At 39.3% G+C, this 123,745-nt stretch overlaps 1 protein-coding gene across 1 annotated transcript; it reads right to left on the reverse strand.

The window, feature by feature from the left end:
• Window positions 1-25,551: 25,551 nt before the first annotated feature.
• TRPM6 (transient receptor potential cation channel subfamily M member 6) lies at window positions 25,552-111,197 on the reverse strand. Its single transcript, XM_067315243.1, has 39 exons — window positions 111,182-111,197; window positions 97,546-97,625; window positions 96,646-96,684; window positions 90,962-91,142; window positions 90,364-90,577; window positions 88,637-88,761; window positions 87,680-87,851; window positions 86,145-86,319; window positions 85,076-85,199; window positions 83,974-84,046; window positions 83,753-83,853; window positions 78,837-78,971; window positions 78,245-78,298; window positions 75,797-75,937; window positions 73,907-74,044; window positions 72,557-72,837; window positions 71,332-71,560; window positions 70,591-70,746; window positions 67,792-67,926; window positions 66,635-66,763; window positions 64,358-64,609; window positions 63,250-63,424; window positions 61,508-61,622; window positions 59,556-59,755; window positions 56,176-56,308; window positions 53,312-54,456; window positions 52,462-52,574; window positions 51,376-51,502; window positions 50,381-50,478; window positions 47,882-47,940; window positions 46,460-46,485; window positions 44,566-44,616; window positions 42,167-42,232; window positions 39,555-39,841; window positions 39,207-39,289; window positions 36,864-37,069; window positions 34,813-34,864; window positions 29,133-29,239; window positions 25,552-28,173 (listed from the first exon to the last, which is right to left on the reverse strand). Exons 1-39 carry the CDS (start codon window positions 111,194-111,196, stop codon window positions 28,058-28,060), a joined length of 6,108 nt encoding a protein of 2,035 aa, XP_067171344.1. The 5' UTR covers window position 111,197; the 3' UTR covers window positions 25,552-28,057.
• Between the last annotated feature and the right edge of the window lie 12,548 nt (window positions 111,198-123,745).

Here is a 123,745-nt window from a genome sequence, read left to right on the forward strand (position 1 = left end):
TACCCCCAGTTCTACTCCAAATATTGTCAACAGACCTATCATTATAAGAACATAAACAGAAAGACAAATTGCAGTGGATTATCTTACTAGTCATTGAGCTGATGCCAGGACTCTAACCAAGGGGCTTTCCCCACCTCTGAGCCTGACTGTTGCTCTTTTCCTCATAGTGAATAGGTATGCTTTTGTGCTCCTTCCATCTGCTGAATTTGCTATACTTAGGAGGCCAGTGGACAACCTCATCAAGAGGTGGAAAGGAGACACCAAGACCCCTAAGCATCAGGGTCCTTATTGTTTGCCGAGTGTCCCACTGCAATCTGAGTTTTAATCTTTGAGGTTGCTGGGACCCATTTCTAAGCAACTGAAATTCTTGCTAGCATTTCACCTGCCCATTAAAAAGAAGAGTCCTCTGGCCAGAGTACCTACTGCTATTTCTTTCCCCTTCTGCTCCTTCTTCATAATGAGTGAAGCCTGGAGTGGGAAACGACTCATCTTTGCTCCTTCTCAAAGCTGTTTCAGCTTGCAGAAGAGATGTTGCACTCAGAAGGCAGGAAGAAGGCTCCTCTCTCCTCTGCCTCCCAGCCTGCGTGTCATGACTGTATTGTCCCTGCGTGTATTGTCCCCATAAGTAGGACTGTATGACAATGAGCCAAAAACCCCAGGAAATTACCATCCCAGAAATGGTTTGCAGCAGACCACTTCAGCCTAAAAGCCACTTGCATATGCCCTCTGGACTGTCGACAAAGCCACTGTGAAAAGAAGAGGCCCTAAAATTTCTCCAGTGGTAACTCATGGATCAGTAACTCTCCTAAAAAAGCAGTCTGAATATCCAGTGAAACGATGGCTGTGTCAGTGTCCTCCAAACAACCCTTCCATTTTGTTTATGCTGAGAGAATAATGAAATGTGCAAAATGCAATTGCAAAGGTGGAATAGAAACTCATTTGGAATCAAATATTTCCTGGGTGTTACTGCAGAGAGCGAGGATAGTGCCGCTCACAGTGAGTTCGCTAACATGATGTACTACAATTATATAATTTCATCATCCTCACAATTCAAGCACAGCACATAGGGAGAGTGAAAGAAAACATCATTGGATATAGCAGCAATAAATAAATTATAGGTGTTTCTTTGTAACTGTACATGCAGAAAATATTTGCTTCGCACACAGTCTTCTGTACAATAATATAAAGAAAAAACTTTGCTTAATGTAGATATCACAGTGGTTTTAGTATTTGTTGGATTCACTGGATGGAGCTGCTAATTTATGATCGAAGATACTGCTGTTGGGAAAAATGTATGTGCTTCAAGAAAAGGCTGAGATCCTTGTTTATGGCTATACATTGGCAACAGTAAAGTATGTTCAATATAAAACTCTGTCTGGACAGAATTAGAAAATTGTCTCCTGATTTTCAGTTTTATGATCATTTTGGTCCCTTATTATTTAGGCAACAAAAACTCAACTGCATTGAAGAACAAGCAGGGCCAGATGGGCAACCACAAAGAACAGGCTTTACCTTAAAGTCCGTTCCACTTAAAACTGGCTTATTTAAAAAGAATTTTAAAAAAGCACTTATATTTGTCTTGATTAGACACTCAGTTTAATATATCAGAGTAAGTAGATTAGGCTGTCAACTTCTTCTGGGATTCAGATGCACTACAGCTGTGTTTTTTTAACGTGTCACTTCAATATCTAAATCAGGCCAAAAAAAAGTCCTTGTTAATATAAAATGCTAGTAATAACTTAATGCTACAAAGTGTAAACCTTGCATTCTTTTGCAGTAGATGGGGATTTATTCATGCACTTATTCTTAAAAAGCCACTGAGTAGCATAATGAGTGAACTAGCTGTGATAGTCTCTGCCTCTTGCATTACTGCAATGTGACCTCTGGTAGGCTACAGGGAACGGCTCTGTGATTGTACTTGTGGCCACAAATAAAGCACAACTGAACTCTAAGCAAGCCGTTATCGACACCCAGCTAAATCAAATGCATGGGGTATTTTGAGATTTATGCTAATCGCTGTGAGATAATTCCCATGTTAAACTATTTACTCTGGCTGTAATGAATGGACAGCATAAATAAATTAAGAATCAGAACAGCAACAAAATCTCATATTTTACAACTGCACTGTCTGCCTCATCTGATTAACACTAAAGAAAGTTACTTAAAAACTAAACAAATGAAACAAGAATAAAAAACCTGAAGAGGTATTGTAGAAATGTAGAAGACAAATAAAATATTTTTTCAAATGTAATTACTTTTAATATATGCTTGTGGAAGTCTAATACTATGTATGCTCTCTCTGTAATTTTTGCTGTAAATAACTTGGGACAGTGAATACACTGATTTTTTCTATGTCTCTGTTTAAGCATAAGACTTTGTAATGATTTTTTTTAAAGAGGAAAAACATCAAAGAGCAAATTAGGTACTTGCTTCCTATAAGTGTGATGTACTCTTCAGTTTTTATGGAAACTGATTGTAATAGATAAAGCCTTTTGACCAGCCGTTGGTGTTCAGTGTATAATTCTGTTTGTAATGGGGGGAAAAAAACAGGACTATCAATGAAACCTGTTCCCAGTGAGTCTGTATAGTGAGTATTGTATTAATACCTGGAGACTGTATTTGAATAATATAATTTGAAGAAAGGTTGCTCAAGCAAATAATGTTTCGTTGCAACATATGGCTTTTATGAATCCTTCTGGCATGGATTATATTAATAGAAACAATTTTTTCTTTCCAATGAGCAAAATATTTTTGTATGCTTTTAATTTCTTATTCAAACTTGAGGTCAGGCCACTCATTAGCTGTAATCTGAAGCCATAACTGACCTTCACCAAATACATGTTTTAAAGATCGTAATAGAAAAAAAAATTATGCCCAGTTTAACAACAGCTGTAATAACACAGGCAGGAGCATAAGTAACATGACTTTAATGGTTAGTATTTTATGATTACCAATTTATTAAAAAAATAATAATAATTAAAATAGATATTTAGATTTAAATAAAACTTTCTAATATTTTTGAAATATCCCTGAAAATGCTTCCTTGCTTTTAGGATTATGAGAGAAACTGATTTTTCATATACTTCCAACTTTCAAATATCTAACGTTTTTATCCTATTTCCAGTTCATTTTGTTAGAGTGCAATGAGATGTTAAGACCCAGATCTCCAAGCCATGAACTATATGGTGCTTGGTTGTAGCTACGTTGTTGTAAATAGATTTGATTTGAATTTTTGGGGATATTGTGTGCCACTTGATAAGTGTGCTCACCACTGTTGGTAACGCACAAGAGTTGCATTGCCTGTCAAGAAGTGTGTTAAAAAAATGATCAAATAAAATACAAATAACACTCAGAATGAATCACTGTCAATAGCAGAACAAAAATTCCTTTCTTAAATGAAATGCCTCATAGAGTCAACAGTGATTTTTTCTTCTGATGCTTAATTGTAAAATAATTATGATATATATCTTAACTGGCTTGTAGATGCAAAAAGCAAAACCACAAATGAATCATGACATACTGGGTAAAAATCTGGCTCCATTGAAATCAATGGAAAAAACACCCCTGATTTCAGTGGAGCCAGGAGTTCATCCAGCATTTTTACATCTGTAGTTTTCTTCTGATCTTTCTCCCTTGTTTAATATATCTGACCTAATTTATGTGTATGTGAGTAAAACTACAGCCTGATTCATTTAGAAAGTGACCATTGAGGGTTTTATTTTTTATCATGAATTTCCTAGGACCAGCATCCCTGTCAGATGAAAAGGTTCTGTATTACTTTAGAATGTAATAGTTTTTTGTCTTATTTTATGTCCTGTAAATTATTAGTTCAATACTGTTAGCATTCCATAATAATGCACACATGATTTTTGAATGTTTTCTGTAAATGACAATCAATGTTGATGAAGTTCCTTTCTTTAATGCTGAACAAAATTAAAAAAAAAAACTGTACAAGAAAATAAAACCTGTTGTTTTGCTTTTTTCCTTCTACCTTTAAATTACCTGGCTCAGGGAAAAAAATGTGCATACATTTCCAAAACAGATGGGTAAAAATAAAAACATAAACATCAGGAGTCTACATTTATTTTCAGGATTTCTTTTAACCTATTGAATTAAGGATAGCATGTAGCTCCACCAGTGCACCAAAAGTAGCTCTGTTTTGCAATTTAAATCTCAGCTGCGACTTTTAAATATGTAAATTGCTAAATTTATTCATTTGTTTTCTATTTATTTTAGGGAAAGCCTCAGCTAGTAGAAGAGCAAAGGCTTTAAGTAAGAGACACCTGCATGAACACAAACTGTACAGTAATATAACAGCACATTATCTTAACTGAAAAGAAGATAGCATATTTAAAAGAAATGATAAATGTACCAATTAAATATTTTTAAGTTGAGGTATATCTAACAGGATAGTAGAGAATGGACCAGAAAGTGCCAGGTGTCAAAGCTGAGGATAAGTACCTTTTAAGCAGACTGTGGCCATCTTCATTTTTTAGGAGCCTATATTTAAATTTAAATATATATTAAAAAACCAATACCTAAAGACCTCATCTTGCAAACTCTTAAACAAATTGTACACATAGTGTTACTGACTTCAGCGGGACTCTTGCATACATTTAAAGCCAGCTAGGTGTTTAGGGGCTTCTTGGATCACAGTGCAAGCAGGTAAGTTTGGGATCTGAGATGCAGCAAGTGAAGCTTAGCGTAATTAGAGTTTCAAGTCCTAGAGATTTAAGACTCATTTGGAAATTTGAAATCTTTTCAAATAAACGTAACAATGAGTTCATATATGAACATTCATATCAGAGACATCATGAAGCTGAGCTGTTTACTACCCATATGAAATATATGGACTGCTGTATTTGCATTTTTCAGAACAAAGAATTGCATAAATATGCTGGTGATGTTTAATACGCAGTGTCCGCAGGTGCTCATATAAATACTAAACTGTATTTTTCTCAATTGGAAAGTCAGAAGCAGTGTACTTTAAAACAATATCAGCAGATTTTGTGTAGTTTATGCTTCCTTACTGTTTAATTGTCTTTAATATATTGAAACTGGTTTATATTTCTAGGCTGTCTAGGAAAAAGTTTTAGCTCAATGTGAGTGTAACTCCATTCACCAGGCTCACAGTAGATTTACTCGTAAGTATATGAAATATCTTATACTTGTTGCACATTACAGTTTCTCAAAGGTAGATGGTAGTATGAATTAACATATGCTTTCAAGAAAAACAAAGGTGTAATGCATTAGACAATACATCACGAAATTAAAATAACTGACAATCACAGATGGATTATATATTTACACGTGTTCACTTGGTTACAAACTCATGCACATGTAGCCTTCTGAATCATGATATATGGTGGATGTATAAAAATTTGATGATAACTTACCATGCACTTTGAACACCTTCCTAAAAGGAACTGTCTCGTCAAATGTGATAAACATCCTAAAAATAGTCCAATGTTAGTCCTGGATGAGTCAGAATGTGGCGAAGCAATTTTTCTGCCTCTTTCCCTTCTTCCTGCTTCTCCCTTCTTCACCTCACTTTTCCACCCTGAAAATAAACCTTCAGAAAAATCCTTTTAACACTGGATTGCAGGTTGCTTTGGGAGGACAAAGACCCATCTATACAAGAGGTCAACTTTCCGTGCTCCCAGTTTGAAGTGCCAGTATGTTGGAAAGGTAGGTGGAATTTGAGCTCCCGGCCATGCTTATGTTTCTGGGAAGTGTTTACTTATGTTTCTGTTTATATAAGTGCTTTGTTGTATCTTTAATGGTCTGAGAATGTGAGAGAAGTGAGATTTATAGAGTTTTAATTAGATCTGATGAAGGGCCTCTGAGCCCAAAAGGTTTTTATTCCATTTATATCAAATAGGTTAATAAAAATATAATCTCCCCCCGACAGACCTGACTATGCATTAAGACTGTGTGTATAGCTATGCTTCTTAAAAAACCTGAGCAAATCTTTCATATGGATGTGCTATCTATAAGGGCTCAGTTCAGTTGCCCACAGAGAGGTGTTAGTCCTGTTTGCACCACCCTTGGGTACCTTCCTCAACCTCCACCCACGGCTCCTAGAGTGTTCAGGTCTCTCAAGCTCTCCATTGGAACGTGGACCTTTCAGATGACCCTAAAGCAACTCAAAAAACTAGATGCTGATGTTTAGGTGTCCATAAAGGGGGTGGCCTACTACTGTAGTTTAAGCATGTAACATTCATACGCCATATGAAAGCCTGGAATTTTGCATGTATGAAAGTAAACAGATCAGACAGGCACCATCAGTGATTTACAAATAATTTTTGCACAATCCCTTCAAAATTCCCATGGCGGTAACTGCAGTCCTGAACTTAAGAGAATACTCCCATGACCAGCAGTTTCAACCCAGCCCTAATAAAGCTTGTGTGCAAGTTGCCTCCTTTTCAACAAATTGACAAATAGCAATTCTGAACGAATGCTGGCCTTGTCTGGAATTTCTCCAGATTAAGAAAAGCTTTTATCAATGGGCTATAAAAAAAATCCACCCTCTATCCCCCTATTTTTGTGACATTTTTAAGTTGAAGAATGCGTTTGGTTACAAGGAAGGAGGACTAGACTTGTAGTAATGCAGCTGATAGGCTTCGCACCAGCCTTTAAACGATTCAGTGACTGACATAGGCAGGGTCTGGCATGTCCTTTGCTTCCCTGTGACAGCTGAAGACCAAACACCCTGAAGTTTTCAGCTGTGAAGTTTTAGCAAACATGTGTTGATCTTACCCTCTTACAAATAAAAATTTCCTCTGGACTTAGAAGTCAGCTTTCTCTCTTACCAGGCGTATAATTGGGCCCCCATTTTTTTCTCAAGGCAAAGCAACACACTTGGGAGCATTGTGATACCAAAGGGAGGCAAGAGGGGCAGTGTGGAGGGGCTGAGGTGAGAGGACAGCTGATCTTCATCCCCTCTAAAAGGCTGTGATGCCCTAATCAACATGCTTGTCTTCTCACTACAAAAGGAAGAGGACTTTTTTTCCCCCCCCCAAGCTGTAAAATAATTTTGTGCACAGTGTCTCCTACCAGATGTTTCTGGAGGCACTCTCAGCAGATTTGGAGGGGAATAGAGGATTCCTCCCTGTTGTACTCTTGGCCTGCATCTTTGCCTGCTATGAATGCTGAGCTGCCATGGCTTGCACTTCAGGGTAATTTGAAAAGGGAGGTACATTTTGGGGGGGTTCTCCCTCATTTCTGTCTCTTCTGAAGGTCCTTCACATTATTCCTTTTCTTCTCTATTCTTGCTGCCTTTTAGCAAAGCGGAGGCTGAAGACCATGCTTTTGAGGGGTCCCAATACAGTGGTATTAGCTTGTGTGTACGTGTGTACTTTTTTAATTCATGCTGTACTCAAAAGAAACTAATACCACCCCCCCCATGAGCTTAAAGCTAGACACATGCTTACGTAACATTTGAATTTAGCTATCTAAGGAGCCTCAAGATGTGCAAAATACTTCACTAGCCAAAAGCTTTGCTGAAAATTGCTACTTTAAGAAATTAACATTTTCTCTCCGTGAACTTTAGTTTATAATACCATTATATCACCAACTGAGAAAGCAACTAGAAAATGAGCACAAAATCAAGTTTAAACACTGTGTGTTTTGGGACATTTACTCTGATCATTGGTTACTCCTGTTATTTTAGGTAGGTAGATGTTTTGCTGTCTGTATATCTATTTATCTCTTTCTTGACACTTTTAGGGTATAAGCAGTGTCTCCATCCATACCATAAGGTTTCCAGATGTTATCAAATAAACCCATACTGTTTTGGCAAGGACTACATCATTCTCTTGCTGCCGTCTGGGTTACTAATGAAATCCACTCAGCCTTTTTCTGAGGTGACTTATCGTTCCAGTGCCTCAGAGTGACTTGTTTTGTGGATGGTAGTCTGAACTGTAACGTCATCTGCATCCTTAAGGGAAAACACTGCAATCCTGTAATATCATTGAAAAAGCACCCTGAGAAGCTATGGCTGCTTATAAAACAGGATTTAAAGTATGATTTGGATACCCTTTAGCATTGCGTGTTAAAGGGTATCCAAATCATACTAAAATGTACACTGTTTACACCTTCTCTGAACAGAAGGAGATCATAGGTACCATGACTTTTACAATCGCATGGCATATTTTAGAAAGCATATGCATGCATGCTGGAGAGGGTTTTTTTGAATTTACAGCAGGAATATGAATGCACATCACTGAACTAGACCAACAGATTTCAAAATCTTTGTGTGAAATGAGAAATCCTAATTTGTCATTTTTGTTGGAATTTAAAAACATTCAGTAAGTACAATCAAAACGTGCTATACATTTTCAGAGGTGTTGAACCTTTAGCCCTCAAATGCAGATACTATCCACCAGAAACAATATGAGGTCATTTATGACTGATGTTAATAAAGGCATATATATTCAAAAAGAATTTAAAAAGTAGTAGTAGATCTATTGTCCTTTCAGTAAAAACAGTTTCTTGTGGACCCAATTTTCCTGTGAGGAATATTGTTACAAAGGGTAACAGAAAACAATCCAAAACTGAAGCATTATTTGTCAAATTTAAAAGAAAATTCTATGTCTTTTTATGGTTTTCCATGGAAAGATTAAAAATCAGAGCAAACAGCATGGAAGATAAATAACAGAAATTCCATTTATAATTCTTCAGTCATTTAATGGCTGTATACATCTCATTATTTATTATTATTATTAACTAAAAATGTGTCCATCTAGTGCTTGCATTAACAACAAAGAGAATGAATCTTCTATTTTAAATTTACAGACTAGTGCCACAAGCACTAGCTGCTCTCTCTTGGCTGAATTTGGGGCATTTAAAGTTTTTGCCAGTTTTTTTTTTAGACTGTTTCCTAAGATCTTTTCTTTCCAATACTGTTGAACATGAACAGTCATTCTCTAACAGTCTTTCCAATACAGAGCAGTATCGCAACATAGAATCGCTGACACATTACCCTATGTTGGAAAGATCAAGTTGTAGTAAAAATATTTATTTCAGCCTGTCTCTGGCCAAGGGTTGGAGCCAGGAATGTTTTGCATCTCACCAATATCTTTTGTTCCATTAGAAATTGCATTTTTCCAGCATTAAGTAGACAAAATATCTACTCAATCATATGCCTCAAGGCATATGATATGCCATCTTTAAAGGCAAACATCATCTTTAAACAGAATTTCTGAAATAGTAATCATTGATATAATGGTCACAGGGATTCCTCTAGATAATATTCGTAAGTAAACTATAGAAAACTAGGAGCACATGAAACAAGGAAGGGTTGACAGATGTGACAGCCAAGAGTGCTCCTTTTATAGACATATTAACCTGCAGTTACTCCTCTGAAATCAGTGGCATGACTTCAGAGCAACAGATCTGAGGGCATGCATCCGAGGCTGTGCATTCGAGATGCATCTCTTCATGCAGAGCTGTTGTCTGGAGAGCTGCTCTGCTGAAATACGTCGATGTGCAAAAGAGAACACACTTAAAGTACTAGGTTTCTGTAATGAGTGATGGAGGTAGGGAGACAGTAAGCTTTAGAGGAACACGGAAAAGGTGAAGCAGTATGAAGGTGTCAATGGAAAAGAGAGAGATAAAGAAGTTTAGTAAGGAAATGGAGTCTGCACTCTAGCTCAGGTGCTACAGCACTCTAAATACTCCAGAAGAGTCCACCAGTTTTCCCTTTCTGTGAAATCTGATCTAATCTTCTGTGCTTCTGCACTACATTTGAAATTGGACCTCCTTGAAACAATATGAGTTCTGCCCATTTAACTGCAACAGGAGAGCTGCCAGGTCCACCATCGTGTCCTGATCATAGCCTCATCCAGCCTCAGACTGCCCTGGAGCCCCTAGACTCCTTTTGTGAGAGACTGGGACTCAACTGGGAATAGACACAGTTGAGTATTTGCAAAGTTGAGTTTATGTTACACAAAGGCCTGAAGCAAATATTGCTGCTTGATGGGAGATGATAGGATTTGGTTTTTAGCTGTTATTTGTGCATTGCTGCATCAAAAAGAGGCCTGAGAGGTGCAAATTTTCTGTGGAAGCTTCTTCCTCCTTAACAGAAGCCAGTTATTGCCCCTTGACACACTACAATTCTAAGGGACACAGTACATCCTGCTGTAAGGTAGGACTCTAACACCATAGTACATCATTGTGCTGATAGAGCTACTCAGATTCCTGATCTGCATCCAGCTCCCACCAGGACCAGGCAAACAAGCTTGCATCTCACTCCCTCACCCGGGTAAGACTCAGCCCTCAGAGACATTCCCTGACATTGCCCACTCTGTCAGTGGGCAAAGATAGACCATGCTTCTTGTACCAATTTGTTCCAAAGGGCCTTTCATTCCTCTCTGTAACCGTGGCACAACAATTACGGCTCCAGTCCTTGTTTTCTGGTGGATACAGCTGCAGGCATTTAAGGTCTTGCCAATCCCCACTATCAACTCTGCCCCTTTGCTGGATACCACTGGTTGTGGGAATGGCAGCAGTGAATGTATGCGGGTCCCTATATCATAGGGGTCACAGGCTGATGTATTAACCAATGCCACCTTCATCTCTTTCACACTGAAATTTGCTAGAGAGTATTAGCCAGAGTTTTTAGGTTGTAATAGGACTCAAAATGCTCCCCCTAGGGCACATAGGCTCCTCCTGTAGGTCCCAATGAGCATAGGAATTCCTGCTTGATAACCTGGGAATCTCTGGTTTTTGTGGGTCAGAACAGATGAGTATAATGTCCTCTTATGACCAAAAAAATCTGTGAATGAATTTGATGCCTCTGCCAAAAGCTGTTAGTCTGAGAAGGGCCAAGTTATCAAAAGACTGTTAAACTGCTGTTCGGTTTTGTTATCATCTCCTCTCCCAGCCTCTTTCCAGGTTGCAAGAGTCTGAAGCAGAGAACAATGTGAGAGGGCACAGAAGATAGCTAGGAAAGCAACTAGGCAGCATAGCTGTCCGGAAAGCAGAGGACTCTGTAGTCTGCCTCCCTAACATGGGCTGGCAAGTTTTACTGAGCAGCTTTTATTTCTTAACCTTCCAGTGCCAGGAAAGGAAATCTCTCCTCTAGCAGTACTTTCATCAGAGAGGGACAATTGCCTCCATATTTAATGCAGCCCATAATCAAACTGGCCCATCATTGCTCTGCCTGGAAGGGGAGGTGAGTACAAACCTTTTAGGCTGATGCTATTGGGCCTTTAGCAGACATTAAAGAATCTCTCAGGAAAAAAAATAAGGCCAGCCTTGTTTGGCAATGAGCTTACAATTGAAAAGGAAATAAATACACCTGGGTGTTTCCCACCTTCAAAAGTCTTAAAAGAAAATAAGCTGCATTCTAAGTGGTGTTAATCATGCTCAACCTATTTCGCCCCTCACTGCAAATCAGTGCAGTTTTCAGCTAACAAGAATGGGTGCCCTACTTGAGCTGACAAACCCTATTCCCCCTGGTAGGAGAGGCACTTAGCATGGTATTACTATCATTACATCCCAAGGTTAAAGGCAATGAAACTCCAGGAGTGGCAAAGTCAAATCAGTTCAATTGTCTGATTGTTCATACTCATGAAGCAGCGAGGCTGGCAGGGGTCCAGCATAAAACTTAGGGCTTTCCAGAGGAGCTCCTTTAAGGTAATTCATTGCCCTCTACAGTAGCTTAAATCAGAAGGGCTAGAATGGTCACAGTAAATGTGGCTCCTGGCACTTCTTAAGAGCTATATTAGCAGATAGCCAGCTGCTAGGCCAGATGTCAAAGGTGCATTAAGAGCACTTGGTTTTGAGCTAACCCATTCCCGAGAAGTAGAATGGATTTGGCTTTGAGCAATGCAATAAAAAAAGATTGTGATTAATGAAGCAGTACAACTTAATAAAGCAAGTTGACTCCTGCTTCCTTCTCGCAGGCATTTTCACTGTCCACAAAGCAGTTCTTTTACTTACCAGCAGGGACATGTAAAGTGTTAACCATCAATCTGTGGGCCATTAAAGAAGTTGCTTTTCCTTTCTCAACTTGAAAACCAAGGGGAAAGATAATAGGTTTGGTTAACAGAGCTGTTCAGATAATGGAGAAGTTCAAAAGAAAGCTTTCATGGAGTCAGCATGGGAGCTTGGTACCTTAATCCAGCTCTTGTTCTAACCTGAGCTCCATATATAGTTGGGGCTGGAATTTAGGGTTGAGATGGAAGGGAAGCAGTCTCCTTTCCTGGAACATTCCACTCCAGCACGGCCTAGGACAGGAAGGGAAGATGAAAGGGTGTTACTCCCCATGCCTTGTCATCTGAGTAGAGGGCACAGTGCCAGTAATACCATGAGATAAAGCCTTTATTTTTGAACTTTCTGCTAGGTAATGAGACTAGAGTAAAATACATGCAATTGCCAATTCAAGAGAGAAAACTAAATAGCACATAGTATTTAATAAGCAACACATATTTATAGCAAGAAGTGAGCTTACAGAGCTCTCTTTGTACTCCTTAAAGTGTTTGTTAGAGCATCATGCACAGAAAACATTTCTGCATAGATTTGGGCTTGGGGAATAGAAGGGACTGACAGTATTTAAAACAGACTTTATGCAGATCGACAAGTCATTTTGCAAACTGCGGGTGAAAGAAACACAAGTTCTGCTGTTCCAGGGGGAGCAAGGGGAGGCAGTTATCTCAAATACTGAGAATTACAGGGAGGCAGAATGCTAGGCTGTGACAACCAGAGGGTCCTGGAGATGCCAGCAGAATCAAGAAGCCTGTGGAAAGCTCAGTCCACCTGGGACCTCAGCCTGGATTCAAGCTACAGGTCTGTCTTCACTGGGCCTCTAAAGTCTCCTTAACTACTGTGTCTTAATCCTCCACCCAGTGTGTGCTTTAATAGGAGACAACTGAGACCAAAAAAAAAAAAAAAAAAAGAAACCTAGCTGCTCCTTATATGTACTATGCATTCAACATCATATTTCAAAACTCATTAGCCAAGTAATAAGCTTCAGGAGCTCCAAAAAACCTGTAGCCATATGTTGAAATCTGAAAATATAGGACCTGACTCCTTACACCATTACAATAATTATATAGTGCTTCAGAAGACTTACCTTAGCATGCCACTGAATGAAACAGCAGGCTCAGAAAACTATCAGGGTTTGGGTTCAGGTAAATATAGCTAACTGCAAGGCTGTGCTTCCTGCATTGTTAGGCTGGAAATAAAAGATTCCTTCTTCTCTCCTCCATACCCACTCTGCTTTCCTACCATTTATTTTTTTTTTATTTCTTTATGGTTTTGTCTTTCCCTGATCTGGATAGTAAATATCAGCAGTTAAGCAAGGACTTTTATTTTTGTAGTGTTTGGGGGAATTTTTTTTTCTTGTAACATAGATGCTTGCAGAAGGAAATGGTAAATTTACAAGATCTGTCAAATTTTAATCGGAAGGCTGGCACCAGCACTGTCTGTAATTTCTTCCATGTTGTGGACACTGCATGCCGCAATTAGATTTCATTGCTGTACACTTGGTTTCAATTTTCTGAGGAGAAGAGGGGAGGGATCTCTTTGTGAGCCTGTATCTTCCTTTCCACAATTGCGCTGCAAGCGTAATTCTAAACCCTTAGGCACCCCCTTGCTGTGCTCAGGCAGTTAAGCGGTTTGATCCATGAGGAAGAAATTTGCACCCAAACTGAATGCCGCAAAACACAGGTGCAGGTTTTGCAGTTAATAATCTTTTCCTAACAACTGGCATGATGGTCTCTTAAAAACCTTTGTCACAGGATTTTATTGTTCTTTTTGTTGTGTGTGATTGACTCTGGTTATATTTAACAAAAGAAGAACAATAATCTAAACTCATGCTATTGGAGTAACTGGTTATGCAAAAAAGTAGATATGAGCTTTGCAAGAAAGTAATGAAGATTTCTGATAGTTCAAGCCCATCCTCACCAAGTAGTGGTGCTGGGAAACCAAGTGCAGCTATTGTGCAAATCATATGCCTGACCTGAAACAACAGTAGAAAAAGTCTTAGCACCCAAAGAGCTACAAAGCAAATAAAAAGGTTAACTATTACCAGCTAATATGGAGTGTTTCGGGTTGAAAATGTGTTTTTTTGCCCTCCATATTGTCTCAGTGGGCAGATGGCTGCTTACTGAAAAGAGCACAGATACCAACAGAAGACACTTTCTGTATTTGTTTTATACTATTATAAATGTATTAATACAGGAATTACCTGCCTCAGCATTGAAATGAGACCTGTGGTGAAGAACATGTCAGATATTTAGTAGTTTTAAGCAGGAAAGGAAAAATACTACGTTTTTCTCCTGCTTTACAGGCATGAACAGCCCATCTTGGTGCTTCAGTCTTATTTACAGTAATTTTAGAGCAAGAAAGATGACAAAGAAAGAAAGAACAAATGTGAAGTGGCAAACAAGAAATTTTGAGAGCTTGGGAGGTTCATAGACTATTGTATGGGTGCTCAACTGTGTATTACTGGGGTGTTGGCTTAAGTATTAAAGCAGGTTTCCTTGGGGGTGAAGGATACTCACATGCCATGAAAGGAATTGTGTGCACTGTTTTGTTCAGGTTTAAGGGGTGAGACAACAGAGAAGATTATAAAGAGACCGTGGCAAGGGCTCTTATTCAAGGTACAGAATCCTATGAAGCACACACAGAGAATGGTTAATATCTGCCAAGCTAATACATGCATGGGTTGTTTAACATTTTGGCCACCTTCAGTATGTTACATACTTTTTGGTAAGGTAATTTAAATGATTCTTTGTTTCATGGAAGCCAATAGGTCATTCTGCCAATGCTCTGGAGAGAGAGCTGAGGTTCAAGTTGCTCAGGATAATAGTAGCAAGCTTCTTGCAATGAGAATTGTAGCACTTACAGCAGATATCGACTGAAAGACAGTGTCCCAGGTGAAATGGATGAGAAAAGGAGTCACAAGGGAAGCCCCAGAAGAAACAAAGCAAATCATGCTACCTGGTAAGATTTCCAGTCCTTTTACTCAGGCCTGTACAACATGGTGGTCCACCTCTGGCTATGAAGCCATTTGTCTGGCTTTCTAGAAAAACAGCCTGTTTAGAGAAGAGCTAAAAAATTACTGTAGTGGTGAAAAGTTCCTGTATTTCAGCTGTGCCAAGAGGACCATAGTAATTTTAGCCCATGAAAAAAAGTGGGATACTTAAACCTCTGTGAAGCAACTCCATGGACAAACAACTTCACATTTACATTTGAGCGATTACCACAGAACAGCAAACGCAGTAGCAGCTTGCTCAAATGTTTGTTGGTTTGAGAACATGTTCCTCACAATGAAGCAGGAGTTCCTAGCTGTTGCTTCTCTTTGTGGTCTTTCCAAAGCATTGTGATGAAGCTAAGGCTCCTCCCAGACTTTCAGACAGGATCCAGGCCTGAATCCAATGGCAGGCAAGGAGGGAGAAAGATAAGGGAAAGAAAAAAAATTGGTAGAAGTTGAGAAGTGAAGTCATGGTTAGTGAAATATGTAGAAGGATAGTGGATATGTGAAAGGAAGCTAAAAGGAGGTCTACAAGTAGGCTATGCTCCAGAAGACCAAGATGAGGGTGCATGGTAGAAAGCAGGTCAAGAATGGTAGTATGGAGCATGTAAAATGAAGATCAAGGGTAAGGGTAATGATCTGAGACAGAAGTGAAGGAAGTGCTGTATTTCCAGAATGAGGAAATGCTGGCTAAGGGAGGAGATAGTATTAGAGGCTAGAAGAGGTACACCTAGGCTTGAAAAACATATCCCATTAACTATGGAGCAATGCAACAGCAAGCCTTTTACCATGCAAATGCAATGCTCTAAGAAAACTAAGGCCAGATGCCCACCTAATTGTGGTCAGTGCTGGTAAATGAAAATCTTCGATGGCTGCCTATTAATGAGAATTAACACATCCCTGATGATTGGTTTCCAGTTCTTCCTCCTAGAAATCTAACACAGATTGAGGGAGAAAAGTCCAGAACCTAAAACTCTTAAGTCAGTCTCTTCATGCCCCCATGGATCTGGACCAACATCCTTATATTTAAAGGGCATAGAAAGCACAATAATTTCATCTTTATTCACATAAATAATTGTCTTTCTTACTTTAATTAAATGGAAGGGAGAATGTAGGTAGGTGAAAGTATTTATCTGAAATTTGCTGGCACACAGAGGGTAAACAACCAGCTGTCTGACTTCTCCCTTGGGAATCCTAAGGATTCCAATTACTCCACGTTCATGCAGAGGAGAGACAGTAAATCCACTCTATGCTGATCCTTAGCCTATTCAATTTGTTTCATAATGATCTATTATGTACCCAAAGGATAATAATAGAGATGTGTCTACAGAAATTTAATTCGAACATTCCAGCTTTATGTAGCTCTCCAGAAAGTCTATTGATTTTAGAATAAGGTCTGTTCCCTGTTTTGGTTTCACTAAATGAAGAATGCAAGTTTGTCAGACTTCAGATCAAGCACTATAACCTTAGCTCTGCCCATCATGAAACTATCGTCCTTCTACTCCATCCTTTACCAAACTCTCTCATCCTCAATACAGCCACACAGAATGTATGGGACCAGTGGGCACTTCTGAATGGGCACATTTGCAATGATACTAATTTGGTCTATGATCTGTGACTGAAATATTTTGGTAGGGGTAAAGTGCATGAGTCAATGATGTCTTGAGTCAATGACATTTACAGAGTGGAGCTAGAGGACACAGATTTTCTATTTTGAGGGAGAGGTACCTTTCTAATTTTTACCTTAAGTCTCTTCCAGAGGTTATACATTCATATTTTATCATAGTGTGCTTGAATCACCTAGGTAACGTTTGGGGCTTCATCCATAAGTTATAGTTTATATAAACAAAATATTAAACATCCAAGGAGGGATTAGACAAGCACATAATATATATAAGAGTTTGAGTTTCTAATGGGGCTTGAAGTAGGAGCTTTTCTTTGACTATGGGTGAGAGTGGATCACAGAATACAAGATATTTGACATAGTGTTTGTCATATTGTGGGATGCAAGAGAGAAGAGCATTTCTATTCCTGGAATGAAGCAAGATAATGAACATAAATTAGCTTGAAACTAAGGCTGGTGTTCTTTTAAATGTGGAACACTTTATCTTTTTGTATATTGTGACTTTACTGTTAATATCCTTTCTTTCTGGTTGGTATTGCCCATCATACTTGTAGCTGGAATGGGTACAGGCTTCTCAGACTGATGGCAAAGGAGCTGAAAAGGACAATATTTTTACTTGATGCTCTATGGGATTTCTTGTGACTCAGGTCTACTACTGTAAGGCCATTTTTATCTGTGCAGAATATGTCCTGTTCAGAAAAGGTATCTTAGGTAATCTCGAAATCAAAACAACCCAGAGAATCATCTAGGTCCACAGAGGCCAAGAAAGTCAGATTTAGCTGATGGAAGAGGACCACTGGCATCCATGCAGGCTGGATTACAGAGGCTAAACTTCCACTGTATAATTAAGGGATTAAGAAGCAGACAGCCTCAGATATCCTACCGGAAATACTTGTGTTGCATGTGCTTCTGAGGAATCTACCTGATGAAAAGTAATTCAGTGCTCTAGTAGTAAGCAGAAGGCATAGAACTTCACAGCAGGTGCCTCCACCCACCTAGAAGTCAAATGTTAGGTTAATTTCATGCCTGGCTTGCTATGAAACCTAATACAATGTCATTATTATAAGATTTGGTCTGGATTCTGAAGGGTATTTAGACATTAACTGCTACAGGGATTTTAACTACCTTAATAATTATGTTCTTATGTTGTAGGACGGACAGGAGATACACCATTTTAAACACCTTTGGGTCTTTAGTGGGAAGTCTTTCTTCAGGTGGAATGAATGGCATTTTGCATTTTTGGCAATTTTTACAGGACTCAAAAACTATGAATTCAGGTGGGTCTTAAGGGAGAGAGAGACGACAAAGTCAAGGAGGTGGTAGATGGGTAGGTAAACAGACTCTTTCCTGGACACTGAAATATGGGTTGAAAACCTAGCTACACTGAGGCCAATGGTAAAGCTGCAGATTTCATTTAGGCCAGATTTTCAGTAAGAATTGTGTAAAAAATAATGTCTCTTTAATGAGTAGTGTAGAGCTCTGAATGACAAACCCTGCATTTGAGGCTGCAGTAGGACAGTAGAATAGGATGGGGACTTCACATGTCAATTGTCAGAGCCAGACCAGACAGTCCAGCCCAGGACTGGCAGTGGGTGACCCGAGGAATTGCAACTGCCAGGTCCAGCTTCCTATTCATGTTCATAAGAAGTCATTTGAAGACTATATGTACTAGCCAGTAGAAATCTGAGGTTAAGCTCTGACAAGGTTTGCTGCTCAGATTTTCCTGAGGTACCTGTCAGCCTCTGCTTGCTGTCCAGATATCATCAGCTTTCAACTTGCTGGCCTAATTTAAATTTCTAAATTCAGATGGCAGAGAGGGAGCAATAACTGAGATCATACCCAGCCACCACCTCTTATAACAGAGTTGAGTGAAGTTAACCATAGATCCAGACTGCATCTGGGGCATTGCACTTGTTTACTGCTCAGGACACAGCAGAATCATTTACTTTTCCAATTCAAAGGAGTCATATGAGGTCAATTACTGTCTTAATGAATTATCCAGGGGCAATGTGAAATTAAATACTACTTTATGACCCACATTTGGGCTCAGGGGTCAGGAGTCCAAAGATCAATTACTGCCCCAATTTGCTATGCAGGAAACATCTGCGAAAGTTACTTACTGTACTGAGTTTAGCTGAAATGAACCATCACTACCATCTTTATGGTGATGACATAAAGTCCCACAGATCCATATTCCTTCTCTTTGGATCATCCGATATTGTTTATGGCCAGAGCTGGGTGCTTGGAGGTCAATGCCTGCCCTAGTTTACAGCTCAAAGGTTGATGAAGGTTGTTTACTGCCCTAATTTGCTGTATAATGATGTCCTCCAAATGTTAGTTATTCCTGAGTAATATGTGTAGGGATCAAACAGAGACCATTGATTTTGGGCCCACTTGCCCAAAATGTTATAAAGGGTTCAATATCATTTAACCATTGCTTGAGATTGTTGGTGAGGTGCAATAGCCTCTCTAGCTGTGCTGCTCAGGGGTTGCCTGAGGTCAACTCTTGAACCAGACTTCGGTAGTTGAACCAGATAAGTTAAGCAAATGAAAATTTTCATGCTTAAAGAGACATTTAGGTAACATACTCCCTCAGTCTTCTGCTTGGGAGATCAAATACTGACCAAGTCTGTGATTTGAGGTTTTCTGAAGTAATATACTGGCACAGTTTTCTGCACAGCTACCATTAAAGGGCAGCCACTATATCTCTTTGCTCTTTGGGATTAACTGAGGTTAATTACTGACACATTTGGGTACAGAGCAGTTAGCTGGGGTGCAGCACAACTGCACTGTCCTGCACATGGACTGTGGAAATGGAAAGACTACTTAATCTTCATATAAAGTGGTCACCCGAGATTGACCGCAGCCTGCAACCATCTCCCTCCTCGGCTCCCTTTTAAATACACTACACAGAGCAGCTCAAGAATTACATCAATTTATTGCTCAGCAGTTCTGTAAGTTTAAGTGCTGCCCATGTTTTGTTGATTGGAAATCATATGAGGTCAACTGCTGCCCTCAGTTTGTTGCATTGTAGGCCTTTGCAGAAAACAATTGTCCTTGCTTGCCACTCAGGGATCTTCTGAAGTCAACCTTAGTTCCAGTTTATTGGTGTAACTCCCCCTGCCCCTCACAACCTTCCTCCTCTCCAGGGCTTCAGCTGCCTGGGATCCAAGGATCCCAGGTCCAGCTCTGATCTGGCCCAGCTGCATGACCTTGGCTTGGCCTGCTGAGGAACTAGGTAAGTAAGCTGTGATAAAGAACTACTGGGAAGACTGTGCTAAGCTAAGTAAAATTATGTAACGACAACCAGAAAGATTAGACAGAGTGCGCTCTTAGCAAGTTCCTGTGGGATGACCAGCTGAGGTAAGTGAGTGATACGCTGGATGGTGTATCTATAGTGCTGCTATTCAAGGGGCACAGACAGGTTGGGGGAAAATAAAAAGCCAACAGAACCCATATGAAGTTCAGCAAAAGCAAATGCAAAGTCCCTTACATGGGATGGACTAACTTCATGCAGCGGTACAGACTGGGAGCCACATGGGTAACAAGCAGCTTTATGGAAAAGGAAAACCTGATGCAGAAGGAAACCTGATTTGCAGCAACCTGGTGTTTTTAGTGGACAAAAAAGTTGAACATGAGTTAACAGAGCGCCTTTGTGATAAAAAGGGTATCAGGGCCCTGAGTACACCAAGAGGCTCTGCTACCTCTTCCCTTCACCCCTGGAATTTGCTGCCTCTGCTCTGATACAGTGCAGCTCTGTTCTTAGATGAGACTGCTGTGAAAAGAGTTGTGTGAGTAAGGGCTTTTGGGGGGGCTCCCCTGCCTTTGCTTGGGAGCTGCATTTAAGCTGAGACCCTTGCCTTTGCTCTTTGCCTGTACCTGGACCATGCCTGGCCTTCTTGTACCTAGATGACCCTTGCCTGCAGACTTGACTTCATGGCTTGACCTTGGACCTGCCTCATCACTATGGCCTCACCTAGTGATCTGGTCTCTCAGCAGCTGGCCCCTGCTGCTCCCTGCAAGAAGGCCACCCTGGGCTGTATTAGCAAAAGTGTAGCCAGAATGCTGATGGCAATTACACCTACCTTTTCCACACTTGTGACAACAAATGTTAGATAGAAAACCATTGTTTTTTTGTTTTGTTTTGTCTTCACTTTTTTTAACCATGAGCATGATCAAATCCTGGAACAGGTTGCCAGAAAAGTTGTGAAACCTTTTCCTTGGAGAAATTCCAAATTTACTTGGGCAAGGACTTGAGCAACTTGATCTAATTGATCAAGCAATTGAACAACTTGATCCCTGCTGTGTGCAGGGAGTTGGACTAGATGACCTTGAAAGGACACTTGTAAATTAATTAGTCTATGATTACATGATTTTTAGGTCAATCCTGGGTCTCATTTGCTGTACAGAGGTCCTCTGAGGTCAACCTGAGATCCTAATACCTGCATGGGATCATTTCAGGTCAACCCAGCTCTCATGTCCTGAGAGGGATCATCCGGGGTCAACCTCAGAGCCAATTAGCTATGCAAGGGGTCATATAAGGTCAACCAGAGTTTTTATTTCATAGCAAGCAGGTCCTTTGAGGTCAACGTAAATCCAGCTAATTTCACAGGGTAATCTGAGGTCTACCTTTAGGTCCAATTACTTGCCCTGAGGTCATTTGAGGGGAAAAAGGCCCTCATATGATGTCCAGGGGTCATTTAAGTTCAACTTGAGATGCAGTTAGTTGCTAGAGATCACTTAAGATCAACAAAGTCCTTTTTTGGTGCCCAGAAGTCATCTGAGGTCAACCTGAGATCCACCTAGTGGCTGAGAGGTCATTTCAGGATAAATGAGCCTGCTTTTGCTGCCTGGGGTCATTCGAGATCAACATGACCAGTTACCTACCTGGGGTCATTTCAGGTCAGCTGCAGCCCTCATTTCCTTCTCAGGGGTTGAGGTCAGCTTGAGATCCAGTTAGAGGCCCAGTGGTCATTTGAGGTTAACACAGCTCTTGTTTGGTGTAAAGAGGTCATGTGAGGTAAATTTGGGAGCAAATTATTTGCACAGGGTCACTTGAGGTCACTCACAGTCCTTTTATCCCTGCTCACAAGGGTCATTTGAGGTCAACTGGAGGACCAATTAACCTATCCAGGAGTCATTTGAGGTCAACATGGAATCAAGATAGGTGCATGGGGACATCTGAGGTCAACCTGACTCTTGTTTGGTACTCAGAATCATCTGAAGTCAGCCTGAGATGCACTTACATGCACATGGGTTATCTAAGATTAATACTTCTCTCATTTGGAGGAGAGGGGTCATTTAAGGTCAAGTTGAGAGCCAGTTAGCGTTCATTTGCAATCAGTGCAGCCCTTGTTTGGTGCCCAGACGTCATTTAAGGTGAACCTGAGATCCAAATACTTGCCTTGGTGATCATTTGAGGTCAACCTACCCCTCATTTGGTGCTTGGGAGGTCATTAGAGGGCCTTCCCAGGGTCATGTGAGGCCTACCTTAAATCCAGTTAGCTGCACAGGGGTCATCTGCGGCCAACTCCAACTCTCATTTGTTGCTCTGAGGTTATCTGAGATTACCTGAACCTCATTTGCTTGCCTTGGTCAGCTGCCACAGGGTCCCTTAAGGTTAGACCCCCATCCTTTACTATTTGATGAAAGCAGTTATTTGAGATCAACCTTGGGTCTTTTTTCCCTCCATTACTATCTTGCAGTCTTATCCTGCCTCTCCATTCTGCTAAGGGTTCCTCATGGGTCAACCTCAGTCCTTCTGTGCTCCTCAGAGACCGTAAGTGGTCATGTTCAGCTCTTGTCTTGTACTCTACAGCTATTTAACCTCAACTGCAGGTCTAATTTGATTGGGGTGTCACTTGAATTCAAATCCTTCTCTAACTGGGTGCAGGCTGGGATACTCTGTAGTCATCTTCCACCTTTATTCTGTCCAGTTGTCAGCTGAGTTCAGTCAGATCCAATCCTTTCACTTTGGTTCAGGTCACTGGTCATCTCAGCTGAAATCCATACTTTTTATTGTGGAAGAGGTTATGCAAGGTTAGCTATTAATCCAGGCTGCTACACAGACATTATCTGAGATTGAATATTCCTCTCATTTCCTGAGCAGGATTTCACAGACTGCCCCAGCTTCATTCTCTGGAGTATTGCAAGGTTAAGCTCAGTGTTGATTTCATGGACCATGTTTGTCCTAGTCCATGTACAATCCCAATTTGCTGTGCAGGCATTTTCAAAGGTCAGGTAATACTTTGATTTCACTGTAGGGGTCAACTGAGGAGAAGTATCTCTCTTTTTCATGATCAGGTAAGGCACTCTCCTCTTGAATCTGGGCCACCTGGGATGCAGTGTTGAACCTAATTCCCACCTCACCACCACACCACAGAATCAACCCCTGAGAAGCTGCTGAGACATCCAATTCCTAAAAGTTCAAGGAAGGAAATCCTTACTGAAAGCTGGGTGCTCAGGTGGGTACCACTGTGGACGTGTCATAGACTTTATTTCTTCTATAGTAATATTATGTTCATTCTGTCACTTTTTTTCCTAATCACAAGCATCAAATACCTGTCCACTGGTAGTGTATGCTGCCTGAATTTTTTACAGTAAATCCCCCAGCATTAGTAGTGGAACAGCCTATCCCCTTTCAACTTGTTTCAATATTAGATGCCTTACAAAAATGTGTTGCGTCTACACAGTGCACACAAATGCTCTGCATTTTAGTAGAGCTTGCCTCACTACAGATCACAGGAGCAAGCTGAAGTTGGCAGTATCTCAGCAGGATGAGAGTTCAGTCAGGAACAGCAGCAGAAAGACTCAGACATCAGAGACTCCTCTCTGCTCCTTACCCTCCTCTTCCTCCTTCTCCTCCTTTTTGCCAGCTGTGGGTATGTTGGACTGGCTGCATGATGTCAAAATCCAAGTCAAGTTTGTTCAATGACAGCCTAAGAAATGGAAGGTTTCAGCCTTCTACCTAAATCCCTGACACAAAGAGCACAGCATATCTTTCTTTATGCAACATTCACTGTTTTTTTCAGGACGGGCTTTTTGTGCTTTTTTTGAATTTTTTTCCCTTAATCTTTAGCATTTTATCACAACTAAACATAACAATCTAAATGAAACCAGTTTATTTTAAAACACTAGTTTATTTGCTCTGTCTGTGCAAACAGAACTAATGCCAGATAGGCAAATGAACAGAGCCTTGCAGCAGCTTATACACTATTCAAATATCAAATAGGAAAGTAGTTTGTGTTTGTTTTAGCTTGAGGTTTTCCTTCTCCAGCAATAATTACCATATATTAGGGGATCAAAGTGTGTTCCAGAATAATTCAAGACATAACAAGTACAGTAAAGAAAAGCTGAAAAGCAATAGCAGTTTTGGTAAAAAGTCTAGCAACAGGGAAAGTATTAACAACTCTGTGGTGCTCAAAGTTCATGTGAAGGCCAGTGTCACTGCAGATAGGCTTTTCTACATTTCTGGGAACCCCTTGTCAATCAAAAAGTGAGATAACCATTAGCATCAACATCCTAAGAATAGAGAACAGATGTAAAAAGTAGCTGATATAAAATAGTATCTTAAACAATGAAGTCAACAGAGTGCCATTAATCCATACCAGTTCTTTGTTTACACCAGTGGCCGCATAGTCATTTCGTATCACAGATCCAGGATTAGGATAAAATTAATACTGTCATATTAAAGTGATCATATTTGTTTTTCTTAAGAGCCTGCAACAGTGATTTGGTTTATTAACTACCAAGTTTTCTAAGACTCAAGTATGCATCTCAACTCTACTAAAAAAAATCCAAAGGTTACTGAACATCTAATAGTTTAAGTTGTACTCAGTAGGGAACATTATAAAGTATGTACTTTCTAGTTTTATGGGAAGAAATTTTTACTTACAGCACAAGTATATACAAATGCACCTGCTACAAGCCTACTGACTCAAGTATAGAAACTAATGTTACTATACTGTTAAAAAAAAAAATTCAGGAGAACTGAAAATCACATTATATATATAGAATTACTGTTTATTATCTTGAGATTAAAAATTCAAATAAAAATAAATCTGCATTATTTTCCATATATAACTTTCACCTGTTTTCCTCACAGCTTGGAAACATACTATTTTGTTCTATACCCATCAAGACCAGAAACATTTTTGAAAATGTGTTTTATTCTTTTGAAACAGGACGAAATAGATTGACAAAACCACACCAAATACAAATCCATTTCTAGAAAACAGAGATCTAATAACCCTTCTGTGTTTATTGCACCAACAATAAAGTCACCCTGAAAATGCTACAACTGACAAAAAGAAAGGAAAAAAGCTGTCCTGAGAATGAGGTTTGCAATGTCTGAATATTTCTTATATGTTTAAGCTAAATCTCCAACACCATATTTGCCAAAATCACATTTTGTTTTGAGCAATCTCAGCTGAATTCTTAAATAACCTTCTTTTAAGTTCACATTAAAATGTGAGTTTGTAAATTCTTTGGTTTCAAATTTTTTCAGAGCTTCTGCATCACCTACTGCCTTACTTTTTTCAGCAAAGTAAGCAGGGCTTTATTCTGAATCCACCAGAAGAATAAATTAAAAAAACTGAAATGTGCGTTCAAGCAAAAACAAATATTGAAAGTAATTATCAGAAAACTATGGCTTGACATGTAGGATTTTCTTTTCCACACTTCTTGTCATGGAACAAGCATGGAGCAGCTGAGCCCTATCCTGCAGATCTCTCATTCCACGTGCACTGTGGTTTCAATTTGAGTCTTACTGCTCTTCCCACTAAGGGCCACTGGTTTGGGGTTTTTTTTTTCATTTTTTCAGCACGCCCAGGCTTCAATCTGTGGTCAGTATTTAGACATCAAGAAACAATTCAAAGAGAGTACAGAATCTGGAGCAAGAAAGACACCAAGATCTCAAAAGAAAAAGAAAATAAAACTTTTCAAATAATTTTCATTACTATTTATTACTGAACTATGACAAAGGTAGGAGTAAAAAAAGATTTTTACACAAATTAGCCAAACTTACAGTTTAGTGAAATGTAAAGCAGCCCTTCCAAAAAAGTGAAAAAATAAGGTGAGGCAAAATTAATTAGCACCCAGAATCACTGGAAATTTTCAACTTAGTATCTCCACACATGGAAAAATTAGTGTGCTGCTACAAGTATATAACAGAACAAATTCAAATGCATCCTTTTCTTGGTTCACTGCATTAATACTTGACACTGAGCAGAGTCAGACATAAAACATGTTTGTGTAAGTTGTATTTTATAACAGACAGTCATCTTGTGAGGACCCCTAATTTGAGGTGAAGGCAGTATGTACCTGGATGGGAACATTACAAAAAGGGATAAGATGAATCTGCACTGATATAAACACTGTACCAGTTCTTGCAAGCATTGCTATGAATTCAGAAGCCACTCACTCTTGAAGGCAACAGGATGGTTGTTAAGAAATGATAATCTGAAGTATGACTTAGTAATATCTTTCTTTGAAACACAAAAAGAAACAAATGGTGCTTAAACCCAATCTGCTGTGGGGCTTATTTTTTGTGCCTAATCTATAATTCCATCCTTTTGATGCAAGAATTTATGGCAATGAGTGAGGAAAACAACACTTTCAGGATAAGACTTAAATAGTCCTTAACTTTAAAGGCATATTGAAGTATCATTTAACTTAAGTGAATTTAAAGGCATGCTAAAAGTTAGATATCTTCCAGAGGAAGTTCTCTCTTTAAAGGATGGGACTAAGTACATCTCTTCCTAAAGACAAATTTTAAGAGAATACTCTTTGGAAGTAGATCCACTATCTTATCAACAAAGGGATCAAAATCCACCAAAATTATGCAGAGATGCAATTAATCACTTTCGCAGACAAGCAAAAACTTGCCAATATCTTGAACTGCTTCAAAAAAAAAAAAAGGGGGGGGGGCGATCATTTTGGCAAAATGAGTACAAACTAATACAAGAGAGGCATTATTTTCCATAAAAAGAATCTTACCAAAATGATTTAAAAAAGCAAGAAGTATCTCTTCAGGATGCTCTTACAAACTGAAGGCATCTCAAGCAAACATACAGCTTATGTCAGTGTCATAATCAATATCACAATCAATACAAAAACTGGGAACATGTAATTTCTAATTCTTATGTATACATAGACATTTTCTAAATATACCAAATGAATGATAAATCATCACAAGTAGTCCCCTTACACATCAAAAATGTACTATCAGTTGTGATGGATTATGATTTTGTTTTGTATTCAAGTATAAAATTTTCTGATGACTTGTATTTCAAGATTAAGTATTTCTCCTGTTAATACAAAAGTACAAATTTTCTTTAATGATAAAAGTGATCTCTAATATAATATAAGTTATATTAGAGATATTTACGCTGAGCAGTTCCTTTAGATCCTGATTCTACAAAGCAAATCGCATATACTAGATTTTTCTATATTGAGAAGTTCTACTGAAATCACAGGATATAAATAGAAACATAGGTGTATACTTTTGCAGCATCTGCATCCAACTTCACCACTGGTAGAAAAAAGTCCTGTGTACAGCCTGACATTGACAATAAGCAGCTAAGTACTAAGCAGAACATACTATTTTTTGTGCTTTTTCAAATCTTGGTTGCAATTTACAACTTAAAGAATTAAAAACATTCTGAAGCTAAAATATTTTAAAGAAAAACAGATCCTGGTTAAAAACGGAATCATGTGCAAGGCTGTTGTTTAGTTCATGTTTGTATTAAAGATGGTGGATTTTTCAGTTCCATCAACTCAAAATGGGAAAGGTCAGAGATACTTGTGGGTCCAACCCTTCATTGTTCGACTTTAATAAAGTCTTGGTATGTGAAAAGAATTCAAGATGAAGCTCCCATAAAATTTTGCAATCTACCTGTTATATCCTTGACTATTGTTTACTTCTCATACACTTTTGGCTTATCACTGCATCAAAATGAAAAATAAAGAGAGAGTAACTTTTCTGCAATTTCTTGGAGAGTCTCCTGTGCACAGGGCAAAAGTGAGCATGGGGTTGAGTGGGCTCTGCATCTAAAAATGAATGGTTTATACATGTGTATACATTTAGTTTTTTTACTAAAGAGTGGAGAAAGAAACACTGAATCCCCTGTGGAAATATGTTGGTTGCAGTCATTTTCCTAAGCAAGCACACTTTGGCATCATTAACCACATTTCCCCAAAAAAGGCACTGATGGAACAGTTCACCCTGCTAAGGGGTGGCCTACTCCTGGCAATTTACTGAACAGTACCAGCAGGACCAGACTGAGAGCATGGGAGAGGGATAACTAGAGAGATGCTTTTGACTCCTTGCCGATAGAGTACGTAGAGGGCAGCGAGATGCTGCACACAGACGTCAACATTTTTTTCTTTCAGACTGACCTGCAGCATTGATAAGGGGGCGGTTTTCGAGCATGCAAACACGTGGACTTTGCTCACAACCGCGTGTTGTACTCCAAGGGCTCATCCCCACCATCAGCTCCTCCTGTCTCTGTTTCTCCTTCAAAGGCTGGACCAAACCTTTCCAGCATGTAGTCATTTCTTCTCAAATCTATGGCAAGAAAATAAATTCGATGACTCAAATAAAGAAACGTTTGAAAAACATGTGTTCCCAGAGCAGAGCATCCAGCCCTGCAGCTGGTGGCAGCCTGTTAGCTGCGTCCAGAAGCTCAGAATTGGCAATGGGGCAAACCAGAGCCAGAGGGATGAGAGCCCTGGAGAGGCCAAAAATGGTGTGATCTGATAGGAATGACCCATGTCTTGCTGTATTCATTCAGTTGATTTTCTCCTCTACAGTCTCTAGCTGCCATAGACACAAGTAATCCAAAAAAATAACACTACAGTTTCTGTTTCAGAATCAAACAGTAATTATTATTCCATGTAGCTACTTAGGGGAAGGAGCTTTCCTCTAGAAAAAATACGTAGGAGGAAATTCATCCAAAATAGCAACATATTTTGGCTTTGAGCCTTTTAAACCTGCATCACAAAAAACAGGGGCACATTCTAACAAAGCTAACATGAACAACAGGCAATCTATTTAAGCAGGAAGAAAGGGCTGCAGTGGATAGGACCCTACCCAAGGGCCAAGAGAGCTGCAGTGAGTTTTTCCCAGGCTAATGCATTGCTAGTTTTTACAGATTTCCTCAGATCTTTAGCTTCTCTTATTCTAAAAATTATTGCTTACGTTAACTGTATTGATTCTCCTGGAAAAATGATCCATCGCTTTGCACAGCAAAGGAAACAATTCAGGGTGTAGAAGCTAACATGCTGACTGCTAACATCAGACCTACATCATCAAATCATAACATGGTTGCTGGGCAAAAGAGTAAGGTGACAGAGAAATATTCTCCTATCCGCCTTCGCTCAGAAAGAATGTGCCAACTATATTTCAGTGTTCATCAGTTCATCAACTCAGTAGAATTTCAGTTCCTGTCTTTCTATCATACTTCAGTCTTCATTATCTTTCATTCAAAAAGTTAGAGATTAAAAATTAATCTTTATTTTGCATACCAGGAAGTTTCAGCTTCCTGCAGCAAGAGTTACAACGGTGCTTTGCAGTGAAGTTTCTTATTGCATCTTCTCCTAGGTTCGCTGGTCCAAATACCATTTTTCCAGATCTGAAAGAAATAATATAAAATAATCAATGAACCCAAAACAAAGCAATTCCAGTATAAAAGGGGAAGAATGTAAGGTTCTAGAAGTAAAGTTCAAAGGCAAATATCTTTATTTTTCTTCAGATTAAAGAGAAATTGTCTCAAGGGTAACTTGTCAGCGGGGTGATGATATTTTCTATTTATTAAATCAGAGTTAAGTTAGCCCTTTGTTTAAAGATAATCAAACCTCAGGGTCCATAACGAGTTTCTTAGCTCAAGGACAAGAAAACTGCCAATTCTGGTAAAGCATTAGCCTAGATATATACCCCACACCTATTTTATCCAGTACTGCATCTCAGAGATGCAGCATAGCCAGGCTGTGACCTGCTCTGGAGAGATACAGGGCAGAACCAGCAGTTCCCACTGAAATGCTTAGCGGAAATTTGGGCATAGTAGCATTCAGAGAGCATATGCCAGAACCTGAATGACTCTGTTGGAAATGTTGTCCATTCTCATCAAGCAACTGGCTTGGTTTTGGTTTTGATAGTGGACATCTGGGAACAAACCAGAGCTAGCAAAGAGGTGAAATTCAGCAGAACTTTTGCTTCATTTAAGAACAGAAAGCCATGTTCCCCAAAGGAAGCAGAGCCCTAGTCATATCAATATGCAGCACAGAAAAAGAATATAGTTCACTGCTGGCAAGCAAGGCTTTAAAATTTATTGGCTTCTTTCTGTGCTCGTTTCTGTGTGTCTGCACTCTGGCCAATTCAGCAACATTACTAAGGGATCCATTTGTGAATGAGTATTGCATATTCTGGATGAAGCCAACACAATTACAAACAGAAGCAGGCTATACCCAGACATGTATTAAAAGTACCACATAATTATAACAGATTCTTAATGTAGTCGGAAAGATCAGTGTTCATTAATTTTAATATTGCTCCACCATTGTTTTCAAGAATTTAATTGACATTCTAGACATCACGGAACACAGCACACAAGAAACGCTTCCAAAGAAACTTTATGAAAGCTAATATTTTATTTTAATGATATGCAGAGTGGAAACAACACATTTTAAAATCTGAAATCAATTATAGCTCTGAGAAGCTATAGAAAAAGATTTTAACTCTCTCAAATCTTCCTGTAATCCACACTCAAAAGATACATTATATCTAAGGAGAACAGTTTGCAAACATGACAAGTTCTCCCCTTTCACATGGGAGAAGTGCAATGATTAGCCAAAACTCATATTGAAAGCTTAATATCTGTCTAATTTCTGGCAGACAGTAAATAGTGTCTGTCTCCTGGTTCTTTCAAGCACAAGTCTAATCAACCTTTACTGCAGATTAGTGCATCAAAACAGATAAGAAGTGGGATATTACTTAAGTGCCATATATACACTTTAAATGACACAATCCTGCATAGTCATTTCTAGCCTTTGGTCTAACCTGGTAAAATGACAGTTAGAATAGAATAAACAAATATTTGCTTGAGCAGGTATAGGAAACCTAACTACTAAGCTACAGAACCGCTCTGATATTCCTTCTTCGATTATTCCATGCAAAGTGCAGCGAATGCCACAGAAAGACAGGCAATTTTCCCATGTTGTTGTGGGACAGGGATCTAACCAGGGATACTGTCTGCAACATATATGAAGTAATCCTTCCTCTCTACCTGGCACTGGTTATGGTTCAAGAGGAGTTTCAATTCAATATTCAATTCAATATTCAATTTTGGAAACTTATTTCAAGAAAGATGGGGATAAATTAGGGAATTAACAAGAATGACCAGCAGTCTAGAAATCAGGACATATACAAAAACTTGAGGGGGTAGCCTAGAAACAGAAGAAAGAAATTGAAGAAGAACATAGGAACTGTTTGAAATTGACTGAAGATTTGTCCTCTCTGTCAACAGAGAAATGTTTCAAGTGGAAAATCAGGAAAAACTTTTTAATAGTAAGGATAGCGCAGTATTGAAAACAGATATTTTGTGAAGGTTTTAGGACCACCATCCCTGGAAGTCCTCAAGAGCTGGCCATATAGGACCTGTAAGGCCTGACACAGGAATGACTTGGTGCAGAAAAAGAATCAGCTGAGTCCTTAAGGTCCCTTCTAACCTTATACACATTCTACAAATGAGGTTACTCTCCTGGTTATTCATGGTCTCTCCAAGGAGAGAAAATTACTGAGCCCCACTTTCCTGCATCCTGAGCAGGTACATTTATACGAGCTACCAGGTTAAAAAAAAAAAAAAAAAAAAAAAAGCCCATTCCTCCTTTTGTGCAGATCCTTATCTAACAGTAAATGCTCTAATAAGAAATGCTCAATAAATGCCTACCAGATTGGGCCTGGCTGTCTGTCAGGGATATATTAATATATAGTGTGTTGGTGCAGAGTTCTCCTCACAATCAAGACAGAGCTGCGAATGCTCAAAGCAAAAAATGAGGCATCTACAAAACTTTGTTGATGGAAGGTGGGAACTTCATAGCAATGGACGGTAGGGACTTCATGCATCCACCTTTCTCAGGGCGCACCCAAGCTATTTCACCTATATCTTTTTGCAAACTGAGCGTCCAGTTCTGCTGTTTCAGTTTTGCAGGTTTCTAGGCTAGCAGCATAGTTCATGCAGAGGTTTTTTTCTATTGGCAGCATTTCAACTGTCATTGTTTGGCTGAAATTGCACAGCTTAGTATAACTTCAAAACATATGCTAAATGAGCAGCTTGAGGGGACAAGGTCTCCACTCATTGCTACGACCTTCAGCCCATCACTGTCTGCTTGAGAGCTTTAAAAAGGGAGAATGAAAGATCTAGCACCTCTGACTCCTCCTTTTCACATGTTTGTAGTGAGTTTTTTGCCTGCTAGGGCCCTTTTCTTCACCTCTCTCAGCAGGCCTAATGCATCAGTTCTTTCTAATTTGAAACTTGGCCCACAATTCTCATCATCTGCTCTACAGACATCCTGCACCTTGCATCTGTGAAAGCTTTACCAGCACAGACTTTGTTGTGGATTTGGCAAGTGCTACACACTGAAAAGAGTATTACTTATGAAGCAAGTCTTCCCAACGTTTGGGCAGTACAGGAGTCTGCAGGGATTGCAATGTGTCATGACCCTGCTGCTGTACCTTGACTACTTCTGCTTTTACAGGAAATCTTTTGGTGAACATTTTACCTGCATCTTTTTTTCCCACTTCATTCATCCTATTAACTGTACATGACCAGATCTTCAATCAGTATTAAATATCCATGAAGTCGCACTGATTTACACCAGCCTGGGATCTGTCTGAGCATCTACAGCATCAGGCATACTTTCCAAGCAGATCTGTTATTTTTATCTTGGTACTATATATAAAACCAAGATATAATGCCTCACTATCACAGATATAGAGGTCACATTTTGCCTTTAAAAACTCCATTCCAAGACGGCATGTGGAATGCGTGAAAGAAAAGACTTATTACAAGATAATGACATGAGCTACTAAATCAATGGAATTACAGAAACAAAACATAAATAATGTAATTACAAGTAGTGCTAAAATTTGTATCAGCTCTGTCAGTCAGATGTCATCTACTCTCTTCCAGGCTTCTAAGAGAATGTGAGCTCAAAGCAACTTTTGAGGCAGCACACAGGTTTTGATGAAGTATGTTATTTACAAATGAAAACATAAAACAGATCTTGATACTGCTAGAAACGTTTCCCCTCTGACGGAGTGAAGGTTAGAGCAAAGAATGTGCATTTACATTATTATTATTTTAGAAAGAGTGTCTTAGAATTGGGTATCTGCTAGTTCCTTACAGAATCCATCTGCAGTTTCACTGTCTTATTCCTTCAGATCCCTGAATCAAAACAATATAGTTTCACAACTTACTGTTCTGAAGATTTCCCAGAACATAAGAAAATCAAGCTGGTTTGATTAATTAATCAACATTTGCTCTTTAACTAAGACTTGACTGTACTGCAGATGATAGAAACAAAACAACAAGAAGTTTTGAAAAAAGAATCTGCAGGATCAAATTTTAGTAAGCATGACAAAATTATTTAATGACAAAAATAATCCAGAAGGATGCTAACAAACACACCCTTCAAGATAACATGGGTAAATATTATTCCTATTTTAGAGAGGATAAGCTGAGTTGCCATGAGAATTACTGTGGTCCAATGATTGTGGCCACAGTCTTCAGTAATAACTCACCAACAATTTATTTAGGTTACATATTGCTTCCACTGAAGTAAAAAATCCACTTGAATAGCAGTGAGCCAGACCTTTATTCATCTGTAGCAATACTTTAAAAATGTTTACTCAGATCTATGCGGTGAACAACTATATAATTGATCTCTCTGCCTCTCTCTCCTAAGCTGTCCTTGTGCTTCTGTCAAGATCCTATGACCTACTTAGGGCAAAGACTTTGTCACTGTGAAGTGTTCAGCATATTTTTGATGTTGCTTTCAGAATAAATATTATATGGCCAACACACCTGCATTCATAATTAAACATTCATGCAACATTAATACAGTCATTTATTACTAATCTGATTAATGAAATATTAACAATGGTTCCAGAACTAAGAGCTTGCTTCCAAAATGGACTTGTTGTGAGTTCCGAGCAAGTCATCTAGTATTTCTACCATTAATTCCTCCTTGCATTAAATCAGATTATTCACATTTATATCTTCTTTCCTGTTCAGCTGAGAAACCCCTTTCATCAGATGACACGATCTTAGCGAGGGGGAGCCCAGCTGAGCACACACCAGCTGGCAAGACATGTGGGTCTAGGAAGACCCCTCATAGAGGAGCACCCTACAGGGTAGCATTCCTCGATGTCATGGCCTCTCCTCTGCTCCATATCTGATCTGCAGGTCAGCTCATAGCAACACGATTGAGGAGAAGCTCACAGCCCTGTCTCAGAGAGCCTCAGGCACACGGTCACAGGGAGGGAAAGGGGCCATGGCAAGTCATGAAGGGCAAGGAGGCATGGCCAGGGGTGTATCCAGGAGCCAGCTGTGTTTGTCGCATACTCTAGAAGTGAGAATCAGTGGGACTGTTTTACTTATTGCACACAGCTGCGACCTCTGCCTAGATACTAGCCCTGATTCTGCAATTTAATGCATGAAGGCAGACTACTACTTCTGTGCAGTGTCGCTGATTTTTGTGACCTGCAGTGCATGATTAAATATCTCCTTGTCATGGCTCTAAGTCTGTAAGGTGCAGTAGGCTTAAATGCACCATTAGAACCTACTGGAAAGATCAGAAATCCAGAGCCTTACGTGTATGGCCCTCTCCTCACCTCCTTAGGCCATGTGGCCCTATATACTCAGTGAAGCAGCACCCCACCAGGTGGGGGAAACAGAACTACATTAAAGTCACTAATGAACTCCTTAGGTGCATATTTACTAAGAGAGTTATGGAGTTCAGTCTCCCACTCCTGCTCTCCCTGGAAAACTCATGCGCTCCCAGCCCAGCAACGTAAGACTCTCCCCACCTTTCATATACCTCTCACCAGATGTGGGAGCTGGGGCACATGCAGCTCCCCAAATCCAAAATATATTGAATGTTGCAGAATGTCTGAAGTGAATGATAATTTCATCAGAGAGAAACTTACTTCTTGTCTTCAGGTTTAATCACAGATGGATCAGTAAGGTTTTCCCCAACACCTACAATAAAATCAACAGTGTGTGTTATAATGGACAGTAGTAACACTCTCACAACCTGGTACTTAAAAATATGTAATTATCCATTTTCTTTGTAGATCATAAAATGTCACAGTTAGAGTTGTCAGGAGTTAAAAAGAACATGATAATACTACAAAAAAACTGTTAACTACAGGCAAATATTTAGAGTTCTCATTATAGTCCTGACTTCAGCTGCTTTGTGGTTTATTTCTGTGCAGACTGAAGACTTATGCAAGTAATTGTAACCACTAAAAATTATGCTGAAGCTGAAATAACTAAGTAAAATGTAACCAAGACTAACACTTTTATTTAAGCTGGAATAGAGTTATTAATCAGGTGTAAATTCCTACTGATTTCAATGGATCTACTCCAGATATAGGTTCTCCTCAAAGTACAAAGCATGAGACATAACTCATTATTCAGCCATATTATGAGCAAATGTTTAGATCTGTTATCCTTTTCTCTTCTGAGTGGTCACAGAAGTGGATTAAATATGCAACTGCAGTGAATGCTTATACATATTTTGCAGTTCGCCCCAAACTGATGGCATACTTCCATTTTACCAGAAAACTCTTTCCTTTTATGTGGGGAAATGATTGTTTTTCGACTAAAGAATGAAGTCTATGAGCATATGATATGCAATTATTTTTATTTCCATAGGCCACTGATGATGAGCTTATGTTCTGCAATGGACACCAGTAAAGATTGTGGAAACAGCATTTTGTAACTGCAATACTCCCAAATCCACTCCTTTCAATAAGGGTCATTTCAGTTGAGGCAAATTAGACAAAATACAGTGTATGTGTATAAGATGGTTATAGTATAATATAATAACTTTTGTTTGAAAGAGATTAGTCCTATTAAAACTCCAAGAGGAGCAGCTTTGGACTTTTCCTAAACTCCAGATTAGAGAATAAGGGGTCTACTACAAGATAAACATGAGAGCAAAACTAGAGCAGATGCAAAAGAAGTCTGCAAAGATTTTAGTCCATTTCCTGTTTGAGATGAAAACTGAAGTCCAGTCTTGATGTGATTTACACAGATGTTTAACTTTTCCACATTTGAGCCAACACAGTTGGTCTGGAACTGTCAGGAGTTGTACAATAAACCCAAGCAAATTTAAGACAAATTCCAGCAAGCTATGGTGAAGACACACTTTTTCTGCATTTTTTAAATGTGCAGCTACAACCAAATGAAGGCAAGGATAGAATTATAGGTTTATTTTGCATAATAAGCATGTCTTTTTGTAATTCACAGCTTCTGAATGCTGTAAAATGTAAATATGTTAAGTCTCTGTCTACTCATACACATTTCCCTTGACAGAAATGACAAACAATGGTGTTTATACTGTTTGATGGGTGCTGTTCATCTTCTGAACATTGTCAACTGTTTTATCTCTTTAAAATATGCCATGTTCCCACTTACACATGTACTGTAAAGAGATCACATGCTCTTTGAAGGAGCCACCAGACTTTGCGAATAGTATTCAGGTTTGCAGCTTATGTAAACTGCTTACAGATTTATTAATAAGAAAAATAAAAAAAAACAGATAATAGTTCTCAGTATTCTGACAGATACACACACATACATATACACGCAGTTGTGCATATATAATATACAAGGGTACGCTTGAACCTATGTATTACCTATATATCTTAATATATATATAAATACTTTAACTGTGGAGTGGTTTTTTGGAGCTGGTTGAAATGTTCCTGCATGCTTTAACTGCCTGCTACTTGTCCATGCTGCCTAGATGTATTGGAGGCCACATTATTTTCCCGTTACACCTACATTAATCCAACATGGCTCTGTGAATGCTCATTTACCAATGTCACACGAAAGACATCCAGGGGTTGCTTGAGATTTTCCACTATGTGAGTGAGAAGCGAATTTCGCCCATTCCTCAGTATTAAATTCTCTTTTGAGAGAAGTGCTTTCTTTGGGTTTCGTGATAAAGCGGTTCCATGCTAGCAGTTACCTTGCAAATCCAGGACAAGGAGTTCCCCACGGGTATACACATAGGTCCAATGGGAGAAGGCCAGCATCACCTCTTCCAGCAAGCTGCTGGGAGTGATCTCGTCTCCGTTGTTGTTGTTGTATTTCCGAAACTCGCCAGTCATGTACTTCTCAATGGTCAGCCACTGGTTGGCTGAATGGCAGTAGATGAGGAAAACTTCCAGGAACCTGCAGATATAAATGCCATCTATCAGGAGTTGGCACGGTAACGAACATCCTCACAGTTAGAGCACAGCATGATGCAAAGCAAATATACCAAAAAGGCGGGCATGCCTTCCCTGGCTGGAGCATTTTCAACAGCAGGAGGTAACAAATGATAGATATCAGAAAAGCCTTCTGGGTTTGATAACACTCAGAACAAAGCACTTCCTCAGAAGCTATAGTTTATGGACAAACAACAAAATCTGATTTACTTCAGCCAGCCTATAAACTGGCTATATGAATTCTCTTATGTTAATTGAATAAAAAGCAATTCTTGCTCAAGGGCTAAGGAACAGCATCACCAAGAAGTTTATTTTGCCATCAGATCTACCTATAAAGACAAAGTTCAGAGCTACTTACCTTCCTCTTAAAAGGTTGATAATATTATTTTGGCAAGTGGAAGCAGTTATATAAACTATTCACTATCCATGATAATTGACTCAAACCATTATATACAAAACTCAGTGGAATCACTAGAAAAATCATGTGAAAGAGTAGTCAGTGACTAAGTTTTCTGTCAGATGTCTCCCTTTTCCCCCCATCTTCTGCAGAGGGAAAGAAACAAACTTCTGTCTGTAGTGCTATAATGGGAAACTACTGTGCTCCTACCTGGGAAATTATGGCTTCCATTCAAATGGGAAGAGAGGGGAAGCAAGGCTTCTTGGAAACGAATCCCTCAAAAACATCCATTAAAACACATCTCACTGTATCCCAAAATCTTCAGTACTAGTACTGAAGACAGAAAGTACCAAACCAGTCTGTACCATCTCTCTTAAAGAAGAAAATAGGTAATTAAAGTGAATATCTTTAAACAATTGCTTAATGAGGAGGAGAAATGAGGAATTCCAGCTTCCAGTGGATTATTGTCCTAAATTCTCTCACCCCTTTTCACCTTCTGTGACATCCGTACCAGGCAACACATGCTGCGCCTTAAGCACATATCAGTTGGCCATCCACTGAGCAGGCGTTGTTCAGCCAACTAATTGCTACCAACGCAAACGCATAACAGCTCAGTTCATCTTGCTTGTTCCCAAACAGTGACTTGAATTTGGGGTCTCTCTTTCTTCACTATTTTGCTGTCAAATCCATGCCCACTAAGACAAGGGAAAGTATGTTATCAAAGTAGGATTGTTCCATTTCAGTAGAGCAGATTTAAAAAGAGACAATTCTAGAGACAGTTTATGGGAACGGGAGAGAAAAAGGTAACCAGCAGGAAAGTGTCTACTGATACAGGTAAGAAATACAGGTCCTAGCACTTTTTAAGACAGATCTCCTTATCTCCCCTAAAGATGTGATTAAGTTCTCATAATGTGAAAAGACATTTTACCCTGATGAAATTTTCAAGTCTTTTATGAGCTGAAGGCCCAATGTTTCTTATCATGGTCTATAAAGTCCCTTGCAAAAGAAACAGCAAAACTTTATTGTAAGTACTCAATACCCAAATTATGATCTGTTTTACCAAATGAATACAGACATGTATGAACATATTCAAAATATGGTGATATAAGGGATGCTTTAGAAATAGACTGTGTGCAGGGCAATGGCTTGCTTCTCAAAATGTACATATTTTAGTTTAATCAGCTCCTAATCAAAAGCTTTATCATTATTCAAATAATATGAAAGACATGGATATTTCTCTCTCATATATTATAAACATATATATACACATATATGTATACAAATATATGATTGAAATGCACTTAAAAGGCATTATCAGTCTGCTTTGGCTAATGCCAACCCTCTAATACACCAAATTTCCCCACCCACTTCCTCAGATATCTTCCCTTCTTCAGCCACATACTCAAATATTATCTACCAGATAATTCCTCCTGTAAAAACACAGGCATCAGAAAACAGACTTCGAGAAACAGGCAATAAACCTTATTTTTTAAGTCACTTGCTGAAAACTTCTTTTCAGTAACAGTCTCTTGTTTAAGCCACCGCCATTACTGTTATCTTCCATTCTGATTTATCTCTATGAACCTAGGTATATAACAAGACTGTCTAAGGAGCAGCTATTTCGACCCACTGTGGAAAGGAGGCTGTGTTAAATCTGAGATAGAGCTGAGAGGAGAAACCTGATACTTAAAGACAGTTTTCCTACCTTGGAGTATATGGAATGGTATGAGGCTTCACTTGATTGAAGGTATAGATTAACTTCTGGGCAGCCCTTTGCTGTTGTATCTCCTAAATAAAAGCATACTAGAAACATTACTCACACGCTATCATGTAGAAAGATAGCATGAATTGCCAAAAAACAAAAAAGAATTCAGCTGATTGTTTGCATATTGTGTACAAATGGGAGATAGATATTCTTCAAAATCATTTTCCTTTCCAAAGAGTAATATCAAACCACAGGTCAAGCATGCTGAAGGCATTACCAGTATAACCAGTATAACTTTTAAGACATGTCAAACTAGACCAGGCAGCGTCTCTTAAGGTTTGAACTCACCCTCAGGCAGAGATGTAGCACTGTGCCATCATGAAAGATCTTTTGCCAGGTCTGAACCACCTCTGGCAGAAAAGATTTCACAATAAAGACTTGTCCCAACTTTAATACATCATTCTCAGACCAAGTACAAACGACTTTCATGGCTCTCCGCAGACCCCCATCCATCTCCTCCCGCGATAAGACTTGGATCATTGCAGCGATACCACGCTGGGACCAAGAAGACATGCTTTTGTCGAGGTTCATAGGTGAACTCTCTTCTAGCCGATAGACCGTCACTTCTTCTCCAGCTGAAAATACAGAGTTTTGTTGGTAAAACTCACCCATCACAGAAGCAGGAGATAATTGCATTTTGATTTGGCATCTTAAAACCACATACCACTTCACAGTCCTGTGTAAGCCACACTTGAAGAGCGAGCTTTTTTATCATTATTGTTCATTTGTATGAAAACCACCCATATCCAAATTTACACTGCTTATTATATATATTCCACTTAAGATCTACTGTGATAACATAAGCTCCAAAGAGCTCGTATCAAGCCTCTAAACAGAGATCAATTTAAGAACTCATGCACTCTTCCACATATGCAAATCCCTTTGATATTCTGGTCTATGTAAAACAGTCTCCTCTGCCATAGTTTTTAAGTATTTAAGGATGACTGGACTTTAAAAATACATGTTTTTAAAGGTTTATCATTTTATCTCCACTGGATGAACTTAAATCTAAGTATCCTTAGTATGGCTCCCTTTGTTTCTTCGTTTATGTGGAAGAAAAATGTTTATTAAGACTTGTTTTAAGTTAATCATGATTGATGGAACACACACAGTACTGTAATTGTGCTTAATTAAACAAACTAGTAAAGAAGTCAAACAAGTAGATAAATATGTTATCTACTCCAAAATTAAAGGCCTGGAGATTGCCACGTTCTTCAGCAGTCAGCTGAGTTATGTCAAAAGTAATGATTTGGCCATGATGAGCAAGGGAAGTTAGAATCCGAACTGAAAAGGGCACAATCTTTCCTTGGTATTTAAAGTTCTGTCTTAGAGAGCAATCCAAGGAGAACAAGTTAAAGCAAATGAACAGAAAGTTTTCAGTTTGCCATTTTAAAGTAAGATTTGTCTTTTTCCCAGAAATTCCAGTGTTACTTGTAGTGCACAAAATTTCAGAAGTTCTGCTCCCACTAACAACACTTCTGAAAGCAGAACAAATCTGGTGAGCTTTATAATTCAGTGACAGTCTGTCTCCCTATGTAGCTGTAATAGCATTCCTCTCTTGCAGTGCAAGTGGAACACCTTCCTGTTGCCATCATCTGTAAGCTACTTTCTGTAAGCAGAAAGTAGACTTTTTTTAAACCTGGCTCTCCTTCTTGTAACTCACATTATTTGCAATGTTAATTCATAAGAAATAGGTATTCACTGGCAAGTGTGACGAGGTAACTGCATCTGCTAGTGGCAAAGAATGGCATAAGAAAAGACAAACTGGATCCAGAGAGAAATAAGTAGATTTCTACCCCCAAGTCATCAGTTAGCACAAATGTAGGTCCTGCTTAACGTGAGACTTTAATGTTAATTTAAAATAAAGCAATGGAAAGCGACATAAAAATAAGACACTTGAACAAGGATATAAAAACCAGGTACATTTCTTAGCGTTATATCAATTCTTCATTTTATTATCTTTTGATAATTTGATACCTAAAAAGGTGTCTCCCAGGATCTTCAGAGATTTGAATGTTCAGTATGCTCACAGCTGTATTAATTATCTGCAGTAATCAGCTTCCAAGAAATCCTATGAAGTATCGGCAATTAGCTGCTGTGAGACAAAATATTCTACCCACTGAAAAAAAGGTTCCTAGATCTCAAGTGTCTAGACGCAGAGCTCCTGCTGCTGTAAGCCAATACAGCACACTAATTTCAAATCTCTTCCAAATGATCACATGTATTACTCCCTGCCATTCTTCAATTGCAGCACAGTTCTATTTTCCTTGGCAAATTACAAGGCTTCTGCACCAGGTACAGGAGTACTGCCCTTTCAGCCAGCATCTGGTTTTCCTCTTGAGATGTCCTGCACATATAATGTGCGCGCGCGCGCACGTGCATGTGTGTGTGTTTGTGTGAGAGAATATAAATATATATTACATTATATCACATTAATAGGGGAATCTTATTGCTGTCTGCAACTAACTAATGAGAGGTTATAGAGAAGATGAAGCTAAACTCTTCTCAAAGGTGCACAGTAATCACATGAGTGCCAACAGACCCAACCTGTGACAAGGGAAACTCAAATTAATATTATGAAAAAAAAAATTCCCAGTGAAGGTAGTCAAATACTGGAACAGGTTGTCCAGAGAAGCTGTGGAATCCCTGTTCACAGAGATATTCAAAATTGAACTGGACAAACTCTCAGCAACTCAATCTAAATTGGCCGTACAGGGAGCTGAACTAGATGACCTCCAGAATTCCCTCCTAACCTAAATTATTCTGACTCTATCCCAGTTCATTTCTTTTAGAAAAGAATTTTAATTTAATTTACTGAAATTAATCCAATGTCACTAATGCAGTCTTTAAAAAAAAAAATCATGGATAAAGCAGAAAACAACCAGAAAGTTGCTACTCACCAAAGAGCTGGACTGGTGTAAACGGTATGGTGTGAGCAAGTCTCATTAAGTTGTTTCTTTCAACAGCTGCAAACAAGACAGATATCTCTACTGTACTGAGTAAACATCAACCTGGCTGAGTTTCAAAAACATCCGACATTGCTTTATTGCAGCATACAAAGCCAAGTAAACTGCAACATGATCCTAGTCAGCATTTTAGAAATTCTACCCAGCCAGCAGCATCCTTTCGTACACCCAAGGTATCTCACAAGCATCAACTGCCACTGTTTCCCCTGTTCCCAGAAAATGGGTTGTGCTCCTTGCCTCTCTGGGACTGGCCCCTTGCACCCTGGTGAGAAGAGCTCCTTCTGCCATGCTTCATCCTCCCCTTCCACTAAGGGCTGCGGCTGCTGCTTCCTCCTCCTGCCAGCTCCAGGGTAGCAATATTCGAATTGTGCTAAGATGATGTACTGGCCCCAGCTGCCCTTGCTGGCCGTCTCTGTCAGGCTCAGAAGTGCCTGGGGTTTTAGCAAGGCACTGCAGGGAAATCCAAGATCGCCCTGCACAGAGTGCAGCTTCTTCATCTGGTCTCCGTGCCAGACCACACCAGTAGCATTATTATCCCACCCGAATTGGGGGCCTATTTCTCAGATAAACACCTTCAGAACTCCTCAGCCCCAACCAAATGTTTATGGATTTGTCTTCATAATGTGTAGGATATCAGGAAGCAGGAGAAGGTGTCAGATAAGCCTCAAAGGGGTTAAGATTAAAATAAGGAGGCAACCAAGGTGCTACAATGCTGGGCACCTAATTTCCCTATTGGATGGCTGAGGGCACAACTAGCGTCCAAAGCAGGAAGCAACCCATAGCTGAGCTCTGTTTCTCTGCAGAGCAACCAAATAGTCCTGACTGCAAACTCTTCTGGAGTTTGGGTAGTCCCTGTCCTTCTTTTCAAAACTACTTCCTTGAGCAGAAAGGAATTAGAGATTGAGTAGCCCAGATGGAGAGAGCAAGGGGGACCATGACTCTCCAATCCATGAATTAGGGTCCTCAGCTGAGAAGACTGGTGTTCCAGACTCTGATTCAAGGCTTGTTTACAATCTCTATATTCCAAATTTGACAGAGGTTGGTTAACATGCCTAAATAGTCCTTCAAGCATGGACTAAAAAACCAGGGTTGTCCTTTGAAGCCTTGGGAGGAACATGCTCTAGTCAGCAAATTACTGCATACTAGGGAAAAGGAAGTGAACAAGGGGACCCCATCTACGTTCCCCTCCCGCCAGGCTTCACAAGAAAGCTGTGAGACCACTGCTATCCGTCAGACCAGGCCAGGACTCACTCCAGACCCTTAAGAAGCGATGTGAAGTAGACTTGCACAAGCCACTAAACTCAGGGCAAAAGTCAAGTTCTTTTGGGTATGCAGAGAGGCAGAACTGTAGCTGCCTGTGAAACGTTATAGCAAAAATAAAGCATATTTTTAATATAAGTGGTATATAGTGCAGGATTTTAGGACAAAAGTTTTGGGCTTAGCTGATTAAATTCTATCCCAGTCTTTTTGAGAAACGAAAACCTATACCAGAAACCTCCCAAAGCCTTTATTTTGTCAGCTCACAATGGAAACGATCCTCATCTATGCTAAAAATCCTAACTAATCTAAAAGAGCATGCATGAATAGAACTCAATTCATCATTGCAGCAATCCCACCAAGTGAGAGAAATTACTCTTGTACACTGACTACAAACGAGGAGGTGTTATTCACAGTGAAAATAGCGTAGTTTTTTGAACTTCAGGTGGCTGCTAACGCTTCTGGTTTACCCTAGGCTTCCCTTGAAAGCAGCCCAAGTCATGCAGGCAATAGAGACATCTACTGGCAAGCTCTGCACAGTTCTCCTCTGGGAAAAACAAAAATTCAGTTTCCTTTGGAGGAAACTCTGCACATACTCAAGGACAGTGGGCAATTAGTATCCAAATGATTTATTCCCTGCCTGACTTCCATGAGTTCATAGGTTCTCCATTCATAAACACAGATTAAGTAGTACAGGACAAATAAATCAAAGAAGCCAACTCCAGAAAGCATGAAGGAGGTGTGAGGGGAAGCAACAGCTATAAACAAATGAGTGCATCTCCCACCCCCACAGGAATCAGAGCTCCCTTCCTTCTTTCCACTGGTATTTTGAAAGCTCTTATGTACATTCTGCCCAGGATTTGCCAAAAATACCTGAAATGGAGCAATTAGCAGCAAGAAAATAATTCACAGTTTCCTCAGTGCCGTGTTGGGCATGAATTAATAAACAACCTTCTTTGCAATGGGCAATTGTGCAACTCTTCAAAGTGAAAATCACAAAGGATGACAGAGAAAGGAGTAATGCTCTTTTTAATTTGTTAAATTACTCAGCTATCATTCTGATGCCTCCTGCTTACCTGAGTAATGATGGTGCAGATCTTGAGATGTTTTCAAGCAGGCGAAGATATCTGAAATAATGTTTAAAGGATCATTACGTTAATTATTATAGCAGAGATAAATGCATGATTTCGAATTCCTTCCATTCCAGAGTTTGTCATGAAACAGATTAATCAGAATTACTGCCTGAGCATTCTGAAGAGAGAATTACTAATAGGCTTTAACTATGTTATAATATACAGTATATTGGCACATCTCATCATCAATGTAATATAAGCAGATGACTTATTTATTCAGGGAAATGGTGAGAAACTAGTGATATTAACCTCAAGGACATGTAGTTTTTCTGAGCAAATTACACCTCTGGGATATTAAAAGCACTTTGCTGTCCATCATGCTTCACAGCCTCCCAAAGGCATGATTTTTCCAACTTCATCCTCAGTCATTAAGCATTCCATTAACTATACTATCACACCAAAGTTATAATAATAGTGGCCCATTAACCCATGACATCTAAAATGCTGTTAAAATATAAACAGGCAAATAATCTGTGTGGTTACATGATGTTAAAGAGGCACGGCCAGATCAAATTTGGTCCAAAAAGCTTTGTTTTTATAAAAAGCCATTTTATAATAAAACCAAGATTAATGAACATGTTTCCATTAATTAGACAAAATTACTTTTTTCTGTTGGAAAATAAGCCTTCAAAATGCCAGATTTCAAAAAACATGTACACTGTGCTACTTTTAATTCTGAAAAATGAGGTTATTAAAACTGAATCTCATTAAACTATTTGGACATTATGCTTTTCTTGCTGCCCTTTTTTTTTTTTTTTTTTGCTTAGATTCCCCTCCCTAAGGAAACAGATCTTAAATTAAAAAGAGCAAACAGATTTTGGGGGAAGGATCGGCATTTCCGGTGAGTGCCCTTGGCCGGTGATTCAAGATCCCTTTTGCCCTCTTTCATGCCCGACTCAACCAGTATCATAGCATTGCACACCAAGTGGAACAGCTAGCACGAAAAGAGAATCAGTCCTTCTGAGGATGGGAAAAGTGTTTTTTAATGAAAGCAGTGGTGCCATAACCGCTGGGCTCTGGAGAGTAGGCCCCGTGGACCTGCGCTCACGGCAGTGGGTTTCAGTACTGCAGCCTTTTGGGCACAGCTCGAGCAGAGAGAGCAGCACATACAGGGGGAGTGAGGAGGAGGGTGCCCCCTTTCCACACCTCAGCCAGCCTTAAACAAGGGGTAGATACCCAGCTGCACAGCCCGTTACAGCTGTGTGGCAAGTCAGGAAAACTGGAGCATAGAGCAGACTAAAAAGCCCCCAAAATGTAAGTGAAGTTAAACAGCACTCTACTTTTGTGGAGCAAAGTCATTCCTCGCTATGACCTTGAATTTCTTCACTGCCAATTTGATAATAAATTCAGTCCTTTACTGCCTTTATAATTTCAGTGAAACCACACAAACGGAGGAGGTGCACTAAACTGAAACTTGAAAAATCAAGCATACATTAGAAATTTTATACCATGATCTATCCTCAGGTATATATCCAACTTTAACTCAAGAGATCTATTAGACTGCCAGGGACGAAAGCAGCACCATCTTTTTAAGCAGTTTATTCCTGCTGAAAAGCAGCACATTACAGGGCAGACTTGGGTAAAAATAGATAAAAAGCAGATTTTTTTTTCTTTTAAGACTTTGCAGTTAGCCTGAGGAAAACATGCTCCCATATAAAAAAAGTCTTAGACTTCAAAGTAACAATTGGTAACTAACATATGAAATAATAGTTGGACATCTTCCTATAACCATCCAACTATAGCAAATTAACTTCCCTTCAGATTCTGTACTTTAGAATTGTCAAGATGGGATTTGCAGAGAAGAACTAAAATGAATAACAGACAATGAAAAACTTACTGTCAGTTCCCTCCAAACTTCTTAACCTGTTTAAAAGCAAACATTTGAGATTTTACTTCAAACTTTTCTGAGCTAACACTGGTACCTATTACGAGATGTGAGCTATGTGAAGGCTAAACTCACAAAGGCTCGATCTGCAGCATAAAACAAAAAAACTCCCAGTGCAATTTTGTTTGTTGCAATGATTTGCAAATAAACCTCATTTACTAAAGAGCAGTGACATTTTTCTGCATTCTTCTGCTTTCTCTTGAGCTGCTCTTAGTATTGTGTGCCACTGTTCGTCTCATTTACACAGTAACAATAGCATCAATCAAAGACCACTTCAGTCATGTACACATTTGATCATTTTCCAAACCATGTGAAGCAATGCTCAGCTGTTCTCAGTGCTACATGTGTCACTGCCCTTGCTTGCGTAAAAGCAGACTGTTTCAACTGTTGGTCTGTGGGTTCAAGCTTCAACCTTAACATTAAAGTAGCTTTTATTACAGAAGATGGTGGATATCTCACACCAGAGAGATCCCACTGAAGACAACAAATTGAATGACAGAATCAGGCCGTGCAAGGCCTGTAAGTCTTGATGGAAGATAGGTAGTTTGCCTACTGCCTATAAATTTTGGAGTAAAAAGAGAAAAGCACAGGATGGGTAAAAAAACACAGTATCTTTTTTCCTCTTCCCATGGTGAAATTATACAGGATGTGGCAGTTTTACAGTGCCTTTTATTTATTACATCCACAGTGTTACTAAGTAGGGGAGATCTAAAGAAATCAATGAAAATAAGAAAGTGAAGGAAAAGGAACAGAGAGACAGCACCACATGTCAAAATACCCCTAATATCAACAAAATTATCAATCAAGCTGAAAAAAAACCAAGAAAATTAAAAACATTTTGAAATCAGCATAATTTCACTGAATATAATCAAAGCTTAATAACTACTGAAAGTTCTTTATAAAAAACAAACCAAATATTTTGTAAATGTGCAGACTCAAAACAACAGATTTTAATCAGAGAATGAGAACAGCTTTCAGGAGCTGCTAGGGTTTTAATTATTAAAAGAGCAAACATGCAATTGACACAGCAAAAGCAAATGCAACCTTTCATGTTCACTAGATTGGAATAATGGCTAGTTAAAAGATGCTATCATGATCTTAATGATTGAATTAGAAAATTGGATATTGTTAGAATAATAAAGGGGGTCTCTATTCCACCTAAATTTATACATTTTGTTTAAATGGATCTTTCATCTCCATTAATAAGCCTTCATCTGAAGAAACTAAAACAGAGTGAATTGCCTTAATTCCTCATTTCAGATAAATTTCTCATCCAAAGCATATTGCAGAACTGAAATGGAAACCTGCAGAAAGTATGGAAGTGTCTTTATAAAAGCATGTAATGAATATCTCAGTATACATAGGAATACATACGAGGAGTTCCTGTTCAGATTATTTTTCTGGGTGTTTCCACACATGCTATTACTCAAATCCTATAAAGAAGAGAAATACTTTTACTGGTAAAATCTGTACATCACTGTCATATGCACACCAAGCAACTCAAAAAGGTCTAAATCCTGAAAATAGTTATTGGTATGTTTATTGTTAGCATGAATAATTCCACTGACAGGCAGGTGAATTATGGCATTGTTGCACCTACAGTAAATTGAAATATTAATTTGTTCATGTTGTCTCCATACGTTTGAACAAAATACTCAGGTCTCTACTTACACCTCAATACACTCACAAAAGCTTACTATAAAAGTGTCGTAAAGGCCTTCCAATATTGCAAGTATTCAGAAACTCCCTTTGTATTAGAAAATTCAAATTTAAGAATAAGCTTTACAGTTCAGAAAAAAAAATGCATCCTAAGCCTTTATAATAGAAGACAACATATTGAACAGTTTTCCAGTGATATTTAGATCGTATGTTTTCCAGGTCTTTCAGTTAAGAAAGTACTCAAAACATCTTTTAATCTTCCAGCTGTAGCAGGGAAAACTGCATTTATGGGCCAGCCTGCCATTTGCCAGGTCCTCCTAAAATGCTAGTCAGAGATGGGATTATTCTTCTAAAAGCAGTAGTCAGGCAGATTTTGTTCCTTAAAAGAAGTAGAGCACAAATCAAAAGTTCAAAGACAAAGTTTAAAGATAAACTAACTAAAATTTAGCTCTGAACATCATCTAAAACTTAATTCTCAAATTTTCTAGGTCAGAGTTCACTCATATTTTCACCTTGTAGGTTGCCTTGCAGAGAAAAATTCTTCAACAAATCTGAAACCTTCCCACACACATCCCCCTTGCTTTGCTCCCTGCTAGCCATCAAGAGAGACTTGTGAAGCACTGGTGTTCAGGAGCTAAATCTGAGAAGTACTAATTTAGGGGAAATTCTTTTCTTTAAAAATATATCTTAATCCAAACGGAACAAGTTGCATACAGCAACACTGTGACGGCACAGCAATATATATATATGTGTATATATGTGTGTGTGTGTGTGTGTGTGTATATACACACACACACACACATACATATATATACACACACATATATATACATATATACACATTCTCATAACCCAGGCAGAAATGAAGGGGAAGCAGAGTAACTTCAAAGGATATTGCACCATAGATATTTAAAGATTCAATAATTTGAAGCTGGCATTCTGGAAGTAACTAGTTTTGGCCTAACTCTGATCCCACTGTAGTCGCTGGAACTTTTCTCAGGACTTAAAAATCCCACCCTTGAGTTTTACCCGAGCAATTTTAATCTGAGTTTTGAAGCATCAGATTAGTCCTTTCACACAGTTTTACCTTTATTTTGCTTGTCTGACCCTGTGTTTCACATTTCAAAGATTTATTGATTTAGTCTCCAAGTTTGGGTTTAACAGAAGATATACAAACAGAGGAAATATTTAGACTTCTCTCTCCCCTCTCTCATACAAAAAACTGCCATTTTTTAAAATTTAGATTCAAGCTCTCTTCCTTAGTATTTGGGATTTAAATTCTACAACACTCAAAACATCAGAACTGCAAATATCTGGCTTATCTTCATTTCTTTAAAAAAACAAGAACTCACAATATTTACAGTGAAAAGGAAGCTAGGCTTTTAAAAATCACTCTTTTAATCATCAAGAGCACTATGTGTAAAACAGGCAAGGAAGGGTGCTGTTGAGAAAGGAGGAGGAAAGGATTATTTCACAGTTCCTTTTCTCAATTTATTCCTTGTTAATTTTCTTTCATACCTCTGAGATATCCCTACGCAATGTGGTGAAAGATACATTTTCTTCCATTAGCCATGCCATTTAAAAAGAGATAGAAGTTTCTGTAACCCAGCTTCTTGCCCACACTCCTTAGATCTTCAGCAAATATAAATTGGTCTAGCTCCATCAAAGTCAATGGACCTATATTGATTTACATAGGCAGAGGGCCTTTATGATATGGAGCTGCAAATTAATTCTGGTAAGATATGGTCTTTTTAAGCCAGAGGTTAAGAAAACTAAGCTTTGCAATTATTATCAATATTTAACTCGCACTTTACAAGAAATAACTATCTCTGTCTTATAGATTAAGAGCTATGTAGCTAACTTTCCAAAAGTTACTTCACTTCTCTGATTCTGCCTAAAGATTCAAGACCAAGCTGTGTACTCTCTCAATTGCCTAGTGAATTGCTAATACATGCTTTGGTTTTGGACCACCTTAGTCATATCCAAACCCACCTCATGATTCAATAATTTAATATCCTACTTCATTAACCTTCATAGAGTGCTAACAGCTGTTAAACTATTCATTTACTAGCACACATGTGCCGTCCTAGTATATAACATAGTTCCTCATGTATCAAGAGGTATTTCATGACAAAGAACCAGCAACTCCATGGAGGGCAGGAGAGCTACACTGCCATGTAGCTATGGTCTAGGACGTACATCCTTAACTCTTACCTCTCGAGAATGCCTCAGGTAATCACAGACCGGTATGGTATGCCTATCAACTTCCTGATTTTTCATTTTTTGGTGCATGTAACTGAGACGTTCCAAACCTAGCCAAAAGAACAGATATCAGTGATATCCAGAGTGTAAATGAACAGCCTTGTTGCTATAAAATAAACACTTCTTTAGTGCTATAAAATAAACACCTATATACCATACTGCCTTAGCAAATGAGTAATGGGCTACAAACACAATAACAGAATCTCATAGGATTAAAACAGACTGTTTCCATTCTCTGTCAGCAAATTTGAGGGGAGCCCTGTCCTCCTCAGACCACACTGCACTGAGTCACAGCAGTCCCTGGAGCTTCTCCTAGCAGCTTGCAAAGCGAAGCCAGTGAGCTGTGTCATAACAAAGCTGAGAGGTAAGATGACCTACACAAGGATTTCTCAGAATGGAAGAGCAAGAGAATTACTGAAAGAAGAACAGGAAGGTCATTCCCTATTCATTCCTACAGAGACACTGCAAAATTCATTTCTTGCCCTTGGAGGATGTATTTCTGAGCAATGAATAATGCATGCAGGGGATCTGCCAATAGATACAGTATTGAAGCATTACCTGCAAGTTTAAACACCCTTAAAAATTTGCAAGGGACTGTTTTTGCAATTAGCCAGGATGCTGCTTTAGAAGAAACATCAGGAGAGGAGACAAGAATATCATCCTTCTTGCCTCCCTCTTATTCTTGAGGATTAGTGCTCTGCTATCCCCCATGTGAGCCACTCACAACAAGATGTAACTGAGCGTCCATCCCACCTATATCCATTTTGCCTCTGCAATGGCAGAACAAATGTCCAAGCCATACATGCCGACGTCTAAATGTATTCAGAATGCAAAAATTATGCCATGCAGCAAAAGTGGCAGATGACACTTTGAGTTTGTGAATTTTTATTTAATGCTTTTCTTTTTAAGGCTGTCCTGAATTTCACCAGCTGCAAAGTATCACATACTTAGCTGGCTGAAATTAGACACAGTGAGCCAGTTTTTGCTGTGTTTCTCTTCTTGAGTCCAGACGTTGGTCTCTGCAGGCTCTGAACTCACTTGGGTGTTCTGGGGACAATCATCCACTGTAATCACCTGGCAAGACACAGACAAAACGGCACTCAATTTACAGGCTGACTAGCACCTCTGTAGGTCCTCTGGCAGCTGCACTATGACATGGCCTTTCAGAGTATCACTGAAATGTCAATGACTGAGATGATACCCAACTGAGAAGCAGATTTTCCTGGTTTTGTTACAAGTTGCAGAAGACACATTGCTTTTGTCTAGAAAATGCTACCAGTGAAAAATCTGACACTATAGCTTTTCAAAATAAACTTTGGAGTCCCCTGGAATATCTTATGAGAGAATTAGGTCTCAAAGTTCAAGTCTCATATCTGTTGCTGACCTGAGCATCGCATGTAAACCAATCCGCCTTCAGCTTTCACCTCACTAAACAGGTGTGACTGTTTCCAGCTGATAAATAATTTTTTATATATGTGCACATACACACTGATATGACACTAGCTCCATATATATATATATATATATATATATATATACACACACACACGCATATATATGGAGAGAGAGAGAGAGAATCAACACACTATCTGCTGCTTATATCTCTTGGATTCAGAGAAAAGATTACCGAACCCTCATAGACAGAAAACAACATAAGAGGCATGGTTTGTCTCTCTACTGCTGCATGCAGGAAGTTGGGATCGAGCTCACTGCTCCCAGATCATATCAAGCCTCCCCAAATCCCTCTCTCAGCAAAGTGTGAGGGCAGATTCCTTACTGCGTAAAGCGAATAACAGGCTTGGTCTACTACCTCGCAAGACCAGTGGACTTCATCAGATTCAAACTCCCAAGCACTCAGACAAAAGGAAAATTAAACCAAAGTCAGAGAAAAAAAGACTCCCCAATTTGCACATAGTATTTTGAAATGTATGCATTTTCAGCTAAGCTTTAACTTTGTTCCACACTACAAAACTGCTCTCAATGAACTAAAAAGACAGCTATGGATTATGTGATTCTTTTACATCTACACATACCGGCACTTGAAGCAGTTTTTGTTTCTTCTTTTCCATTGGAGACTTTCTGTCTCTGTTTCGTTGTTTTGCTTTTGTTTCCCCACTGTGGTGCAGCTCACTAGATAGTGAGGAGTCTGTGTGAAGTGGTCAAAAAACATGATTAAGCTACAGAGATTTTGTTTACAAAGAGAAGAACTGATGAGACTGAGAGCTGGCAGGTCTCCAAAGCAAGCTGAGAATGACTTGTGATACCCAAAGCTAATACTCATGAAATTCATGCAGTTCAGTGCAAAGATGTTCACCATCATAAACAACAAATGTTAGCCATCATCTCATACTATTTATACTTAAAACTGGCATCTGCTATATTTTAGCTCTTGTAAACAAACTTGGTAGTGGATGGGCTTTTTCTTTTAGACCTGCTGTGGAAATATCTACCTCTTCATTCTCCATTCATCCATCTGACCTGTGATAATGCTGATGTACCTTTAAGGGTTTGTACAGTTTCTTCCAGTTTCTGTAACTCTGGGATTGCTTTCCTGGTGTGGGAGATTCCCTCAGAGCCAACACAGTCCATTCATCACCCCAGTTGCGTAGTCACAACCACAGGGCACATGCCAGATGGGGAGAATCAGGGTTGGACTGCTACAGTGCCCTGACACACAGTGTCATATTGCTTAGATACCAGCCACACTTCACATTTGCCCTACAACAACCAGACCCATTGCAAGGAAAGCAAAGGAGTAACTCTGGCTTCCCTGCTACTACCCTCAACTGCAGCTAATACAACCTGCACACAAAAGAGAAATTTGAGCAATGTCTTGGGGTCCTCCATAAAAGATGTGGTAGAGGTATAACATTTTATTATTACCATCTATGGTCTTGCAGGTTTTCTCTCTTTTCCCTTCCTTACGGAACTGCAAGCTGTTGCTCCTGCGGAAACTCCAGTCCCTCCAGAGTGGGCTGATCCAGAAGGAGGTGCTGCGTTTCAGCTTGTTCTCAGAGACATCACTGCTGTATCTTGACTTGTTGGAGTTGTAGGAGAAGGACTGTGATTCTTTTATCTGGACATGCCTGGGAGGACTACCCGTGCAATTGCAGTCACTATTATAGGTGGAATGTATGCACAGTGGCTTCTTTTCTTTCCTTCTTGGGCTGAAAACCCCTTTTTCATCACCTTCAGAGAATCCCCAGTTCACATAACCACCTTCAGTTTCTTCCCTGTCATCACATGAGGGTGTTGCATTCTCACAGAGAGCTGGCAATGACTGGAGACCTGTAGGATGATCAGTCACTACACCATCAGTATTTTCTCTTGGCAAATGAATAACAAAGTCTCTCTGATTCCATCGATAATCTTCTGGCTCTTTTCCAATGAGGCAGACCCTCTGAAAATTTTGCTGTACTTCAATGCTGCTTTGCAGCTTGTCCCCTAATGTGTCTTCCCTGTATTTGTCAGGATTGCTTGGAAAGGACAAATTTAAGCTGACATCCTCAGAGAAAGACCCACCTTGATGGTCAGGAGGAACCAGCAAAAATTGTCCATATCTAGGAGTTGACTTAGTCTCAGAAGACACCCCCGAAGTGAGAGTGTCGCTTTCTATTTCTATCTTTCGAGAGCTGTCTTCTACCACCTTCCTATCCTCAGTCCTCAAAACATGGCCTCGGCACTCTGATGACCACTGACTCCTCACCAAGCTCCGCAAGAGGGACGGTGGCATGCTGTAGTAGTTGTACTTCTTATCATGCAAACCCTCCAGACTGCTCAGAGTCCTGGAATAGAGCGCGTTGCTCCAGCTGTGGGGGAGCTTCCTACAGGCTCGATGTTTTGTGTCAGCCAGCAAGGCTTCTTCCACCTGCAAGGTGTCTACAGCTGAAATCACTTTCAGGATGTCCACAGTCAAGGCAGACAGGTCTTGCAAATGTCCTAGCTGGCTGTCCAGGGAAATTAAAGATTCCTTGATATAAAATACCTTCTCATGTACTTCTTTTAGCTGCAAAAACATCTCCTCCACTCTAGGTGGAAAAAGAAAAGATTATTAAAATATCAAAACACAGATCTTAATTTCTGTTTGCCAGGTGATGAAGGAAGCCACTAACACAATTGAAAAAAATCTGTAACTAAACAGTCCTTCATTTTTTTTTACAGTGACTTCCATTCTCATAAATATCTACATTTGACAAAACCAGTCCAGACTCTCAATCTGTCATTCAGATTTACTTTTAAATAGACAGGCTTTTTGCTCAGGGAGCATCTATTTTAAAAATTACCACTTTTCTATTAATTCCCATGCCTTGTCATAGAACTACTAAACCTTGGCTAACAAGACACAACTTTGAAAATTAAAAGTGTATTGCTAATCAGCCAGTCATCCTGCATTTCTACATTTCTTGTACAAGAATGAGAAGGATGAGGCTCACGCAAGCCTATAGATACTCTTGTATTTCTCAAATATTAGAGTCTGCTGGGATAATAGCCTTCCCAACAACATCTTTTGCCTCTTGAATAATTTTGTATGCCCAATGCCACCAGTTATCTTCAAGTAAAATTCAATTGCCAAACAAGCAGAGCCTTTTTAATGGTCTTCAAATCCCCAGTGAACAGTGTGAGAACTTCTCAGCCTGGAAAAACTGAATGATTTCATTTTAACCAAATCATTATCTTCACATCTCCTGAAGCTACTCTCTCCGGTACTTTATCACTAAGATAGTGATAAACTAGCTGCAGACAATATGCCAGAAGTGTTCCTTTCCTTTGTCACTGAGTAACTAAACAGTGCAATACTTAACCAATGGCTGAATAAAATCAAATACCCATGTTCCAAGATATTTTATTCATCTAAATGAATTTCTTTTAGAAGGGATTCTTCCTCTGCTATGAAATAATTTTACCTTTGCACTCAAAAAAAAAAAATTCCTTTTCAGATCTAAAGTTATCCATTAAATGAAATCTTTTGGTTGCAGTTGATATTGCAGCTTGTGAACAAACCCATTTATTTTATTTTATTTCTTTTACAGGAGACATCATTTTGTTTATATGCTTTGTTTTGGTACACAGAAAATAGGTCTATGAACAAGCAAAGATTAAGGGGCTATCTTACTCTAGGCAGAATTAATTTATTAGATCATATCAGTACTGGCATGCAATAAGACTTTTTATAGTGCTCAGTTTGTTTAATTCTTCCCATCAAACTTAATGGCAGCTTTGCCATTGATTTCAACAGAAAGCTGAATTAGGCTAATACTGAGGGTTTTGAAATCCTGTTGATAGCCCTATCAATATTTTGCAAACCAAAAGAGTATCTTGTAGCTAATGCTACAATGGTTATATGGTTATTTCTGCAAACAGCAGTTACACTTGATCACAAGAAACATTCTCACAGTGTTCCAACACTGCCAACCCTTTAAATAAAAGAATGTATTGTATGCTGTATTCCAGCATCACCTTCTTGGTGCTACCCGGTCTGCAAAAGTGAAGCTGAGCAACGCACTCCTGCACCCCTTTAACTGCTGGCTTACTGCACACATCCAGAGATCCAGTTTTGCCAGCCGCACTTCCTGGCCAGGTCTTCCATTAGTTCAGATACGTTACATTTCAACCCAATTATAAGGGCCTATGCATGCCAGTGCCTCTCATATTCACAGTGCCATAATCTGTTCCAAAGGTTTTAGCTTGTCAAAGTCTTTTTATATGACAAATGCATACAAAGGACACAAATTAGCCACAAAACACACCTTTCTGTCGTCACACGGATCCTTTCACTGTCACTGGAACTCAAGCTTTCATTCTTCTCATGAAAATATTTTTCCACACACTGCTCCTCAAAGTCATGGAGCTTCTTTAACTCCTCATCACTCAGGTACAGCTCTGAACAAAGGAGATAATAGCTGGTATTAAGCATGCTAACACATGTCCCCTAACACATACCTCTTCATGAAAAAAGAGAAAACTATCAGAACAGGTTTCCCTTCCCTTCCTTGACAAGAAGGAATCAGACCTCTTTGTATGAATTTGGACTTATGTATGAAGACTAAACATGCCAAGTATGCATAAATGTGTTTTTCATCTTATCTTACATAGGGCGAGAAACTACCCTGACAGAAACTCCTCTGTATTTTCACTCATTCTTTTAAAGACTTGAAAATGCACGGCTATATGACTGCTCACAGAAAAATTTTCTCCCTGTTTCCAGTACTTTGTTATACATGAATATGGCTCATAAGACTTGACACAGATATACAAGACTTATCTATGAAGATCTTGCTATAATTTGATCAGGACATTCATTAAGGGCTATTCACCTATAACAATTATCATCCTTTCAAGAACGCAAAGCTACAAAGCTTTTTCTCACCTACTTGCTTCAGATGTTCATATGAACATAACATTAAGCAAATATTCTTTTCACTGGGGTGAAAGGAATCCTTTTAAAAGTTTAGAACTCCACAGCTTAAGCTGCTCATGAGACTGTTCTTCTAGAAGGCCAACATAAGACTTCTGAGAGAACAGAACAAATATAAGTCAGTATGAAGAAGTGCATATGGTATAAAAGAGCAAGTCAGTCTCTATAGGATTTATCTTTAGCCACCTCTCTGATCCAAGCTGCACATCTTCCAAGCTCTTTTTTATTTTTCCTTTTGCGTATCAGAGTTCCCACTGCACTTACTACAGGGGTAGCTGTGACAAACTGCATGCCAATGTTTGTTACCAGCTTTAAGACCCTGCTGCAACACATGGCACACCAGTGAAGTACTGCATAGTGGTCCAGGATCCTTCTATCATGCTGGATGAGATGTGATCATCTGTTCGGCTCTTTTCCCCTCTAACCTGTTGGTGACCTTGCCTCAAAGATTTTACCTTAGTATTTTCACCGATTTTCCACTGGGTGGCACTGGATCCTCATTGCTAAAACCAGTTAATTACTGCCATACCAAAACTTAAGTAGAAGAAACTTATCAAGCAATGCATAGGCATATAGAAAAAGAAAGCAAAGGCATATGAAGAGGAAAAAACCTCTTTCTGAGAAAGGGTGTAGGCAAGGTACTAGCTGCTTTCCATCTTTTTAGATATGCGAAGCAGCCTTTTAGCTTTCCTGGTGCCTGATGTACCTTAAAAGTAAGACACCCTCTGTGCCAAGCTAGTCACTTATACTATGCACACATATAAAAAGAACAGTGCTACTTCAAAGGAAGGCTGCTGTGCTCAGCTACAATAGAGGAGCCAAGTCTAGGAGCAGCAGTAAAGCAGCTCAGCACTGATTAGTTCAGCCCACATTTGAATTCTGTAACTATTTGTGAGCACAGTAGATATCTTTAGGGATTCATGTCCAGCAGAGAAAATCCTGAATGAACCATAACCCAAGCAGGGCTGTGCAACTCTTATTAGGCATCGAGGATGTATGTTGCATCATGTTCCAAAAAAAGGATGAGGCTGTCCAGTACTACAGACCAACGTTCCCCAGCCTTTTATGAGATAAACTTACAGCCACCTTTCCTCCTCCTCACTCCTTTGCCTCGTCCCATCACCCAGCAAGACCCCACCACTGAGTCTTCATCCCCAACCCCATCCCAGCATTGTGTGGTCACACCTCCCCTCAAGACAGTGGCTGGGGGCTGGCAGCAGGACAGGCAGGTGGCACTGCCAGGAAGAGGCATAGGAAGGACCTGGGGACAGAGGAGTGCCAAGGCGAGAAAGGTTAAGGTGACAACAGCAGGACTGGTGCACAGAGGGACCGCAGCAGTGAGGAGGTAGGAGGCTCCTGTCCTCTTCCCCCAAATCTGCCATCTCTGGATGTCTTCTGGCCATGGGCTCGGCTGCGACTTTCTCATTGCATTGCTCATGCAATTGCACTCATCACATTGCGTCGCAGTGCTGTTGCTGCCTCCCCACATCCCAGCAGGATGCAGTACTGCCAAGCACTATGTGGGGATTGCTCTGGGCCTTACCTTTAACATTGATACCCACTGTTATAAAGTATGGCACATGGACTAACATCCAGCCCAGAGCCTAACACAAAGAGGTTATTTTGTGCGTGGCCACGGATCTATCTAGCAAGCAGGAGTTTCCTTTTACTAATCCTGTTCACTCAGAGGCCCATGTGCTTTAATGGGATTCTACCCTCACGGCTCCTACACATTTACGAACAGGTTTTGTTAATTGTTGCAGAAATGGGTCCTCAAATATTAGGTTTCACACCACCAGCTGATGCCACAAAGTCAGGAAGGGGCTCTCCATTCACACGCAGCACTACATTAACAGGTCAGGGACTGTAATGTTTGCTGAAGCATCTTTTAGGGGCCACTAGTGCCCCACCTCAAAGCACCCTTAACTGGCTTACTTAATACATATGACTATCTTTACTGTACAAAGGAACTGAAAGCAGAAGTCTCATCTCCACTCAGTTGTTTTCACTTAAACTGTCCTTTACCATATGAACCACAGATGCTGAGGAACCTATGATCCAGACAGAGAAAAATCATGAAAACTTAATGGGATATGGAGGGCACAGAGGGAAGAAGTCAGTGAGTACTATCAGAAAAATAAACATAGGGTCATCAAAAAGGTCTGCGAGTCTGGGCAATTAAAAAAGAACTGTTCGTCTTTTCAGAACAAATGTACAAAAAATATGCATCTCCAGTGCAGCTTGTTTTCTTTAAAAATAACATTATTGTATCCTACAGAAAAAGTTGCTGCCATTTTAGTTCAGCTCAGAGTTGTGACATATTGATGCTACTCCACCAGGACAGTTCTGCAACATCATTTGGAGTTCATGGGCCAGTTTCATTGAAAATAAGATAATAACCGTGACTGAGCATGATGGTGCCACCAGGCAATGCTGTAAGTTAAAACTCAGAAACTGTTTAAGTTCTTCATTTCTTCAATAGCATGTCTTCACTGACACACAATATGTAGCAAAGAGAAAGCCAGAAACAAAACAAAACACTGCCCTAAATGAGCTCTTAGACAGGTGGGTTAAATTCAATTTTGAAAATAAAAACAACTCCCACCCTAGAGAATCTCTTTTTTTGGAGGAGCTCAGCTACAAAGTGACAGGAAGACGGCAAAATGCTCATCACCAGCTATTCCTGTTGGTTCCCAGCTTTGCTCTGCTTACTTAGCCCAACATCGCCTTCCTCTTGATCCAACTCATTTGGGGGCTGATGGTGGAAGATGCGGTTGATGAGGAGTCCAACATGGCTCAGGAGGATGAAAGGTGGAGGCAGCCATGGCTTCTCATGGTAGGTCATAATGTAGCGGTAACGATTGTACTTCCAGAGCTTGTTTGATATGGATTTCAAGTCAAAATAAACATTACTGAGAAGAGAGATAAAGGGGAAAGGGAGGTAAAACATTTCTGCGAGAAATCCTCCCAGTATAGCAGAAGATGCTTGTCTACAGATCTAATTTGACAAAGTCCCATCCCTCCAGTGAGGTAAATCAGCTTAGCAACCTTCATTTAACAAAGCAGCAGCACGTGCCTGCAGCTAGCGCAAAGAGGATGAGATCTTCAAAGCTGCCTAAAAGATCTGGAGATTCAATTTCCATTCAAATTAATGGGAACTGGGCAAAAAATATCCCTGAAGTGGCTTTGAAAATCTCAGCCAGAGTATTTGAACTTTAATATGTAGCCTATTTGGGAACTCAACGTTGCCTGCCAATCTGAACCGGATTAAATGGAGGAGTCAGGCTAAAGGAAGTGTATTAACAAAACAGTCCTGCTGCTCTTCAGTGCACTCTCCCTTGAACAAAATACCTGCTGCAAGAGGTAACTGCAAAGGCAACTCTTGTGCAGGGTACCTCTTGCAATGATACTACTAAATTTAACTCTGCTACAGCACCTAACATTTTCCCATACTACCATAGACCCCAGCTCAGGTAAGCACCTTTGTATTTTCTGGCACTTTAATTTCAATTGCAGTCCTACCTGAGTCCTTCATGCCCAACATATAATCACAAAAACATCAGCTCTGCTTCTGGGAGCAAAATTAAACATATTGCTAATACCCATTTTTGGTCCCACTTCTGGAAGAATCAAATCACTATGCAGAAAGTTTAACATGTCATTGTTGTTGAAGGTCTAAATCTAGAAATAATTCAAATTACAATTTTACAGTTATGTATTTTAAAAAAAAATTAATGCCTTGCCACAATTTCAGGAAAGGGATTTCTAATTAGAAATGGGAATAAAATGAGTTTTGATCGTTCAGTTTTCTTGAATATTAATCACTACATTTCTTCATTTGATTTTCTTTTTTTATATATATAATTTACAGCTGACTTTTCTTCCTCAGAAGTACTAGAACTCTAGGGAAAAAAAAAATTAAATGCTTGGATTAGATTGTTCTCTGCTAACATTTGTACACATTGCTCTTTAGCATCAACATATCCATTAGAAACTTAATCCACTGCAATGGAAGTGTTTTCAGGGAGTCCCTCTTAAAACTGAAAAGGTTAGGATTGCTACCAAATCGTCGATGAAACTCTCCTATTCTGGCAGCAGACGTTAAAAAGCAGAGATTTAAAAACACTGCAGTTAGTTTTCAGTTCTAGAACACATTAGATTGCACCAAACAACATGAATTTTCAAGTTACTTCCCAGAGAAAGAGCATTCCCCTAACAAAGTCATTACCCCCCTTCCCTCAAATGTCTCCTCCACTTATCTGCCAGTTTAAATATTATGCTTCTTTATGATGAACATTATGATGAACATTATGTAGGCTGTCAACACAAGAGAGATAAATTTTAGGAATGAAGAACAAATTATGTCAGAGCTGAATTAATCTTGGTTGTTTGCCAAGTGGAATTGTTCCCTTCCTTCATCACAGTTACATGCTCAGATTCTGTTTAAATGGTAAAACAGCTTAGTTGCCTCCTCATCCCCTTCCTCCCACCCTCCTACTTCAACCGTTTTTCTTTTATTCACCTGGACCCCTTGAAAGACGGGGTAACAACCCCTCATCAACATGCCCCTAGTGGAGCATTTCTGGTGGAAGCCTCTTGCAGAAGTTTTGGCAGAGCACCTATTAGTTGGCCTTGCTTTTGCAGCAATATACCATGGTACCTACTTAAAGAAAGCAATGAGCAAGTTGACCATGATGATGTACTGCACAAACAGGTACACGGCTTGGAGGAATGGTGTAAGGAAGGAGCCAGGAGGACAGTCTTGGTTGGATTCGCAGACTGAAAGTAAAGGACATGCAGACCACAGTTAGCAAGGACATCAGTAGAGCAATGGCATGGGCTCTGCACTTGCACCAGTAAGAAACAGGACAGCCCCAGTTACTGCCATGGAGTTAGGTTATTTAATTTCTTATTAAAGAGTCTACCTCCACTTACGGGAGATGATCTGAGGCTTCCTCACGACACTACTGTTCCACAGTTTCCACTGCAATACGGAAGCTCTAGATGCCATTTCTTAAATATCAGTTCTTACAAGAGTAACAGACTTTTTGTTAAGGGGAAAATGATGTAGCTGAAATATATGCCAAAAATGGCACACACTCAAGAAAATTGAAATACAAAGCATCAATTGTTAAAGCAAGTAACAAAGCTTTCACCAACTCCAGTGTGGAAACGACAAGGCCCCAGGACTGCTTCATCAAACCCGTAGTATGAATCCTATATAGCTTCAACTAGATCATAGTAACTCACGTGCAAATGGATATATGGCTATGAATATTTGTGAGAGGACGCAACGTTTCATAGAAACTAAGGGATCCCTCTTAATGTTTTTAAATTGACAAAATATTTTTTTAATGTTTGTAATGTTTTAATCAAATTTTGTATCTTTGAGGAAAGTTTTAAAATATATTTATAAAGCAGCAGCCCTAAATGCAGAAGAAATTCTGCAGCATTCAGGGCCATTAGAGAAATCATAGTTTTATTTGGAAAGTTTCAAATTTCTAAAGATTTAGCATTAATAAGTGATTAAATCGATTAAACTGTGAAACTTCAGAGCTCACTTTTACTAAAAGCATTCTGACTGAGAAAAATTTGTTTCATATTCAAGATATATAGTCATCATGTGACTGTTTCAGCAATAATAATGGATGCAACACACTTCATCATATAAATGAAGCAGACCTATGCTGAACTATTATCTTAAATATCTGAATCTGTTTGTTTACCTACTTTTCTGTTTTAGGGACTGTTTTACTTGCACCCATGACTTAGAAGCATCTGAGTGCCTTCCATCTGTAATGATGAAGTACCTCCTGGAGTGCCTGGCATTTCTCTTATTACAATAAAGTCAAAACCACAAAATCAAGATATAACATCTTTTTTACTTACATTGATTTGGTATATTTTTGCTATATGTAACTGGTTGATTTAAGAATGATGCCTGTTAATACAACTCTTATTATGGTGAAAATTCCTTTTCTTTCTTTTTTTTTTTTTCCCTCCTCCTCCCCTTTATTTTCTATGGCAACTTTGCAGTCTTTTCTCCAGGAGATCAGCACTTTGGATTGGCCTAATTGGAAATTCATTTCACTGCCAGATCCCCTGACCAAGAATAAGCCTAGTACTAGTCCCTATGTGCTTTGCTCTGACCTTTGTAATATATTTCATTTCAAAAGTTAAATTTGGAGGCTTTAAAGCTTAATATTCATTTTAAACAAAGAAACTAACATCCTCACCTTTATTCATATAGTATTAAACTAATTAAGGCCATATACGCATACTGGAATCAAAATCATTTGAGCAAGAATAGATCCAATATGTGGTCCAAGCTTTAAGAGCCCTAAGTGACCACATTTAAGCACATATTAAATTTAAGCCAGTGACCTGTCTGGTGAAAATTACCTACCATCTATTTCTCCAGCATAGACTTCACCAAATATCATCCAGTAGGGTTGAAACACAATATCTCGTGCCAGAGTCCAAGAAGGAGGCTCCTCTGGTGAAAGGATTGCCTTTCGTGACACTCCAAAACTCAACAGGACTATGGCCATCATGATCACAATATAGAACATGTTTGCTGTCTGCATGGAAAAGTTATGTTAATTATATGTAAAGGAGACAAACATATTAGGGAGGAGAATCAATCACAGCTTTTACAAATAGGAATAAAAAAACAGTATAAATAATCTAATCTGCTAGAGGAAAGAAAATATTCTATTTCTATCAACTGGATTATCCACATGTCCTCTAGAAGTTAAAATCATTCTGGACAAAAAGTCCACAAGTCCTACTCGCTTAAGACCCTCTTAAGATCTTAAGTAGGATTTGAATAATGCACAGACTTGTGTTGGTTCTCTTCTTCAGTCACACGTTCTTCCAAACAGAGAGCAAGCAATATCAGGGAAAATGATTTCACCTTCTGCCACTGGACCAGAATTACTATGCAAGACAGATTACAAAAGTACTAATAAGATAGTTCCCAATAACCAAGGGAAATTACAGAGGGTATCTACAGATGTCCCTCAAGACTAAGCAGCAGCTCAGCAGCAGTTCTGATACCAAAAAAAAAAAAAAAAAACTTTGATCTCAGAGAAATTTTGCCTGCTAAAAATGGGATATAATTATTTGAATCAAAATGTAAAATAATAATGAGACAGTTTCCAAGAGCTAGGGGAATTATCTATAGTAGTGAGCCCATCTGTCAGAGACAGAGACTTTTCTTCCTCCTATTATGAAGTTGGATCAGAAACCCAACTAAAATGCAACCCTTCTTTAAGGAACCAAGTGAAAATGGCCTTTGTGAATAAATTCAAGGTATGAATAAATTAGAGAGAACTGAAATCTGACTGTAAACTCACAAACAGAAAGAACAGCAGTAATGCAGGTAATATATTCATATGAGTTATTAGGTCACCTCTCATTTGGCCACCATTCTTTTCTAGATTTCTGACATTTACAGGTTCCTCAGTAGATACCTTAACTACGAAAATGTTTCTCCAAAGTGTAATACTCACCATTTTCCCAATCATTGTCAGGTATGGGCCAGCATGCTGATTCACAGCAAAAAGATCAAGGAGCCGCGCATACCAAAATATTATATCCAAGCAGTAAAGTAGCCGTCCTGCCGTTTGAACAGGCGGGTTGAACCAGCGCAAGCCAAAACCAATCATAAATAGAATGATAGCTATAGAATCAGTAAAATTCCAGTATTCATAAATCCACACCTTCACTTTTTGACTGAATTTTCCAGGCTCTGAGATAAATACCTGAGCAGAATGTGGAAAAAACAACAGAAGCTCCATTAAAATTACTGATACATTCTTTAAACTTTTCCTGTCTGAATAGTTTCATGATACTTGGGAATATACTCCTTTTTCTCTGCTTTTAACAGGTCTGCATATTACTACTGCAATCCACTGTCTACTGAGGTTTGTACTGAATCTTTAATGTCATATTGCTCAGACAGATAGGATAGCTCTTTCTAAGAAAAAATGAATTCTGATACTGAACCCACTCATTGAAAAGCACATTCCTCAGCAGAAAGGAGCAGGCAGTACAGAACTGCTATGCATATGTATTGTTATAAACTAATTAGTATTTTCTAGAGGAATGGTCATGACCTGCAATAGCCATTTCAAAAGCCCCTAAGTCATGGAAAATGCCAATCTAACCTTGCTGACAGGAAAATAATTAATGCATCTTACTTTAGACTGAAAATATAAAGCAAGATCCTTGCATTCTGCCAAGGTCATGCTAAAAAAAGGCATGCTGGCCACTAGCAAGGTAAAGAATGAAATGTTCACTCCTTGAACTCTTGAGGTGCCCCAAAGGGATTTTAAGCTTCACTGAACAAATGTGTGAAGTGGAATCTTTGGGAGGCCATAAATAAAACCTTTACACATTGCATGAGTGAGGCCAATTACGCAGTGCTATGTAAGATCACACCGATAAGTAGCAAGTGAAAGAGACATTTTGAAATGTTATGCCCTGATCCTGCAAGAATTTACGCACAGGAACACATTTGCACAAACAAGTGATCCTACTGAACTCAACTGGACTAACACACACAAGTAGCTGGTTGCAGGATCAGGGCCTAAAGCCTTTAACAATTACTTGATAAAATCTAGAGAAATATGGGCTCGCAGTCACATATATCAAGGCCCTCAGCAGTTAATTAGCTGCACGTGTAAGACACCGTGTCCTAGCAGTCTGAAACTAGTACACGGACAAAGAAATGCATGTAGAAGACATCAACTTCTAGGTATCTAGTAAGGGTTAATGATAGAAAGAAGACGCTGATGCACCATCAACAGGGTGCAATAGCACAACAGTGATCTCCAAAGTACTTGCTATTGAATATCCAATTTTCTTCTCAGTTAGGCAGTCCCTGGGTATATTTTTTCAACTTTATCTCATGCAGCCACAGAACTTCTATGCTCATCCAAAACTTCAATCTATTCCCAAAATTTCTGCTGCCCCTTAAAATCCTTCACCTCTCTTTAACTGACTTCACACTCTCCTGAGTGATCTATTTTAACAGCATCCTTCACTCAGAACTGACTTTTTTCAGTGTTTTATTCTCCTAAAAGTACAGCATTGCAAAAATCACATAAAAAATACCTCACAATACTGTTGATTATTATGTGCCAATTCCACACTGAAGATGTATTGGATCAGATAAAATAATTCGGGAAATACATAGCTGCCTGTGTCCCTAACCTCAGCTTTGGAGTGCAAGGTGTGTTCAGAAGCTCAGATTTAATCAACTGCAGTTAATGTGATTAATTTTGACTGATCACTGTCATTTTTTCCTGCCCAGCTAATACAGCATTAAAATTTGATGGAGTTTTTCTAATTTTGTTGCTAGGGGTCAGCTGGACTTGATGGAGACCCTTAGAATATTTTGTATATAACATCTGTTAATTGACGACAATGTCGACAGTTAAAGTAAATATCTAAAGACAAATTCCTTATTTCTTGTAAGTTTAATGGTCTATGCCAAAAATTTAAGAAATTGTTGCCAACACCAAGGCTCCAAATCTCAATTCATCACCATGACTTTCAAGCAACCTGCACATCACCACTGGCTTTAAGAGATTAAGGACAAACTTTAAAACCTTTTTCGAAAGCCCCAGTAGTTGTCTTCAAGTAAAAGACTTCTGAAGCATAAATGTTGTATGTATTTCTTTCCCATTCCATGCAAAGTTCTCTACAAGAAGAATGTAGGCTATAGTATTCTTTAGTTTATAATATACCCTCTAAAGATGAAGAGTAGAAACGTAAAAGCTTACCTCCCTGACTTTTTCGATGGCAGTGCTGAAAATATAAACAATAACAAGCCACTCTTGCACACTGGGTCTCGGTTCCATCTTCACCAACACGGTGTATGTGAAGAGCATTAGAAAAGCCATGTACGCCATCTACAAAACACACACTACATGTTCCAGAGGCACAAACAGCTGTAAGAAAAAACCAACAGATTTCTACAAACATATGAACAAGTATTTCCCCTGGGAAAATGCACTCAAATTACTGGGACATTGTCAAATTTTTGAGTCCAAAATCCTTCCTCAAGCTCTCCAAAGCCTTTTTTTTTTTTTTTTAAATGGGGAATACCCTTAAACATGATTTGAAAACTGGCACTTTAGTGCTGAAAGAACCAAAGCAGAAGATGAACTATTGTCCCAAGCAGTGTGCAGTGCATGTCCACCTGGGCCCTAATCCCACAGTGTCCAGAGCTGAGACAGCATATTATATCTGCATGCCATTACTTGGATGTAAAGGCAGTACTAAGCTTTCATCCTAATCTTCTATAGGAGCAAGTAACCATTCCCAAAATTAAATGTAATGCTGCTAGCTTATCAGTGCCTGCCAAAACACAGAAGGAATAATATCAGGTGGAAAAAATATATTTTAGAATATACTATAAACAAACTTGAGATAATAAACTAAGGAAATATAAAGCTGTTGACCATAAACTGTTATTCCTTTAAAAGGTTATGTACATTACAATCTTAAAGACCACAAATTCTACTGATACAGGGTTAGTTACAAAAATTGATTTGATAAATGCATATTTCTCTGTAGCAAACTATATCCTGTATCAAAATTCACTCCTTCAGAAACAGTTTCTAAAGAAAGGGACATGAATATGTGTGAAATTTTATGTATTTAAGGTCAGATTCAAGTTTATCTCTACAGATGCAATTAACTACCAAAAAAAACTGTGCTGGGATTTTCTTTTAGTCCCTTATAATCAGATTTTTTTATTGCAGCTGCACAATTTTAGCTGAAAAAACTAATTGTGAGGGAAAAATTCAAATGCCTTCCCATTCCCCACCACCAAGTGTCTGTAAATTAGCATTAGACATAGTGAATGTGGTATCTAGTGATATTTAAAGGACTGGAAGTGGACTTTGGCAATGTGAGTTCTAGCACAATGACCAACCGTGTGAAACCAGAACTTGACAATTGGTGCATTGTAGAATTCATAGATTTTTCTAGTTCCAGGAAGGCTTCCTTGTCCACCGTCCACTTGGCTTTCATCAGACTTCTGAGGTGCCTTCTCCACATCATAATCCTTCTTAAGAGAAAACGGCATTTTAAAGTAAGAAACCATGGTGTATGATTGCAAAAATTGTGCCATGTTAGCAGGAAGACAGGCACAGATGTTTAAGCTTTGTTCTAAAGATAGAAACATCCTGATTTTGTCTTGTTGCAACCACCTCATTTGCAATAATTAACACACAACCTGTTCTGATATAATCATTAGAGTTTGCTCTTGCAATTGAAGGCACTGGACTGGGTATCAGCAGACCTGAGCCCATTCTTATTTCTGACACACATTTCTATAAGCTTTTCAGCAAGTCACTTATTCCCTCTCTGTCTCACCTCTCTGATCTGTAAAATAAGGATAAAAATTCCCAATGTGACAGAAGAGCCATGGCTAGAAACCCACAGAAAATGCCATGGCAGTGAAATTATAAACACGGAATCCAATTACTATTTTTGATGTACACCTGATTAGAACATGATGAAATAAGTACTCTCTTACAAAGACCCGCATTAAAAAAAATACAGATAACTTCATTATTATCTCCCACAAAAAGAAAGAAAGAAAGAAGAAAGAAAGAAAGAAAACGAACACACTTGATTCTACATCCAGAGCTTGACACTTATCCGAGTACCCTACTGAAGGTATAAATATCTGAGGTGCTGCCGAAGCCTAAGAAAAGCTGCAGATCCACAGCCGTGGGCAGCCAAGAATACCAGGTGCTACTGAAAGGGGTTTTGAGAGATGGAGGGGCAGAGGCCTAGGAATTATAAACAGCTAATAGCTGGGCAGGGCTGAGGGAACCAAGCTACCTGGTTGAGTTTTGTTTCAGGGCTGGTCAACTGCCTAGGCTAGTAGCAATGCTAAAATCTCCTGCTAGTAGACATCCGCAGTATAGCATTTTTCTTGTAACATGGAGGCTTATTCATAATATACCACATTTCCCTGGGTAACTGGGGGAAAACTGCAATTTATGCATCACCTTAGACTCAGAAATGTGTTAAAGAGAGAGAATTTGATACACAAAATCACCCTGATGTCTTAACACTGGATTCTCTAAGGTGAAGGGGAGAGTTTGTCCTCTGAGCAAGTGCAATTTCCAGCCACAGTAGGTCAGTGGAATTTGACTGTGAAAAAAAAAAAAATCTACGTGGCACACATACAGTGTTGAAATTTTCTATACTTTTTCTACTGCACTTCATATCAGAGTATTTAAGAAGTGGTAGCCTTATTTTTGAAATACCACTCTACATTAGATAAAATATGAAGCTAAGCTTATTGCTGGCTCAGAAAGGAAGCAGCCCTGTCTGAGGCAGGTCACACAAACACACACGTTGCTTTGTTGCCTTCTACCAGGCTGCAGGGGGTCCCTGCTGCAAATAATTATAATTGGCCTTTCCTCTGTATCATAGCTGTTACCTAACACCATAGAGAGCCTTTTTGAACTGACTGTATTAGACAGGCACTGCAGGAGGTAAGTGCTTCAAGCATTTTTCTGCATCAGAGAGAGAAAACACAGGCATGGCATTGACAGGTCGGCCGTGCTGCTGGGAATGTCCTCGAGAACTACCCACTCGCTTTATTTTACGCAAACTGAAAGTTAATGGAGAAGGTCCCAAGCAATCCACAACGCTTATCGGCTGTAGGCAGAGCAAATAAGATTGCCTGATGCACCTCGCTGACAATCCTGTTTTCGTTTGGTTAGGGCTTCACCCACATTTACCCATTTGGATGGAAATTCTCTGTGTCTGCTGTCTGCCTCAGATCAAAAACTTTCAGAAAATGTCAGTGCAGAAAACAGGACAGACATGTAACTCTGCTTAGCAGAAATCTGGAGGAATTCAGATCTTAAAAAGGCAAGATTTCAACTATGTTGGTGATTATCCACAGTCAGGTTTAAGAAGGACTTTTGTGCAACTACAGGTCCCAGCAGAGTGTTTCAGGTCTCAGTTCAGGTGATTAAACCAAAAGCAGAGTCCCTCTCCCATGCTTTAAGTGATGTCTTTATTAGGCTTAAGAAAAGCAGAAGTAGAGATTTCCTTCTTTTGAAGAAGGAGGGCAGGAGCTGGACCTCTGGAAGGGCTGTGATATAATTTGGGACAAGATATCTCAAGGAAAGATTGAGAATGAAGGATGGCAATTGAGAGGGGGTGAGGGGTTGAGTACCAAGACACGGAGTGGAGGCTGCTGGCCAAGCAGAATGGGAAGAAAAACTGAGGTGGAGAGGCATGTGATGCCACTCTCACTCTTAGATATCCTCAATTCTGGTGTTTCCCTATTTTGGAGTGCTTGACTGTGCAAACTGAATTGAGTTTTATGGATGCTATCTTGTATATGATATGAAACCATTGTCAGATTATGCAGAATATAAGATTACATGTGTATTTATCTGCATCTTCAACAGACCTTGTGCCCTGTAATACCTGCATAACCACAGTTAATTATAATCTTATTACATTCCTGTATGGTTGGGAAAGATCTCAGTATTACAAATAGGAAGAGACACCCAGGACAGATGAAGTGACTTGTCCAAGTTCATACAAGAAGTCTGCATCTGAACCAGGGATTGAACCCACAATTCTTGAGATGCAGGCCCCGTCATTTCCAGCTGATCACCCCTCCTCTCCCTTCAGAAACATACTACGGTAAAGGGACAGACAGTGAGACACAAATGACTAGTCACTGCAGACTAACCAGAAACAAGGCATCTTTAGTGTTGGGTGGGCTCTCATCCCCATGGTACCATGTGAACTGGTGGAAGTCTTGAGACTGAGGCACATGAGACATTTCTGCTTTGCTTTTGAACTCCAGCATCAAGATGGTGGGAGGCAGAAGAATACTTATAATGACCTAAAGGGGAAACATAAGACTTAGCAAAATATTCGGCATTGACAGCATAGACCTGGGGCCAAAGCCAGCTGTGCACAGTGCCAGCGCAAACCCAGAGCAAAAATCCAGACTTTGGAGGGAGCTGCTGAGGCAGGAAACCCCATATCACATTCCTACAGCCTCTGAAGAAGTGTGTTATTCTTGACTGTTTTGTGGCTTTTGAGAGAGTTAGTTGTATCTGTGGATACTGCAGATACCGGCCTCCAGGTCAACAGGGCATTCCTCCCACCAGCAGGTCTGCTGGAGGAGCAGGTACTGCGGGGCAGCGGGCATGAGTGGGGAGGGTGCCAATGGAGTGGAAACAGCTAAAGAAAACTCAGGAGATGCATTCTCCTAATGTAACCTCCCAGCTATTTTCTCAAAAAAAGTAAAACAGCAGCAGGAAACATCCTCCCTCCCCCCCTTTTCTTCTCTTCCCCAGACGTGCATCAGTTCCAATCCATGCCAGAGCATGTCTGTCTGAAGTTGCAGTAAATCAGTTCATAACCAAGGAGACATCTATAAAGCATCTAAACATTCAAGAAAAGCTAAAGCAAGGGATGTTACCTTAAACCAGGAGTTCTTCCGCATCTTCAGGCGTCCCATCCACATATCAGTCAGCAGCATCTGCGTGCAGGTATGAGATACAAAAGGCCGCAGTCCCACAGACACCGCCAGCTTTAAGCAAGTTGAGTTGCTCCAGTTTTTTAGCTCATAGGTCAGCAACTTCATGGCCATCTGCTCATTTTGTTTGAATGCTTTCTCCAGCACATCTAAGGCAAGCTGCCCAAATTCCCTAGAGAAGCAAAGAATTACTATTCAATATAAAAGGGATCAATCAAAACTCAAAATTATTGGTGCAAAGAGGTTGTTTTGAAAGCTCTGTTCAGCTAACAACTGCAGTAAGTATGCCTTCTGCCATTTTTCCCGTTGCTTTATCAGTATACCCAGAGAAAAATAATTTAGGGAATATCTAAATATTTATTCCTAATCACAAGATTTAGTGTGATCCTGGTTTCTGTTTTTGTGATCGGTTTGTTTGTTTTCCTAACCTCTTTCTGTGATCAAAATGGAACCTATAAAGGTCGGTGTATTTCCTTCAACAACAGACATGCCATCACTGTGGACAGCACTGCATGTAGTTGCAAGAGCAACTCTCTTTTACACTGGCTCTTACACATCTCTTCAGGAGAGACTCCTCAGTGAAGATATGCCTTCCTTTAAAAGGATCTTTTTAGCTGTGTGCAAAACAAGACAGCACATCTTATTGTACTCTGAATCTGAGGCATTATGATTACAAAAGCATACAATAGATCACTAACAAGAAAAATTAGCAGAAAAGACTAAAATGAAATTACAAACTTGAAAAAAAACCTTCTTGGTCTATTTCATTTTTTATTCACTCAGATATTTTAGCATATTTTTTTCTTTAGGTCTTATGCAGAGCAGGATTCAAGTTTGTTCATTACCATTTGCAACATGTTTGAAAAGTCCAACACAGACGTGTCATATGGCTTTTTAACATGTTAAACTGGTAAGCAAAGCTGTAAGAGAAATTTCAGTATCCCATTTGACCTTTTAACTAACAGTTTTCCTTTAAATCTCAGCCAGACTGTGCACTAGTATACAGCCCTGTGATACACTATGAATGGTGGGCAGCTGAAAGTATTTCTTTTACACTCCATAGTCTGTGGCACCACTAATCTGACAAGCTCTTAGTGGATCAGAAAAATGTCAAATCATTCTAAGCACTGCAGATCTTTATTAACTGAAGTGAAGGGAAAACTCATACTCTGAGTACTTCTTAAGCTCCTCTGAAGTGTCGTCCACCATGTTGCTCTGTTTAGCTTCGTGTGCCATTGCCCGGTAGAGTTTGCAAGCCACAACAGCCTTGACCATGGCTTCCTCTCCATGCTGCCAGAAGAACATTGCCATCTTCTGCCTTTTCATTAATACTGCCCAAACCAAGAGGTCGTTATAGGGGTAAATAAAGCCAGATGACTCATAGTCTTCTGCAAAATTTATAAACTCTTTTGACTTCTTCTTAGACTTATGGAAAGCAGTGGGTCTTTCCTATAAATTTGTTTAAAGGATAGAAAATCTGAATGAATTGCTGAGGTCCAGATTCATGTAATTAAAATTTCATGCAGATTTGAATTACCAGCAGCAAACAGTTCGATCATTATGTAAGTCCTAAACCACAGCGAGGATCACATTCAGATCATGAGTGGTAGGAAGTTGCTTGCATCAGCGGAGGAAAAACACCCCTTTCTCAGTAATCTGTACCCTTGCCATTTACAGCCTGCACTGTTAGGTAGTCTCCCACCCTCTTGATAGCAGGGTATTAATCTTTTATTATTTTCTTGTAGTTGCATCATGACAGGAGAGAAAAGCAATCAGTAGATTGAAATATGCAACAGACTTGTAATAGTTAACGGTGATTTTTAATATGTCTGCCACATTTGTAGTATAAACCTGATATACATTCATGTCTATTTCCCCATTAAAGGGGAAATAAAGGCAAAGCAAAAGTCTTATTGGTTTAAGTGAAGTACATCTCAGGTTTTCTCAGTGCTATAATAGGTTCAGTTTGGCTCACACTAATTCCAATAAAGTCAATTAAATCAATCTAATTTTATGTTTTGTCTGGCACATGAGAGGATGTGGGGATCTTTGATTTTTAACAGTATATTTTTTTAACAAAATATTTTGTCATCCTTTTACAGATAACAGAACTGTATCTCTTCTTAAAAGGCTTACTGTAGCTACTTTAATAAGCAGTCATGAGAAAACATAGCGAAAGTTAGAGAATTCCTATTATTGCTTCCAAATAAGAAGAGTTTTTACCCATACTGTACGCTCAGAAATTTTATGTTACACATTCAGTGAATGAAAAACCTTATCAACAAGTAAATAGAAGTTTAAAAGTATCTTGGGAAGAATCAGAGCTTGAATTCAACACTAAAATTGCAAGATCTGTACTTCTTGAACAGTGCACAGTAAAACACCTTTTCCACAGGAATTAAATTGAATTATGATAAATAACAAGCCTGAATAGCATATATCTAAAATAAATCTCTCAGCAAACTGATTAGCAGCATAATATGTCCAAAGCTAAGACTAGAATAAACAATTACATTACCTTGCATTTGTAAGGCTGTGCAGTTCTGAAGAACTGAGAATGCAAAGTATTTTCAGCAGATCCCATTCTGCTACCCATCTGATTACTCTGATGAAGGGAATGATGAGACAGGCTCTGAGAAAAACTGGAAAGCACTCTCTAGATCCAAAGGTACACCACAAAACACAAACAGAGAAATGCAGATTAGGGATGAAGTTTGCCTGTATTTATCTCTGATTTCAACGGTGCCTGTGAAAACTGATGTTATTCAAAGGTTAGTGAGATAGCTATCATTGTAACTATGGCTGGAGCTTCTGCTATCATGGAAACAATGGCCTATATCCCATCTAAAATTAAAAAATATTTTTTTTAATCTCTAAAAGACAAAATATTGATTCCCCCAATAGCATCTACCAATTAAAACAACAAAAGGGCTTCCATAACCAAAATTAAATCACCCAACCTGGAATGTTTTCTGAGTGCTTACTCTTACAAAAAGAGCCATAAGCGCTTTAAGAAATGGAAGTTCTCTGCATCTTTTGCTTACCATTTCTTCTGAACGGTAGCATGTCTAGCATCCCTGAGCATTTTGTTCAATATTGTCTCAGAAGGAAGAACGTTACTGCCTGAATCATTAACACTCATCTCTGCAGCTCCTAGTTACGAGACAATGGGGTTTCACTCATCCCTGCACAGGTTGTGCTTCATGAAGCCACAGTGAAGAGTGTTACAGCAGCTCAAATATCACTTTTTAGGCATTATAAGTCAGCGACACATAGGAAGCTCTATCACAGTGTTTCTATTCACTCCAAGTCATAGTTTTTATTTTTTCTTCTCATTTCTTCTAATCACCCTCAGATTTTTCAGCCAGCCATGAAAGCAGGACACAGGGATGAGGGTATTTTTTGTTTTACATATGGAAGTACTGTAATTAAAGTCCAGTTCTACTCTGAAAACTGGTGAGAGAAAATGGAATGTTCCTCTGCAGTGAATCTGCTCCTTCTGTGACATTAGAATTAATAATTGGCTAATTAATTGAGAAATTCAAGCTGTTTTCAAGTTACTGGTTTTAGAAAATCAATACGGGAAACAAGGAAGCTAGTATGTTTGCAGGCTGTTGCTCTGAGGCAGTTTCATTGACAGTTACTTGTTTGCAGAGGTGATACTAATAATATGCACATACCACACAAGGCTGTGCCATAGGGTGAACCACCTTCAGCATCCAGAAGGTGCAAAACAGCATGTACGGACAAGTGCAATTCCCCGCCTGCACAGAGACACTGCGTCTGGAGTGCAGTCTGGCATAATCGGCAGGAGACCTTCCAGGCGATGACCAGCACTTTAAGGAAATAGTGCTGCCAGGCAAACATGGTTCATGAGCCCAGGCTATTGCTGAACTGCTTCTAAAAGGTAAGATATTTGCTCAGAACATGGGGCAGGGATCTCCAGTGTCTCTTCACTGTGCCATGCAGACATCCTCTAATAGGCTAGTTCAAAGTCTACTGAACTCAATGACTTTTCTGTGACTTGGTTCAAGAGCAGAAACAGCGTTCACAAAAGTGGAAATGGTGGTTGGCACAGACTTGAAGATCTTTACTGATGAATTCCAGAGAAAGAATGCAACCTGGCTATCAGACACAAAGGGCAGTCTGTTGAACTAATAGTTAAATTAACAGCCATCAGTAGTTTTCTGGAGGGGAGTAGTTTGGGGGAGATTTGTCTGTTTTATTGGCAAATTTATCACAGTTGACTAAGATAACCACAAAACAGACCGGAATGGAATACCAATACTGCACGGAATACATTTAACCAACACTTTTCAGTCAAACCACAATGATAACCTGAGCTATTTTTAGATGCCGCATTTTGGCTTTCCTTGGTGACCAGCAGTGGCCATTTTGTAGATGTTACCTTGTGTTTTCTGTAGAGATTGTTGTACAGGATTCTGAAATGTTTCCTTGTGTAGCTGCTCCGATAAGCTCCACCAAGGAGGTACTCTATCACCAGCCCAATATCAATCAACGATATCTTGTAATCCAACGGAAGGGTACTCTGAAACACCAAATGTCACAGGATTTTGCAATGCTATTTTATGCAACATCCAACCACGTCAGTGCTGTGTGGCAGTGCTGTTCAAATGTTCACAAGACATTTCACACAGTGAAAGAAGACACGGCAACATGCTCTAGGTGACCCTGCTTGAGCAGGTGGTTTGGACTAGATGATCTCTAAAGGTCCCTTCCAACCTCAACCATTCTGTGATTCTGTGAAGTCCAGCTGCATTCAACAGTGAGGGCGATGATCTATCAATAAAATCACCAACAGCTAGGCAGATTGAAGAGAGTCTTGTTTCTCTGAAAACAAGAGAAAACTGGCATGATATGACTTGCTCATTAAGCCAGTTCGTTACCTAATCATAAATGAAGGAGAAATGAAACATACGTTTTATAATTCCTGGAGACTGGTGGTCTCTTGTACAGACTCCACACTGTCACACTAGGACAGCATCTGCGCTTACATTAGCTAGACCTTTTGAGCCTCTCACCACCTCCATTTTAAGCACCATTGCTTCCCAGTTTCTCTCTACTGTCGCTCCAGGACACGAGGTTTGGGAAATTCTCTGATGAACAGACTATCTTCCATGCCAACTTTAAGGATTTTCAGTAAAATATTAAACTGTAACTCTTGGAAGTGAAAAATGGGCCTGGGCATAGACGGGACCAGAGGCATTAGGTATTCCCAGCAGTCTATGCCTTTCAAACTGTGAAAATTCATTTTCTTCATTAGCCAGAGCTTTTTTCAATAGACTTTAGTGACAGCTCTCAGTCCAGCCAACTAGCACAATCCAGCCCAGGGGAATGAGAGGCACTAGCATGCTCAGAGAGCTCTGCAGCAAAAAACAGTCTCACAAGAGACAGCTTGCCAACTCCGGCATTGAGAGTTAAGCAAGTATTTTTGCTCACCTATATGTATTTCTCTGCATCCATGTATCTCCACCCAAATCCAAAGCAGCAGCAGCAAAACTGGTCATAGTAATGGAGGTTATGTCCTAAAATCCAGGTTCACAATTTTCTGGTGAGTGTCCTAACCACTACATTATCATATAAACAGACTGTGACTGCACAACCTGTGCACAAATCACTCACACATACTTACAGAAGTTCAGGTGTGAAAGTCTTTTCAACATTTAGATCCATCTGCAGGTCCCAAGTGAGTTTAGCCTAGCCACTGGAGTGGAAAATTTTTAAATTATGCATCCACATTCCACCTAAATTCCACTATTCCATTTCAAGTGCCCCTTTAGATCATACACTGAGATCTCCCAGAATGTCCTGAAAGGTAAGTAGGCCAAGGGTTTTAGGAGAGGGATCATATCAAGGAGCCCATCACTTTAGTTTGAGTGAGAAAGACAGAATCCTCAGCCTGAAAAAGCTGAATGTATTTCAGTACAGAGATATTCCAGGTCCATCCCATAAATTAGACCTCAGATATGCCCATCAGTACTGGACAGCACAGAAAATAGCTTGCCAGGGAGACCAGAATACCCTTACACCTATCCACAGCAACATCAGTGAGACTGGCATTAAGGTCACCCACAATGTGAAAATCATACCAGAAATACCAGTATTTGACAGCATACAACTCTGTAAACAGTCAGATTTGCCATTTTATTTTATATCAGAAAGAATTAGCCAATTAATTCAGTTTTGGATCTCGGCATCTCCTACAGTGGAGACTAAACGCACAAAGAACAGCTCGTCCCTTCTTGGGTAAGCAATGCTGGGATTTGCAACAGATAACGGAAATATGAAACAAATGAACTGCATAGCTGAATAACTAGGGTGCCCCTACACTGCTAACTCAGCCAATGCTCCACACAGTAGTCATCCACTGCCACCTTCTGTTCTCCCAGGCACTGCAGCACACAAAAAGAGTACTGCATCTTGTCACAGTATCTTTCTGCTACTGCTTAACAAGGAAAGACTCTTCTAGCTTTGGGAAAAAAAGAAAAACCTTAAAATAATGAGCATAATTACTGCTCTAATTCACCAAGCCTTTTGTACAATCACTGCATAATGTCACTTTGGTAACTTAAGAAAGAGACAGTCTCATCTATATGAACTGCACGGCTTTCAAATTAAGGTATGGGACTCTTGGGAGCATTCAGTGGTAGTATGTTAGTTAACTGCTTGGGGGGATTAATGGGATGAAGATGAACCACCAGATATAGGAGTGTAGTAATGAACCCATCACTTCTATTCCTAAACACTCTCCAGTATCATCTAATAGCAGTGTGTCGCTGGACACTGAAGTTTTAAGCATCATTCTCTGCTCCTCAGCCTCTCCTATGTATATTACCTGTTTCACATCTCGAACTAGATGATGCAGCAGTAGATTTGATGGTCCTTGTTTCTGTGATGTGAAAAGAAGAGAGTAAATGAACGTATCTTTCTACACTTGAAAATCAAGACTGTGAAAGAAAGCTGAAAGAACTTCAAAATAAGCCTCTGCTATCCAAGCTCCCCCCACAAACCTCTTCAGAAGCATTTGAACACCGATCTGCAACATTTCTTTTACCTTAAACCTGGACATATTTTAAAAAGCATTTGCTATCACCTTGGTTAAACAGCAGATCATTTTCAGCAAGATAAGTGTATGTCAGAAATCAAATTCAAATCAGAATATATTTTTCTTGAGATTCATTTGTGTATTCAGTCTGGTTCAGGTCGATGAATTCAAATATAAAAAACTAGGACAGCAATCCAAAAATCCAACTTTACAATCAAAACTGATCAAAAAATGTTCATTTTCAATTTTTTTCAAAAGCCCTTCTTTAAAATGTGTCCTTATTATCTAATCGCTTAAGAAAAATATTATTCTCTCTACACATTCATATCTACAAGTTATGTGTGTGTGCATCATTTTGTACACTGGGATTTCAAACACTCACTGTATTGTAAAGCTCTTCCAACCGAGATATGGTAAGAAAACGGTGCATATTCACTCCATGCTCTATCAACAGCTTCACAAAATCTACACGGTCCATCACTAAAGCATCCAGCATTGCTTGTTCCAAGGCACCAACCTCCAGAAGGACAGGCATAATGGAAAAAGAATAGAAAAATATTACCTTCTTTGGGGAAAAAATGAAACATTCCTGAACAGTTAAGGATCCCTCTATCACAATGATCTGCCTCTAGGTACGTTTAAAGTGTACAGTCCAAAAGAAAAACATGCTGCAGGAAACATTTGTGTAAAAAGAGAGGAGGAGAAAAACTGACTCTCCATAAAACCAACGTCTGGAAAGACTTCTACAAATCTAACTTTACAGCCAGTCTCTGACAATACATTTCCAGCTCACTTGGAACTCACAGTTCCAACTCACAATTTCACTTTAGAAGCTAATATATGATAATGGGGGAAAAAAACTTTCTTTTTTGACATATGACAAAAACCATTTCAAGGTACTATATTTCAAGATCTTCCTATAGAACTTGAAGTTCTTTAATGTAGATTTCTTTTCAAATATGAGAAAGGATCTGTGTTAGGATAAACTCTCTGAAGGTCACTGCAAAGAAGAGTTCTACCCACGACAGTATCAAATTGGGGAAGCACTCTAGTCATAGTACTTGCACAGAGCTCAACAGGATTTCTCGATGCAAAACAGCAAAGGAGTTGGGAACGTGATGAACTATGACAGCAAAAGAAAAGATTTCTGCAGAATACGCATGCTCAGAAAATGCAGCTGGGTGTGAAAAATGAGAATCTTGGCATACAAACAGGGCAGGTACCAGCACTATCTTGGTACGTAAAGATGGTCCTTCATGCATGCATTTATGTTTTGTGGATTTTTGCAATATTAAAAGATAATCAGTAAACATTACAGAAGTGTCACATGTCAAAAGAAAGACTGCACAATGCCTCTGAATTATCGGTGTTTCTTTCAGAAATATCTCAAGTGACCTTTCGTGGATTAAATTTCCTTGAGCAGTCATTCCTTGGGCAGGCAGTGCATCTTAAAGAGGTTTAGACAGCCATCTGGTAACTATGAGAATGACATTCTTTGTTGCAAAGTCCATTCGAGACTGAGCTGACATGTAAGCAGGAACGTAGTAACAGCTGATTATAAACCTCACCATCTGAATTTTTAGGACCAGAGTTCTAAATTAAAAGCTCACAATTGGTATATAACCATGCATGTTTCCTTGAAATACTTAAATACATAACAAAAAATACCAAGACTGCATGAACAGTCACTTACAGATTGCTGCTTAAATATCTATTTCAAAAAATTTGAACACATGGCCACAATAACCATGCAGAAACTGTAGATCTTTACAATTGTACGGGGTGGGGGCGGGGGTTACTCCGCGCTAATTAAGAATGCAACTAAGTCAAAAGAGAGCTTTAGAATTGTACTTAGGTCTTTTTTTCTCTTATTATTCTTTACCATGTATGAAGAAAATAGTATTATGTAAGACCTTTACCTGCTTAATGGGGAAAAAAAATAAGGAATATATGACTTTCCAATTTTTGCTTGGAGAAGCAATAACAAATGTAAGAATTGTTTATTATGAGCTCTTTACATCTTACTTGAAGGAGAGAACATATTCATTATTTGACAATGGCTTTTTCATTCAAAATGATGCTGAACAATTGCACCGAAATAGATATGAACAAGTACAAAGATCTTTTTCAAGCACATCAGAAGCAGAGGAGGGGGAGCAATGGGATTGCCAGTGAATCTGTAAGGCCGAAAGATGACCAAGGTATAAAAGAAACACTCAAGGAGGTAAGGCTATTGCAGAAACGGTAAATTAATTCTTTACCTCACTGCTCACTACAGAATATGTTAGAAAAGTTCCTACATCAAAGCTGTTCTTTATGGCATACAAATCTGAGGAACTGTGTCAAATTGGAGTGTCAGTAGAAAAGATTTCAGAAGTCATCAATAAAGTGGTAGCAAATTGTCAGGACCAGGTGGTATTCACCTAAAAGTTCACAGGGAACTGAAGTTTAGCTGAAATCGGCCTCTCTGCCAGCGGACTGCAAAACCGTAAAAAATACGCCAGTTTTTAAAAAGGACAGAGGTGCATGCACTATTCAGGTACTGCGTATCAATACAGTCAGAATTTTGTATGAACAAATGTAATAAAACTATGATAAGGAATAGCACTGATAGGGACATGGGTAAATGTGATACAATAAGGAGAAGCAACACAAGTAATTTGTAGAGTGAAATCATAAAGCTACTGGAGATTTTTCAGGAAGCCAACGAGGATAAGGCTGTCTGATTGATAGAATACTTTTGTAGCCCTCAAAAAACTTTTGATAACAGCTTTCCTGAAGAACTTTTAAAGGAATTTTACTGTCACAAGATGAACATCCTCTTGTCGATTAATAAGTGATCAAATGATAGGAAAAAAGAATAGCAATAGGTGGTGGGAGTCCAAGGAAATCCCATAGGTTGCATACTGATTTGACAATACTTGCTGACGATACAAAAATATTTATACTAATTAACCTGATTGTTGTGAAGAGCTGCAGAAGAATCTCAGAATACAGACTAACCAGCCAAAAAAAAAAAAAAAAGGTGATACTCCACACTGGTAAATGTGAAATAATGTGCATTGGTGAAACAACCCAGCCTGCACAATGTCAGTCTTGAAATTAATTCAGAAAAGGCATTAGTGGACCTATCTTCTGAAAGCATGAATACAAATTCAGTACTAGTCAAAAAGGCATACAGAATACTAGGGTTTCTTTTTAGATGACTACAGAATAATGTATAAGATACTAGTATGTCACTAAATAATTCAATGGAGAACCTGACATCTTGACTACTGGGTGCAGTGTTGGTCAGCCTATCCCAAAAAAAGGACTTAAAGATCTGGAGAAAGCACACAGAAGAGCAGCAAAGATTATCAGAGATAAGGAGAAATGAAACAGATTAGCAGCTTGGAAAAGCAAGGAGTGAAGGGGTACTATGAAACAGTTCTCTAAAATCATCAGTGTTGCAGTGGTGGGAAATGGGAAACTGTCATTCATTATTTCTGGCACTACAAGAACCAGAAGCATCAAATGAAAATATCAGCAAGCAAAAAAAGCCACCAAAAGTTAACATTCTCATTTAAGAGCTCAGCTTTCACTCTTCAGTTTTTCTTGAGCTATACTAACTCACCACCCAAAGTAGGTTCCACCTGCCTCTGTAGCACTTATACTTTTCATGCAAATGGCTAGCAAAAGAAGGATGCAAATTCACAGGCCTTGCCAAAATATATCTTCAGTGATAAAAAATGGCAAAAGCTCAATGCTTCTGACTCACTCTAACAGGATAGACATTTAGACAGTAATGAATAAAGAGTGTCCCCTTTCTTTAATACCTTACACAGACTGTGCTTTAATAATAATAAAAGCTTATCTACAGTTGACAGTGTGGCAATCAAATTGTTAAAAAGACAAATGAATGTAAATAAAAAATTTTGCATGTTATAAACCAGCTAGTGAAAGAAGACATTGAGAAAAATATATTCTCTTTGTAGAGTCAAAAACATAATAGCATACTGCAATAAATTTCTTAAAGGCAAAATATGCATACATTTTGATTTATAAATATATCTTTCTCATATTGCATAAAAACAAAAGTCTGTGTTACATAAATATTATTAAGGTTATGAGGTCAAGCACTCAGAAGCTATCAGCTAATTCATCATCATGAATAACAGCACAATTATTCATTGCACAATCATATACTGTGTTCCTCCACTGGGCTCAGTCATATCCCGTTCACAGAGTGCATGATGCTCACTTAACAGGCAGCTTTTGGTTCCAGCCTTATTGTTCCTGGCTTGGCACATCCCTTATCTTTCGCACAACACTCAAATCCTGAAAATGAAATTGGTAATTCCCTTCTGGACTTTTCAGGGGGCACTCGACACCATTTGTTTTTAACCAGATTTCTGTGCAAGAACATGCTGTTATCATCTCCACTTCACAGACAGTGAGCTGAGCCCAGAGAGGTAAAAACAAAAGTGTCCATTAATTCATGGATGCCCAGCTGTAGACATCTCGGGCACAATTTTCCACATATTTAGCCTTACACAACACAAGAAAATATGGATTGGTGATCAATAAATTCAAATCTCTTTTTCAGTTAAACCACCAGCTAAGGTCACTCAGCAAAAGAGATGTTCCACTTTCCATCATCCAAAATGTAGATTGTAAAGAAAAAAGGGACACATGGGGACTGGCAAAATCAACTTTGTAATTCTTGGAAAATTAAGGAGATTTACTTCTGGCAGTGTCAGATACCATTTTCTGAAGAAGATATTTACTTTTCTAAGCAATGGGAATAACATCGGTTGAGAGATACAGAATTTATAAAAAAATAACACCACAATGCCATATTATCACACATTTGATTCTCTTTTTTCACCTGGCAACTCCACACAGGATTCAGTATTGGTCTAGTGATTTCTGTACTAGCTAGAGCTAGGAAAAGAGAGGCAGCACATTTATTCCTTTGGAGAAAAGAGTGCTCTGTGTTACAGTGAAATGTCTTTGAGCAGCAATGACTGCCAGAACAGGCTTGAGGGATATATATCCAGAAGGACCAGTGAAACTATTTGGAAAAGGCAGCAGGGAAAATGATAGGACTGGATAAACAAGTGTGTTTTTAATTTTCATGTGATGCTCAGTGTTGTTGAATAAAGTGATTTTAAGAATAGCATCTCTCCAAAATCAATGATTATGCCAAGACTTAATCCAAGCACCAAACTACTCCTCAGTTAAAGCCTGACAAATGCAAATCAGGGAAAATAAGTCATCATATTAAAATACAAAGCTACTGTGAAAAATAAAACATACCTTCCAGTGTTGTCCATAAACCAATATATGCTTCTTGGCAATATCCAGTCGGTTCCAGGCCAATGCCAAATCTAGCTGATCTGAAGCAGACATATTTGTACCTAGGAAACAAGCAAAGCATTTAATAGCTCTCATACATTAATGTTATTCCTTTGCTTTAAATGGGTAAGCCAACGAGGCTACACGTCAGAGGAAAACGCGTCATATTCTCAGACAAGTACCTTTCAGGAGTGCGGTCAGAATTGCCAAATCAATGTCCTGCTGTTCCTCAGACTCCGCATCAAATATGGTTATCTGTTAGAATCGCAAAAGTACTTTATTTGAGGTGGGGCAGAAAACCTTGAGGTTATTTCTTCTTGGTAAGAGTTGTGGTAGATTAAATCACACAGATCTCAGCACAAACACTGGCAAAGGACCCATATCTAAGTGTATTTACTCTGTTTCAGTAAGAAATTATATCATTTTGCTTTTTAATGCAATGGCATCCCAGAGAAACTGACATCAGCCTACTATATAATAACACAAGCTTATTTCCTTTTGGTTAGTTTTCAAAGCTGGGAAATGTAAAAATGCAACATGACTGATATCTACTCAGTTTTCAAATAGAAAACAGTCTTAGACAGTCAAATATAATAAAACATACAGAAAAATATAAAAAAACTTATTATATCATTTCCATTTTAGTGTCCATTGCTACAATTGACATGACTTTCATAAGAAATACTCAGTACCCCCAAATGACTACCTGAGCCATTAAATGTGCCAGCGCATTTCAAAAACCCTGATACTCTAGAGACAAATTCTAGCAAAATTCTGAGTAGAAGAATGGATGGATGCATTTCTAAATTACAAAGATGACACTAGTAGAGAAGGAAAAAAAAGTAAGAATCACTTGATCTTTACTGTGAAAACAAAGATGACAGGCCTTTTGCCAAAAACACGAAAGCTGTCATTTCATAAGCAACCACTGACACTTGAGAGGTTAACTAACAGCTTCTGTGGAACTACCTAATATACACCTTAGTAAAACAAAGGATACACAGATCAGTTGCTGGTGCTTTATTAAAACAGAAGACTCATTTCATGTTATCTTTTCAGGAGTTTTGACCAAATGCACTGAGCTTCCTTTCCCCTGCGGCACATGATGTGTACTGAAACCAGCAGAAATGCACAAAGGAGCACAGACACCCTCTTGTCATCTTTATATTAGAGATAACACTATTACTTTGCAACCGCTGAGCCCAAGCCAGCCCATCACAGAAAGAGCAAAAAGGGTAACCGCAAACAAAGACATCATAAAATCAGCACGTGAGCCCTACTCACAGATTCCCTGTGCTCCATGCACTCCATCAAAATGTGACACAAGTGGCTGGACTGTTTCCGCCCCAAATTAAAGGTGTTTTGGATCATTACTAAAACCTCCTCCTTCACTTGAGGGCGCAGCTCCCTGAAGAACAGACATAAAAGCAAAAATAAGTATACTTTTGGCTACTTCATCCCACCCCAAATGACACCTCAGCAATAAAAGAAACTTGTGCTAAGCAGAGACACTTGAGAAACCTGTTTTACTTTCACTTCTCTGTTGACTTTTTCCTCCCATCTTTCAACAAAACAAAGCAAAGGCATCACATAACATAAATTATTATTTACATGGGCATTGCTCCTGACCACACACATAAACCATTAGAAACACAAGAAATGAAAAAGTTAAGAGTTTTCAAAGGATTGCTTATGAATATGCAGCTAAAATCATTAAAAGTTTCATAACGTTTTTCTGTCTTTCAATATCCCAGCATCTGTAGCTGAGCAAAGGTTCTGGGGAGCTGAGGCTGCACTGGAGGTAGCAGAAGGAGTTAGAGCTAGACAGGATGATAAATATGGGGCATATTGAAATAAATGGGAAATATACTGGGACCTAAACCAAGGCCAGGGAACATTGGTTCTCTTCCTACCCAAGACTGAGGTTCTCCCAGCCAATAACCCCAGCCCTAGTCTGCTTTGTGTAACCCAAACCCAAGCCCACTTTACAATCCTGACAAGAAGGAAGAAGGGATGGGGTCAAAAGCAAAGCAAGTATCTGGGGTCTCCCAACACCAACCCTAGCCAGAGGCTAGAAACATTTAGATAACTCAGAATAGCTAGATGTAGTTTCAAAGCTTTCCTCTTCAGAAAAGCCTTAGTAATTTTGGCAGAATAGTTTTTTAAACACTGGCTTGAGGCAGGGAAGGAACAGGTACTGTTCTCACTTCAGAGAAGTAAAAGTCAGCAAAAGCCCACAGTGGAGTCATTATTAGAGGCAGGAATCTCTTCTCTCTCTGATTTGGAGACAGGCATTTTCAGGTCCCTCCCAATATTGCAAACCAAGCAGGAGGTGCGGTATGCCGCTACTCACCCCGTATCACCCGTGTGTTTGTGGGTAAAAGCCAGGATATCTGCAGCTCTGCCAGTGCCCTCACAGACCACCACGGGGACAGCTGGACTGGCCCTCACGTACTCCCACACCATTAGGATCACATTGGGGCCTCCTTCCACCACCAACCCAACTATGGGTACACCTTGGCCCATTCCTGTTTCAAAACACACCTAACCAGTTACAAACAGGTCTTGGTTACAAAAACAACAACAACAACAACAACAAAAAAAAACAGATCAGAACGTCTCATCAACGAATACTCTTGAAGGAATCTCACAGTAACTATGTGGTTCAATGGAGAGGAAATCATGTCTTCACCATCTCTAATCTGACTTACAGTTTTTAAGACTGACTTTCACAGAACATCTGCAACTGGGGCAAAAAGGTCATGAAAACCCTTTGATGCAATTGTAAGCAGCCCTAGCACTGGAAAGAAAGAGCATACTATGCAAAATATCCTTCTTCTGCACTTTGCAATAGCTCTCACACATACAAGGAAACTTGACGGAGTTTGAAATGAGGTCCATATCCATTTGCTTGCTTGTACATATAGAAAAGCAATCAGGCACTTTTTTACAGACTTTGACAAGTTCTACAGCAGCATGGCATTGTTTTAATAATTAGAAATACCTGTCAAATAAGATGCAAGAGAAATAGAAAAAAAACAATAGGAAATACAAGTGACAAAAAGCCATATTAAGAAAAAACATTAGAGGCTGAATAAGAAGCTGTACACATGAACACATTAGAAAGATTTTGGGTAGGTTTCTAAGTTTGTAAAAACTATATCATGAGCTGATAAAGATAGCAAGCATTCAATATTAAAACTCTGCAAATATATTTTTAACAAATCTCATGATTTAAACCTCTAGAACAGAAGCAACTTCCAGAAATTGCTTAAATGATCTATTGCATAAAAAGAAATACTTGTCTAGGTAATAAACACTTTCTTTATGATTTCTATACTATAATTCAGTTACTGCATAGGCAAACAATGGAAGCGGAAGTTACAAAATCTGGCTAACAGAAACACTGACTAAAAGTTTCCCTTTTGCAAGCAGTCTGTGTTTCTGTTCCCAAGGAGGTCTGAGGTATGCAGTGCAAGATATGATGAGGATAAAAGTATCATAAATAGGCAGAGAAGGATCCAAGTGCTACTGAATCTGATGGTCTTACCATCTAGTTAAAATGTTGGGAAATTCTCTCGTGCTGATATAAAGACCAGGCAAAACTGTGGAAAAGCGAGCACATGCTCAGCACTTTCAGAATAATCTGACTCTTTTAGATGTTTCTGCAACTGAGAAACCAAAATGTGAGTTACTCCAAATGCCTAATTCTTTCTGAGAGTGCTGTCCTTTCCACTTCTCCTGATCGAGTTCAAGACACTTGAATTGAACAACTTCAATCAGTGAAATCCATAGCAACTGAAGACACACATCATGTAACGGAAAACACCAAGTATCTCCATGACTTTTAGGATAGCATTTTCAAACTGTGACCAAGGCAGTACTCACTTGTGTGTATTTTTTGAAGTGATATGTACTTCTCCAAATTTCTCCTGAGCATCATTTCATTCCCATACTTGCCTACTGTCCCATCATCTGCCATTAGGAAATGAGAATGCATGCTGTTGAGGGTACTCAGCTTGCTGAGTGGATTACCAAGAGTCTGGTACAGGCAAACTACCTGAGAAAATCAAAATAAAAAAATCTTCAAAGAAACCAGCAAAATATCACCTCGTGTGTTGCCTCACTTGTCTATATTTCTTTGTCATACTGTGTGGAAGTCTCCATCATGCTTCTTGCTGCTCTGATCAAGCATGGGTTTTCCTTTGATTCTTAACAGCAACAAAAATATAATTAATACCATAGAAAGTATTTATGATTAGGCTTACAGTCCTTAGTGAGGAGATGAGTCACTGCCTACCTTTCTTTGTAATAGTTAAAACACAGAGGCATAATTTTCCCTGTTGTATTTCCACTAAAAAAATGTGACCTGTCATATACATGGAATGATCTTGCCCTTACCTGTCAAGTGTTTTTAAACAGTTATGTAGATTGTGCCTTCACATTGCCACTCACATAAAATTGCAGCTTATGAATAAAAATTATGCATTTTAATAGCCTACTTGTGTACACCATTAACCTGGTTGCTTATTCTGAACCACATGAATGTAGAAATACACAATTTGCATGCACAAGACAATTGCCTAGTTAACTACAAAATTTCAAAAAGAAATAGCAATTTCCTACAAAAAGATAAATATTTTAAAACTATTACTTACACATGAAAAGCAAAATACAGTGCCTCAACATGCGATAGAATTCAACTGCTGAGCAAAAATCTAAGATTTCTTTTACTGACAACAAAATCAAACCAGTGAAGTGAAGCAGGCAGAAAATGATGTAGATAACAAAGCTAAAACATCCCTAAACATGAAGGTTTTTATTAGCAAAATGTGTCCAACTCACATCTTTTCCAATGAGGTCCCTCTGGTTCTCAATGATGCCCCAGGGAGGGATCCCAACAGCACAGATCTTCCGCAGGTACGGGGAGGCATGGCCTTTCAGTGCATCCCCCACATGCCTAGACACTCCTAAACGCATAAGTAAGCATCACTTTTCTGCTACATTTGGATTCCTGATACAGAACACCAGTGAAAGGGTTCTCCATCATTTACTTTATTCTACGGTTATGTTTTGAGCAGAAATAAAACTATCCTCCTCACTTGTACATTTGACATACACTGCAGGAATAGTAAGGTTCAGACGTAATGCACCAAAGTCAATGCACATTTGTAATTAACATTATTCATACATGTTGCTAATGGATCTATCTACCTGCATAAATACCTTATTATTTGTATAAATATTCTCAGAACTAAGATTGAAACTAATGCCTTTGTTAGTATTTATACTAACATATAATACTTTGTTAGTATTTACATTTAATTATTAACCATTTCAATTAGTTTCATTGCACATTAAAGACTCTATTCTTTCAAATATAACACCTCACTCTATTGGAAGAACTTAGAATGACAAACTAAGAGCAAAAAGAAAAGCAAAAAAACACAGAAAAAAATCACCTTAAGCATCCAAACGTTCTCAAAAACATATTTGGATTTAATAAACTTTTAAGTTAATGGAAAATAGTTTGGCAATGATCTTTTCCAATTTTTCAATTGCTGCATGTCTATGTTTTTATATTCAGCTAACTGAATGAGTCTTTATTTCTTCCTGTGCTTGGTACTCCTTGCAACCTGAGCTAATATACATTAAGACTTTATTGTAAAGCAGCAATGATTAAAGTTCAGATTTTGTCTAAGCAACTGACAGTTTAAAAAAAAAAAACCACACATGCAAATAGAAACATGTTTGAATGGCTTTGAACAAGACCATTAAAAAAAAAAGTTTCATTTGTAGTTTTAGCTTATAGAAAGTTTTTAGATCATTCCTTCATCAAAAAGGATTATATTGCTCTAATAATGAATGTGCTATTTTTCAGCACATCATTCACATGACGGTTTTCAAACAAGGTGATTTTCCCATGAGCTTCATGTCATCTCTTGTTTGTCCATACTACCCCAGGATGGCACAAAGCATAACCAAGCACCCTAGCTCATCTGTCAGGTGTAAATTCAAATCCTCTCTGATGTACAGAATAGTCTCCTTTAAGGCCACATGACTGAATACAAGCTAAAGATTTTTTCAGTTCCTTGGCTTACTGACCACTTCAGCTTTTGTGCATAGTCTAGGGAATTTCAGATATTAACAGGCTAGTTAATGGATTATCATAATTTTAAACTTTCTTAATTATAAAATATGAATTCAATTTAGATTTGAAAACTATTTTAAAGATGCTGATCACAGTCCTCAGAACCTGAACGTTTTAAGGAAGTAGATGAAATCCACTGCAATGTAAGTTCTGTTTATCTACTATCAGTTGGCACTGTGCTTCTTATTACATGCAGAATACTTCCTTCCTCTTTAATAAAAAAAAATTAAAAAAACCTAAGAATGTCAGTCAACAGCAAAGCAGTCTGATGTCACTCTTTGCATTATGCATTATTCCTGATAAAAATTCCCTTATTTTGTGCTAGAATATCCCAAATTATCATACAATTACATTGTGTTTGCCCTAATTGTACATGCTCATATATGATGAAGACTGAAACAAAGAAAAAGAATTATACTACCGCTATTGATGCCTTCTGTAATTATCCATGCTCCCGTAGTCACAGCAGCCTTGACCAATCCTTTGCTGAAAACCTGTTTGACCTTTGAGGGAAGCTTGAAATTTTGAATGCCTCCATGAACAGATATCACTAGCTTTGGCAATTCCATCTGCCATTCTTTAACCATCAGGTGCAACAGCTGGTCCAAACTGCTGTCATAAGAGAGTCGAATATACTGGAAGAAATAATCATGGGTAAAATAAATATCCTTTAAATACTCCAAGTGAAGAAAATGAAATATCTGAGAAAGTTCTCAGCTCTAACATCTTAAAGATCTTGTGAAACATTAGAATTTTCACAAAGAAAGACATTAACGCTATAGCATAGAAGGTATCAGTGAGGAATACAGAGAACAAGTCAGGTTGGTCTTAATCTCAGTGAAGCTCAACCTAAAAATATTGTATACACACTCTAATTTGAGTTACTTGTACATTGCCCCGTTCTTTCAGGGCTAGCAATCCAATATTTGCCCAACCTCACTTTTTGCCTTTCTTACACTGAAATTACAAAAAAGTACATATTAACCCAGCACCTATTAAAAATCAAATTACACCCAAACCTTGGCATGGTAAGTATGATCTCCATCTTGGAAATTGATCGTTCCAAATGCATCAGTTGGACTCGTCTTTGTGTGTTTTTGCACAGACCATTCTTCATCGCCTTTCTGCAGGGCAGCCTGATAGATCGGCCAGCTACAATCTACCTCTGTGTGATCTCCAATCAGCCGTCCACAGCAACACCTCACATTAAAAATAAAGAAATGATTTTATAGCATACGCACTTGCACACAGCTGTAGGATCTTGATCAGAATAGCCCAAAAAGTTTTCCTACAAGGATGGATTTCCTAGCTTTCTGATAACAAAAACAAACTCAGATTAAAAAATTCAGTAATGGCAAAATGACATTGAATAAAATCATAAATATGTTTTGACGGATACATTTTTTTTTATACCTGGGAACACTAATAACAGTTTGACAGTCCCATGAAGCAATTCTGATCTGAGCAATGCAGTTCAGATTTATTGGGCTCATATGTGAGGTTAAGAAGAATATTCTGGGCCATCAAGACTTTTCTGTGGTTATGACCACATGTTATTCTAGGTACTGAAGAAGATCCTGGAGTTACAGTCATCAACCAGGAGGAGAGAAGTGACCTTAAGTCTAGAGGGAAATTAAGGGTGACCTTTATACTAACTCTTGGACATCAGCAAAGTGAATATACAAAATAAATTGATTGAAGTGTAATATTAATGGAAATTTAGCAGAAGCTCAGTTAGCATTAAAAGCTTGCAACCAGATGAATAGCCTGGGCTCCATATTCAATCAGTATTACTGTTATATAGGCTCTGACAGGCTTCGGCCTGTTTTACAGAATTAACTTTGATGTAATTTATAACAACATCTGATACTCCAGTTTCCCTTTAGACATTTCTGATGTTAAAATACTCTTGGGAAATTTAGAGAATCACTTTCCTTCTACTCTGCGAGATACCAAGCAGCCTCCAACATTCCAAACTTAATGAATTCCTTGGGACTTTCAAATATTACTTGTGGATCTAGGAGCAGGCTAGATGTAAACTTGATCTGCAAAACTCTAAAGAGGTAACATGCAGAAAGACAGAACATTTTCTGCAGAGATAAGAGAGAATTAAATGGTGAAAGATAAATGGATCAAAAAAAAAAAAAAAAGCCCTAAGCAAATTAAGCAGGTGTACTGTTTTAGAAAGGCACTTTCAGACACATCTATGAACCATACAAAGTATGTATGCACTTTAGTTTTTCAGCACAGGCAAATGTCAAAGCTCTACAAAAGCAGACTGGAGAAGGAAGGCATCCCAGAATCTTGAGGAATTAATAACTCAAGCAATCTTGTTCAGTGGAGAATTAAAGAGTTGTTGAAGCCTAGCACTGCAGAAAGCTACCATCAAAATATCAGCACATAAGGACTACCTCTCATGTTATTGTGCCTTACAGAGTAACATCAGCAGCCCTTCCTAGAGCAACAAGAACTGCAGCAACCTGCCTTTTCATAGCGAAGATCCTATGGAAAGGAACTAACCATCTGACATGACAAATCAGTGCAGTAATCTTGAAACTGAGAGGGCCAATGAACACCGAACTATTTTAGTAAATAACAACATTTGTACTGCATGCTAAATGTTTAAATGCAGATGCACACAGGGATCAGTCACATTTGCAGAACACCTCAGTTACACTGAGCAGGCAGTAGAGGATTACACGTGGACCTAACACAGGCACCGCAGGGTATATACACCCGCTTTTAGACCTAAAATTACCACACAGATGTATGAACTCAAAAGGACTGGTATTTTCCAAACAGCTCTTGCTCTGCTTCAAGTTGGCACGCTTTCTCTAGGTGTTTAGCAGGAAGGACAAGGTGCAAATAATTCCTGAGCTATCTGGAAAGTCAAAAGTCAAGACCAGGAGACATTCAGGAAGGGTGAGGAAATCAAACTAGGACATTACATGGAGCTCTTTGTATTTTGCTGTAGATTTTTGTGTTGTATGTGACAGGGCTCAAAGAGGAGAGGAGCCACCAGTCAGGGTAAGGATCGAGTCAGGGACCGCTCACGAGCACTCGACCCACACAAGTCCCTGGGATCTGACAGGCTGCACCCTGAGGGAGCTGGTGAGGGAGCTGGTGGATGTAACTCGCAAGGCCACTATACACCAGCTTTGACACATTGTGGAGATTAGGGCAGTTTCCCAGCAACTTGGAGAGAGGCGAGTGTTGCACCCATCTTCAGAAACGGGCAAAAGATAAATCTGGGGAACTGCAGGCTGGTCAGCAACATTTCAATCCCTGGGAAAATCCTGGAACGAGTCCTCTTGGAGCCCACATCTGCACACATGAGAGAGAAGGTGGTGATCAGAAACAGCCAGCATGGATTTACCACGGGTAAATCATGCATGACCAACTTGATTACACACTGTTATAAAATGACCAGTTTTGTGGATGAGGGGAGAGCAGTGGATGTCATTTACCTCAACTTTAGAAAGGCTTTTAACACAGTCTCCCACAATATTCTTGTATCCAAATTGGGATGTTATTTTCTGGGTGAGAGGACAAGATGGGTAAAAAACTGGTTGAGGGTCGGGCTCAGAGAGTGGTGGTTATGGGTTGCACCCTACCCGGAGGCCAGCGTCACGTGGGGCAGTGCAGGGGTCTCTGCTGGGACCTGTCCTGTTCGGTGTCTCCATCAGGGACCCAGAGGAGGGGATGGAGGGCGCTCCATCCCGTTGTAAAGACCCTGACTCTGGGGGAAACAGTGGCTATGTGGGAGGGCAGGTGCCACTCAGAGGGCCCCGGTCAGGCGGGAGGAAGGGGCCAACTGGGCTGCGGTGAGCTGTGGCAAGGACAAGGATGAGGACGAGGACAAGGGCACAGCCGTGGCCAGGCCAGGCAGCGCCAGGACAGCTGGCGTCATGGAAGTGAGCAAGCTCGGTATGGAGAGAAACATCTGCCCCGGGGACAGCCCAGCAGTGGGTCCGGGCCGGAGGGTGGTGCTGGCTCTGTCCTCGGGGGCTGTCAAGCCCTGGCTAGGTCCAGCCCTGAGCGACCTGGTCCGCCCTGTGGCTGAGCCTGCTCTGGGCAGGGGGTGGCCTGGAGGCCTCCTGCAGTCCCCGCAAGCCTGCATCATCCTGTGATCCTCTGAATACACCATGTATAGCTTCAAAGTGTCTTTGCAATAGCTCTTCCTTCCTTACTTTAGAGGCTCACCAAGCTACCAGTGAGGAAGGGAGTAACGTGGAGCGACGCAGGAACAGCACCCTGGAAAAGTCACGCTTTGAGTAACAAGGAGAAACTTGGAGGGTCGACGGTGACGTTAAAGCCATGCAGTAACAAGATTACAAAAGCCAGTGCCCTAGCGGGTAGCATGTTAGAGCCAGTATCCAAGAAATGTGCCTAAAGGGTCAGCTACAGAGATAACTCGCAAAAACCATGGAGATGCACAAGGAACCAGAGGTTCAGCACCACATTGCTGAATAACCGCACAGGGAGATCAGTCTGGGAGTCATGGCACAGCAGCCTGGGATGTATTGGGAGCACTGCGCTGAAGAGGAGATAGGCCAGTTCAACACACTCGGGAAGCATGGACAAACAAATGTGCCAATACACTACTCAAATTTGATTAGCAAGTACTTAATGGAGTTATTCTATTTAGTAATTGCAAATAGTTGCATAACCCACTCATAAACTGATTGCAAACCTTGAAAGTTCTCTTTAAATAACATCATTAAGAGATTACATTTGGAAAAAAGAAAAAAAACTCATTTGCCTAAAGTATTAGGTCAAATTACGGTATACATCACATACATTCACATTAATTTTTGATTGTTATGAAAAATTTACAAGTCTCAGGAAGCCTAAAACTGGTTTCATTTCTGATCTAATAAATACAAAATAACCAATTTTAACACTCATGTGGAAATGTTTTTCCCTTGTTCAGAAATTTGAAAGAAAAGCTCTGCTAGAACATAGCTATCCGTGCATCTTAAAATATACAAGTAAAAAGATTAGCTATCATTCAGGAAAATGTACCTGGAAGATAATGGCTGACTGAAATGAACACCAGATAGACACACACATCCTGCATATACAGACAGATGGACAAATAGGATTTATATGAATTTAAAAAGCAGGAAAATGCACACCAAAAAGTTAACAGCAGTAAGAGGGGAACAAAATCCAAATCTATGAGATCTAGAGAAAGGTAAAAGAGAAAAATAATTTAATAAGAAAACGCTGTGGCTTCTCTCCTTTTTCTCCTTCTTCCTCCATCTCTCCTCCTCTCTCTCGCTGCAGTATTAGCATTCATATAACTACACAGTGTTTGATTAGAAGGTTGATCTGGTTCAAAACTAATCTTTATTTTTTATTTTTTCCAGGTTAATTTTCATATCAATGAGCTTCCTGAACCAACTAACAACATGATCACTGGGGGGAGGGGGGGGTAGAGGGAAAGACAGAACTGCAGTAGTCTGAATTTAAATGGACTTAAAATAGCATGAAAACTACATCTTAAGTACTCCCTTACTGAACTCATCTGAACTCATCTGCAAGTTAGCAGGAAGCAGTAAAATTCTCCCCGCCTTTCCACCTCCAGAATGCTTGCAAAATCTTTGGATCTCTCTTCTGCTCTGGGGCTAAACCACACTGTGGTCATTCTTTTGGGACAGAAATCAGATAAAGGGAGTAGACCCTTTAAGAGTATATGTTTCACAGATCATTCACCTTACTTTTAAGGCCAATGCCCTTCACATTGATTTGATTTACAGGAGTGTTTTATTTGCTTTTTAGAAAATTTGATTCTCGCTTCATGCAAACCTTAGAAGCAAAATAAAATGTGAATGTATCATCAAAACGCAAATAGTCATGCTCATGCAGATGACAGGAACAGTTTGCACAACCTTGTTAGTCACTAGTTATTGGGAACTCCCAGTTTCCTATTGCTTCAGCTTTCAGAGAAAAGGCCTTATTGCAAAACAATTGTCAAGGAAAATTAAAGTTTTGATTTAACAACTGCTAATTTATTATCCTAAACATGCAATAGAAAAAGCCGTTTGGAGACACCCGCTAGAACAACAACGGCTACTACAAACATTGGATTGAAAAGATTCACAAGCCACAAATACTGGTTGCCTGAAAAATCCACACACCAGTTAAAAGCACCAAAATGATGTACATTTTGTTGTTTGCCTTCCCAAAAGCAGGAATCCAGAACAGCCAGGACAGTGAAGATGAGAAAAATCTTTAGAAAAATAATATCTCTTGTAATCTATTCTATTCTATCTATTATAATATCTAAGTGTCTATTGTCTTCTTCCTTCTCCCTTCATTTTGTTCTTCCCCTTTCCTTGATTCTTAAGGTTCTTCACCACCCTCATCACCCTCTCTTTTATGGCACCCAGGATATAGCTGGAATTGTTACCCATTTGGAGACATATTTCTGCCTTTCATTCCTCAAGAGAAGATTAAGACAAAGACACCTGCAGAAGTCCTTTGGATAAAATTTTCTATTTTGAATAAATTGAAGGTTATTGTACAATTTATTGTACCATGGTTTATAGTAAAACTTTCCCCAACAGGTCCCCAGAAAGGCTCTCATGACATTTCCAGAAGAAGGATATTTTTGCTATTGTTGCTTCCTAGACCAGGAACATCCATTTTTTCTTTAGCTCATTTTAAAAAGCACAGACTTTCATTTATAAAGCCTTACCTGATTAAATTCTGGCAGACCTGGCATCCTGCAGAACATCTGTGACAACAGATGAATAATTAATACATGCATGTATAAAAGAAAGCACCTGTAATGGTATTCATAAAATATCAATCCACCTGTGAAAAAATTCTAATCAACAGAATTAAAGGTTGTGTAATTCCACATTCAACCTAGAAAGATCTACTGAATAACTTCAGTGATTTGTTTGGAATTTTAAATCTCAAACTGTATGTCCAATCTGCATTTCATAGACAAGCTATCATTTACCCTATCCACGTGTTCAAAACTATATGATCAAATTTGCAAGTTTACACCTTGACATGTGATCTCACCGGGTTTATTTAGGCAATACAACCAATCAGCTACACAGTCTTGGGTGCACAATCCAGAAGATTTGTACTTTCAATTCCTCAAACCTGGCTTGAACATTTGATTTTTTTCTTACTCTTTTTACATTCTTTGCCAGTCTGAGCAGAAACCTGCATCTCAGAGTACCATAAGCAACAGCAGACATTGTTTTTTACTTAAAGCAGATTCTGCTTTATCCTTTGAGGAAGGAAGAAAGCAGTAAAACAGGATTAAGAATTCCAGTGCAGTAGTAATTTGACGTTAAGAAGCATGTCATTTTTCTCTCTCTCAGTTGGATGGCATACCACAGTTTTGGTTATTGGATTGAGATCAACATATCTGAGAAGCCCCAAAAGGTTAATAGTTGCCAATCTGTAACTCAAACAGCCTCATTTAAAAGGTACTGGTGACAGTATCTATAAATGTCAGCAATCACTAACTGAGGCATCACAAAACTGCAAAGAACTGCACTGAAACTACACACAAAGTCCATAAAAATTTATTCTGATTCTTTCTAAATGTAGCAGAAAGAAAAATTCACTGCTTTACCTGTGAGGGTCTTTTGAACTGGGAATGATGTTGGCACATTCTCTCTTACTGAAGACCTCTTCAATCCAAGATTTTGGGGACTGAAAAGACATTTCAGACATAATTGCATTCCTTACCTTCAGAACATAATGTCAAAATTGCACTATAATGTCTATATTGCTGTATGTGCTGAACATCTCAATGATTCCCATCATGATGTTAGATGAAACCAAACGCTATGAGCTGAAGCTACAGCTATGGCTCTGACCAGTCCCAGCTGTTCAGTCCCAAGCTTTACAGAGCTCCACGTAAATATGAATACTGAGATTTATGTCTGCTCTATTAATGAACATGAAAACGATTTAGAGGACCAGTAAAAAACACATATATAATAGAAGTGGAGTTGCTTAAATGACTACACATTCCTCCTGCCAGAAGACTAGTGTGTGGCAATCTTATTAAACCTGTGAAAATCTGGAAAAAAAAAATCAAGATTTTAAAATTATTTTTATTTGTTTAACCAGAAAGAGATGACCGATTCCTTTTTTTATTATTGTTATTAACATTTAAGAACTGATGCTTCCTGGTTACATGTCTCCTGAACTAGGACTACAGTGAAATGCAAAATGCAAAAATCTGGGACCATTCTCAAAGACCAGACCTAGCACTTAACCGTAATGTCAAGTGGGATTTTTCCACTGACGTCCAGGGACACTGAAAACCGACTTGATGAAGGCTGTGTAGCTGAGGAAATAATCACTGTGGTACAGAGATTTTTCCAAGAATCTCTCTGGGAGTTTTTGAACCTCTTCCAGTCTCCCAGGATCAAAATTCCCCAAAGCAGCAACAGGTTTTTGGTTGCCAAATTTTGAAAACTCCATGACTGAATTTAAACAATAGTAGAACACAGGAAAATCTTCTTGCAATTTATGGGAGCTGTCACCTCAACAAAATGGATAATAGATAGATATCGTACTATAAAAAATAAATACAATTATAACGATTAAAACTGTCTCATTGCCTCTCTACCTCTTGTCTATCTTGGATAGTAAGCTTGGATAGGACAGGGCACAGTAGGGTCCTGATTTATGATGAGGCATACAAGACAAACAATAATAAACACTGACTCCTTTCTTACTTCTGATGTTTGCAAAAAATTATCCCTGCACAGTACACACCTGCCTTGTAAAAATGCTTATGATAAGTACCTGTCTCTGTGCTTGTTTGTAAAAGGTCTCTTTCATATCATGAATTAGTAAAGAATTAAATTCACGAGAATGTCTGTAACTCAGCTGATTAAGAATATTCCTGGTAGCATTTTATGGCTGGAGTTCAGCAATAATTCTTATAAAAGAGAATACCTTTCTTATCTGCTGAATGGAATTATGATCCTTAATAAAACAGGTCTGTTTGAGGTTTCTTACTTTTGCTTCACATTCTCAAATATTATCTGCCCTCACATAATCTTATAGCTAATCCTTTAGTTATGGAAAGTCAAGAGCTATACAAATGAAATACCAAGATGTCTGAAGGCTTGGATCCAGCTTCCATCAAAACCAATGGGAGTTGTTCCTTTGATTTTAATGTAGTCTGAATGAGGCCCCCATTGATAAAGATGAAAGAGTTTATTAAAAAATAGTTTGCTGGTATTAATGTGGATGTGTATTCTTCTGGGAACAACTAATTGAACTGTGTCTGGTTGAGCTCAGAATGAAGGAACATCACCATGGCAGATCCTCAGGGCTGGACAGAGCAAGGCATGCAGAAAAATTAATTATCTTCAAAAGACACCTACGGAAGACCAGGCACAAAAATTCAATCCAAAGAAAAGCCTGAGAAGCAGCAAAGTGAATTTCATTTTTTGAGAGCAGCTATGCAGCTATGCTCTGTTCTTCTCAAAAATCTTTCAGCAGGATTCTCATTAGCAACCAGTATTGTCTCATGCTTCCCAAACCACTTCATCCTAATCGTTTGAGCTATCAAGGAAAACACTGAAATGTTTCTGATATTACAACATCCTGGGACTCTGGTCTTCTTGAAATCTGTTTCCTGTAAATACTAGTCTTCAATTATCGGAACTAAAGAATAAAAAATATATATATTTTATGGGATGCCCTGAATAAAAAGGCTTTTTTTTTTTTTTTAAACACTTACTTTACTAAACTTCTCATGAACAAGAGTGGGTATAATGGAATGGCTAGGAGACTTTTTGGTGCAGGCTGAGCAGTACCACATGAGAGATCCTGCATTCCTGACAGGCTTCCCAACATTCGCTGGGGCAACATGTTCAGCCTTGTGAGAGGAGAAAGAAGCTGTCACTTACATTTAGTAACAGCACTAGTAATTCAAAATAATTCTGTACAAGCCATTGGTGTCACATAGTCTCAGGTGGCTTCCCTCAAGCTACTTTATTTCCAGCATGACATAGCCCAGAAATCAAGTGTTATCTGCCTATATCTTGAGGTGGGGGTACATCACAACCCAGGTGTGAAGGCCAGTTTTGGAGAACACAGCCCAGTGTAACGAGGACGCTTTGCATCAGCCTACACACCAACTACAAAGCATGGTGCCAGCTGAGCAAGGGGCTGGCACTCAAGTAACCCATGTGTGAACACCCATAAGAAAGGATGTCAAAGAAGTTTTTATCTCCAAAGCGCAACATATCTCATCATGCCATCACATGATACAAGTTACCACAGATTTTTTTTTTTTTTTTTTTAATGAGTATAAGTCATCTGGTACACTATAGTTTTCCTAGTGTAGTTATTTCAAATCAAAAGATAACTTTGCTCTTCATAATCCTGAGGGATGGCAATAAACTATGTTAGCCAATGTTACAATATCTAGTAAGGGAGATATAAAGACATCTTCTTTATTATCAGCTTTTTGAACATCCAAGCTGTTCCCTGAAAGAACATACCTTATTTTTTTAAAAAAATATTTTTTTGTTTTGGGTCTTTTTTTTTTAATATAAAAGTAATGTTTAAAATTCTGGATATTTTGTGTAACATTTTACAAATTGGCCCAATAGCAATAGCACTAGAGGTCATTGCAAAATTCCCATTTACTTCAGACAAACAAGACTCACAATCTGACCCTTTAATCTTGAAATGCCAAGGATACATCTCTCCTAACGGCATATCTACTACAAGCATAACTACTCAAGTCCTTTAACTCAACTTAAGGATTCTTAGCCTTTAAGAATTTCTCAGTAATAAGAACTGAAACCATTTCAAAGTAAAATTGATAGAATACTGGGAATTTTCACCCTGCTCTGCAAAGAAGGAATATCTTCCTATACAGATATTTCAACAGTAATCTTTGATTATTTACAAAAAGTTTGCCAAAGACTACGTTGCATTGTCTCACATCCTTGCTTCTGTAATTTTTAGATAAAGAAAATAAAAATACTTGGATTGCATATCATCTGTATATGATCGTGATGAAGCCTGCCTAAAAGATGGTAACTCTAAGGTTGGTTTTCATATCAAATAATAAACAAGTGCATACAGCAAAAAACAGTTTGCAAAGTCTCCAACACTAGTGAAGTTGTGTTTTCACAACTTCACTAGTGTCTTTAGTGAAGTTCCTTAAAGAGATGGTGTTACCAGAAAAAAAAAAGGAAAAAATAAAGTCTGTATAACTGCATATCATTTTGTGAAGCTCTACAAGTTTCAGAACTGAAGGAGACACACTTACCATTATTTTTATATAAAACTGAGCTGAAATCTTCACTTGCTATGTAAATTTGCCACTGCAACACTGATAAGTAGGGGCTAATGTGCATTTGTCCTGCTCTGGAATTAGCTTTACTAAATCAAGGTCTGCACCAAACATTCAGCCCCTTCAAGGCCAGACAATAAGCACTGTTCATTGGTTGAGTACCAAATGTAGGAAAACTAGATTACACTGTAAATACTAAACAACAAAATTTTTTAGTACAATTAACTGCACTAATGTCCCCTTTGGGGTGAAAGCACAGATATACACATTTTCTGAAGAAACAACATACTGCTCCCAACATGATCAAATTCTCTGTCAAAGGAAATTAAAAGACACACATCTCAGTATCAGAACAATTTCATTCATTATTGAAAAATAACCAGCTCTTCCACAAAAACAGCAACTGCCTTTAATAACATACTTTAGATCTAGACAGGGGCAGATTTATTTAAATAACAGGCTAGTTTATTTAGGCAAAATATAACTGTGCTGGAATCTAGCCAGAGCAACCAAGCAGTAAGTTCCTTATTAAAATTGCAGGGAATTTGCACTAACAACACAGAGAGCAATGGATTTCTATCTTGTATCTTAGCCAAAGTACAACTTCTTCAAGAGGTGATACGTGCTGCCAAGCACCATACACCAGATGTGCACAGAATCCACTACACACAACCACTTTTCTAAGTCACTTCTCCAGAATTTGGGTATTCCTGCAGATCTTAATTATGCCCGTGAGATGGGCAGAATTTCAGCAAAACATGGTGTAGCTACATGTGATAGAAATACGTTGGTAAAGGACTGTTTGTTTACCCTTAACATAATGAGAAGAAAACAAATATTAAATAGTAACATGGCTAATAGATTTTCCCCAGGACTCCAGTATATTTGTACAGTAGCTGTAAAGAAATTTACCACTGGTGGCAAGGATTATAAAGATCAGAAGGACCCAGAATTGACGTTCATTGCCTGGGAAGTAGGGAGATATCATTTTCCTGTAATTGTACCTGTGAGAGACCAATACAGGGCAGGATGTGACCAATCTTTATTCAAATACAAAGTGAGAGGAGGGAAGGAAGGATTTCCCATTTGCAGAGCCACTGCAAGTATCCACTGTCTCTGTGCTCAGCAAACTATTCTAAACTATTTTAAACCCTTTTAAAAATTAACTAGACATAGAGCAAGTCACTCACAAGAACATTAAGTACCTGAAATGCAGCCAGAGTCCTTATAAGCCAATGCTCAGACTGTCTCACATACGTTTAGGCTATAAGCAAAACAGTGTCTTTTGAACCCGTAGCCCTGGGAACTCTTCCTAAGCTCTAAAAGCTAAGCTGAACTTACAGGTATCATCATTTTATACATAATTTTTAACTCACAAGCAGGATGTCAGCAATATTTCTGTCTCTCACTGCCCTTGCTAAGTTACTGCTAGCATTAAAGAGATTTCCAACTTAACAGGCTGCATGAGCTCTTCAGGGCAGAGACTTTCTGGTCCAGCATCCATTACATGCATGCTTATGTCATTAAGTAATATAACAACTGAACATAACAAAGAACAACACTTTGGTTTCATGTATGGAAGAAATATATAAAACTCCAGAGTGACATGCAATAAAACACGAACCCAATCTGAGGTTTTCAGCAAACTCCCCTGTCTTCTAGGATTTCACTGTGCATTTCACTGCTGCAAGACAACAGCCTGGCTTTGTAACACAGACATGCCATGGTTCCCTTCCTCTGTCAGTACTGAGACAGTACATCAGTACATTTGTTATTAACTAATATATTTTGCTTTTCCAGTCTTTCTCACCCACTTTTTGCCCAAGTGTTCAAGAGCCTGTACATCAGTGGAAGTACTGCCTTATAAGCAATTGAACTTGCAGGACAACTTTCATCCACACATTTCAAAAAGATGCACAGAAGTATTGTGCAAATAATTTAATTTGAATGTTTTCACTGTTGTTCAACATTTCAATAAGTCCAACTATAAAAGACAACAATCAGTTAATCCCAAATTGTCTTTGTAGGAAGTCTGCAGACTCCATAGCATTGAGAGTTTCCCCTTTTTCCCCTCTTAAAGATAAAAAATCATTTCAAGTCACAGCAGAATTTCTGTGATAATCTGCTGGTAATTCATTCAACCATGCCCACCATTAAGTATTCTCAAACCTTCCTAGATACTTACACTAATAGAAGAGGAGTCACTCATGCTAACAGGGTGAACGTAGACCCAAGTTAGAGAAGAATAACAGAACTTGTTAAAAGTCTTCAGTTGTACTTAGGGGAGATTTTGGATGATTTTCCCTACCACTGATGGAGCCTGTCAGCTTCTTAGAAACTTATCAATTCATCCTTAAACCAACAGAGAGTACTATGGCATTTACTTTAACATTTAAACAACTGTACTTAAAAGCTAAGTATGTATGGCTAAGTGCTTTTCTGGATTGGGGCCTTACATCAAAGGCTCATGAAAACATATCCAAATGTTGATCAAAACTTACCCGATTAAAGAAAGCCCCCTTGACTGTAACAGGCTTTCCAGCACATAGCTTTGCACCTCAGAGTGGACCACATGATACAATTACAAGAACATTTCTGATGTTTCCAACATGAGGAAATGTTTCCAGTGCATGTAACACACTAGGACATGCAAATAGCAGCAGGGTTGTGACAACAAAAAGCAGGAAATATTAAACAGTGAATTCTCTCCACATTGCTGTCAAAGATCTGCTAACTTCACCCTTGGAGCACTGAACCGGTCAAATGAAGGAAAGCTTAGCCCGCAGTCTAGTCGTACTTAACTAATTAATTAACCCTTGCTGCTATCACTGAACATGTACTGTTTTGGACAAACACGTCAGGCAGCGCTGACCCGAGAGCCCTCGCCGCGCAGGGGCGCAGCCGCTCACGGAGGGAGCCAGCGCTTGCAGCGGCAGGGCCTGAGCCGGCGTCCCCAGAGCCCCGCGCGCCCACGGCACAGGGCTGCGCAAAGCCAAGGGCACCGAGACTTTCGTCTCCGCGCTTCTGCCAACAGCCCAGGCTTCTGCAAATGAGCTACACGCAGGCAATCCCAAATCACAGTTCATTTTCCTCAGCCCCGCCCCTGAAGCAGGCCTCAACAGTGCTGCTAAAAATCCTGTTTTATGCCTGACCTGGCCTTAGACGTCTTCAAATAACTTGAAAACAAGACAGAATCGATACAAGCGTTAGCTGGTTTCCTGGTCAGATCCTCCCATTGGAAACAACAGAAAGTCTCCATGACATGGAACAGAATTGGACCCTCTGCTAAAAATAACCAGTCCAAAACCTACTGCTCTGGAAGTGCTGTCACCTTTGAGAAAGTTTGGATCTGGCTACGCTCCATAATTACAAGGCATTTCAACAATGGAAAAAAATCTGTGCTTAATGCTGGTGGCAGCTATCTTGCTAAAAGCTGATATTTTTCATATATTGCCAATATGAGAATACAACATAATTCTGTACACTATCTTTTATTCTCCCATAAAACCAGTTCAATGATCAGTGAAAGATGTGGACTGTTTAACAACTAGTCATAAAAAAAGGCACAGAAAGATATCAACTGACAGAAAGCAATCCGAACTGCAGGAAAAATGACACTCAAAATTTGTGACAAATAACAGAGCAAGCACCAGTAATAGAGCAAGGAATGGCAAATGAATACAAATTATAGCCGCCAAAAATTGTAAATCCCTTAATATAAAAGTGGCTTTACTTTGTCTTTTTTGGAGACAAAAGTTGCAGGGTTACCTTCAAGAACACTCTTGCCTGCCTCACTAAGGTCAGTAACACTATTCAGATCATGAAGAAACTAAAGGATTTGGTCTTCTTTTATTAACCAGTGCAGTAGCATTAGAAGGTTCCACAAATTCAGGCAAGATAGAATTGAAATAATGTTGCTCTAAGTCATTTTAAACTGGCCAAAATTCAAGGAGCAATAAGAAACTGATGCTTCAGGCGTATCATTCAGAGAGTCAGCACAACGCTTCAAGCCTTGCTCAGGTTTCCACTTTGGGAGGAAATGCCAGAGCTCACTCTTTGTCCAACACTTGATGTTAGCAAAGAGCTACTAATCAACTTGCTATTTTTAAAATTGGGTCTCACGTACCTGGCATTGAGCGATCACAGAGGTCAACCACCTACTGTTCTTATAAAAGCATTCGTCTATCAGTGGGTTCAAAATTATACAGCAATTTTACAAAGCTCTTCCTGGTTTAAACCAGATATAGCTGTACTTGTATTGGATTATAATCACTTGCAGCTCGCACTTTACCATTATTTGCTGAAACTATAAAACCTATTTTCTATACTCATATTGCCAAATGCAGCTTTACAGTAAACATTATGTGTCGCTGATCACTTGTCAAAGATTTCCTCTCATATCCATCAAATCACGTAATTGCAATGCTTGAATAATTTTAGTCTGTCCAGGCAAGCTCACATTTCACCTCATGTTCAAGCCAAAATGTTCCTCTCCTCTTAAAAAATAAAAAGTCCTATTTCTAAGCTTATCCCCAAATTAGTCTCCGTGTATATTAGTCATACTGAAATATATTTTTCTGCCTGCATTTTTCCAAATGACTGCCCTCTTTCTTGCACCTTGCCTATTTCTGTCCTCTCTCAGATGGACAATTCAAGAGATCTCTCTTTCACCAAGAGAAAAAAGGTAAAGAGCAGGAAGAGAGGGAAATTAGATTTGATACCAGCTAATAAATTTTGAGCTTTCTTTTATTTACTTTATATTTTCACAACCAGGGAATTAACAATAGCCGGAGAGGTGACAAAAGACAGGATGCCTCTAAAGTATCTAAAGGGAAAAACAAACACAGTTTGTGAAATCCAGCTGGAGGAAGCATGAAAGGCCCCAGGAAGTTGCAGTTTGATATAAACCCATATTAAACTGCAGTACTACAAAGGTTAAAGGATGTAAACCTCCAACATTGCTAGCCTCTAGAGCCATGGAATCATCTGCTGTTACTCCTGTTTGTGTTCCTTTTGCTCTGTTGTTTGTCCCGCGCACTAATAAAATCCTTATAGGCTTGACTTAGGTTTACAGCAGTACTCATACACATTGCAAGGCCAGGCTCTGGGGCAGGCTCTTCCCAGGAGCTTGAATCCCATTTTGAAAGGAGTGAGGGTGCCCACCTTGGCCCCACTCAAAAAGCAGTTTCCCTTTTTGGTGCTACCTTGCTTTTGAATAGAAATCATCCCATTCACCCTCTTAATGCCCAGCCTCACACAGACGTCTCAGCCCAGCAGAACCCAGGACTAGCCATGGCCTGGGGGCAGCTGCAAGGAGCTGTGAGGACGGACACGTCTGGCTGTCCGAGCACACCCTGAGGCTTTGCACTGGGTCTTTCCAACCTACCCTTTGGCCTTGTCTACCCATTCGAGCACTTTATCAGCAGTTTTTCAGACTGGTGGCTGCAAAAGCAACCAAAGGGCCCCACCACGCAGAGGGAAGGATGCATTTTGTAAGCATTTGGGGATTTACTAATGTAAGGTCCTCTACACTCTGTTTGGGGGTTAGATTACATCAATAAAACATAAACACATATAGTGGTTTATAGTAGTAGGACTGTGATCAAACCTGTGATTGACCCATTCTAGCTGGGCTGATAAAAAAAAACTACACCCACAGTCCAATCTAAGCAAACCAGTGTAATCCAACTGGCACTAAGGTCCCTGCGCATCACTCCTTAGAGAAATGACCAAGTTTCTCACCACTTTTGCACAACTCCTGGTACCATATGGCATCTAGAAAAGCACTTTCTTACTGTAAACATGTTATTTTTTGACACTACAGAGTTGGCCCAGAGACACAGACATGTATCTCTGTTTATGGCATTCCAGACCATCACATCTGAAACCATCACAGACTAGGCAATGAGTGTCGGTCTGATTAGACATTCAGGGCACTCATCGTTAGCAGTAATGCAGAAGAGGGCTGAACTCAATTCTCATCACCTCATCTATCACCTGAGGCTTCCTAATTAGAAAGAAAAAAAAAAAAAAACATGCATTTCACTAGCAACCCAAGGACATCTGATTTGGAAGCAATGACAAGAAGACATTGAAAAAGCAATTTTTATTTTTTTTTAAAAACTTCTTCTGACTTGCATTTATCAACACACAGCACCACAGTGTCTCGCTTTGTCCCCTGGTCAAAAGAACAATAAGAAAACCCAGAAAATATTTTTAGATGCCACCAGCTGTTCTTCTATAATGAGCAGAGGGAATTGGACAACTCAGAATGGTGTGTAAAAGAAACAGCACTATGGAAGAGAGGTAAAGCAAAGCCAGCCATAAGAAAATGATGAAAACAACTGCGTATTAAATGCAGCCTTTCTTGAGGCTTAATCACTTTACTTAGTGCTATTAGAATTTGTAGCATACAACAATCCCATGAAGAAAGATACTTCTTCCTTACACACCCGAATGGGCCTCTTTTCTTTTAGGACTTGCAGGATAAGGTACAATCAGCTCTCAGTAAGTGAATTAACATGTCAGAGCGGTGAACGTAAAGCAAAAGAACATAACTCAAAACATACAGTGTGGATCATGAGGGTTTACTTAACATGCATGTTATACAGAAATATGTTTATGCATTACAAGAATCAGGGAAGCGTTATACACCAGTTGACAGAGCAGGTCCTGGTGGAAACAACACTGAGGGAAGATCAAACCTTGCCGAGTCACGACCACCTCAGCTTCCCACTGTGCTGCCAGCTGATCAGACAGTCTCAAAAAGGTTAGGGCAATCATCCAAAAACTGGATTACCTAAGACGAATTTATATCACTCTAGACAGCACCCTAAAGCCTATAGGCTTGTTAGGGGCATCTTGTGTCGGGGGCCCCACCTCTTCAGCTGACATGATGCTACTGGGTGAAAACTGAATTTAAGAAGAACCGAGCCCCAGAAAGGCAGGACAGCAGAGTCATTTGGGACAAAGTCCTGGGCCCTGCTCTGAGTGCCTGCTGCACATTCTACCCCGGTCCCGGTGCTTCATGTCATGCCCCAGAAGACGCTGTAGGTGAGATGAAGATGGCAGTGGTGAGACCACTGCTGAAGTGGCTGCTGCTGCCACTTCTCTTTCTGCAAAGCTGGATCCAGTGAGTGCACACAACACCCTGCCTAATGGAGCTAGGCCTCAGGATATCAGCCAAAACGTAAACCAGACACAAACCCTGTCAAGACCAAGACAAATTTCATGTGCCAGTATCCTATCTGAATTCAACCCAAAGAGCTTAGCTTATCTAGCACCTACTCTAGTTTCAGTCTTTTCCTCCTCATAGTGTACATTCATCTGATATAACTCACCTGCTGGAGTACTGCATTACTATCTTTTTTGAACATGGCTGTCTGATTTAAAATACTCATGTTTTAAGTAGAATTAGTCATAGTGCTAAAATAAATGTAATAATTGCATTTCAAAGATGTAACATTCATTTGCCTCTTTTTGTGCTGTCACAATACTGACCATAAGCACAAACACAATTAAAACATCATCATCCATCCTTCTGCTTCTTTCTGTGCCATTCACAATTCAAGTCTCAAAACCACTCAGCTGGAAATAAATATTAAGAGTCATACAAATTTCTTTTGGGACAGAGTATGCAGAGCCATTAATATTAATGAATTGAAGTAGTTCTACTTTATAACTGATTATCCCTAAACTGAAGTGGAGGGAACCTAATTATATCTCAGCTTCTTCACATCTTCCCCCCAAAATGTATTTTTACCATAACAGAGGAGATCATCTCACCATTTAGTTTACTGCTTCCATTGCTTTGTCAGATGCTTCTGATTCCTCCTATCTCACACTCAAATTGCAAGTTCTTTGCAGACAGAGGCTACCTGGCCTTGAACAAATGTACTTCACTTTAACTATAAGCTAGTAAGAGGAATGAAACTGGAGGGTCTCAACAAGGTATGCATACAAGTTCCCACTGGCCTGGCATGGGCACTTTCAGTATGGAAAAGACACAGGAAGAAGTATTACATGTACCTCCCTTTCCCCTTCTACTTAAGAGTTTCTTCCTGGGAAGGTTCATGTCAAGCTTAGGCAGCTGTTCCCCAATCAGATCCGCACTGAGGCAAGCTACCGAGGGGATACAGCAGGCATTCGCCTTCTCTTTGCACAACTGCAGCCCTTCTGTGACAAGCTATACCGTACTCCACCTCCACTTTAAAGACACTAATATAAAACCGAGGATGATTCTGGCCCCAGACTGTTAAAATCTGTTTTCTGTTATCTCCTGGCACCTGCCACAGTGGTCACGCAGAGGCAAACAGGAATGCTTTGGGATGACAGAGGAGTCACATGCTGTGGCTGTCTCTGTATCAAACCCTTCAGGTGCTCCACAAACATATTAAAACCAAGGATCTGACGCCTGGCAGGCCGGTAGTCAGTTACGTACGCTCTACTGTATGTAGAAATGACACAGAAGAGAAGGACTGCAACAAAAGGTGGGCAAATTAGAACAAATCTGTTGTTCTCAGAACTCCAGAGATTGCATCTGATATGATCTTAAATATCATCTGTGTGTGTAAAGCAATGGAGGAAACTCAATCAATATCAGGCTTAAATTTAAGTCATCTTTAAGAAGTTTAAATTTAAAGTGTACGTTGCTCTGGTTTAGGTAAATACTGCACACTATTTGCACAAATATTGCCACTATATGCACAAAGTCTGACTGGTTTCAGTGTTATGTGATGTTCTTACGTGCCAACATCATTTTGAAAAATGGGACTTTGACACATAAATCACTTAAACATTTCTGAAAATGTTATTTGCAGCCACATGTAGAATACTTTGGGCACTGTACAATTATGTGCATGCACAGAGAGATGCTTACTGAGACCTCACATTCTTCTATGGGCTGCAGAAATTTTCATCTCATGTAGTTTCCACTTCTTAAATCTAATATGTGACTTTCTGACTTCCACTTATGTTGTCGCAAATGAGAAGGCAACAATTATCTTCCTTATCTCCTCCCCATCCCTTCAACGTAAAAAAGTGAAGGTGGAGCTCATAAAGAAAAAAGTCTTTCCCTAATACTGCAGTGCATGGTCCTCATGTTTTCTTCCTGACAGTGGTTACCTCCGGGGATCGCATACTTCAGCGCATTGACTATTGGGTAATTTCTGTGTCTGACCTTGTAACAGCTGAGAAAGCTACAACGCTTGCCCCTTATCAAGCCACAAAACGATTAAAGAAACTTAAGTTCAGATATAACCTAACCTATTTGCTGCTTATCATGTTTCTAAATACTACTATATAAGCCCTTAAAACTTTAAATAAGGTTGTTATAGTATAATATAAACACATCAAAGGAAATGCTGTAAACTGATTTCACAACATCAGAGCATATTTTACATTAAGAAAAAAAAAAAAAGATGATGCTTCCATAAACCTATTTTAGGCTCCTAAATAAGCCTTAGCTTATTTTTACAGGTAACAAAAAACTAATTCCCCTTTGTTGGCTCCCTATGGGATCCAAAATGCACAAAACATCTGAAAATTGACCAGTCCGCTTTCATACCAAGAAAAGGAATTAGTGGTTTAACTTTAGGCATTCACAACTTAAATCCCTAGCTCATTTTTTGTTGGTGTGCAGGCAGATGGTGCATATTTTGAAAACTATACTCATAAACTGTATCATTCACAAAGAATATTAGCAAGTATATTGAAAAGAATACATTAGACATATTGTTACAGCATCATCTGCAAGAAATACCATCCAGTCTCCTAATATTGCCTATAGTTGCAGAGTGCTGTTCTTAAAACCCCAACTTCTGAATCCTATAAATTTCATCTTTGAATTTAAAAAAAGGTGTCAGCCAGCATAACAGTATAGAGAAGTGAAATTTTAATCCAGCCAAAGGCAAATTTCTTATAAATTTCATCTAACCTTTGTAAATCTCATGGTATGCAAATGGCACTTGCACCAAATCACCATACGCTGTCCTGCTTGTAGAGCGGGAATCCTTTTTGCTGGAAGCCTTTTGCAGCTACTGGAATACAGGCAAATGTAGGTATAAAAAATAACTGCAGTCCACATCTGCAGAAGCACTGAGGGTAACCAGCACCAAAACCAGAACACCAAATCATAAAACAAAACAGCAGTAAGGTTTAAGCCACTAGTAGCTCAAGGTTTTCTCTTAGCGATCAGTTCAATAAATCTGTTCTCTCCCCAGGTCATGTGGACTTTCAGATGAAGTCTGATGCCACTCAGGTGCTACTGATTAAACAGCAAGTGCAATAGACATCGCTGGAAAAAGAAAAGATTATCTAAATGCACTGCTCAGGTTAGCTGATAGCCTCCTCATCCACTCCTTACCGAGAAACCTATCGTTCACGTCAGCGGGACTTTGGCCTGGATGAAGACAAAGAGGATCAGGCCTAACAGCGTCTTCGCCCCCTCCAGCAGCCCTTTCGCAGGAGCGTGGGGGAGACGCCACGAGGCGGCGGTGCGTGCGCCAAGCCCGCCTGGTGCGCGTGCTCCCCTTCCCGCGCGGCAGATGCCCAGCGACGCCTGGCCACCCTACCTGTTACCTGCACCTGCTGCTCTCGCCCCCATGCGCAATGGGGGGGCGGGGGGGGATGTTCAATAATGACTAAAACATAATAATTAAAAAAAAAAAGAAGGAAGCCCCGCAAATCGCTCTGAAGCGAGGGGCGTCCTCCCCTCCCGGCGCAGGGCTGTCGGCCCCATCCTGCCCCCCGCGCCCGCCCGGGGCTCTCTCTACCTGCGGCGGCGGCGGCGGCGGCGCGGGGACCGCGGGTTCGCGGCCGCTCTCGGGCTGGCGGCGGCGGCGGCGGCGGCGGCAGCGCGGCGGGCGCGGGCGGCCGAGGGCGACAGCGGCGCAGCGCGGCGGGGGTCGCGGGCCGCGGACACCCCGGCGGGCGGCGCCCGGCTGCGCGTAGAGCAGCTCCCGCCACGCGGCCATGGCGCCATCGCCGGCCGCGGCGGGCGGCGCCTCCCGCGGGCGCGGCGGCCCCGCGGAGCCTCCCTTCGCCCCCCCCCCCCCACCCCGTTTTATTTCCTTCTTCTCCGGCGCGGGAAGGTGCCGCTGCCGCGGGACGCGAGAAGGAGCCCAGACTTCTCCTCCGTGTGGGCTTAAGTCGTCCCCGCCTTTGCTCCCCCCTTGAAACCCGACGGCAAGAGCCGTTCATCTCCCAGGGCGCGTGGACGCTGTGACGCTTGGTGGCAAACCTAACAGCAAAGTCCCCGAGGGCGTGAGTAATACTATCTTGAATTATTAGGCCTCGAATCATATGTAGCAAATACATTTAAAAAAACAAGACGTGAAAAACACAAAATGACTATCCAGTCATTTTGCTCAAGACCATGAACGACTTATCCTGAGGGCAAGAAAAGCAGTGTGTGACTAGAGAATTAATTAAAAACTGCTTATGCATTAAGGGCTGAAATATGGGTATAAAACCAAACTTTTAATACTCAACTGCTTGGACTTCCTATTCTTTTTAAAAATACCTTTGATGTCACGTTTCCCACACTGATGAAAAAAAGCCGAACGAAAAACCTCAACACCCCATCAGAAGTTACCACCGTCTCACTCAGGGTGGGAACCTCTGAATATGCTGAGGGCCACTGCCGTCTGACCAAAACTGCAGCGATAACAGCCTGCTGTACTGTATGTGTGCTAACACAGAGGACACAGGCTGTTCTTCTTTTATGCTGAGTTTCATTCTGTTTCTCGTCTTCTGTATTTCCTCCAACTTCCTCCCTCCGTTTCTCAAACCTCACTTTTCTTTCAATCTCTATTTTCTCATCCCAAACTACTTCTCTTCCTATAATCAGTCCCAGTCTCCAGTTCTTTCGTTTCTCTACCCCAGCTTTTCATCCGCTGCTATTTTTTTGCCCGTTTCTTTTATTTCATTGCTTTCAGTTGTGCCATTTCATAGACTTCTGAGCCCCAATGCCCGCCAAGCTCTGCATATTATCTAAATTACCCATCCCCTTACTCCTGCGTGTTTCCTTTCTCTCCACTTCTAATTGTCCTGCCCAGCCAATTTTTGCCTTCCTCCCTAGTGCCCAGCTCTCCCTCCTCTTTCTCCCTGCAAGAAGGAGCTCCACATTTGGACCAGGCAGTCTCTCCCCACAGTGCGGGAGCCCAGGAAGAGGGTCACCAAAAGCACGGCAGAGGAAGTTTTCCCACTGTCAGACCAAGTCCCCAGGCTCTGTGGTAAATCAGAGCCAAAAAGCCTGCTCAGCCCTGGAGCATGCCTCAGGACCTTCTGAAATGCTAGCTGTTAAACACAGCAGCGGTTTCACAAAAACAAATTTTCAAAGACAAGGAGGATAAGAAAATTGTTGTTCAGCCCCTACCAAACATAATTTTCTGCTTCTCACATTGCTTCTGTGTCTTCCTCAAACTTCTTACATTGCATTTCTTATACAGGAGGACTTGAAAAAAATTAAAAGTTTCAAAAACCAGAAAACATTGCTAGAAATTTGTAGCAGGTAATAAATAGCATGTTCATTCTTTTTCTAGCTACACCTTTCAAAATAGTAAATTATTTTGATTTATTTTTCTCAAACAGATCATCCTGAGTCAGCATAGAAACTTTCAGCTCAATCTCCAATTTTACCAATGTGTATAAATGAAATTAAGAAAATAGTCTTTAATAGGAAAAATCAGGCAAACCCATCAGTGACTTTTACAAGGCTCACTCTTACTATGAGTCCAAGCCTTTTAAAAAACCTGCATACATGTGTATCTCAGCATATGTAGATGCTCTGGACTTTTACTGGGACATGACTAGGTATATATATTCCTCTGATTGAAAGCATTTTCTTAATTCCAAATTTCTCCCATTTCATTCTAAGTTGTGCATCTTCCTTCAAACATGAGAAATTTTCATTCTACCTGGAATGAAGACTCAGCATTTGTTATCTAGTAAAAAGACATAAAAAAAATGTCTGCAAAGCTAAACAAACCAATACCCATGCTGAAAATTCTCGTACACAGTTCCCTAATACTTCATATCATACATGTTTTCACACCTGTGCTTTACAACAGACTTCAATAGTTCAAAGTCCACATAACTATCATGTACTCCTTTATCCTGTTATCTCTAAAAATCAGAACTACTGAGATGTTTTCTCCTGCAGTCCTACTGCAGAATATCAATCCTATTTCTACAGACTTACCTTAAGATCCAGATCTTGCTTGTCCATCCTTTAAGCTTCTTTTTTTGTATATCCTGTCTTCCCAGAGTTTAAGTTGTTATTTCAACAGCAATGAGGCCAGCTCAGTTCTCGGAAGCCCATTAGAAATAATTCTTCAGACTTCCTGCTTTCCACATCCTAAACAAGTGAAGCACATACTTGTCAACATATGACTGTATTTGTCTAGCTGGAACCTTCCACTTTTTCCAAAATCCAAGAATCTCTTTCCAAAAAGAGATTTTAAAAGAAGGATGATACACCTAGTAGAAACTTCTACCAAGTCAGGGATAGTTTGGTTTTATTTATTTCCATGAGATGCCCATAAAAGAATGAACACACAGATACCCATTCTGTTCACCAGATTCTGTTCGATCATACCTCCTAACCAGCAAGTCTATTGACGTTGAATGTTTTTCATCAACTGTGTTTAATCAAGCAAGATGTATTAAAGGGGTGGCCCTATTTTAGAGTGCAAAAGCCCAAACTAATCTCCATCATATGCACAATCTGCTTTAGAGGCAACTCCCAGTTTCATTGCTTCTTCATCTCCAAACACACACTGAAGACACTGGGTTTCATAATACGCTCTACCAAATTTTTATCTTTCCCTTAGTGCCTTTGCAGATCTACAAGAAGTGATGGAGCAGTGAAGAGAGGAGCAAGGTATGAAACTGGTAATGACTGCTTCTAGATTTCCTTTCCCCCTTGCCATACCCTCATCAATAAATCTGCCTGCCACTAGGCTTATATACCTTTATGTTCCAACATAACTAAAGAAGTCTCATAAGTCAGTCCAACAATGAATGCACCTTCATCAGATGATGACATTTTTCAGCTACTCTTTTATGATGCTGTGGAAAAACACTGTAGCAGAGACCAAGCTATTTATAGCACAAAACTTAAAGAAATCTTGTTTTACTGTACAGGTTCTGGACTACAACTGAACAGAATATTCTGCCCTATTCTTGCCCTTCAACTTACAGGGTGTGTAGGCAACCTGTTGGAGTGGGTTTAAGTCTGCGCTTTATTGCTTATTTCACAGCATGTGAACATGGAGTGATGACTCCAGGTCTGCTGCAGTACAGCTTTCCTCCTGGTGCCTACCACACACAGATATTAGAAACTAATTTGCCAACAAAAGCTTTTTCAGGAAGGAGAACATGATCTCCCCCCTCAAGAGTAACTCATTTTTTGATCCAAATTAAGGATGACACAATGTGGGCAGGCATAAAAATGTCTATCAGCTATTAGTTCGTGTGATTTATGTGCTTCAGTAGGAGGCAGGAACAAGGGCAATCTTAAATATCAACTCTTGAATATATAGCTGGGACACCACAAGGTCCTGGAGCTTACAGTGTGTTCTCACTCAGATCATTCACTGGTTGAAACAAGTGGTTACTGAGACCTAAACATGGCTTGAAATCTTTCAAGACAGTTAAGATGTCACTGTATTTGAATAAAGAAGCATTCCAAGTAAATAGGATTGTTTGCAGAATTTATCCTAGGAGAAAAATTGATGTTTAAAAGCTTTTATTAGACTGTGTAAGTAGTCAAGAATGCAATAGGTGGATATTGTCAGCTTGCTGGTCAGACTCACAAATATCTAACCATCAATTCTCCCAAAATGCATTCTGTAAATACCTTTGGAGGCAGTGCAGATCCAAAGAACAAAATGTAACGGTACAGCTTAGTCTCAGTACAATCATAAAATATTTTCTGTGTTTCTGGTGATAGTTCCATGAAAACAAACATCCTCCTTCCTAAGGCAGGATGCCACTGTCCAGGATTGCAAAATAAGATTTCAGAGGGTGCTATTGGTCTCCGTTACCCTATTTTCTTAAAAGAAGCAGGAAAATACATGAAAGAAATCCTAAGGGGATTCAGTGAAGGAGTATGTGCTACAGGTTTATGATGTAGCCATCTCTGACTCTTGAGAAGAAACACTTAGTAGGGACAGAGAAGCACTCTGTAGTTTTGCTGGATAACAATTGTAATAGAGACAAGCAAGAGGAAGATGCGCTATCAGAGGATATCCACTTCGGTCTCTGCTCTTATCTTTGTATTAGATGACTCATTGGGTGATTTGTGTAGTAATGCCTCAGACCTTTTCTAAGTTTCTGAGGAGCCTTAACACAATCTCTGCTTAGCTATTAAAGAGGGATTAAGGTCTGTAGAATAGTCACAGGGAACACTGGCTCCCTTTGCACTTTGCTCTGTCATTCTTTGTATCCCTCAGGTTAGTTGAGAGACAACATACTGGAAAGATTTTTAAGGGTACTCCTGGAAGATGTGGACTCTGACTTGTCAACCCCCTGGCCTGGGTCAAGTATGAGGTTTAGAGATTCTTCCATGAGATATTCTCCAGGACCCCAGGACTTCTGAATCCTCATCTTAAAAGAATTTTCAAAATTTGCTCTGTTCCTTCCTGTCTTTTTCACACCAGACACAATACATCTATCTCATGGAGCCTATACAGAAGGCAGATTTGGCAGCATGCTAGTAGTTTGTGCTAGTATTGGCACTCAAAGATGTGCCAAAGCAATACTTCAAGCCTTAAAGGGGGGAAAAATCCTGCCTGAGATTAAAAAAAAGAACCTTATCTACATGACCTCTGTATTTTGAACTAGACTAAAACTGTTTACCTACAAATTTAGGGTTAAACAGTGATGAACATACAGGGAGCACCAAGTCACCACTTCTCAAAGGAAGAAGGACCTCTGTGCCTCGACCTTGGCTAAGGCACAAGGAAAACCTGCAAGCCCTGATGAGGGTGCAAGCATACAGAGCACCTCAGATTTAAAGGAAAACCGAGACAGTTGATTCAAAACACATACTCTCATCCCAGGCCAGTCTTTCCAAAACTGGGAGCTAGATGCCAGATTTAGGATGCATCCCTGGCTCATGCAGATGCTGTGCTGACAGCTTGCAGATGTAACTGCTGCCCGCTGCTCAGGCGAGTCCCTGCCGCTTGTCTGCTGGGTTTCACTGGCCGTGCCAGCAACTGCTCCCCATCGGGCACAGCCCCAGCACGGCGCCGTGGCACAAGCAACTGGGTGGATTCACCCTATGGGCTGGACCTGCTCTGCAGCCCATCGCTCTGACTAGCCCCTACCAAGAGCAGCAGGCAGGAAATAGTAGGCAAAAAAATCAGATGTAAAATTGAGACGCTACTGCCAGTTAAGCAGGGCTCTTTTACAATGATAACTGCTTTTACACTGTGTTTCAAGGATCGACTGCATACCACGTGATAGAAATAGAGCATGTCATGAACCTTCAAATTGCGAATTTGGCTGTTTGCTGCTGGTGTCTGAACAGTTTCTCCTTCAGGTACCCATATTTCTAAGAAGAAAGCAAAGTAAAATTAAGCTTACTTTCCTTTAGTGAATAAAGCAGTTGATTTGGGATTTTTTTTTCTGTGTCAATCATCCCTTTCTGAAACAAAATTATTTTGCTACAACCCTGTGCCTTAACATTTACATTATTTTTGATATCAAAGTGTTGGGCCATATATGGCTAATTGCTATATTGTGTTTTTAAAGGGTAGTTTTTAAAGCCACAGAAAACAGTATTTGCAACTGAAACAACTCTCCTAGGTGCTTCTCTCATATGAAAAGGCCTTAGGTGTTTTTCCTTTCTGAGAAAAAAACAATCAGCCTAGGAGAGAAAATGAGTTTGGTTATATCCTCAGCTCAACACAGTGTGGCTGATTTTTTTTTTTAACATATTGTATGATCATACAATGCTTTGCTTTCTTAGGAAACCATACTAAAAAAATACTGCTGTTTCCTTGACTGCTTGAGACTTCAGATAAAAATCTAAGCATCTGTTCTTGTAAATGCTACCACAGTTACTGCTCACTCTTATGAGCTGTCCTGAAATCACAAATCTCTTATAGCATTACTACACTGCATCTGCAGGACTGAATCAGAAAAGTACGTTTCAAAAATAAAAATTCAGTACTCTAACCTGTAGTAAAACAGTACTGATGAAATATAAAGACCTTCAGAATCATATCTTTAAAAGGTAAAATGTTTCTAATTTTTCATACTGTAAAGGAAAATTCGATAATGCAGTTTTCTTTTATCATTCTTTTAAGTCAATGATAGACACTAGTAATCATGTGGTATAAGAAATTTGAATAAAGTATTTTGATTGCTGAATTCAACATTGAAATGACCAGCCTTAATAAATTAGCAATTCTGGCCTCAGAATGATTCAAGAGCAAACAAACAAGCAAAAAGATAAAACCAATTTGAGGCTGGAGTAGTTAGCACTGACAAATCCAGGATATTCCTAGATAAGCTGCACAATACAGAGGGGGGAGGAAGGAATGCACTGAAATGCAGGTATGAGAATCTGCCTTGCAGCTCAAAATAATGAGAAACAAAGATAATGGGGAGCCTATTCTGCCTTTTATGCTGTTTGCTGGCACAAAAACAAGTAGGCAATCACAGTAAATACTTGTTTGACTCAAAAAGATGTTGCCGACCAAGTTTATCCTTAAAGCTCTTTGGGGATATATATGCATTGTACGTATGGACTCTAAATACACATTCTGGACATCAAAACCATCAGAATTCCACCCTGAGGCCCTTCCATGTCACAGAAATGAAGGTATTTGGATATTTACACTCCCAGATTTATATTACTATTAATGTCCAAAGTACAGTTTTGCTTGTTAGTCATTACTTTTCCTCTCAAATAAACATATGTGTCTGGAATCATACTTTCAGATGGGTTCAATATAAAGTGATTTTTATGCCTTCAATTTCAATAACGAGAAGCTGTAAATTTTCCCTCCTTATTCTTTGGTGCCTCTGTATTTGCATGTTATAAATTAGGAAATATAGGGATTTGCCTGAAATATGCTTTCCTGTTTTCAATCACAGAAAGTTTCTGTAATTCCTAAAAGGTTAAAAATAGAAAAGCAGTTAAGGGATACACACATGAAACATTTTGTGATATTTGATCAAAAAATCACTGTAGCTTGTAACTAATAATCATGAAACAGTAGGATTTTGGTTGTTTACTTTATGTCAAAGTAGTTTTTCTCATAGTAAGTGCTTTTTATGTAGTAAGAAGCAAAATTAGTTTGTTTGAAATGCCAGGAAGAAAATGAAAACAATAAATTTCATATTCCACAGAATGAAGCATCAGAAATAAATATACACTGTTTTTACAACATCAGGCTTCAGAAAGAGAACATTTGACATTTAGGGTAGATTCTTTGGAATTAATTAATGGTTCCAATTTAATTAGAAGAGCACTGTACACTGCTTGAAGTATATTGCAAAACTCACCTCTGCAAGTGAACAAACAACTGTAGAAGTGGCTCATTTCTATTCATAGCTCTGTATAAAAAAACCCTTTTTTCCTTTGGCTTACACTTCACTGAAGGTACTACAATATTTTTTTTGTTTATTCCTCTCTCAACTGCATACTTAGTAATACACTTTATTTCACCATATTCCAATCCAAACATGAAGCCTTCCTATTAATATTAAAAAAACCTGAAAAAATGCAATGTTTAGCTAGTCTGTATTCTTTTCTCATAGGTTCCATATCATACAACAAAACAAAACCAGAAAAATTAACATCCATCACAGCCAGTCTTAAAAACAAAACAAAATAACAAAATTACAAGAACTGACTTTTCCTACATCTTCCTTTCATGATTTTTTTCTCCTAACATATCAGTAATAAAGAAACTACTTCTACAGCAGTGAAAAAATTATGATCTGTATGGCTTTAAGCAAATAATAATGCTTTTAAGTCCTTACAAGTGAATTAAAAGTCACATCTTGTTTCAGTGATAGGGTGTTCATTTTTTAACCAAAAGCATTTGAAACACACTTATTAATACTAAAGACTTCACTTACAAATGAAATACTGATAATAGAGATGCACTGTTTGCTGCATCAAAATCAAATTCTCTAATAAGAAAGGTTTGAAATCACAAATTTTAAATAAGCAAACTTTTATTACTACTGGAAAAAGCCCTCTTTAAATTTTTTCATACATTTCAAATATGTTGTCACCTACATACCAACATTTAAACACTGCCCCATGAATTAGTCTCTTTTGAACTAGCATACTTACCTTTTTCATCCCCATGTTTAACGAATACAATTCAAGTAGCCTTCAGCCACAGATCGAGATTTCCATCCAACACACAATCATATAAAGCTTGCTTTCCAATTGTAACTAATGGAAACAGTGCTAAGAAGTAGTGACAACAAATTTCCATGTGTTTAAATTGATAGCTTTGCGGGTAGGGGAAAAGGGAAAAACAGAGATGAACCAAAAACTGACAAAATGTTTTACTTGAATTTTGCTGAAGACCTTGTGTCCCCTGAAAATCAGGAACTTGTGACTTGATCTGCCTTTATTTATGTATCATAGTAAGGAAATGATTAACATTCATGATGTCACTGCTTGAATTTTCAGTAGCAGTTCAGCATAAAAGCATACCCAAAACATTTTCCAGATTCACAGTAGTTTACTGTGTATGTGTATTGCCACCTAGAGAGTCAAGATTATAACTGTAGGTATGGAAATAATTAAGCCAGCCCAAGCATATTAGCTATTTTAAAATGCTTTATTGAACATAGGCTTTGCTGTGCTAAACAAGTAGTCCATGCAGCCTAACATCTCCTACAGCAGCTATCATCAGATACTTCCAGAAAAATACATGAGAATCCCAACAATGAATCTGCCATAAACAGAACTAGCTTTCTAGTGCAGGATCGTTATTATACCTGGAGCTACTTAGAAACATGTATTTGCACTCTCGTATTTTCTATTTTAAGGGACCTGTGGATTTTCCAAACAGCCATATAAATAGGTGTGTACTTTTTAATGTCCATTAAATTCTTGGCTTTGCCAACAGGAAAAAACATCAAGCAACAACTGCCAAAACAGCAGGAAACCTAGTAAAATTACTGTCCGTCACCATATTCAAATTATTGTAAATGCTGCTGTGCCAAAGATGGAGCCAGCCCTGAAACTACTGCTACATCATACTGTTCAGATGGCCAGCTCTGCCTGCGATCATCTGTTGTCCCTCTTATTCATCATTACCTACCTTCCATTCCCACTTTTTTTTTTTCTTTTTCTTTCTTTCTTTCTTTCTAGCAAAGTTCACTTACCCAAGACTTGGTCATTAATACAGCACATTTTTGGTAGCAGTTCTTCACTCTCCTGATTAGGAATGAGTCTGAATCTTCTCCTGGAGGCTTACCTATCACTGGAACCATGAACATAGTACAGATCAAGTAACAAAACAACCCTTTAAAAATAGGCCTTGAGGTTACAAGGAGAAGCAAGTAGATAATAATGCTAATAATACTTAGCTGTTTAAATCTACTTTGAAACATCTTCCACTTCAGCAATGTACCTGCTTCTGATCAGTCTCCTCATACCCAAATTGTGCTACTTCCACATGCAATGCCCTCATCAATTTGGGTAATCTCTGTGGTTCAGTCTTTTTTTTTTCCAGACTTTGTGATCATTGGTCATATGCACTTGTCATTTGACTAATTTATCATGTTTTTCACAAAGGCAAAATAAAAACAGACATCAAGGACAAACAAGCACCATCCTCCAAAGTACACAAGACAATGATTTCAGAAACGTATACCAAACCAGATGCAGGTGAATTTGCAAGCTGCAGTGCAGCGAAGGACACTCCACTCTAAGGTCCTTAAGCAAGAGCAATATCCAGACCAACTCAACCTCCTATGGAAGTTTTTTGACACTGAATGAACTGAAGTGATGGACACAGAATCCATCCCACAAAAACAATCAGAACAAAATGATGGACCAGTAATAGTTCTCTTTTATTACGTTTAATTACCTTCCCCCCACCAAGGAACCCAAGTTTTTCAGCTGAGCAACACTGCCTTTTTCTTTACTCTTAATTTTGATAGAGATTCTTCCTTTTAGAAAGGAAAATTTTACAAAAAAGCAAACTGCCAATTATCTAGAGAGAATATAAATGACATTTTTCTGAATGTTTATTTCAAAGGAAGATTGTCAGCTTAAAAAAAAGTGCTACCAAAAAGGTGGTAGACACTACACCTGCTCACAAGTTGTCTTAGAATTTCTCTGTGCTGATATTTTATTCTTTTAAAATAACATTTTCTCCTCCTATTGGATATAGCTAGAGGGAGAGTTTACTCAGAGCCAAAAATAGCACATGCATGCAAATTAAAATGTCTTTAGCTTACTTATAATTTATGTACACCACTTGAGCTCTAGCTCTTTGAAAAAATGAAGCCAGAAGTCACAACCAATGTTCTGGTAGCCCAGAGTGAACACACAGGGTCTGGAGATACCAATCTGACAGCAAAAACATTTCTTGATCATGCTTTGTGACAGTTCTAATGCAAAGTTTATGTACTCTATCAACACCCCTTTTCCTTGCCCAGCCTTTTATGTTACCCAACCTCTCAAACTCATTTCAAAAGGTTTTCCAAAGCTTTTAAGTTTGCTTCTACTCGCAAACAGATGAATGGAAAAAATGAATCAGCTGAGCAAATGCTCTGAAAGCAGCAGTAACATTCCATCCCGTAACCCAGGCTCCAGGACTGGAACAAGCCACGAGGAAAGTGTTCGCCTAGAGCAATTTGCACATAAAGTACTCCGAAACAATGGTGAAGCCTTTAAATTTTTAAAGGGATTATTTATTTTGTTATAGAAGAGCATATAAGGAAGACAATCATAAATTTTCTTTGGTAAGTGTTCAGTGAATATGGAAGGAAGAGAGATTTTTGACACTAAAGTGCAGCCTACCACTCAGATGGACTTTCTGTATAAGAAGCACCAAGCAGATCTTAATTAAAAAAATGTATCCACATAGATATTAGCTAATATTGGGAAATACTGGCTCCTAGGAACAATGGATGGTGTGAAATCTTAGAAATACCACAAATACAGGAGTAAGAGATGTGACTGCACAGAAATCATCAAATGCAGTAAATTAGCCAGGGTAAAAAAAAAGAAAAAGAAAAAAAAAGGAAAAGCAAAAATATATTTCCTCACTAGTCTACTTTAGTTACAATAAACATGTAATAGTGGATGCATTCTTACCAGAAAAGGAGTTTGTTTTCAAAAATCTGAGCATCTCTTAAGAACAATTTGATATACTTGGACTTAAAAAATACAAGAATGTTTGAGCAAAATAAATATTGAGGTTTTAAATATGTATCTCACTACTCCAATAGCAGTTAGAAGCCAACCTGAACAAGCACCATGAAATGCTTGAGTCACTAAGCTACC

The sequence above is a fragment of the Apteryx mantelli genome, chromosome Z (assembly GCF_036417845.1).
Source record: "Apteryx mantelli isolate bAptMan1 chromosome Z, bAptMan1.hap1, whole genome shotgun sequence".
In the NCBI taxonomy this organism is placed as follows: domain Eukaryota; kingdom Metazoa; phylum Chordata; class Aves; order Apterygiformes; family Apterygidae; genus Apteryx; species Apteryx mantelli.

Excerpts from the sequence above, each read along its gene's own strand:
- TRPM6 (XM_067315243.1), bottom strand. Across the intron at positions 85,200-86,144 it reads AAACACACGGGTGATACGGG|GGAGCTGCGCCCTCAAGTGA; the intron begins GTGAGTAGCGGC and ends TCTGTTCTTCAG. Across the intron at positions 51,503-52,461 it reads AAAAACTGCTTCAAGTGCCG|GTGATTACAGTGGATGATTG; the intron begins GTATGTGTAGAT and ends GTGTCTTGCCAG.